The 128,325-nt window shown below is 53.9% G+C and overlaps 1 protein-coding gene across 5 annotated transcripts; it reads left to right on the forward strand.

Moving 5' to 3' along the window:
• The first annotated feature begins 25,417 nt into the window (after positions 1–25,417).
• LOC140396958 (actin filament-associated protein 1-like 2) lies at positions 25,418–108,445 on the forward strand. 5 transcript variants are annotated; one of them, XM_072485938.1, is made up of 17 exons: positions 25,418–25,605; positions 59,266–59,415; positions 67,663–67,746; positions 69,151–69,242; positions 74,822–74,981; positions 82,195–82,403; positions 85,823–86,002; positions 87,451–87,546; positions 89,239–89,323; positions 89,656–89,867; positions 93,526–93,668; positions 95,248–95,362; positions 96,412–96,532; positions 99,119–99,256; positions 102,306–102,493; positions 105,550–105,660; positions 107,528–108,445. In XM_072485938.1, exons 1-17 carry the CDS (start codon positions 25,590–25,592, stop codon positions 107,552–107,554), a joined length of 2,127 nt encoding a protein of 708 aa, XP_072342039.1. In that variant the 5' UTR covers positions 25,418–25,589; the 3' UTR covers positions 107,555–108,445. The 5 variants fall into 5 exon arrangements, with proteins under 5 accessions (XP_072342039.1, XP_072342040.1, XP_072342041.1 ...); XM_072485939.1 differs by having other exon boundaries at positions 96,415–96,532; XM_072485940.1 differs by having other exon boundaries at positions 74,822–74,927.
• Positions 108,446–128,325: the final 19,880 nt, after the last annotated feature.

Below are 128,325 nucleotides of genomic sequence, written 5' to 3' on the forward strand. Positions count from 1 at the left end.
TCGCTGGAGTCAAACTTACAGTTTCTGGTCGATGTTCTTGCGAAGGTCGCGAGCAGGAGAAGAAAGGAGAGAGAGAGAGAGATCTGAACTTGGCCCCTCACTTTATAGGGCCCAGGGGCTTCCCACCTCTCGGGGCGGCCCTTGACCCTGAGTCCCAAGTGATTGGACATGTTCCCAATCACTGGGTTCGATATGCTCCAATAATGGGGCGATTCCTCGATCGGGGGGGTGGTCGTTCACCTGTCTTTGTTTCGGCCACTGCAGGCGCCGACAGGTCTGGCCCGGCATTCAATTGCTAATATGTTGCAATTGTTCCCGGGGATAGCCGATTTAACTGCAGATGTCTGTCTTGATGTGCTGCTAATACATAGAACATATAAAATACAGCACAGAACAGGCCCTTCGGCCCACGATGTTGTGCCGAACCTTTGTCCTAGATTAATCATAGATTATCATTGAATTTACAGTGCAGAAGGAGGCCATTCGGCCCCCCGAGTCTGCACCGGCCCCCGGAAAGAGCACCCCACCCAAACTCAACACCTCCACCCAACACCAAGGGCAATTTTGGACACTAAGGGCAATTGACCGTGGCCAATCCACCTAACCTGCACATCTTTGGACTGTGGGAGGAAACCGGAGCACCCGGAGGAAACCCACGCAGACACGGGGAGGACGTGCAGACTCCGCACAGACAGTGACCCAAGCCGGAATCGAACCTGGGACCCTGGAGCTGTGAAGCAATTGAGAACAAATAAATCTACACTGTATCATTTTACCGTAATCCATGTACCTATCCAATAGCTGCTTGAAGGTCCCTAATGTTTCCGACTCAACTACTTCCACAGGCAGTGCATTCCATGCCCCCACTACTCTCTGGGTAAAGAACCTACCTCTGATATCCCTCCTATATCTTCCACCTTTCACCTTAAATTTATGTCCCCTTGTAATGGTTTGTTCCACCCGGGGAAAAAGTCTCTGACTGTCTACTCTATCTATTACCCTGATCATCTGATAAACCTCTATCAAGTCGCCCCTCATCCTTCTCCGTTCGAATGAGAAAAGGCCTAGCACCCTCAATCTTTCCTTGTAAGACCTACTCTCCATTCCAGGCTACATCCTGGTAAATAGTCTTAGGTATCGATCTGGGCCGACTTCCCCAGATCCAAATACGCTATTCTGTCTGCAGCTGTCCGTTTGTGGCCTGTTGGCTGCTTTTCCCATCAGCCTTTTCGGTTAGCCATTTTAAATCGGGTTTTGGCCAAATTAATAGGGAATCAGACATTTTAGGGGGCTACAGTTGTGGGGGCGAAACCCACGCAAACACGGGGAGAATGTGCCAACTCCGCACGGACAGTGATCCAGAGCCGGGATCGAACCTGGGACCTCGGCGCCGCGAGGCAGCAGTGCTAACTGTGCTGCCCCTTTCTTAAACAATAATGATTGTCTCCTCCTTGGGGCGGCACAGTGGTTAGCACCGCTGCCTCTCAGCGCCGAGGATCCGGGTTCGATCCTGGGTCACCGTCCATGTGGAGTTTGCACATTCTCCCCCGTGTCTGCGTGGGTCTCGCCCCCACAACCCAAAGATGTGCAGGCGAGGTGGATTGGCCGCGCTAAATTGCTCCTTAGTTGGAAAAAAAAGAATTGGATGTTCTAAATTTCTATAAAATGATTGACTCCTCTGTGGGCCGGAGGATTGTGCAGGCCGAGAAAGTCTGCAGTCGGAAAATGGCCACCATCGATTGTAGGCACGGATGGCTGGGACCATCCCGGCCTTCACCCTGACTTCAGCGCACCCCAATTACACGAGAGGAGTTGGGCCCGGTTTGTGTCCTGAGGACTGGTGGGGCGGGGTAGGGCAGCGGGAGGACTTCAGCGTGGCGACAATAACAACGTGAGCACCAGATTGTTTTGACGGGGGACACAAAATGGGTTGAGATCGTTGAAATCAGTGTCCCGAAGAATAAGCATCAACCTTTATCACTCTGAAATGTATTGTGAAGCTGCATTATTTGGGGCTTTCGCTGACCACAGTTTTATTTTGCTTCCATTCCTGGCCATTTACTCCGTGGAAACGCATCAAGGGACTGGGTAAATGTTCAGTTGTATGCTGCGGCTCACCTGGGGCATCAAAGGTTCACCTGGGGGTGGGTTGGAGGGAGGGGGGGCGGGGGGGGGGGGGGGGTTGCGGAGACCAGGATTGCTTCATGAGGCGTGGAGTGGGAATGAAAGCAAAGGCCACCTCGAGGGGGTTTGTGGAGGTCCGCGTCACCTCAGCGCTCACCGGTTGCTGCGGTAATATTGCAATGTTGGGCAGTAATTGAATAAACCTGTAATCACGGCCTTCTCAATAGAACATCTGTCCTTGCTGCCCATGTGGTATTCATTTCTGGAGCGTGCAAGCTTGCCTGCAGGATTAGCAAGTTTTGGAAACAATCACTGAGTCAGACTGCATCCCTTCAGAGGAAAGGAAAGGTTTGCAGTGGGATTTGATGGTCGCTTCCCAGTAAAAGTGTCCTCTTTCTCTCTCTCTCTCGCTCTCACTTGCTCTCCCTCTTCTGTGCTATCTCTCGCTCTCTCTTTCTTTCCCCCATTCACTCTCGTATCCCCCTCTCTCTCGCTCTCTCTCACTCACACAAAGAGTCATATTCAGCACAACAGGGGTGCATTCTGCCCATCGACTCCATGCTGACCCTCTGTACAGCAACCCATTCCCCCCACCCCCGCTCAATCTCCGTATCAGTGCGAGCATATTTCCCTCAAGTGGCGGCGCGGTAGCACAGAGGTTAGCACTGTTGCCTCACAGCTCCAGGGTCCCAGGTTCGATTCCCGGCTTGGGTCACTGTCTGTGCGGAGTCTGCACGTCCTCCCCGTGTGTGCGTGGGTTTCCTCCGGGTGCTCCGGTTTCCTCCCACAGTCCAAAGATGTGCAGGTTAGGTGGATTGGCCAATGATAAATTGCCCCTTCGTGTCCAAAAGTTAGGTGGGGTTGCTGGGTTATGGGGATAGGGTGGAGGTGTGGACTTGGGAAAGGTGCTCTTTCAGGAGCTGGTGCAGACTCGATGGGCTGAATGGCCTCCTTCTGCACTGTAAATTCTATGATTCTGTAAATGCTTATCCAGTCCCCTTTTGCAATCATTCACCGTGACTGCTTCCAACATCCTTGTGGGCAGCAATGTCCAGCGATCACTCGCTGCGTTACAAACGTACTTCCCCGCCCCATCCCTGTATCTCCTGCTCCCTCTCTCTCTCTCTCTCTCTCTCTCAACCGCTGACGCCTGCTGCGAATTTTCAGTACTTTTAAGTTTTTATTTTTAATCTGCTTTTTTAAACTAAATTTAGAGTACCCAATTCTTTTTTTGTCCAATTAAGGGGGAATTCATCATGGCCAATCCACTAACCTGCACGTCTTTGGACTGTGGGAGGAAACCGGAGCACCCGGAGGAAACCCACGCTCAGACGGGGGAGGACGTGCAGACTCCGCACAGACAGTGACCCAAGCCGGGAATCGAACCTGGGACCCTGGCGCCGTGAGGCAGCAGTGCTAACCCACTGTGCCACCGTGCTGCCCTTAATCCCCCCCACGCCTGCCAATGTTTCCTCTGTCAGCCACCATCCTTTCTGAAGTTTAAAAATCTCCTGCTGTCGGGGTTTATCCCTGTGGGTTCAGACTCACTGGATTATTCCTGGACATAATCATCAGTCACTCTCAGAGGGAGCGGGGGCGGGGGGGGGGGGATCGAGTTGGGGCCTACATGGGAAGGTTGCTCTATGCAAACGTCATGGGGGAGTCGTAGGATATAGAATCCCTGCAGTGCAGGAGGAGGCTATTCGAGTCAGCACCGACCCTCTGAAAGAGCTCACTATCTCGGCCTAACCCCGTATCCCCACCCAGCCGGCACATCTTTGGACACGAAGGGGCACTTTTTCATGGCCAATCCACCCTAACCTGCACATCTTTGGACTATGGGGGGAAACCGGAGCACCCGGAGGAAACCCAAACAGACAGGGGGAGAACGTGCAGACTCTGCACAGCCACCTGAGGCCGGGATTGAACCCGGCTCTGTGAGGCAGCAGTGCTAACCACTGTGCCACCCTCAATTTTCCCTCAATGAGATCTTGCATCTGTGTAGTGTCTTTACAGTGGAAAAACGTCCCGAGGCATTTAAGACGGTCGTCATTTAACGAAACCTGCTATTGTGCCACACATGTGGGGCGGGTTTTCTGACCCTGCGACGAAGTGTTGACGCCGCCGTAAATGCCGTCGCATTTCCTGACGGCGTCAACATGGCCTGAGGAGCAGCGATTCTGACCCCTACAGGGGGCCAGCACGGCACGGGAGCGACACACGCCGCTCCAGCTGCCGATCCTGGCGCCAGGTGGGCGCCGCCGGTCTGCGCATGCGCAGTGGGACTGGCGTGATTGCGCGCGTGCGCAGTGGTACTGGCGTGATTGCGCGCGTGCGCAGTAGGACGGGCGTGATTGCGCGCGTGCGAAGTGGGACTGGCGTGATTGCGCGCGTGCGCAGTGGGACGGGCGTGATTGCATGCGTGCGCAGTGGGACTGGCGTGATTGCGCGTGTGCGCAGTGGGACTGGCGTGATTGCGCGCGTGCGCAGTGGGACGGGCGTGACTGCGCGCATGCGCAGTGGAACGGGCGTGACTGCGCGCGTGCGCAGTGGGACTGGCACGATTGCGCGCGTGCGCAGTGGGACTGGCGTGATTGCGCGCGTGCGCAGTGGGACTGGCGTGACTGCGTGCGCAGTGGGACTGGCGCGATTGCGCGCGTGCGCAGTGGGACTGGCATGATTGCGCGCGTGCGCAGTGGGACTGGCGTGACTGCGTGCGCAGTGGGACTCGCATGACTGCGTGCGTGCGCAGTGGGACGGGCGTGACTGCGTGCGCAGTGGGACGGGCGTGATTACGCGCGTGCGCAGTGGGACTGGCGTGATTGCGCACGTGCGCAGTGGGACTGGCGTGATTGCGTGCGTGCGCAGTGGGACGGGCGTGATTGCGCGCATGCGCAGTGGGACTGGCGTGACTGCGCGCGTGCGCAGTGGGACGGGCGTGATTGCGTGCGTGCGCAATGGGACGGGCGTGATTGCGCGCGTGCGCAGTGGGACTGGCGTGATTGCGCGCGTGCGCAGTGGGACTGGCGTGATTGCGCGCGTGCGCAGTGGGACTGGCGTGACTGCGTGCGCAGTGGGACTGGCGTGACTGCGTGCGCAGTGGGACGGGCATGATTGCGCGCGTGCGCAGTGGGACTGGCGTATTTGCGCGCGAGCGCAGTGGGACTGGCGTGATTGTGTGCGTGCGCAGTGGGACTGGCGTGATTGCGCGCGTGCGCAGTGGGACTGGCGTGATTGCGCGCGTGCGCAGTGGGACGGGCGTGATTGCGCGCGTGCGCAGTGGGACTGGCGTGATTGCGCGCGTGCGCAGTGGGACTGGCGTGATTGCGTGCGTGCGCAGTGGGACTGGCCTGATTGTGCACGTGCGCAGTGGGACGGGCGTGACTGCGTGCGTGCGCAGTGGGACGGGCGTGATTGCGTGCGTGCGCAGTGGGACTGGCGTGACTGTGTGCGTGTGCAGTGGGACGGGCTGATTGCGCGCGTGCGCAGTGGGACTGGCGTGATTGCGCGCATGCGCAGTGGGACTGGCGTGACTGCGTGCGTGCGCAGTGGGACTGGCTGATTGCGCGCGTGCGCAGTGGGACGGGCGTGACTGCGCGCGTGCGCAGTGGGACTGGCGTGACTGCGTGCGTGCGCAGTGGGACTGGCTGATTGCGCGCGTGCGCAGTGGGACGGGCGTGATTGCGCGCGTGCGCAGTGGGACTAGCGTGACTGCGTGCGTGCGCAGTGGGATTGGCGTGATTGCGCGCGCGCGCAGTGGGACAGGCGTGATTGTGTGTGTGCGCAGTGGGACTGGCGTGATTGCGCGCGTGCGCAGTGGGACGGGCGTGATTGCGCGCATGTGCAGTGGGACTGGCGTGACTGCGTGCGTGTGCAGTGGGACGGGCTGATTGCGCGCGTGCGCAGTGGGACCGGCGTGATTGCGCGCGTGCGCAGTGGGACTGGCGTGACTGCGTGCGTGTGCAGTGGGACGGGCTGATTGCGCGCGTGCGCAGTGGGACCGGCGTGATTGCGCGCGTGCGCAGTGGGACTGGCGTGATTGCGCGCGTGCGCAGTGGGACGGGCGTGATTGCGCGCGTGCGCAGTGGGACTGGCGTGATTGCGCGCGTGCGCAGTGGGACTGGCGTGATTGCGCGCGTGCGCAGTGGGACTGGCGTGATTGTGCGCGTGCGCAGTGGGACTGGCGTGATTGTGCGCGTGCGCAGTGGGACTGGCGTGACTGCGTGCGTGCGCAGTGGGACTGGCGTGACTGCGTGCGTGCGCAGTGGGACGGGCGTGACTGCGTGCGTGCGCAGTGGGACGGGCGTGACTGCGCGCGTGCGCAGTGGGACGGGCGTGATTGCGCGCGTGCGCAGTGGGACTGGTGTGACTGCGTGCGTGTGCAGTGGGACGGGCTGATTGCGCGCGTGCGCAGTGGGACCGGCGTGATTGCGCGCGTGCGCAGTGGGACTGGCGTGACTGCGTGCGTGCGCAGTGGGACGGGCGTGATTGCGCGCATGTGCAGTGGGACTGGCGTGACTGCGTGCGTGTGCAGTGGGACGGGCTGATTGCGCGCGTGCGCAGTGGGACCGGCGTGATTGCGCGCGTGTGCAGTGGGACTGGCGTGACTGCGTGCGTGCGCAGTGGGACTGGCGTGACTGCGTGCGTGTGCAGTGGGACGGGCTGATTGCGCGCGTGCGCAGTGGGACCGGCGTGATTGCGCGCGTGCGCAGTGGGACTGGCGTGATTGCGCGCGTGCGCAGTGGGACGGGCGTGATTGCGCGCGTGCGCAGTGGGACTGGCGTGATTGCGCGCGTGCGCAGTGGGACTGGCGTGATTGTGCGCGTGCGCAGTGGGACTGGTGTGACTGCGTGCGTGCGCAGTGGGACGGGCGTGACTGCGTGCGTGCGCAGTGGGACGGGCGTGACTGCGCGCGTGCGCAGTGGGACGGGCGTGATTGCGCGCGTGCGCAGTGGGACTGGCGTGATTGTGCGCGTGCGCAGTGGGACTGGCGTGATTGTGCGCGTGCGCAGTGGGACTGGTGTGACTGCGTGCGTGCGCAGTGGGACTGGCGTGACTGCGCGCGTGCGCAGTGGGACTGGCGTGACTGCGCGCGTGCGCAGTGGGACGGGCGTGACTGCGCGCGTGCGCAGTGGGACGGGCGTGACTGCGCGCGTGCGCAGTGGGACGGGCGTGATTGCGCGCGTGCGCAGTGGGACTGGTGTGACTGCGTGCGTGTGCAGTGGGACTGGCGTGACTGCGTGCGTGCGCAGTGGGACTGGCGTGACTGCGTGCGTGCGCAGTGGGACGGGCGTGACTGCGTGCGTGCGCAGTGGGACGGGCGTGACTGCGCGCGTGCGCAGTGGGACGGGCGTGATTGCGCGCGTGCGCATTAGGACTGGCGTGATTGTGCGCGTGCGCAGTGGGACTGGCGTGATTGCGCGCGTGCGCAGTGGGACTGGTGTGACTGCGTGCGTGCGCAGTGGGACTGGCGTGACTGCGTGCGTGCGCAGTGGGACGGGCGTGACTGCGTGCGTGCGCAGTGGGACGGGCGTGACTGCGCGCGTGCGCAGTGGGACGGGCGTGATTGCGCGCGTGCGCAGTGGGACTGGCGTGATTGTGCGCGTGCGCAGTGGGACTGGCGTGACTGCGTGCGTGCGCAGTGGGACGGGCGTGACTGCGCGCGTGCGCAGTGGGACGGGCGTGACTGCGCGCGTGCGCAGTGGGACGGGCGTGATTGCGCGCGTGCGCAGTGGGACTGGCGTTATTGCGTGCGTGCGCAGTGGGACTGGCGTGAATGCGTGCGTGCGCAGTGGGACTGGTGTGACTGCGTGCGCGCGCAGTGGGACTGGCGTGACTGCGTGCGTGCGCAGTGGGACGGGCGTGACTGCGCGCGTGCGCAGTGGGACGGGCGTGATTGCGCGCGTGCGCAGTGGGACTGGCGTGATTGAGCGCGTGCGCAGTGGGACTGGCGTGATTGCGCGCGTGCGCAGTGGGACTGGCGTGACTGCGCGCGTGCGCAGTGGGACTCGCGTGACTGCGTGCGTGCGCAGTGGGACTGGCGTGACTGCGTGCGTGCGCAGTGGGACTGACCTGATTGCGCGCGTGCGCAGTGGGATGGGCGTGATTGCGCGCGTGCGCAGTGGGATGGGCGTGACTGCGCGCGTGCGCAGTGGGACTGGCGTGACTGCGTGCGTGCGCAGTGGGACTGGCGTGACTGCGTGTGTGCGCAGTGGGACTGGCGTTATTGCGCGCGTGCGCAGTGGGACGGGCATGATTGCGCGCGTGCGCAGTGGGACGGGCGTGATTGCGCGCGTGCGCAGTGGGACTGACCTGATTGCGCGCGTGCGCAGTGGGACTGGCGTGACTGCGTGCGTGCGCAGTGTGACTGGCGTTATTGCGCGCGTGCGCAGTGGGACGGGCGTGATTGCGCGCGTGCGCAGTGCGACGGGCGTGACTGCGCGCGTGCGCAGTGGGACGGGCGTGATTGCGCGCGTGCGCAGTGGGACTGGCGTGATTGAGCGCGTGCGCAGTGGGACTGGCGTGATTGCGCTCGTTGCCAGTGGGACTGCCGTGATTGCGCGCGTGCGCAGTGGGACTGGCGTGACTGCGTGCGTGCGCAGTGGGACTGGCCTGATTGCGCTCGTTGCCAGTGGGACTGCCGTGATTGCGTGCGTGCGCAGTGGGACTGGCGTGACTGCGTGCGTGCGCAGTGTGACTGGCGTTATTGCGCGCGTGCGCAGTGGGACGGGTGTGATTGCGCGCGTGCGCAGTGCGACGGGCGTGACTGCGCGCGTGCGCAGTGGGACGGGCGTGATTGCGCGCGTGCGCAGTGGGACTGGCGTGATTGAGCGCGTGCGCAGTGGGACTGGCGTGATTGCGCTCGTTGCCAGTGGGACTGCCGTGATTGCGCGCGTGCGCAGTGGGACTGGCGTGACTGCGTGCGTGCGCAGTGGGACTGGCCTGATTGCGCTCGTTGCCAGTGGGACTGCCGTGATTGCGTGCGTGCGCAGTGGGACTGGCTTGACTGCGTGCGTGCGCAGTGGGACTGGCCTGATTGCGCGCGTGCGCAGTGGGATGGGCGTGATTGCGCGCGTGCGCAGTGGGACTGGCGTGACTGCGTGCGTAGTGGGACTGGCGTGACTGCGTGCGTGCGCTGTGGGACTGGCGTTATTGCGCGCCTGCGCAGTGGGACGGGCGTGATTGCGCGCGTGCGCAGTGGGACGGGCGTGATTGCGTGCGTGCGCAGTGGGACTGGCGTGACTGCGTGCGCAGTGGGACGGGCGTGATTGCGCGCGTGCGCAGTGGGACTGGCGTGATTGCGCGCGTGCGCAGTGGGACTGGCGTGATTGCGCACGTGCACAGTGGGACTGGCGTTATTGCGCGCGTGCGCAGTGGGACTGGCGTGATTGCGCGCGTGCGCAGTGGGACTGGCGTGATTGCGTGCGTGCGCAGTGGGACTGGCGTGATTGCGCGCGTGCGCAGTGGGACTGGCGTGATTGCGTGCGTGCGCAGTGGGACTGGCGTGATTGCGTGCGTGCGCAGTGGGACTGGCGTGATTGCGCGCGTGGCAGTGGGACTGGCGTGATTGCGCGCGTGCGCAGTGGGACTGGCGTGATTGCGTGCGTGTGCAGTGGGACTGGCGTGATTGCGCGCGTGGCAGTGGGACTGGCGTGGTTGCGCGCGTGCGCAGTGGGACTGGCGTGATTGCGCGCGTGCGCAGTGGGACTGGCATGGTTGCGCGCGTGCGCAGTGGGACTGGCGTGATTGCGCGCGTGCGCAGTGGGACTGGCGTGGTTGCGCGCGTGCGCAGTGGGACTGGCGTGATTGCGTGCGTGTGCAGTGGGACTGGCGTGATTGCATGCGTGCGCAGTGGGACTGGCGTGATTGCGCGCGTGCGCAGTGGGACTGGCGTGACTGCGCGCGTGCGTGCCGGCCCCGACGCAGCATGGCGCAGGGCTACAGGGGCCGGCGCGGAACAAAGGAGGCCCCCAGCCCGAGAGGCCGTCCGCCGATCAGTGGCCACAGTGGAGGCCCCCACCCCCGGGGTTGGATCCCCCCCCCCACCCAACCAGGTCGCCCCCAGATCTTTCTTTGCCGAGGTCCCGCCGGGTAAGACCAGGTTAGAATGGCGCCGGCGGGACCCGGGGTTTTTTTGTACAGCCGCTCGGCCCATCCCGGGTGGTAAGTCGCCGGGGGGCCCTGTAGAGCACCCCCCCCCGACCGGCGCCGCGCCGATGGTGCCGATTCTCCGCTCTCCAGAGAATCGCGTCAGGGCAGCATGGCGCGATTGCCGCCGGTCGGGGCGATTCGCCGGCCCAGCCCTGGGATGAGAGAATCCCGCCCACTGTGTAAGAACAGAGCACCACAAGATTGGTCAAGGTGGGAATTTTTAAGAGCATCTTTTTTTTAAATTTAGAGGACCCGATTCTTTTTGTCCAATTCAGGGGCAATTTAGCACGGCCAATCCACCTACCCTGCACATCTTTGGGTTGTGGGGGCGAAACCCACGCAGACACGAGGAGAATGTGCAAACTCCACACGGAGAGCGACCCGGGGCCGGGATTCAAACCCGGGTCCCCGACGCTCTGAGGCAGCAGTGCTAACCACTGGGCCACCGTGCCATCCTTAAGAGCATCTTAAAAGAGAGCGAGAGAGGCTCGGGAGGGCGGGGGAGCGGATTTCAGAGTTGAAGGCCTCGCAGCTTGGCTTCCAATGGAGGAACGATGATAATCAGGTTTGCTGAAGAGACCAGGACTGGAGGAGCGCAGGTATCTGTGGGATGAAGAGCTAGAGGAGGTCACAGCCTCGCGAATGGGAGGAGGCCCTCTTAGTCAAAGCAAGACCTTGAACACAGGGATGCAAATTTTAAAAGGTGTGGTGGATCGAGGGCCTTGTAGGCCGGCGAGCACGGGAGGGAGGGAGGAGTGGTTTATTTTGTGACAACCAGGCTGGCTTTGATTATCGATCAGCCTTGAACAATAACTTGATGTGTTTCACGTGTATCTGAGCTGCAGTACTCCTCATATCGATGAACCCACCATTCTCAGTTCTGAAAGTCAATTAATGTCTTACTTTGCGACCAGTCAGGTGATCAGATTACCCTCTTTAATGTGGCGCAGTTAACTTTTCCTTTGAACTGTTTAATTTCCACTTTAATGGCTTCAGGGTTTCAACCTTTTATGAAGTATTTATCAAACAAAGCAGACGATTGGGTTTCACATGAAGGGGTAATTATTGCTTACTGCAACTTCAAAGTAAGCATTTAGAAGCTGCATTTGCTCTTGTCGCTCTACCTCGCAATGTGGAACATTGGGACCCCTGCAGCGAGGCTGTCTCACTCAGAAGGCCTTTCGAATGCCCATCGGTGCCAGAACAGCAGGTTCGCCTGCAAAGCCAAGCTGGCAGACCTCGATCGACAATGCTTTACAGTGTGAAGACAGAATGTAGAGAAAATGCGGAGCAGTGGGGTGAGTCAGGAATTGGCACAGGGTGATGGTGAGAGAGTGGGATTCGTTTGGAATTGATACCGGGCTATGGGGAGAGAGTGGGACAGTGAGATTAGTTTGGGATTGATACAGGGCTATGGGGAGAGAGTGGGACAGTGGGATTAGTTTGGGATTGACACAGGGCTATGGGGAGAGAGTGGGACAGTGAGATTAGTTTGGGATTGATAGAGGGCTATGGGGAGAGAGTGTGACAGTGAGATTAGTTTGGGATTGATAGAGGGCTATGGGGAGAGAGTGGGATAGTGGGATTAGTTTTGGAATTGATACAGGGCTATGGGGAGAGAGTGGGATAGTGGGATTAGTTTGCGATTGATACAGGGCTATGGGGAGAGAGTGGGACAGTGAGATTAGTTTGGGATTGATACAGGGATATGGGGAGAGAGTGGGACAGTGAGATTAGTTTGGGATTGACACAGGTCTATGGGGAGAGCGTGGGACAGTGAGATTAGTTTGGGATTGATACAGGGCTATGGGGAGAGAGCGGGGCAGTGGGATTACTTTGGGATTGATACAGGGCTATGGGGAGAGAGTGGGACAGTGAGATTAGTTTGGGATTGATACAGGGCTATGGGGAGAGAGTGTGACAGTGAGATTAGTTTGGGGATTGATACAGGGCTATGGGGAGAGAGCGGGGCAGTGGGATTAGTTTGGGATTGATACAGGGCTATGGGGAGAGAGCGGGGCAGTGGGATTAGTTTGGGATTGATACAGGGCTATGGGGAGAGAGTGTGAGAGTGAGATTGTTTTGGGAATGATACAGGGCTATGGGGAGACTGTGAGAGTGGGATTAGTTTGGGGATTGATACAAGGCAATGGGGAGAGTGGGACGGTGGGGCTAGTTTGGGATTGATACAGTGCTATGGGGAGAGAGTGGGGCAGTGGGATTAGTTTGGGATTGTTACAGGGCTACGTGGCGAGAGTTGGGATAGTAGGATTAGTTTGGGATTGATACAGGACTATGGGGAGAAAGTGAGACAGTGGGATTAGTTTGGGATTGATACAGGGCTATGGGGAGAGAGTGGGACAGTGGGATTAGTTTGGGGATTGATAAAGGGCTATGGGGAGAGAGCGGGACAGTGAGATTAGTTTGGGGATTGATACAGGGCTATGGGGAGAGAGTGGGACAGTGGGATTAGTTTGGGATTGATGCAGGGCTATGGTAGAGTGGGACACTGAGATTAGTTTGTGATTGATACAGGGTTATGGGGAGAGTGGGACAGTGGGATTAGCTTGGGATTGATAAAGGGCTATGGGGAGAGAGTGGGGCAGTGGGATTCGTTTGGGATTGATTCCGGGCTATGGGGAGAGAGTGGGACAGTGGGATTCGTTTGAGATCGATTCAGGGCTATGGGGAGAGAGTGGGACAGTGGCATTAGTTTGGGGATTGATACAGGGCTATGGGGATAGAGGGACAGTGGGATTAGTTTGGGATTGATACAGGGCTATGGGGAGAATGGGATGGTGGGATTAGTTTGGGGATTGATACAGGGCTTTGGGGGGAGAGCGGTGCAGTGGGATTTGTTTGAGGATTGATACAGGGCTACGGGGAGAGAGTGGGGCAGTGGGATTAGTTTATGATTGAAACAGGGCGATGGGGAGAGAGTGCGACAATGGGATTAGTTTGGGATTGATAGAGGGCTATGGGGAGAGAGTTGGACAGTGGGATTAGTTTGGGATTGACACAGGGCTACGGGGAGAGTGGGGCAGTGGGACAGTGGGATTAGTTTGGGATTGACACAGGGCTATGGGGAGAGAGTGGGACAGTGGGATTTGTTTGGGATTGATACAGGGCTATGGGGAGAGAGTTGGACAGTGGGATTAGTTTGGGATTGACACAGGGCTACGGGGAGAGTGGGGCAGTGGGACAGTGGGATTAGTTTGGGATTGACACAGGGCTATGGGGAGAGAGTGGGACAGTGGGATTCGTTTGGGATTGATACAGGGCTATGGGGAGAGAGTGGGACAGTGGGATTGTTTGGGATTGATACAGGGCTATGGGGACAGTGTGAGAGTGGGATTAGTTTGTGATTGAAATAGGGCGATGGGGAAGAGTGGGTTCAGTTTGGGATTGATACAGGGCTATGGGGAGAGAGTGGGGCAGTGGGATTAGTTTGGGATTGATTCAGGGCTATGGGGGGAGAGTGTGAGAGTGGGATTAGTTTGGGTTTGATACTGGGCTATGGGTAAGATTGGGATTAGTTTGGGATTGTTACAGGGCTATGGAGAGAGCGGGACAGTGGGATTAGTTTGGGATTGTTACAGGGCTACGTGGCGAGAGTTGGGATAGTAGGATTAGTTTGGGATTGATACAGGACTATGGGGAGAAAGTGAGACAGTGGGATTAGTTTGGGATTGATACAGGGCTATGGGGAGAGAGTGGGACAGTGGGATTAGTTTGGGGATTGATAAAGGGCTATGGGGAGAGAGCGGGACAGTGAGATTAGTTTGGGGATTGATACAGGGCTATGGGGAGAGAGTGGGACAGTGGGATTAGTTTGGGATTGATGCAGGGCTATGGTAGAGTGGGACACTGAGATTAGTTTGTGATTGATACAGGGTTATGGGGAGAGTGGGACAGTGGGATTAGCTTGGGATTGATAAAGGGCTATGGGGAGAGAATGGGGCAGTGGGATTAGTTTGGGATTGATTCCGGGCTATGGGGAGAGAGTGGGACAGTGGGATTCGTTTGAGATCGATTCAGGGCTATGGGGAGAGAGTGGGACAGTGGCATTAGTTTGGGGATTGATACAGGGCTATGGGGATAGAGGGACAGTGGGATTAGTTTGGGATTGATACAGGGCTATGGGGAGAATGGGATGGTGGGATTAGTTTGGGGATTGATACAGGGCTTTGGGGGGAGAGCGGTGCAGTGGGATTTGTTTGAGGATTGATACAGGGCTACGGGGAGAGAGTGGGGCAGTGGGATTAGTTTATGATTGAAACAGGGCGATGGGGAGAGAGTGCGACAATGGGATTAGTTTGGGATTGATAGAGGGCTATGGGGAGAGAGTTGGACAGTGGGATTAGTTTGGGATTGACACAGGGCTACGGGGAGAGTGGGGCAGTGGGACAGTGGGATTAGTTTGGGATTGACACAGGGCTATGGGGAGAGAGTGGGACAGTGGGATTTGTTTGGGATTGATACAGGGCTATGGGGAGAGAGTTGGACAGTGGGATTAGTTTGGGATTGACACAGGGCTACGGGGAGAGTGGGGCAGTGGGACAGTGGGATTAGTTTGGGATTGACACAGGGCTATGGGGAGAGAGTGGGACAGTGGGATTCGTTTGGGATTGATACAGGGCTATGGGGAGAGAGTGGGACAGTGGGATTGTTTGGGATTGATACAGGGCTATGGGGACAGTGTGAGAGTGGGATTAGTTTGTGATTGAAATAGGGCGATGGGGAAGAGTGGGTTCAGTTTGGGATTGATACAGGGCTATGGGGAGAGAGTGGGGCAGTGGGATTAGTTTGGGATTGATTCAGGGCTATGGGGGGAGAGTGTGAGAGTGGGATTAGTTTGGGTTTGATACTGGGCTATGGGTAAGATTGGGATTAGTTTGGGATTGTTACAGGGCTATGGAGAGAGCGGGACAGTGGGATTAGTTTGGGATTGATACAGAGCTATGGGGAGAGAGTGGGCAGTGGGATTAGTTTGCGGATTGATACAGGGCTATGGGGAGAGAGCGGGGCAATGAGAATAGTTTGGGATTAATACAGGGCTATGGGGAGAGAGCGGGGCAGTGGGATTAGTTTGGGATTGATACAGGGCTATGCAGAGAGGGTGGGGCAGTGGGATTAGTTTTTGAATTGATACAGGGCTATAGGAAGAGAGTGGGGCAGTGGGATTAGTTTGTGATTGATACAGGGCTATGGGGGGAGAGTGGGGCAGTGGGCTTAGTGTGGAATTGATACAGGGCTATGGGGAGAGAGTGGGACAGTGGGATTAGTTTGGGGATTGACGCAGGGCTATGGGGAGAGAATGGGGCAGTGGGGTTAGTTTGTGATTGATATAGGGCTATGGGGGAAGAGTGGGACAGTGGGATTAGTTTGGGATTGATACAGGGCTATGGGGAGAGAGTGGGACAGTGGGATTAGTTTCGGATTGCATCAGGGCGATGGGGAAGAGTGGGATTAGTTTGGGATTGATACAGGGCTATGGGGAGAGAGTGGGACAGTGGGACAGTGGGATTAATTTGGGATTGATACAGGGCTATGGGGAGAGTGGGACAGTGGGACAGTGGGATTAGTTTGGGATTGACACAGGGTTATGGGGAGAGAACGGGACAGTGGGATTAGTTTGAGCATTAATACAGGGCTATGGGGAGAGAGTGGGACAGTGGGATCGTTTGGGATTGATACAGGGCTATGGGGAGAGAGCGGGGCAGTGGGATTAGTTTGGGGATTGATACAGGGCTATGGGGAGAGAGTGGGACAGTGGGATTAATTGGGGATTGATACAGGGCTACGGGGAGAGTGGGACAGTGGGATTAGTTTGGGATTGACACAGGGTTATGGGGAGAGAACGGGACAGTGGGATTAGTTTGAGCATTAATACAGGGCTATGGGGAGAGTGTGGGACAGTGGGATCGTTTGGGATTGATACAGGGCTATGGGGAGAGAGCGGGGCAGTGGGTTTAGTTTGGGATTGATACAGGGCTATGGGGAGAGAGCGGGGCAGTGGGTTTAGTTTGGGATTGATACAGGGCTATGGGGAGAGAGCGGGGCAGTGGGTTTCGTTTGGGGTTGATACAGGGCTATGGGGAGAGAGTGGGACAGTGGGATTGTTTGGGGTTGATACAGGGCTATGGGGAGAGAGCGGGGCAGTGGGATTGTTTGGGGTTGATACAGGGCTATGGGGAGAGAGCGGGGCAGTGGGATTAGTTTGGAATTGAAACAGGGCGATAGGTAGAGAGTGTGAGAGTGAGATCATTTTGGGAATGATACAGGGCTATGGGGAGACTGTGAGAGTGGGATTAGTTTGGGGATTGATACAAGGCAATGGGGAGAGTGGGACGGTCAGGCTAGTTTGGGATTGATACAGTGCTATGGGGAGAGAGTGGGGCAGTGGGATTAATTTGGGATTGTTACAGGGCTACGTGGCGAGAGTGGGATAGTAGGATTAGTTTGGGATTGATACAGGACTATGGGGAGAAAGTGAGACAGTGGGATTAGTTTGGGATTGATACAGGGCTATGGGGAGAGAGTGGGACAGTGGGATTAGTTTGGGGATTGATACAGGGCTATGGGGAGAGAGTGGGGCAGTGGGATTAGTTTGGAATTGATACAGGGCTATGGGGAGAGAGTGGGACAGTGGGATTAGTTTGGGGATTGATACAGGGCTCTGGGGAGAGAGTGGGGCAGTGGGATTAGTTTGGAATTGATACAGGGCTAAGGGGAGAGAGTGGGGCAGTGAGATTAGTTTGGGATTGATGCAGGGCTATGGTAGAGTGGGACAGTGAGATTAGTTTATGATTGATACAGGGTTATGGGGAGAGTGGGACAGTGGGATTAGTTTGGGATTGATAAAGGGCTATGGGGAGAGAATGGGGCAGTGGGATTAGTTTGGGATTGATTCCGGGCTATGGGGAGAGAGTGGGACAGTGGGATTAGTTTGGGATTGATTCAGGGCTATGGGGAGAGTGGGGCAGTGGGTTTAGTTTGGGACTGATACAGGGCTATGGGGAGAGAGTGGGACAGTGGGATTCGTTTGTGATTGCAACTGGGCTATGGGGAGAGAGTGGGACAGTGGCATTAGTTTGGGGATTGATACAGGGCTATGGGGATAGAGGGACAGTGGGATTAGTTTGGGATTGATACAGGGCTATGGGGAGAGTGGGATAGTGGGATTAGTTTGGGGATTGATACAGGGCTTTGGGGGGAGAGCGGTGCAGTGGGATCAGTTTGGGATTGATACAGGGCTACGGGGAGAGAGTGGGGCAGTGGGATTAGTTTGTGATTGAAACAGGGCGATGGGGAGAGAGTGCGACAATGGGATTAGTTTGGGATTGATAGAGGGCTATGGGGAGAGCGTTGGACAGTGGGATTCGTTTGGGATTGACACAGGGCTACTGGGAGAGTGGGGCAGTGGGACAGTGGGATTAGTTTGGGATTGATACAGGGCTATGGGGAGAGAGTAGGACAGTGGGATTAGTTTGGGATTGATACAGGGCTATGGGGACAGTGTGAGAGTGGGATTAGTTTGTGATTGAAATAGGGCGATGGGGAAGAGTGGGATCAGTTTGGGATTGATACAGGGCTATGGGGAGAGAGTGGGGCAGTGGGATTAGTTTGGGATTGATTCAGGGCTATGGGGGGAGAGTTGGACAGTGGAATTCGTCTGGTATTGATACAGGGCGATGGGGAGAGAGTGCGACAGTGGGATTAGTTTGGGATTGATTCAGGGCTATGGGGAGATAGTTCGACAGTGTGATTAGTTTGGGATTGATGTAGGGCTATGGGGAGAGAGTTGACAGTGGAATTAGTCTGGTATTGATACAGGGCGATGGGGAGAGAGTGCGACAGTGGGATTAGTTTGGGATTGATCCAGGGCTATGGGGAGATAGTTCGACAGTGTGATTAGTTTGGGATTGTTACAGGACTATGGAGAGAGCGGGGCAGTGGGATTAGTTTGTGATTGAAACAGAGCTATGGGGAGAGAGTGGGCAGTGGGATTAGTTTGCGGATTTATACAGGGCTATGGGGAGAGAGCGGGGCAATGAGAATAGTTTTGGATTGATACTGGGCTATGGGGAGAGAGTGGGGCAGTGGGATTAGTTTGGGATTGATACAGGGCTATGAAGAGAGGGTGGGGCAGTGGGATTAGTTTGGAATTGATACAGGGCTATGGGGAGAGAGTGCGGCAGTGAGATTAGTTTGGGATTGATACAGGGCTATGGGGAGAGATTGGGACAGTGGGATTAGTTTCGGATTGCATCAGGGCGATGGGGAAGAGTGGGATTAGTTTGGGATTGACACAGGGCTATGGGGAGAGAGTGGGACAGTGGGATTTGTTTGGGATTGATACAGGGCTATGGGGAGAGAGTTGGACAGTGGGATTAGTTTGGGATTGACACAGGGCTACGGGGAGAGTGGGGCAGTGGGACAGTGGGATTAGTTTGGGATTGACACAGGGCTATGGGGAGAGAGTGGGACAGTGGGATTCGTTTGGGATTGATACAGGGCTATGGGGAGAGAGTGGGACAGTGGGATTGTTTGGGATTGATACAGGGCTATGGGGACAGTGTGAGAGTGGGATTAGTTTGTGATTGAAATAGGGCGATGGGGAAGAGTGGGTTCAGTTTGGGATTGATACAGGGCTATGGGGAGAGAGTGGGGCAGTGGGATTAGTTTGGGATTGATTCAGGGCTATGGGGGGAGTGTGTGAGAGTGGGATTAGTTTGGGATTGATACTGGGCTATGGGTAAGATTGGGATTAGTTTGGGATTGTTACAGGGCTATGGAGAGAGCGGGACAGTGGGATTAGTTTGGGATTGATACAGAGCTATGGGGAGAGAGTGGGCAGTGGGATTAGTTTGCGGATTGATACAGGGCTATGGGGAGAGAGCGGGGCAATGAGAATAGTTTGGGATTAATACAGGGCTATGGGGAGAGCGGGGCAGTGGGATTAGTTTGGGATTGATGCAAGGCTACGGTAGAGTGGGATAGTGGGATTAGTTTGTGATTGAAACAGGGCGATGTGGAAGAGTGGGATTAGTTTGGGATTGATGCAGGGCTATGGGGGAGAGTGGGGCAGTGAGAGTAGTTTGGGTTTGATACAAGGCTATGGGGAGGGAGTGGGGCAGTGGGATTAGTTTGGGATTGATACAGGGCTGTGGGCAGAGGGTGGGGCAGTGAGATTAGCTTGGTATTGATACTGGGCTATGGGAAAGATTGGGATTAGTGTGGGATTGTTACAGGGCTATGGGGAGAGCGAGGCAGTGGGATTAGTTTGGGATTGATACAGGGCTATGGGGAGAGAGTGGGCCAGTGGGATTAGTTTTGGATTGATACTGGGCTATGGGGAGAGAGTGGGGCAGGGGGATTAGTTTGGGATTGATACAGGGCTATGGGGAGAGGGTGGGGCAGTGGGATTAGTTTGGAATTGATACAGGGCTATGGGGAGAGGGTGGGGCAGTGGGATTAGTTTGTGATTGATACAGGGCTATGGGGAGAGAGTGGGACAGTGGGATTAGCTTGGGATTGCAACAGGGCGATTGGGAAAAGTGGGATTAGATTGGGATTGATACACGGCTATGGGGAGAGAGTGGGGCAGGGGGATTAGTTTGGGATTGATACAGGGCTATGGGGAGAGAGTGGGCAGTGGGATTTGTTTGCGGATTGATACAGGGCTATGGGGAGAGAGCGGGGCAGTGAGATTAGTTTTGGATTGATACTGGGCTATGGGGAGAGAGTGGGGCAGTGGGATTAGTTTGGGATTGATACAGTGCTATGGGGAGAGGGTGGGGCAGTGGGATTAGTTTGGAATTGATACAGGGCTATGGGGAGAGAGTGGGGCATTGGGATTTGTTTGTGATTGATACAGGGCTATGGGGAGAGAGTGGGACAGTGGGATTAATTTGAGATTGACACAGGGCTACGGGGAGAGTGGGGCAGTGGGACAGCGGGATTAGTTTGGGATTGATACAGGGCTATGGGGAGAGAGTTGGACAATGGGATTAGTTTGGGATTGATACAGGGCTATGGGGAGAGAGTGTGATTAGTTTGGAATTGAAACAGGGCTATGGGGAGAGTGGGACAGTGGGATTAGTTTGTGATTGATACAGGGCTATGGGGAGAGTGGGACAGTGGGATTAGTTTGGGATTGACACAGGGCTATGGGGAGAGAGTGGGACAGTGGGATTAGTTTGAGATTGATGCAGGGCTATGGGGAGAGTGGGACAGTGGGATTAGTCTGGGATTGATGCAGGGCTGTGGTGAGAGTGGGACAGTGGGATTAGTTTGGGATTGTCACAGGGCTATGGGGAGAGAGCGGGACAGTGGGATTAGTTTGGGATTGATACTGGGCAATGGGGAGAGAGTTGGACAGTGGGATTAGTTTGGGATTGATAGAGGGCTGTGGGGAGAGAATGGGACAGTGGGATTAGTTTGGGATTGATCCAGGGCTATGGTCGAGTGGGACAGTGCGATTAGTTTGGAATTGATACAGGGCTGTGGGAAGAGAGTGGGATAGTGGGATTCATTTGGAATTGATCCAGGGCTATGGGGAGAGAGTTGGACTGTGGGATTAGTTTGGGATTGATACTGGGCTATGGGGAGAGAGTTGGACAGTGGGATTAGTTTGGGATTGATAGAGGGCTATGGCGAGAGAATGGGACAGTGGGATTCGTTTGTGATTGATGCAGGGCTATGGGGAGAGAGCTGGACAGTGAGATTAGTTTGGGATTGATACTGGGCAATGGGGAGAGAGTTGGACAGTGGGATTAGTTTGGGATTGATAGAGGGCTGTGGGGAGAGAATGGGACAGTGGGGTTAGTTTGGGATTGATACAGGGCAATGGGGAGAGATTGTGACAGTGGGGTTAGTTTGGCATTGATACAGGGCTATGGGGAGAGAGTCGGACAGGGGGATTAGTTTGGGATTGCTACAGTGCTATGGTCGAGTGGGACAGTGCGATTAGTTTGGAATTGATACAGGGCTGTGGGAAGAGAGTGGGATAGTGGGATTAGTTTGGGATTGATACAGGGCTGTGGGGAGGGAGTTGGACTGTGGGATTAGTTTGGGATTGATAGAGGGCTATGGGGAGAGAATGGGACAGTGGGATTAATTTGGGATTCATACAGGGCTATGGGGTGAGAGTGGTACAGTGGGATTAGTTTGGGATTGATACTGGGCTATGGGGAGAGAGTGGGACTGTGGGATTAGTTTGGTATTGCTACAGTGCTATGGTCGAGTGGGACAGTGCGATTAGTTTGGAATTGATACAGGGCTGTGGGAAGAGAGTGGGATAGTGGGATTAGTTTGGGATTGATACAGGGCTGTGGGGAGAGAGTTGGACTGTGGGATTAGTTTGGGATTGATAGAGGGCTATGGGGAGAGAATGGGACAGTGGGATTAGTTTGGAATTCATACAGGGCTATGGGGTGAGAGTGGTACAGTGGGATTAGTTTGGGATTGATACTGGGCTATGGGGAGAGAGTGGGACTGTGGGATTATTTTGGTATTGCTGCAGGGCTATGGGGAGAGTGGGACAGTGGGATTAGTTTGGGATTGACACAGGGCTATGGGGAGAGAATGGGACAGTGGAGTTAGTTTGGGATTGACACAGGGCTATGGGGAGCGTGCGTGGCAGTGGGATTAGATTGGGATTGATACAGGACTATGGGGAGACTGGGACAGTGGGATTTGTTTGGGATTGTTACAGGGCTATGGGGAGATAGTGGGACAGTGGGATTAGTTTGGGATTGACACAAGGCTATGGGGAGAGAATGGGACAGTGGGGTTAGTTTGGGATTGACACAGGGCTATGGGGAGCGTGCGTGGCAGTGGGATTAGATTGGGATTGATATAGGGCTATGGGGAGACTGGGACAGTGGGATTTGTTTGGGATTGTTACAGGGCTATGGAGAGAGAGTGGGGCAGTGGGATTAGTTTGGGATTGACACAAGGCTATGGGGAGAGAATGGGACAGTGGGGTTAGTTTGGGATTGACACAGGGCTATGGGGAGCGTGCGTGGCAGTGGGATTAGTTTGGGATTGACAGAGGGCTATGGGGAGAGAGTGGGATAGCGCGGTTGGTTTGGAATTGGTAATAGGCTGTGGGGAGAGAGCGGGGCAGTGTGATTACTTTGGAATGGACTAAATAAAGACTGGTTCTCAGATGTCCTGCCATATAAATCAGTCTGATGCAGAATATTCTTGCACAAACTGCTGACGGTCTCTTTTGAAACCATTGAAGGAAGAGAGAGGAGTTTTGTTTTGAAAACAGTCAGCAGAAAAATAGGTATTTGCCACTGAGTGACAAATTGAAATGCAGCAGTAAAAGATGCTTGAAGAATCTCAACAAGAGTGAAGAGGTGCGGGTGATATAACGGTTCTCTGATACTAATTCAGATTGCTCTTTCGATTTGTGCTTGTGTTAAATCCGATTTCAGCAGCAGTTTGGAAGCTCCAGAAGACATAGGAGCGGAAGTAAGGCCATTCGGCCCATCAAGTCCACTCCACCATTCAATCATGGCTGATTTCATCTCCATTTACCCGCTCTCTCTCCATAGCCCTTAATTCCTCGAGAAATCAAGAATTTATCAACTTCTGTCTTAAAGACACACAACGTCCCGGCCTCCACCGCCCTCTGTGGCAATGAATTCCACAGACCCACCACTCTCTGGCTGAAGACATTTCTCCTCATCTCTGTTCTAAAGTCACTCCCTTTTATTCTAAGGCTGTGCCCCTGGGTCCTAGTCTCCCCTGTTAATGGAAACAACTTCCCTACGTCCACCCTATCTAAGCCATCCATTATCTTGTAAGTTTCTGTTAGATCTCCCCTCAACCTCCTAAACTCCAATGAATATAATCCCAGGATCCTTAGACGTTCATCGTATGTTAGGCCTACCATTCCTGGGATCATCCGTGTGAATCTCCGCTGGACCCGCTCCAGTGCCAGTATGTCCTTCCTGAGGTGTGGGGCCCAATATAAAAGCTGCCCTGAAGTTTGATTGACTGTCCAGAGAATGAGGAAGATTGTTTTATTGTGTAGTTCTCCCAGTAAGATATCACTTAAAGGGTGTGAGTTATTCTGCTGGGATTAAATTTGCCTGAATGATCCACTGCACAGGCATATTGCGGAATCAGTAAACAATTTCCTGACCGACTCCATCCTGCTCAAAGTGAATTGAGGATCAAAAGCCGGACCAAACTCCTCACTTCAGTCAATTGCACCACAGACCCATTCACTGGTGGGCGGCACGGTAGCACAGTGGTTAGCACTGTTGCTTCACAGCTCCAGGGTCCCAGGTTCAATTCCCGGCTTGGGTCGCTGCCTGTGCGGAGTCTGCACGTTCTCCCCCGTGCCTGCGTGGGTTTCCTCCGGGTGCTCCGGTTTCCTCCCACAAGCCACAAAAGACGTGCTTGTTGGGTGAATTGGGCATTCTGAATTCTCCCTCTGTGACCCGAACAGGCGCCGGAATGTGGCGACGAGGGGATTTTCACAGTAACTTCATTGCAGTGTTAATGTATGCCTACTTGTGACAATAATAAAGATTATTATTATTATGCTTTGTTCCTCCCTCTGCTTCGTTTTATCCAATAATTCTCAGCAGTTTTACGTCCACATCACATATCATTTCCTGGCTGACATATTAGAAGCATAGAAACAAATAAAATAGGACCAGAATGAGGCCATTCGGCCCTTCGAGCCTGCTCCACCATTCATGATGATCATGGTTTAACATCCAATTCAATAGCCTAATCCCACTTTCCCCTCATATAGTTTGATCGCCTTCGCCCCAAGTGCTATATCTAACTGCTTTTTGAAACCATACAATGTTTTATTTTCTTTTTTAAAAATAAATTTAGAGTAGCCAATTATTTTTTTTTCCCAATTAAGGGGCAATTTAGCGCGGCCAATCCACCTACCCTGCACATCTTTGGGTTGTGGGGGCGAGACCCACGCAGACACGGGGAGAATGTGCAAACTCCACACTGACAGTGACCCGGGGCCGGGATCGAACCTGGTGGCGCAGTGGTTAGCACTGCTGCCTCACAGCGCTGAGGACCCATGTTCGATCCCGGCTCTGGGTCACTGTCCGTGTGGAGTTTGCACATTCTCCCCGTGTTTGCGTGGGTTTCGCCCCCACAACCCAAAGACGTGCAGGGTAGGTGGATTGGCCACGCTAAATTGCCCCTTAATTGGAAAAAATGAATTGTGTGCTCTAAATTTTTTTTAAAAAGGATTCGAACCCGGGCCCTCAGCGCCGCAGTCCCAGTGCTAACCACTGCGCCTCATGCCGCCCAAAAACCATACAATGGTTTGACAACTACTTCTTGTGGGAATGAATTCCACAGCCCGACCACTCTTTGTGTGAAGAAATGTCTCCACATCTCTGTCCTAACTGGTCTACCCCCGTATCCTCAGACTGTGACCCCTGGTTCTGGACACACCCACCATCAGGAACTTCGTTCCGGCATCTACCCTGTCCAGTCCTGTTAGAACTTTATAGGTTTCTACGAGATTTCCCCTCATTGGGTGCGGATGTGCAGGTCACTGGGGGAATGGGCGGCGCGGTAGCTTAGTGGTTAGCACAATTGCTTCACAGCTCCAGGGTCCCAGGTTCGATTCCGGCTTGGGTCACAGTCTGTGCGGAGCCTGCACCTCCTCCCCGTGTCTGCGTGGGTTTCCTCCGGGTGCTCCGGTTTCCTCCCGCAAGTCCTGAAAGACGTGCTTGTTAATTGAATCGGACATTCTGAATTCTCCCTCAGTGTATCCGAACAGGCGCCGGAATGTGGCGGCTAGGGGATTATCACAGTAACCTCATTGCAGTGTTAATGTAAGCCTACTTGTGACACTAATAAAGATTGGTATTATTAATTGGAAAAATCAAAAAGATCCTGTTGATCATGATGCGACTGAGAGAGGGACGCAAGGGAGACAGACAGACTTGAGCTGAGAATGAATCGCCAGTGATATGTGGAAAGATATCCACAAGGTGGAGGTTGCTGTCCCACATCGGTCATAGAACAATCCCACATCACTTCCCCCTCCCCGTCTCAACAACCCCCAAACCACCCCAGTCTGCTGCAGTCTCCCAGGGCAGCAGATGGTGCTGTGCTGAGCAGTTGAGAGACTGCCTTCCTCTTTAAGAAACAGCGCTGTTGATGTAGTGTCCAGTTTGGGTCGCGCTGAAGTGCTGTAATAGTTTGCAGACTCCGCACTCAGCCTGGGAGACAAAGAAGAAAAAAATCGAGCAGCAGCAATGGGGCAAACGGAGGGAATCCTCAGCTCTTAGATTCAAGCATCCGCCATGGACAAGCAAAAAGGTAAACTCAACACCCACTCCTCTGCTGCTGTCTCGACAGGCACAGAATGTTTAAATTCAATCTTGCTAAATGCATGCGTTGCCAAAACTCTCCCCCCGCCCCCTACAAATGCATTGATAAAACTTAGAGGCTGCAGACTTGTCCTCGCGACCAAGCAGAACCACCTCCAGCAAATCAACAACCTTTTGCAAGTGTTGTACAAACACACAAATGTTTTGACACTCTCGAGTGCTGTGGCAAATAGCGCCCTGGGGCTGACAGGGGCATGCTTTGTGAAGAATGTCACTGTCACACCAGCTCACAGGGCAAATATTATTTTCGGTTGAAAAGAAAACTTACAACCTGATGTGTGTCTGTAGTGTAATGTGGTCAGGATTGTTCGGTCTGCTTGCAATGTGATGCGTTCAGGGATGTCTAATGTGTTTGTCATGTCATGTGTTTCAGGGGTGTTTTTTTAATGTGTTGTGTGTTTTCAGTGTACAGGAGGGGCAGCACAGTAGCACAGTGGTTAGCACAGTTGCTCCACAGCACCAGGGTCCCAGGTTTGATTCCGGGCTTGGGTGACTGTCTGTGTGGAGTCTGCACGTTCTCCTCGTGTCTGCGTGGGTTTCCTCCGGGTGCTCCGGTTTCCTCCCACAAGTCCCGAAAGACGTGCTGTTCGGTGAATTGCGCATTCTAAATTCTCCCTCAGTGTACCCGAACAGGCACCGCAGTGTGGCGACTAGGGGCTTTTCACAGTAACTTCATTGCAGTGTTAATGTCAGCCTATTTGTGACACGAATAAAGATTATTATTCTAAATAGAAGCAGGAATAGTCCATGTTACCCTTCGAATCTGCTCTGCCATTCATTCAATAATATCAGGATCCTCTCCCGCTCCTTGATTCTTCCCAAAAAACTTATCGACCTCTGTCTTCAATACCAACCACTGCGCTTCCACAATCCCAAAGATTCACAACTTTCACTGAAGAAATTTCACCCCATCCCTGTCCTAAAAAGCCGACCGTTCAGCTTGAGACTACGATCCTGGGTTCTGGAATCTCCAGCTGGAGGACACCACCTCTCAATATCCACCCTGTCAAGCTATCGAAGAATGTGAAAAACGTATTCTAATCCCATCTGCCAGCTCTTGGCCCATAGCCTAGAATGTTAAGACGTGCCAAGTGCTCATCCAGGGACTTTTTAAAGGATGTGAGGCAACCCGGCTCTACCCCCCTCCCAGGCCGTGCATTCCAGACCGTCACCACCCTCCGGGGAAAATCCCTTTTCCTCAAATCCCTCCAAACCTCCTGACCCTTCACTTTCAACTCGCGACTGACCCTTCAACTAAGGGGATACAAGGGCGGCATGTGACACAGTGGTTAGCACTGGGACTGCGGCGCTGAGGATCCGGGTTCGAATCCCGGCTCTGGGTCACTGTCCGTGTGGAGTTTGCACATTCTCCCCGTGTCTGCGTGGGTTTCACCCCCACAACCCAAAGATGTGCAGGTTAAGTGTATTGGCCGCGCTAAATTGCCCCTTAATTGGAAAAAGAAAAATAATTGGCTACTCTAAATTTATTTTAAAACATTTTTAAAACTAAGGGGACTAGCTGCTCCCTAACCACCCTGTCCGTGCCCCTCAGAATCGTGTCCACCTCGATCAGGTCGCCCCTCAGCCTTCTCTGCTCCAGCGAAAACAACCCCAGCCTATCCAACCTCTCTTCATAACATAAACGCTCCAGCCCAGGCAACATCCTGGTGAATCCCCTCTGCACGCCGTCCAGTGCAATCACATCCTTCCTATAATGTGGCGACGAGAACTGCACACAGCAGTCCAGCTGTGGTTCACCAAAGTTCTGCACAACTCCCAACCTGACCTCCCTGCTTTTGTAATCTACCCTCCATTGATAAAGTGTCCCACATGCTCTCATCCCAGGGATCAATTTAGTGAACCGTCATTATTCCCTGCCAAGGCAAATACATCCTTGAATAAGGCTATAAGATGTAGGACCAGAAGTAGGCCATTCGGCCCTTCGAGTCTGCTCCGCCATTCAATGAGATCATGACCGATCGATGTGATAATCCTCAACTCCACTTTCCCTCCTTGTTCCCATCACCCTCGATTCCCTCACTGATTAAAAATCTGTCCCTCTCAGCCTTGAACATACTTATCCCAGTTTCTGAGACTGCCCTCTGTGATAGAGGTTACTCTTGTACCCCAAGCTCCATGCAATAAAGACTAACACACAATAGGCCTTTCTAAATGCTTGCTGTACCTGCATGTTACCTTTCTGGGATTTTGTACAAGAGCACCCAATCCCTCGGACATGCTGTACCAACATTTCCAGTCCCTTGCCTTTTAAATAGATTCTGCTTTTCTTCCTTTCAAAGTGAATAATCTTGCATTTCCTCCCATTATGTTGTATCTACCACCTTCTCTCTCAATCATTTAACCTGCTCATATCCCTTGGCAGCCTCCTCACAGCTTATTTTCCTCACCTAACTTTGTATCATCAGCAAACTTGGACACTTTACACGTAGTCCGCTCATCTAAGCCTTCGATGTAGTTGAGACACCAATATTGATCCCTGTGGTACCTTAATAATTACAACCTTCCCACTCAAGAATGAACATTTATTCTTATTCTGTTTCCTTTCCTAATTGTGTCCATATTTTACCCCCATGAACCTGGACTCATCCCAGGGATGACCTGTCATTATTCACTCCCCAAGGCAAATACATCCTTCCATAAGACCATAAGATGGAGGTCTTATGAACCAGAATCCTTTGTAAGAACATCTGGCGTGGCACTTTATTGAATGGCGTCTGAAAATCTAAATATACTACATCCACCAGTTCCCCTACATCATCCCTCAAAGTTATATCCTCAAAACACTCAAATAGATCTGACAAGTACAATTTTCCTTCCATAAAATTCTGCCTAATTATATTAGGCTTTTCTAAATGGCCTGATATTATAAAATTCCATTTTCTCACGTTTAATCAAGTCGCCTTTCCTGAATCCCTGATTTTTGAAACCCTCCCAATCCTCAAGAGTACTACTCTTTTTGTAAACATTGCCAACCTATTCCTTTCATCCAATACTCTCCTCAAATGCTTTAGTTAGCCATAGTTGTACCACATTTTCTGTGGTGTTTCTGTTCAAAAGAATGTATATTCATTATTATAAATAGCTTCTTTAAATGTTCACTTTTGCTCATTTACAGTCATGTATTTCAATCTAAATTCCCGATCTACCTTAGCAAAATGGCCCCTCGTAACAATGGAAACTTTGGCTTAAACCCATCACTCCTAAACTGATTATGAAATTCTACCATGTTATGATCACTCTTCCCCAGCGGATATTTTGCAATAAGATTATGAATAAACCCCATGTCACTACAGATCTAAAACAGCCTGTTCTCTAGTTGGTCCCTTGAAATATTATTCCTGTAAACCATCAGCACACTGATTCACATGCATTCCTCCAGTTCAGTATGAGGTGGACTGGTGAGGGTTGGGAGAAAGTATGAGAAAAGGCAATTTAAATCAAGGATATCATTCCAAAGGAGGTGCAGGCGCAATGGGACCTTGGGTTGGATGTGTACAGATTGTTCAAGGTGGCAGGGCAGGTTGAGTGAACGGTTCATAAAACATTTAAGATCCGGGGTTGTAGGGCAGCATGGTGGCGCAGTGGGTTAGCACTGCTGCCTCACGGCGCCGAAGTCCCAGGCTCGATCCCGGCTCTGGGTCACTGCCCGTGTGGAGTTTGCACATTCTCCCCGTGTCTGTGTGAGTCTCACCCCCCCCCCCCCCCCCCACAACCCTGGCCGTGGGGCAGCACGGTAGCATTGTGGATAGCACAATTGCTTCACGGAGCCAGGGTCCCGGGTTCAATTCCCCGCTGGGTCACTGTCTGTGCGGAGTCTACACGTCCTCCCCGTGTCTGCGTGGGTTTCCTCCGGGTGCTCCGGTTTCCTCCCACAGTCCAAAGATGTGCAGGTTAGGTGGATTGGCCATGCTAAATTGCCCTTCGTGTCCAAAATTGCCCTTAGTGTTGGGTGGGGTTACTGGGATAGGGTGGAGGTGTTGACCTTGGGTAGGGTGCTCTTTCCAAGAGCCGGTGCAGACTCGATGGGCCGAATGGCCTCCTTCTGCACTACAAATTCTATGATAAACTCAAAAGATGTGCAGGATAGGTGGATTGGCCGCGCTAAATTGCCCCTTAATCGGAAAAATTATAGAGAGGAAAAAAAAGATCCAGAGATGTATAAATTGAAAGATAAAGTGTAAACACAAGGTCGTTATGGTGAACTTTTATATGAGACGGTATCAGCCCCAACTAGAGTACTGTGTTCAATTCTGGGCACCACACTTTGGGTGACGTCATTAGAGAGGATGCAGAAAATATTTCCGAGAATTGTTCCAGGGATGGGGACTTCAGTTACGGGGATAGATCGGAGAAGCTGGCACCGTTCTCTTTGGAGAAGGGAAGGTTGAGGGGAGTTTTGATGGGGTTTGTTCAAAGTCATGAGGGTGTCTGGGCGGCGACGATAGGGACAAACCTGGCGGAGGGTCGAGCTCCAGAGAATTAAAGTGATTGGCTGAAGAAGCAGAGCAACGTGAGGAAGACCATGTCACACAGCGAGTGGTTCGGATCGGGAACGCACTGCCTGAGAGTGAGTTGGAGGAAGGTTCAGTCGAGGCTTTCAAAAGAGAGGTTGGATCACGATCTGAGGAGAAAAGGGGCGGGAGTCCCCCGGTCGCCGACGGCGACACCGCGAAAATCAGAGAATCCAGCCCAAGAAAGCAGAGCTCTGGGGAAAAGGCAGGGGTGTGGGACAACGTGAGTCGCTCTTAGAGACAGCAGGGGGGCGGACACAAGGAGATGAATGGCCTCCTTCTGTACTCTCACCATTTTAGGATTCTACGTCCAAATGATTGCGTTAACGTTGAGTAAAGCTGCAATGTCCCTCATTGAAAGATGGGGCGCTGTTCCTGGAGCTTATATTGGAACACTGCAGCAGGCCGAGGATTGAGATATCAGTGTGGAAGTTCTGGATTCTAGTCGATATGATCTATTCAGATGATGTCTCTCCAGACCTATGGCTCTATGCTGGTGGGAGCCCAGAAACACGATTGATAGGCTGCCTTCCGATTGATTCATGGCCCTCATCGCCTCAGAGTTCACGTGGATGTTTCACAGGCAGTTTGACCTCTCTATCTGAACAGTGTCCTGCCTGGAGAAATGGGGAGCGACAGACAGAGGCATGGAGCCGCAGGGGGAAGGGTTACAAACATTGGAATGCGTTTCATTCACTTGATTTCCTGTTTCCCTGTCCGGTTGGAACGGACTACATGTCACGTTGGTTGCAATCCAAATTATTGAAATGAGGAGAGGATCAGATTGGAAAGCATCAAAGGCTGTGTGAGGTAAACAGCAAGTGAGACGTTCGGGGTGACGCTGTCAGTCCCTGTGCGTGTCCTGAGCCTAAATGTTGTCTGGGGGTACCCTTGGGACCTCCAGAGTGAGTCAGGTGTCTTCCAAATATTCTGGATTCGTCAAGAGTTCACGCCCTAAGTCTGACAGAGTTGGGCGGCACGGTGGCGCAGTGGTTAGCACTGCTGCCTCACGGCGCCGAGGGCCCGGGTTCGATCCCCAGCCCTGGGCCACTGTCCGTGTGGAGTTTGCACATCCTCCCCGTGTCTGCGTGGGTCTCGCCCCCACAACCCAAAGATGTGCAGGTTAGGTGGATTGGCCGCGCTAAATTGCCCCTTCATTGGAAATGTTTTTTTTCATAGAATCATAGAATTTACAGTGCAGAAGGAGGCCATTCGGCCCATCGAGTCTGCACCGGCTCTTGGAAAGAGCACCCTACTTAAACCCGCACCTCCACCCCATCCCCATAACCCCGTAACCCCACCCAACCTTTTGGACACTAAGGGGCAATTTATCATGGCCAATCCACCTAACCCGCACATCTTTGGACTGTGGGAGGAAACCCACGCAGACACGGGGAGAACGTGCAGACTCCGCACGGACAGTGACCCAAGCCGGGAATCGAACCTGGGACCCTGGAGCTGTGAAGCAACTGTGCTAACCACTGTGTTGCCGTGCATTTTATTATTCCTTTATTTCAGCTCTTTTGTCCGTCAACACTAACGTTTACCCTGCCTGACAACCTCCTTTATCATTTAATGTCTCCTGTATTCCACCCTCGCACAGATCCAGGTACCTTTTACTTTCTCCCTTCACTTGCTCAAAACCTATTACATCTCAAAGAACACACCACAGGAACACGCCCTTCGGCCCTCCAAGCGTGTACCGGTCATAATAATAATAATCTTTATCAGTGTCACAAGTCGGCTTACATTACCACTGCAATGAAGTGACTGCGAAAAGCCCCTAGTCGCCACACTCTGGCGCCTGTTCGGACACACAGAGGGAGAATTCAGAATGTCCGATTCACCTAACAGCACGTCTTTCGGGACTTGTGGGAGGAAACCGGAGCGCCCGGAGGAAACCCACGCAGACACGGGGGAGAACGTGCAAACTCCGCACAGACAGTGACCCAAGCCGGGAATCGAACCTGGGACCCCGGTGCTGTGAAGTAACTCATGACAGAGATGGACGCAGGGTCAGATCGAACTGGCTTTCTGCCGCTCAGGTTTGGCTTGGGTTCCTGGGTTGCCTTGTCCGCTTCAACCCATCGCCCCGAGAGAGCGGGGAAAGTGGAGGGAATCAGCTCGACCTCATCACGAGTTAATAAGCCTTCCCCCAAAACCTGACTGGCAGCCGTGCTGCAAGTCACATACCCTTGCTCAGAATCCAAGGAGAACGTAGACAATGAGCTCCCGCTGGGAGGCAAAGGTCGTGGGACGTGGAGGCGAGGTGAAAAACATTCGGGAGAGAGAAAAGTAGGATCTGCAATAAGTCATCTCTCTCGCTTCCCCGCTGGCTCACTGTCTGTGCGGAGTCTGCACGTTCTCCCCCGTGTCTGCGTGGGTTTCCTCCGGGTGCTCCGGTTTCCTCCCACAGCCCAAAGACGTGCAGGTTAGGTGGATTGGCCATGATAAATTGCCCCTTGGAGTCCAAAAAGGTTAGGAGGGGTTATTGGGTTACGGGGATAGGGTGGAAGTGAGGGTTGAAGTGGGTCGGTGCAGACTCGTAGGGCCGAATGGCCTCCTTCTGCACTGTGTGTTCTATGTTCTCTCTCTCTCTGACGCCCCACCCCCAACACGCCGCCCAGCTGAGTGTCACGTCTGAAAAGATCTGAATCTAGGAATGTACATATAATTGTACAGCAATCGGAAATGTTCTTCACTCTCCCATTCCCCGGAGAACAGCCTAGTCTGTTGTTTATTGATGGGGTAGGCAGGGCAATCTGATCTGATTGCAATCTCTGGAATGGTGAGTTATGGCTCCGAGCTGGAAGCTGAGAATAACGTAATCCTTTTAGCACTGCGGTGACCCAGACCAATTCCCTGACTCGTCTTGAGCCCCTTCACCCTCCGGTCTCCTTTCTTGAAAGGCAAAGGTGCCGTTGCTGGGTTACAGGGAGGTTTTTGCCGCCTGTCCCATTGCCTTGGCCTGAGCTGTTGAAATTAGGGACGTGATCTTCCCGAAGGGGAATAAAGTTCCCGAGCGAGGGCCTTTAGCTGCATGTTTCCCAGCACTCGCGGTGACGAGAGACACGCGGGCCGGGGTTCTCCGACCCAGAGCCGGGTCAGAGAATCCCCGGGGTGGGGGCGACAATCACGCCACGCTGCCCCGACGCCGGCTCGCCAATTCTCCGTCGCCGATATTTGGGCACACGCAGGATTGCCGTCGCGCCGGTCAGGGGCCGTTGACAGCCCCCCCCGGCGATTCTCCGGGCCCCGACGGGCCGAGTGGCCGCCGGGTTCAGCCGAGACCCGCCGGCGTGGGTTACTCAGGTCCCACACGGCGGGACCTGGATCTACCGTCCTGGATGGGGGAGGGGGGGGGGGCGTGTTGATGCGACCGCAAGGGGGGCTTCCACAGTGGCCGGGCCCACGATCGGGGCCTACCTGATTGCGTGGGGGCCGCTGTTCCTCCCCGCCTGTAGAGCTCCGCGAGCTCGGCACAGGTCGCGTCGCACCGGCTGGAGCTGAGGGACCACTCCGGGGCCGACCTAGCCTCCGAGGAAGGGGGGCATCCCGGACAATTGAGGACCGCTGACGCCGGAGTGGCTCACGCCGCTTTTCGCGCCGGCGTCAGAACTTGGAGAATCCCGGCCCAGGCTGATCAGCGCGACTCACTTTGGATAAGGGGCCTAAATGGGGAACGCGCGGCCCAGGCCGCACATAGCCCCGTCTTGTACAATGAGGATCTCCGCACGCCGGAACTCCCCATTGGAGCGAGAGATCGGGACGCCATTGTTAAATAGCGACCCGATCTCCGAGGCCCACAAAAAAAAAAATCCCCCACCTCCCCCCCAGCCTGAACGCAAAACGGGAGGGTCCTCAGGACCCCCAAGGCCCCCCCAACACCCACGGCCCTGGCCCAATCGCGCGCGTGCTAAAACAATGCCAGCTTGGCACCTTGGTAAGTCACCCTTGCCTGCTGGCAGTGCCAGATGGTTGGCACACCTTGAGCACACCATATGAAGCCTTTGACCCTGCCGATATCACCGCCTGTACCTTCGAGCCCCATATCGCGGCGGGCATAACCTGGCACCACCCACTGCTTCCATTGCCAGCAACTGGCAGGGTCTCCTGTGGTTTCCATCACCTGCCTGCTCTCAACACCACCTCAACCTGGATCATAGCTTGGCCTCTTGCTGTGCTGGAACCATTCGGTCCATTGATAGCTCTCCGCATGACCAATTTGACTCCCCCACCCTTTCCCTCGAGCCCTGAAACTTTGTTTCCTTCCATGTGCTGACTTTTCCATTTGAAAGTCATGATTAAGCCGGCTCCCCCAACCCCACCCTTGCAGACAGTTATTGCTTGTCTTCAGGCCGTCTTTGGTTCGTTTGCCAATCCATGTCACCTGACTCCTGGTTCCCCCACTCTCTTTGCCCGTGGGAACAGTCTCTCCCTATCTCCTCTGTCTCAGACCTCCGCCTGACTCTGAACACCTCCATCAAATCGCCTGTCATCCATCTCGAAGGCGATTGACTGGGAATCTCTCCAATCAGACTATGTCACTCAATACCCTCGTCCCTGGGACGATTCGCATCGCTTCTTTTCTGCACCCTCTCCAAGGCCCTTTTCCTGAAGTGCAGTGTCCGGGATTGGATGCAACACTCCACTTGCGGCCAAGGGAGAGTTTTGGAAAGGTTATTCGTCATCTCCTTGCTTTTGAATTGCCTCAGGACACGCACCCCAGTGAGAGTCAGTGTCTGTGGGTCCCGTACCCCAGTGAGAGTCTGTGTGTGTGGAACCCGTACCCCAGTGAGAGTCAGTGTGTGTGGAACCCGTACCCCAGTGAGAGTCAGTGTGTGTGGGTCCCGTACCCCAGTGAGAGTCAGTGTGTGTGGAACCCGTACCCCAGTGAGAGTCAGTGTGTGTGGGTCCCGTACCCCAGTGAGAGTCAGTGTGTGTGGGTCCCGTACCCCAGTGAGAGTCAGTGTGTGTGGGTCCCGTAACCCAGTGAGAGTCAGTGTGTGTGGGTCCCGTACCCCAGTGAGAGTCAGTGTGTGTGGGTCCCGTGCCCCAGTGAGAGTCAGTGTGTGTGGGTCCCGCACCCCAGTGAGAGTCAGTGTGTGTGGGTCCTGTACCCCAGTGAGAGTCAGTGTGTGTGGGTCCTGTACCCCAGTGAGAGTCAGTGTGTGTGGGTCCCGTACCCCAGTGAGAGTCAGTGTATGTAGGTCCCGTATCCCAGTGAGAGTCAGTGTGTGTGGGTCCCGCACCCCAGTGAGAGTCAGTGTGTGTGGGTCCCATACCCCAGTGAGAGTCAGTGTGTGTGGAACCCGCACCCCAGTGAGAATCAGTGTGTGTGGGTCCCGTACCCAAGTGAGAGTCAGTGTGTGTGGGTCCCGTACCCCAGTGAGAGTCAGTGTGTGTGGCACCCGTACCCCAGTGAGAGTCAGTGTGTGTGGGTCCTGTACCCCAGTGAGAGTCAGTGTGTGTGGGTCCTGTGCCCCAGTGAGAGTCAGTGTATGTGGGTCCCGTACCCCAGTGAGAGTCAGTGTGTGTGGGTCCCATACCCCAGTGAGAGTCAGTGTGTGTGGGTCCCGTACCCCAGTGAGAGTCAGTGTGTGTGGGTCCCGTACCCCAGTGAGAGTCAGTGTGTGTGGCACCCGTCCCCCAGTGAGAGTCAGTGTGTGTGGGTCCCGTACCCCAGTGAGAGTCAGTGTGTGTGGGTCCCGCACCCCAGTGAGAGTCAGTGTGTGTGGGTCCCGTACCCCAGTGAGAGTCAGTGTGTGTGGGTCCCGTACCCCAGTGAGAGTCAGTGTGTGTGGGACCCGTACCCCAGTGAGAGTCAGTGTGTGTGGGTCCCATATCCCAGTGAGAGTCAGTGTGTGTGGGTCCCGCACCCCAGTGAAAGTCAGTGTGTGTGGGACCCGTACCCCAGTGAGAGTCAGTGTGTGTGGGTCCCGTACCCCAGTGAGAGTCAGTGTGTGTGGGTCCCGTACCCCAGTGAGAGTCAGTGTGTGTGGCACCCGTCCCCCAGTGAGAGTCAGTGTGTGTGGGTCCCGTACCCCAGTGAGAGTCAGTGTGTGTGGGACCCGTACCCCAGTGAGAGTCAGTGTGTGTGGCACCCGTCCCCCAGTGAGAGTCAGTGTGTGTGGGTCCCGTATCCCAGTGAGAGTCAGTGTGTGTGGGTCCCATACCCCAGTGAGAGTCGGTGTGTGTGGGACCCGTACCCCAGTGAGAGTCAGTGTGTGTGGGACCCGTACCCCAGTGAGAGTCAGTGTGTGTGGGTCCCGCACCCCAGTGAGAGTCAGTGTGTGTGGGTCCCATACCCCAGTGAGAGTCAGTGTGTGTGGGTCCCGTACCCCAGTGAGAGTCAGTGTGTGTGGCACCCGTCCCCCAGTGAGAGTCAGTGTGTGTGGGTCCCGTACCCCAGTGAGAGTCAGTGTGTGTGGGTCCCGCACCCCAGTGAGAGTCAGTGTGTGTGGGTCCCGTACCCCAGTGAGAGTCAGTGTGTGTGGGTCCCGTACCCCAGTGAGAGTCAGTGTGTGTGGGACCCGTACCCCAGTGAGAGTCAGTGTGTGTGGGTCCCATATCCCAGTGAGAGTCAGTGTGTGTGGGTCCCGCACCCCAGTGAAAGTCAGTGTGTGTGGGACCCGTACCCCAGTGAGAGTCAGTGTGTGTGGGTCCCGTACCCCAGTGAGAGTCAGTGTGTGTGGGTCCCGTACCCCAGTGAGAGTCAGTGTGTGTGGCACCCGTCCCCCAGTGAGAGTCAGTGTGTGTGGGTCCCGTACCCCAGTGAGAGTCAGTGTGTGTGGATCCCGTATCCCAGTGAGAGTCAGTGTGTGTGGGTCCCGTACCCCAGTGAGAGTCAGTGTGTGTGGGTCCCGTACCCCAGTGAGAGTCAGTGTGTGTGGGACCCGTACCCCAGTGAGAGTCAGTGTGTGTGGGTCCCATATCCCAGTGAGAGTCAGTGTGTGTGGGTCCCGTACCCCAGTGAGAGTCAGTGTGTGTGGGTCCCGTACGCCAGTGAGAGTCAGTGTGTTTGGGTCCCGTACCCCAGTGAGAGTCAGTGTGTGTGGGTCCCGTACCCCAGTGAGAGTCGGTGTGTGTGGGTCCCGTACCCCAGTGAGAGTCAGTGTGTGTGAGTCCTGTACCCCAGTGAGAGTCAGTGTGTGTGGGTCCCGTACCCCAGTGAGAGTCAGTGTGTGTGGGTCCTGTACCCCAGTGAGAGTCAGTGTGTGTGGGTCCCGTACCCCAGTGAGAGTCAGTGTGTGTGGGTCCTGTACCCCAGTGAGAGTCAGTGTGTGTGGGTCCTGTGCCCCAGTGAGAGTTAGTGTATGTGGGTCCCGTACCCCAGTGAGAGTCAGTGTGTGTGGGTCCCATACCCCAGTGAGAGTCAGTGTGTGTGGGTCCTGTGCCCCAGTGAGAGTCAGTGTATGTGGGTCCCGTATCCCAGTGAGAGTCAGTGTGTGTGGGTCCCGTACCCCAGTGAGAGTCGGTGTGTGTGGGTCCCGCACCCCAGTGAGAGTCAGTGTGTGTGGGTCCCATACCCCAGTGAGAGTCAGTGTGTGTGGGTCCCGTACCCCAGTGAGAGTCAGTGTGTGTGGCACCCGTCCCCCAGTGAGAGTCAGTGTGTGTGGGTCCCGTACCCCAGTGAGAGTCAGTGTGTGTGGGTCCCGCACCCCAGTGAGAGTCAGTGTGTGTGGGTCCCGTACCCCAGTGAGAGTCAGTGTGTGTGGGTCCCGTACCCCAGTGAGAGTCAGTGTGTGTGGGACCCGTACCCCAGTGAGAGTCAGTGTGTGTGGGTCCCATATCCCAGTGAGAGTCAGTGTGTGTGGGTCCCGCACCCCAGTGAAAGTCAGTGTGTGTGGGACCCGTACCCCAGTGAGAGTCAGTGTGTGTGGGTCCCGTACCCCAGTGAGAGTCAGTGTGTGTGGGTCCCGTACCCCAGTGAGAGTCAGTGTGTGTGGCACCCGTCCCCCAGTGAGAGTCAGTGTGTGTGGGTCCCGTACCCCAGTGAGAGTCAGTGTGTGTGGGACCCGTACCCCAGTGAGAGTCAGTGTGTGTGGCACCCGTCCCCCAGTGAGAGTCAGTGTGTGTGGGTCCCGTACCCCAGTGAGAGTCAGTGTGTGTGGATCCCGTACCCCAGTGAGAGTCGGTGTGTGTGGGTCCCGTACCCCAGTGAGAGTCAGTGTGTGTGAGTCCTGTACCCCAGTGAGAGTCAGTGTGTTTGGGTCCCGTACCCCAGTGAGAGTCAGTGTGTGTGGGTCCTGTACCCCAGTGAGAGTCAGTGTGTGTGGGTCCCGTACCCCAGTGAGAGTCAGAGTGTGTGGGTCCTGTACCCCAGTGAGAGTCGGTGTGTGGAACCCGTACCCCAGTGAGAGTCAGTGTGTGTGGGTCCCGTACCCCAGTGAGAGTCAGTGTGTGTGGGTCCTGTACCCCAGTGAGAGTCAGTGTGTGTGGGTCCCGTACCCCAGTGAGAGTCAGTGTGTGTGGGTCCTGTACCCCAGTGAGAGTCAGTGTGTGTGGGACCCGTACCCCAGTGAGAGTCAGTGTGTGTGGGTCCCGCACCCCAGTGAGAGAGGCAGTGTGTGTGGGTCCCGTACTCCAGAGAGAGTCAGTGTGTGTGGGTCCCGCACACCAGTGAGAGTCAGTGTGTGTGGGTCCCGTACCCCAGTGAGAGTCAGTGTGTGTGGGTCCCGTACCCCAGTGAGAGTCAGTGTGTGTGGGACCCGTACCCCAGTGAGAGTCAGTGTGTGTGGGTCCCGTACCCCAGTGAGAATCAGTGTGTGTGGAACCCGTACCCCAGTGAGAGTCAGTGTGTGTGGGACCCGTACCCCAGTGAGAGTCAGTGTGTGTGGGTCCCGTACCCCAGTGAGAGTCAGTGTGTGTGGGTCCCGTACCCCAGTGAGAGTCAGTGTGTGTGGGTCCCGTACCCCAGTGAGAGTCAGTGTGTGTGGGTCCCGTACCCCAGTGAGAATCAGTGTGTGTGGAACCCGTACCCCAGTGAGAGTCAGTGTGTGTGGAACCCGTACCCCAGTGAGAGTCAGTGTGTGTGGGTCCCGTACCCCAGTGAGAGTCAGTGTGTGAGGGACCCGTACCCCAGTGAGAGTCAGTGTGTGTGGAACCCGTACCCCAGTGAGAGTCAGTGTGTGTGGAACCCGCACCCCAGTGAGAGTCAGTGTGTGCGGGTCCCGTACCCCAGTGAGAGTCAGTGTGTGTGGGACCCGTACCCCAGTGAGAGTCAGTGTGTGTGGGTCCCGTACCCCAGTGAGAGTCGGTGTGTGTGGGGCCCGTACCCCAGTGAGAGTCAGTGTATGTGGGTCCCGTATCCCAGTGAGAGTCAGTGTGTGTGGGTCCCGTACCCCAGTGAGAGTCAGTGTGTGTGGGTCCTGTGCCCCAGTGAGAGTCAGTGTATGTGGGTCCCGTATCCCAGTGAGAGTCAGTGTGTGTGGAACGCGTACCCCAGTGAGAGTCAGTGTGTGTGGAACCCGCACCCCAGTGAGAGTCAGTGTGTGCGGGTCCCGTACCCCAGTGAGAGTCAGTGTGTGTGGGACCCGTACCCCAGTGAGAGTCAGTGTGTGTGGGTCCCGTACCCCAGTGAGAGTCGGTGTGTGTGGGGCCCGTACCCCAGTGAGAGTCAGTGTATGTGGGTCCCGTATCCCAGTGAGAGTCAGTGTGTGTGGGTCCCGTACCCCAGTGAGAGTCAGTGTGTGTGGGTCCTGTGCCCCAGTGAGAGTCAGTGTATGTGGGTCCCGTATCCCAGTGAGAGTCAGTGTGTGTGGGTCCCGTACCCCAGTGAGAGTCAGTGTGTGTGGGTCCCATACCCCAGTGAGAGTCAGTGTGTGTGGGTCCCGTACCCCAGTGAGAGTCAGTGTCTGTGGGACCCATACCCCAGTGAGAGTCAGTGTGTGTGGGTCCCGCACCCCAGTGAGAGTCAGTGTGTGCGGGACCCATACCCCAGTGAGAGTCAGTGTGTGTGTGGGTCCTGTACCCCAGTGAGAGTCAGTGTGTGTGGGTCCCGTACCCCAGTGAGAGTCGGTGTGTGTGGGTCCTGTACCCCAGTGAGAGTCAGTGTCTGTGGGACCCATACCCCAGTGAGAGTCGGTGTGTGTGGAACCCGTACCCCAGTGAGAGTCAGTGTGTGTGGAACCCGTACCCCAGTGAGAGTCAGTGTGTGTGGGTCCCGTACCCCAGTGAGAGTCAGTGTGTGTGGGCTGGAAAATCTTGATATTCGTTCTCTTGAAGCTGAAGTGCTCTCCCCTGACAGTCCTACAAACCGAAACGGCAGACAATCTCTCCAAATCGAACAGCCGAACCTCTTGAATCTGACAAACGAATATTGCAAATGCTCCTGTCACCCGCCATTTAAGGCCAAGGCTGACTGTGGCTCTCTGATAGTTTGTTTATGTGACTGTTAATTCCTCAACCCTGCTGTCACTGTCATCTCCTGGAGCCAAGAAATCTTCCAAAGAAAAACTGGATGGTTTGAATGCCAAGTCAAGAATTCACACAGAGAGCGAGAGAGAGAGGGAAACAAAAGCAAATGTGTTTTTCGCATGTACATGTTGAAGATTGAGGAAGCGGTTAAATTCTAGATTCATTCCTTTGCAGCTTATATTCTCATTCGATGTTGTCTCATGGGGTTATGCTCTCGTGAATCTCAGATCCAGTTTGGTAAGATTGCTGTCACTATCCGAGCTGTCGAACAATCAAAGCCTTGCCCAATTACCCAGCTTCCTGAAATATATTTAATAAACGACAGGATGCTGGGAAAGACAATTTGTAAAAACTGTGGTTCACAAGCTAAGATCATCGAGGAGGGGTGGGGGAACGTGGGTGGGGGAAGGGGGGCGGCGAGAGCATCGGTGTCAGCTATGGCTCAATGTTTCGCTCCTCTGCATCAGTAGATTGTGGGATCAAGTCCGGCTCAGGAGCCGGGGGCGCTTAATCCATGCTGTCCCCACCTTTCAGCGCAGTACCGAGGGAGTGCTACACTCTCTGAGGCGCTGTCTTTCAGATGAAACCTTAAACCTAACCCCCTCTCAGCTGCTCTTTTGGGTGGCTGTCAAAGATCCCGCAGCAAAGGACAAAGAACATTACAGCATAGGAACAGGCCCTTCGGCCCACTACGCCTGCGCTGAGCCAGATTCCTTTAGACCTACTACTTATCGTCTAAACAATCTGTATCCCTTCATGTGTCTATCAAGATACATCTTAAACTTTGCTATCCTGCCCGCCTCCACCACCACCACTGGCAACGCGTTCCAGGCACCCACCATCCTCTGCGTGAAAAACATCTTCCCGAAACTTTCCCCCTCTCACCTTGAACCTGTGCCCCCTTGTAATTGAGTCTCCCACCCTGGGATAAAGCTTCTGACTAATCCTGTCGATACCTCTCGTAATTTTGTCGAGGTCTCCCCTCAGCCTCCGTCTTTCCATCGAAAACAATCCGAGTTTATTCGACCTCTCCTCATAGCTAACACCCTCCAGACCAGGCAACATCCTGGTGAACCTTCTTTGCCCTCTCTCCAAAGCATTCACGTCCTTTTGGAAGTGTGGCGACGGGAACAGCACGCGATATTCCAAATGTGGCCCAACTAAAGTTTTATACAGCTGTAGCCTGACCATTGTCCTCAATGGCCAGGCCGATGAAGGCAAGTAGGCCGTATGCCTTCTGAAGCACTCTGCTGAAGAGCAGAGATCTTCTCCTGTGGATCCATTGCCTAGTATTTATCCCTCAACCAACAACTCTTCCAAACACCCATGCCCCTCCGTTTTCACGAGTACAAATATGTTGAAATAATCCCCAGATGTGGGGCGAGAACCGTTTCTGGCACCAGCAGTTCATTCCCAGAGGCAGGTTTTCCCAAGTCCTGTGCGGCTGAGGTGGGATCCGTTCCAGCTACTAAATGATTCCAGGAGCTGGGCAAGGAGATGCCAGATCTTGCGATTTTAGTTGTGGAAAATAGTGGGCTGAATCCGTCACTATGTCCTCCCGCCGGGGTGGAAACGGTGGCGTTTTACGACAGAAAGAAATGGTGTAAAATGGCCGCCGATCCTCCGTTTGGCTGGGGGGGGGGGGGGGGGGGGGGGGGTTTGCATCAAGGCAGCGTAGAGCACCCGGCTCGAGCTGCCAACACGGCTCGGAGAATTGCCGGGTCCACGGCCGCGCGTGCGCGAACGGCGGCGTCCTGCGACGTGGCGCCGGCTGCTTGCGGACCTCAAAGCTCCCCCTTCTCAGTGCTCTCCCTCCACACTTATACCCCACACTTTCTCTTCCCCTCTCCGTCATCCCCATCCCTCCTCCCCCTTGGAGGAGAGTGGGAGCCTGCAAAGTTCAAATTCACGTTTTAAGAAACCACGGGCACAGTTCAGCGACTGCGTTGTCCCCGGCACGGGTCTGGTCGCACCGGGTGATAACGGAAGAAGGGGAAAAAACAAAAATCAAGATTCGCGCTGGGCGTGAACCGTTTTACGATCCCCCCCCCCCGCCCCCCCACCCAGCCCGCTCCCGATGAAGAATTTCAGATCTCGGCCAAAAATGGCGAGAGTATTCATTGACCCAAATTTGCCTGCATTTCAATCTCACGAACGAGATTGGCTTCCCGGGAATGACCCAACTCCCAGCAGGAAGTCACGCGGGTGTCGCTTAGTACTCCTGCTCAATGACGTGAAGCTGGCGCAATGGCTGCTGAGGGGAAGTGAGAAGGTGAGTAGCACTTTCTGGCATTCAGCACAAGGGCACCGTTGGGTCTTGGGCTTGGTCGGGGGGGGCTGAAGCGTTCCAGATCGGGGGTCCCCCCTGGATCGGGAGCGGTGTGGTGCTTTTCAAGCCATCTTTAAATATTGTGGCGACCCACAACAGGGGCAACTACAGCTGAACCCTGTCTGTCCCACCAAACTCTTCCAGGACAGAGCCCGGCTGCAGCTTCTCTCCTGAAAGACAATTTCACTCCCTTTGACCATGAGCAGCCTCTAGCTTCACAGCTGAAGGCTCTTTCAAATGAGGAATCATCTTTGGTAGTTGTGAGAGCACGTCACAGCTGCAGGTTGTGTTTGCTGCTTGCAGGGCGGCACGGCGGCGCAGTGGTTAGCACTGCTGCCTCACGGCGCCGAGGTCCCAGGTTCGATCCCGGCTCTGGGCCACTGTCCGTGTGGAGTTTGCACATTCTCCCCGTGTCTGCGTGGGTTTCGCCCCCACAACCCAAAGATGTGCAGGGTAGGTGGATTGGTTACACTAAATTGCCCCTTTATTTAAAAAAAAAGAGATTTGGTCGACTGGACCTGCATTCACTGGGATTGAGAAGAATGAGAGGGGATCTCATCGAAACGTATAAAAGAACAATATAGCGCAGGAACAGGCCCTTCGGCCCTCCAAGCCTGTGCCGACCATGGTACCTGCCTAAACTAAAACCGTCTGCACTTACGGAGTCCGTATCCTTCCATTCCCGCCCTATTCAGATATTTGTCGAGATGTCCCTTAAATGCCGCTATCGTAGCTGCTCCCACCACCTCCCCAGGCAGCGCCTTCCATATATTTACCACCCTGTGTAAAAAAACTTGCCTCGCACATCTGCTCTAAACTTTTCTCCAGGCACTTTAAACCTATGTCCCCCAGTACGTGACTCTCCTACCCTAGGAAAGAGCATCTGACTGTCCACTCTGTCCATGCCCCTCATAATCTTGTGGACCTCGATCAGGTCGCCTCGCAACCTCCGTCGTTCCAGCGAGAACAGACCGAGTTTATCTCACCTCTCCTCATAGCCAATGCCCTCCTTACCAGGCAACATCCTAGCAAACCGCTTCTGTACCCTCGCCAAAGCATCCACATCCTTCTGGTAGTGTGGCAGAATTATGCACAATATTCCAAATGAGGCCTAACTAAGGTCCAGTACGCTGCAGCATGATTTGCCAATTTTTAAATTCAATGCCCCTACCGATAAATGCCAGCATGCGGTCTGCCTTCTTGACTCCGTTCTCCACCTGCTTTGGACTGAGATGAGGGGAGGGTGGGAAACTCTCGACCACAGAAAGCTGCGTATTTAAGAATGAAATAGCTGGATTTTTAGACACTAAAGGCATCAAGGGGTATGGGGAGTATGACGGTGAGATAGACTAGAGGATCAGCCATGATCACATCGATGGGCCGAATGGCCCACTCCTCTGTGTGCGTGAGACTGTGCTGGCAGGGAATGTTTTACCAGACTGGCCGAGTCTCGGGAATTCGGGAACGTCCCTAGACCTTGCCAATTGGGAAAGTCAAACAAATTTCATTCTGAAAACAGTTCATTGAAGGTAAAGGATTTAACCGCTGGACTTTGCAAAAGTAGGAGCCATGATTCATGTCCGGCTCATTGACTGACGTGATAACTCACCGGAGGGAACCCACGCAGACACGCGCAGACTCCGCACTGACAGTGACCCAGTGGGGAATCGAACCTGGCGCTGTGAAGCAACAGTGCTAACCACTGTGCTACTGTGCTGCCCCTAAGTTCATGTCAGCCTTGGCACTAATATTGGACGTGACGGCACCGAATCAGCCAGATGTGCAATCTGGTAGCACAGGTGGTTCTGACTTGCGAGGTTTGTGCCTTCCCTGCAAAGAAAACTCCTCACGGATGAAATAACGGCTCCGTTATCCAGAACGTTTTCTTGGGAAAGGGACGAAACGGGGGCAGAATGACCTGGACGTTGGCTTTGATTTTTCGGATGAGGACAGTTGATGCTCGACACGCAGGGTGAAACAAGACCGTATTCAGAGACTACTTCACCCATGAACATATCTGGCACTATTGTGTGTCCCAGCTTTGATCCCGTTCTGGGAATGCAGTGCAGAGTCGTGAAGACGGAGTTCACACTGGAAGTCCTGCTCCTTGGTTGGAGTGATGTGGAAGCTGTTGTTACTCTCTTCTCTCTGCAGATCTCACTCAGATCTGGCTAGCCGTTGCTGGCGAGGTGTCCACTTGCATTTGCCCGTGCTTTTCACAAGAACAGAAAATGCCGCTCAGTCTTTGAAGGGAAAACTGAGTCACGAGGGCACAGAAGGAGGCCATTGGGCCCATCGGGGTGATGCTAGCCCTCTGCAGAGCAATCCAACCTGTCCTTTTCACCCACTCTATCCCACTCTTTCCCTCATTTGCTCGTCCGATTTCCTTTTCAAATCACTCATTGCACTCTCTTCAACCACCCTGAAGCATGCAGATCCAGCAAGCAATTAGGAAGGCAAATGGCAAGTTGGCCTTGAAAGCAAGAGGTACAAGAAGAAAAGTGTCTTGGTAACGCTCTCCAGTGTTTTGGTGAGATCACTTCTGGAGCACTATATACAGTTTTGGTCTCCACGTGTAATAAAGGATATACTTGACTTTCTGACCCACAGACTACAATCAGTAAAAATAAACAACAACACCTCCTCCACAATAGTCCTCAATACTGGTGCCCCGCAAAGTTGCGTACGTAACTCCTTACTCTACTCCCTGTACACACACGACTGCGTGGCAAAACTTGGCTCCAACTCCATCGACAAGTTTGCTGACGACATGGCCATAGTGGGCCGGATCTCGAATAACGACGAGTCCGAATACAGGAGGGAGATTGAGAACCTAGTGGAGTGGCGCAGCGACAACAATCTCTCCCTCAATGCCAGCAAAACTGAAGAGCTGGTCATTGACTTCAGGAAGCAAAGTACTGTCCACACCCCTGTCAGCATCAACGGGGCCGAGGTGGAGATGGTTAGCAGTTTCAAATTCCTAGGGATACACATCACCAACAATCTGTCCTGGTCCACCCACGTCGACGCTACCACCAAGAAAGCACAACAGCGCCTATACTTCCTCAGGAAACTAAGGAAAGTCGGCATGTCCACACTGACTCTTACCAACTTTTACAGATGCACCATAGAAAGCATCCTATCGGGCTGCATCACAGCCTGGTATGGCAACTGCTTGGCCCAAGACCGCAAGAAACTTCAGAGAGTCATGAACACCGCCCAGTCCATCACGTGAACCTGCCTCCCATCCATTGACTCCATCTACACCTCCCGCTGCCTGGGGAAAGCGGGCAGCATAATCAAAGACCCCTCCCACCCAGCTGACTCACTCTTCCAACCTCTTCCATTGGGCAGGAGATACAGAAGTCTGAGAACACGCACGAACAGACTCAAAAACAGCTTCTTCCCCGCTGTTACCAGACTCCTAAACGACCCTCTTATGGACTGAGCTCAGTAACACTACACCCCTGTATGCTTCACCCGATGCTGGTGTTTATGTAGTTACATTGTGTTGCCTATTATGTATTTTATTTTAATGTTATTTTCTTCCCATGTACTCAATGATCTGTTGAGCTGCTCGCAGAAAAACATTTTTCAGTGTACCTCAGTAGACGTGACAATAAACCAATCCAATCCAACTTGCATTGGAGGCGATGCAGCGAAAGTTCACTAAATTGGTTCTGGGAGTGTCCTGTGATAAGAGGCTAAGTGTATTCTCTGGAGCTTAGAAGAATAAGAGGCGATCTCATTGAGATATACAAAATTCTGAATGGGTTTATAAGCTGGACACTGGGAGGTCGGGGGATCGAGAACACGGGGGTCACAATCTCGGGATAAGGGAGCCGATCATTTAGGACTAAGGTGAGGAGGGATTTCTTCACTCAAAGGATTGGGAATATTTGGAATGGTCAACCCCAGAGGATTGTGGGTGCTCAATCGTTGAATACATTTAAGGCTGTGGTACAGACACATAGAATCTCTACAGTGCAGAAGGAGGCCATTCGGCCCATTGAGTCGGCACTGACCCTCTGAAAGAGCATCATATCCAGGCTCACTCCCCCCACCCTGATCCCGTAACCTCCTTTAGATTCTAAGGGAGAATTGAGCGCGGCCAATCCACCTAACCTGCGCATCTTTGGACTGTGGGAGGAAACCGGAGCACCCGGAGGAAAGCCACGCACACACGGGGAGGATGTGCAGACTCCGCACAGGCAGTCACCCGAGACGAGAATGGGACCCGGGTCCCTGGCGCTGTGAGGCAGCAGTGCTGACCGCTGTGTCCCCGTGTCACACCATTGCTCGGGGAATTGAGAGAGTGGGCAGGAAAATGGAATCGGACACCAAGATCAGGCAAGATCGCATTGAATGGCAAAGTAGGCCTGGCTCATCCTCTCGAAGTGAGAGTCCCCCCCCCCCCCCCCCCTCCCAGGGCACCGTCAGCATCTGACTACTGAGCATTGATGAATACGAGGGCCATTAATATGTTTCACGTGGACGATGAGAAAGAAGCACTGTACAGACAGTAACCAAAGCTTTCTCTGACAGCAAAGAACCTCTTGGTTTTAAATCTATATTTAGTTGAACGTTGACAGTGGGATGATTCAGTGACTGCAACAGCTGGGCTGAAGGTTCCTTATTTATCCCCGAAAGAAAGATTTAACATCCTATTTGAAGAGATGTTAGTTTTCATTGTTTAGTCTCAAGCAAAGGCCAGTCTTTGGTTTTCTGTGCATTTTTATTTGCCTTCAAACGTCGAGTGCTGTAATCGGTAAACGCTGTCTTCTGCTACACGTCGATAGACTAGCATTCCCAAAACCCAACGGGTCACGGAGTAAGTACCTGAGGCAATGAGCATCGAAGTTCCAGGTTGAGGCCCAGTCCTATTGTGCCGTTGCCGGTGTTTCGATCAGGGGAGAGTGGGGGGGGGGGGGGGGGGGGGGGGGCGATGGTGTAGCCTTTGGCCCATCAGGGCGAATGAATCTCTCGCCAGCGTTCAACATCTGGTCCAACGCATGGGAGCTTGGGTGTCATGGAGGAATGACCAGCACTCCTTCGCAAGCGGCTCAATAAGAGAGCAGAGAAAGAAGGGAAAGGGATTAACATACGCAGAATAGTGAGTTCCAGGAGATTATATGGAAGGGATGGAGTGTTTTTTCAACATTGTGCATTCCAAGCTCTGAGGCACTAAGACTCAATGACAACGTTCATGAGATTGATTCCAGAGATGAGGGATTTGTCGTATGAGGAGAGATTGAACAGTTTAGGCTGATACTCTCCAGAGTTTAGAAGAATCAAATTGAGGTGTACAAGATGATAAAAGGTACGGATAAAGTAGACGTGGAGCGGATGCTTCCTCTTGTGGGGAATTCTAAAACGAGGGGTCATAATCTTAGAATAAGAGGCAGCAAATGTAAAAGATTTAAGGAAAAGCTACTTCTCCCAAAGGGTTGTGAATCTGTGGAATTCGCTCCCCAGAGTGCGGTGGATGCTGGGACAGTGGGTAAATTTAAGGAGGAGTTAGACTAGATTTTTAATTGGTCATGGGTTGAAGGGTTATGGAGAACGGGCAGGACGGTGGAGTTGGGGCCAGGATGGGATCAGCCATGATCACGTTGAGAGTGTTAGGCTCGGGAAGCTAAATTGCCGATTCCCGCTCCTAGGTCACGTGTTCTAGGGAGGAGATGCTCTGGTTGATATCGCCATCCAGCTCTTGGTCTGTAACATTGTAGGTAGCCGATGAGGAACATATCACACATGATAGAATGGCGGAGCAGACTCGATGGGCCGAATGGCCTAATACTGCTCCTGTATCTGATGAACTTATGACATGAAGTGGATCTGGAGTGAGGTGAGGTGGAAAATTCAGGTTCCTGAGGCACGTTGGTGACCCAGATGTATGGTTACAGCATCCCAAAAACTTCCATTATCATTTGCCTTGGGTGCCAGTCCAGAAATTGGATCCGGCTCCACAACCCGCCCAGGGCGAGATTTGAACTCCCGAGCACATTTTGGTTGCTTGTCCGGGAAAATGCTTGCAAGGCGATTATAAATATGCAACAATTAGGCAGGAGAAACGAGCGATTTACAGAGGGCTGGCTGCCCTGTGTTCCGAGGCTCAGGAAAGGCAGAAAATAGCAGGAGGAATTAAGCCGAGATGAGAAATTGGTAAATCTGTACCAGTGGTTAGATCTACCGTGATCCCAGTGAGTAGGCCCGAATGGCCGACTTCTGCCCCTAAGTCGCGTGGTCGTGTGGTCAATGGGCAAGCATCGATTAGCCGGGTGCTGAGGCACAAAGATCGGAAGGTGCTTGGCTTGATCCCTGTTAGTTGCTAAACACACTGGACAGCACTGGACTACGGTAGGAGCAGTGCATTCGGGATCCTTGGGCCTAGCTAAGCACAGTCCATTAGAAAGATCAGGATCACACTGGCTGCTGTTACGCTCCAGGGTCGAGATTGGTCGTCTGTTTGGGAAGGTACCAGAGGCCTACTAAACATCTGGCAAGGAATTCTTACCTCAGTGAGACTCGGTGCCCTTGGGGGGAACAGAACGAGGGAATAATAAGGTTTACAGATGCTTTGTGACAGGAATCCCGAAAGGTGCAAATGATTATGGACAGTCTGGTGGAGACGGGTAATGTGCTTGATTCTCCCCCGACTTGGAGCTTGTGAAACACAGCACTGGCGGAGTTAGGAAAAGAAGGACTGGAATCAGTGCCACAACTTGGTTGGAGCTTTCTTTTGTTTTCAAGCCCGCTAAGTGTGGAGGAATGCGTTGAACTTGGATTGTTTTGTTAAATGATGTCGATAATATAGACAAGGTAGGTTGGGAGGCAAGAAAACAGCAAGTGTCCTATTAGCTGCGTGGGCTTCTCAAATATTTCAAAGGAAAAATGTCAAGTATTCCTTCTGTCGGTCGTTAAGATGGATTAACAGTGTTTGATAGAACAACAAAACACACTATAAATCCAACAAAGGCTCATTACAAAGTAAGTCACTCGTCTCGTAACCCCTTCAGACTGAAAATAAATTTCTGCTTACAAGTTTATTCCTCGCCCTGAAGCCCCCCTGGGAAGCTGTAATGTTTGAAGGTTGCTGTTCACAAGTTCAGTAGATACAGGAGCAGAATTAGGCCATTCGGCCCATCGAGTCAGCTCCGCCATTCGATCAGAGCTGATCTCATCCTGGCCTCAACTCCACCATCCTGCCTGTTTAACCCATTACCAATTAGAAATCTGTCTAACTCCTCCTTAAAGTTACTCACTATCCCAGCATCCACTGCACTTTGGGGTGGCGAATTCCACAGTTCACAACCCTTTGGGAGAAGTAGGGCGGGATTCTCCGAGCCCCCGCCGGGGCGGAGAATCCCCAGGGGGGGGGGGGGCGGCGCGAATCCCGCCTCGCTGTTCCGACGCCGGCTGCCGTATTCTCCGGCGCCGGTTTTCGGGCGGGGGCGGGATTCAAGGCACGCCGGTCGGGGGCCTTTGGCATTTCTCCGGGCCCCGATGGGCCGAGCGGCCGCCCGTTTCGGGCCAGTCCCGCCGGCGTGGATTGGACATGGTCCCACACGGCGGGACCTGGCAGGTCAGTCGGCTGGGGCGGTCCTCGGGGTGGCGCGGGAGGATCCGGCCCGGGGGGGGGTGCCACGGTGCCCTGGCCCGCGATGGGGGCCCACCGAGCTGCGGGCGGGCCTGTGCCGGGTGGACACTTCTTCCTTCCCCGCCGGCCCCTGTAGGGCTCCTCCATGGCCGGCGCGGAGAAGACACCCCCCTGCGCATGCGCCAGAATACGCCGGCGGTTCCACGCATGCGTGGACTCGCGCAGTCCCTTTGGCGCCGGCTGGAACGGCGCCAACCCCTCCGCCGCCGGCTAGCCCCCGGAAATGCAGAGAATTCCACTACTTCCGGTCGGCCCAACGCCGGAGTGGTTTACGCCGCTTCTGACGCCGGCGTCGAGCGATCGTGCCGATTTTGGTGAATCCCGCCTATAGTTTCTCCTCAACTCGGTTTTAAATCTGATACCTCTTAACCTACGACTATGACGTCTCATTCCAGAATTCCCCACAAGAGGAAGCATCCGCTCCACGTCTACTTTATCCATGCTTTTTAACCATCTTGTCTACCTCAATTCGATCTCCCCTCATTCTTCTAAACGTGAAAGAGTATCGGCCTAAACGGTTCAATCTCTCTTCAGACGACAAACCCCTCACCTCTGGAATCAACCTATGAGCCCCCTCTGAACTGCGTCCAATGTCACTACATCTTTCCTCAAATAAGGGGACCAAAACTGTGCTCAATACTCCAAGTGCGGTCTCACCAGTGCCTTGTACAGTTGCAACAACTCTTCCTTCCCTTTATACTCAATTCCTTTAGCTATAAATGCCAACATTCCATTCACTTTCCTTATTATCTGCTGCCCGTTTTCTAATGACTCATTAATGAGGACACCCTTTGCAATGTGAATGACCTTGCTTTTATGAACATAGAACATACAGTGCAGAAGGAGGCCATTCGGCCCATCGAGTCTGCACCGACCTCACTTCCACCCTATCCCCGTAACCCAATAAATTCTCCGAACCCTTTTTGGTCACTAAGGGCAATTGATCATGGCCAATCCACCTAACCTGCACGTCTTTGGACTGTGGGAGGAAACCGGAGCACCCGGAGGAAACCCACGCACAGACACGGGGAGAACGTGCAGACTCCGCACAGACAGTGTCCCAGCGGGGAATCGAACCTGGGACCCTGGCGCTGTGAAGCCACAGTGCTAACCACTTGTGCTACCGTGCTGCCCAATTTATATTGCGCCTTTTCATAATCGCAGTACGTCCTAAAGTGCTTTACCGCCAGTTTGGTTACTTTGAAGTACTTGCATCTATTCCCACACACCTGTCACTCCTGTGCCCGCTGACCTACATTAGTTTCTCAGCCCGGCAAAACATTGCTTTCTTAAAATTCTACATCCTCGGTTTAAAATCCCACCTCCCCTGCTCAATCTCCTCCTGCCCTACAACCCTCCGAGATCTCCACACTCCTCCGATTCTGGTCTTCTTGAAGAGCCCAGCTATTGATCATGGACGAGGCGCTAAGCTCCAGAATCCCCTGTCTCCTCCTCTCCTTAAAATCTAATGCTTTGATTTATAGCCACTTGTTCAAATATTCCCTTGAGTGGCTTGGTGTCAAATTTCATTTGTTAATACTCCCGTGAAGGGGACATTTGAACCAGCATAAAGGTGCGATTCCGATGCAAGTTGTTGTTGTTGAAGTGCATGGATAGAGAGTGTCAAATTGCAACAAATACATTGGAAGTGCTGTGCGTACAGGCCAGTGACTCAGAATTAGTTGCTGCTTTGAGAATTATTCGCAGTATTGTTCCTCGACTGTTAAATTAGACTGTTTGTCTTTCTTGTTGTTTTCACGCGCTGGCTGGGTGGGATATTGGCGGCATGGTAGCACAGTGGTTGCTTCACAGCGCCAGGGTCCCAGGTTCGATTCCCGGCTTGGGTCACTGTGTGGGGAGTCTGCACGTTCTCCCCGTGTCTGTGTGTGTTTCCTCCTGGTGCTCCGGTTTCCTCCCACAAGTCCCGAAAGACGTGCTGTTGGGTGAATTGGACATTGCGAATTCTCCCTCTGTGTACCCGAACAGGCGCCGGAGTGGTACGATGCTATTGGAGGGCCTGTTCAGTGCAGGATGGTGAGATAGTCCAATTTGCCCTGAGCTGTTGTCACTGACCGATCGTGCCGCACTTCTTCCACCCTCGCTCGTTCTCTCTCTTCCATTCTTTTCCTTTCCTTCCCCCCCCTCACTCTTTCCTTCCCAGTCTATTAGTGGGCCTTTTCGGGCAATCCTCGGGTATCCATGAGAAAGATGGTACGATGATGGGCGGGCGAACCGCATTGGCTGGCTGGACTGCGGAACCGGCCACACGCACGATGGGCCGAATGGCTTCCTCCTGTGCTGTCAGATTCCGCGGCGGATGGCGAAGTGGAACTGATGATATGGTTAGACGCCGTAGAATCATAGAATTTACAGTGCAGAAGGAGGCCATTCAGCCCATCGAGTCTGCACCGGCCCTTGGAAAGAGCACCCTAGTTAAGCCTCCACCCTGTCCCCTTTATCCCTGTAACCCAGTAACACCACCTAACTTTTTTTGGACACTAAGGACAATTTAGAATTGCCAATCCACCTAAGCTGCACATCTTTGGACAGTTCACACCTCTTTAACCTGAGGTTGCCCCTCTCTCTGGACCTGTAAAGACTTAATTACCTGCAAATGCTCGCATTCAAAGCATTGTCTTGCATCTGTGACTTTGTCTATATATATATGTTTCTGGAACATACCGTGGGCAGCACGGTAGCACAAGTGGATAGCACAGTGGCTTCACAGTTCCAGGGTCCCAGGTTCGATTCCCGGCTTGGGTCACTGTCCGTGCGGAGTCTGCACGTTCCCCCCGTGTGTGCGTGGGTTTCCTCCGGGTGCTCCGGTTTCCTCCCACAGTCCAAAGATGTGCAGGTTAGGTGGATTGGCCGTGCTAAATTGCCCTTAGCAACCAAAAGGGTGAGGAGAGATTATTGGGTTACGGGGAAACGGTGGAAGTGAGGGCTTAAATGAGTCGATGCAGACTCGATGGGCTGAATGGCCTCCTTCTGCACTGTATGTTCTATGTTCTGTACCTCTTCATTCACCTGAGGAAGGAGCAGCGCTCCGGAAGCTAGTGATCGGAAACAAACCTGTTGGACTTTAACCTGGTGTTGGAAGGCTTCCTACTGTGCTCACCCCAGTCTAACGCCGGCATCTCCACATCATCTTTGGACTGTGGGAGGAAACCGGAGCACCCGGAGGAAACCCACGCACACACGGGGAGGATGTGCAGACTCCGCACACAGACAGTGACCCAAGCCGGGAATCGAACCTGGGACCCTGGAGCTGTGAAGCAACAGTGCCAACCACTGTGCTGCCACGCTGCCCATTTGAATGCCTCAAATCACCCTGCCGGGCTATCGGGGTACCTACATAGCTTCAGGTCCCCTTTCTCCGCACCCCTCCCCACTTCACAAGGAGATGCAGAAATGATTGTGAGCTAACAATGGGATTCTTTGTGACGGGCCCCGAGATACTCTGGTGTTAATACAGTGTTTCATTCAGTCGCAGTCCAAGCTGTGAACTTCCTTTCATGGAGTAAAAGGCTGCTCATACAGTCACATTCAGTCGACTGTATGAATGAGACAAGATTGGTACTGTGGTGTCCCACAGTTCAATGTAGATCAGAGACAGAGGCTGTTGATGGTGCTTCATAGCTAATGAAAACCGACCCGCAGGAAACAAAAACGAGCGTTTCCTTGTTTTTTTTCCCCCTCTCTGCTAAGACCCCCCCCTCCCAACACACTCCCACCTACGACCTCCGAGCACCACAGTCCCCCCCCCCCCCACCTGCTCCCAGATCTCCAAGACAGCCCTCTGTGACATTATCAGAAATGTAAGAACTGCAAGGGTTAATGAAATGTCTAAATCGGCCACTCGAAGGAGCTAGATGTACAAGTATATAAGACATTGATGCTAAGCCTCGTGGGGAGAGAAGTTGAGGAGCGAGCTGGAGAACTGACTGAAGGAAAGATAGTGTGAGTGAGAGCAGATCATAGTTAATGTAAAAGTGTAGAGATTAGTCGTAAATGAGTGTCGATTGTATGTTTGTTACCAACTGTGAATTACATAGGACTAAGTGTTCTATGTTCTATAAGTGTCGAATCCAAATAAGTAGTGTGAATAAATTTATAGCTTTGTTCAATTTAAAGCTATTTGTGGCCTTTGTGAACACGACGCCAACCATCTTAAAATTAGCAACGCCCTCAACAACTAACTTGCATTTATTTAACACCTTTTAAATTGTCAAACATCTGACGCGAGTGTCTTAAAAGACAGGAGCGTTACCGCTGTGGGGAACGGGCCGGCGTGGGGCACGGGCGCGTGGCTGGCCGAGGACGGGTTATGGCTAGTCGGAGGGGGAGGGGGGCGGGTAGCCCCCTGATCTGGCTGATAACCTGGAACGTAAGGGGACTGCACGGGCCGGTTACGCAGGCCCGGATGTTCGCGCACCTGTAGGGGCTGAAGGCGGATGTGGTCATGCTCCAGGAGACACACCTGAAGGTGGCAGACTAGGTAAGATTGAGGAAGGAGTGGGTAGGTCAGGTGTTTCATTCGGGGTTGGGTGCCAAAAATCGGGGGGTGGCGATCTTGGTGGGATAGAGGGTGTCGTTCGAGGCGTCGAGCATTGTGACAGTCAATGGCGGCAGGTACATAATGGTAAGTGGTAAGCTGCAAGGGGAAAGGGTGGTGCTGGTCAACGTGTACACCCCGAACTGGGACGATGCAGGTTTTTATGCGGCGCATGTTGGGTCGGGTCCCGGACTTGGAAGTGGGGGGCCTGATAATGGGGGGGGGGGGACTTTAACACGGTGTTGGATCCGGCACTGGATCGCTCCAGGTCTAGGACGGGTAGGAGGCCGGCGGCGGCTAAAGTGCTGAGGGGGTTTATGGACCAGATGGGAGGGGTGGACCCTTGGAGATTCGCAAGGACGGGGGAATTTCCATTCTTCTCGCATGTTCATAAGGCCTATTCCTGGATCGGCTTTTTTGTTCTGAGCAGGGCACTGATTGCGAGAGTAGAGGATACCGAGTACTCTGCGATAGCCATTTCGGATCACGCCCCGCATTGGGTAGACCGAGAGCTGGGGGAGGAGAGGGACCAGCGCCCGTTGTGGCGCTTGGAGGTGAGGGTGTTGGCGGGCGAGGAGGTGAGCGAGCGGGTCTGAGGAAGCAAAGAGAGATACCTGGAGGCCAACGATAACGGGGAGGTCCGAGTGGGGATGGTCTGGGAGGCGCTGAAGGCGGTGGTTAGGGGAGAGCTGATCTCCATTAGGGCCCACAAGGAGAGGAGAGAGCAGAGGGAGAGGGAGAGGTTGGTGGGGGAGATGGTGAGGGTAGACAGGAGGTATGCGGAGGTGCCGGAGGAGGGACTGCTGAGGGAGAGGCGTACCTCCAGGCCGAATTCGACCTGTTGACCACCAGGAATGCGGAGGCGCAGTGGAGGAAGGCCCAGGGGTCGATTTATGAATATGGGGAAAAGGCAAGTCGGATGCTGGCGCATCAGCTTCGGAAGCGGGACGCAGCTAGGGAGATCGGGGGAGTTAAGGATAGGGGAGGGAGTGTGGTGCAGAGTGGGATTGGCATCAATTGGGTCTTCAGGGACTTTTATGAGAAACTGTATCGGTCCGAGCCCCCACTGGAGGAGGGAGGGATGGGCCGCTTTCTGGACCAACTGATGTTCCCGAAGGTGGAGGAGGGACTGGTGGTGGGATTGGGGGCCCCGATTGGGCTGGAGGAGCTGGCCAAAGGAATAGGGAGCATGCAGGCGGGGAAGGCACTGGGGCCGGATGGTTTCCCGATCGAATTTTACAAGAGGTATGTGGACCTATTGGGCCCGTTGCTGGTTAGGACCTTCAATGAGGCAAGGGAGGGGGGGCTTTGCCCCCGACAATGTCCCGGGCACTGATCTCCTTGATCCTGAAGCGGGACAAGGATCCCCTGCAGTGTGGGTCTTACAGGCCGATTTTGTTGTTAAATGTAGATGCCAAGGTGCTGGCGAAGGTCTTAGCCACGAGAATTGAGGATTGGGTGCCGCAGGTCATCCACGATGACCAGATGGGGTTCGGAAAGGGGAGGCAGTTGAACGCGAATGTGCGGAGGCTCCTCAACGTTATTATGATACCGGCGAGGGAGGGGGAAGTGGAGATAGTGGTGGCGATGGACGCTGAGAAGGCCTTTGATAGGGTAGAGTGGGGGTACCTGTGGGAGGTGCTGAAGAGGTTCGGGTTTGGGGAGGGGTTCGTCAGGTGGGTTAGGCTGTTGTACGGGGTCCCGATGGCGAGTGTGGCCACGAACAAGAGGAGGTCTGAGTACTTTTGGTTGCATCGAGGGACAAGGCAGGGGTGTCCCTTGTCCCCCCTGCTCTTTGCACTGGCGATTGAACCCCTGGCTATGGCACTGAGGGAGTCGAGGAACTGGAGGGGGCGGGTGCGGGGTGGGGAGGAGCATAGGGTGTTGCTCCTTGCGGACGACTTGCTGCTATATGTGGCGGACCCTGTGGGGGGAATGCCGGAGGTAATGAGGATCCTCAGGGAGTTTGGGGATTTCTCAGGGTACAAGCTCAACATGGGGAAGAGCGAGTTGTTCATGGTTCACCCAGGGGACCAGGAGAGGGGGATTGGTGAGTCCCACTAAAAAGGGCGGAGAGGAGCTTCAGGTATTTGGGGGTCCAGGTGGCCAGGAGCTGGGGAGCCCTGCATAGACTTAATTTCACAAGGCTGGTGAAACAAATGGAGGAGGAGTTCAAGAGGTGGGACGCGTTGCCGCTGTCCTTGGCGGGTAGGGTGCAGTCAGTCAAAATGACGGTGCTCCCAAGGATTTTGTTCCTGTTCCAGTGCCTCCCCATTCTTATCCTGAAGGCCTTCTTTAGGCGGGTCAACAGGAGCATAACGGGGTTTGTGTGGGCGCGAGGGACTCCGAGGGTGAGAAGGGTGTTCCTGGAGTGGAGTAGAAATGGGGGAGGGGGGCTGGCGCTGCCCAACCTCTGTGGGTACTACTGGGCCGCCAATGCGGCGATGGTGTGCAAGTGGGTGATGGAGGGGGAGGGGGCAGCATGGAAGAGGCTGGAGCTGGCATCTTGTGAGGGTACGAGTCTGGAGGCGCTGGCAACGGCGCCGCTGCCGCTCCCTCCAATGAGGTATACCACGAGCCCGGTGGTGGTGGCAGCCCACAAAATTTGGGGGCAATGGAGGCGGCACAGGGGGAAGTGGGGGCCTCGGTGTGGACCCCGATATGGGGGAACCACCGGTTTGTCCCAGGGAGAATACATGGAGGGTTTTCGGGGTGGCACAGGGCAGGGATAAGAAGGTTGGGGGACCTGTTTGTGGATGGGAAGTTCGCGAGCCTGGGTGAGCTGGAGGAGAAGTACGGGCTCCCCCCAGGAAACACCTCTAGGTATCTACAGGTAAGGGCGTTTGCCAGGCGGCAAGTGGTGGAATTCCCGCTGCTGCCGCCATGCACGGTACAGGACAGGGTGCTCTCGGGGGTGTGGGTTGGAGAGGGGAAGATCTCAGCAACATACCAGGTGATGCAGGAGGAGGAGGAGGCCTCGGTGGAGGAGCTGAAAGGTAAGTGGGAGGAGGAGTTGAGGGAGGAGATCAAGGAGGGGACGTGGGCAGATGCCCTAGTGAGGGTGAACTCTTCCTCATCGTGCCCGAGGCTCAGCCTCATACAGTTTAAGGTGCTGCACAGGGCACACATGACCGGGACAAGGATGAGCCGGTTTTTTTGGGGTGAGGACAGGTGTGTTAGGTGTTCAGGGAGCCCAGCAAATCACACCCATATGTTCTGGGCATGCCTAGCGCTGGAGGAATTTAGGAAGGGCGTAGCGAGGACGGTGTCGAGGGTGGTAGGATCCAGGGTCAAACCGGGCTGGGGGCTCGCAATATTTGGGGTTGCAGAGGAGCCGGGAGTGCAGGAGGCGAAAGAAGCCGGTATTCTGGTCTTTGCGTCCCTGGTAGCCCGGCGGAGGATTCTTCTTCAGTGGAAGGATGCGAGGCCCCCAAGTGTGGAACCCTGGATCAACGATATGGCAAGGTTTATTAAATTGGAGAGGGTGAAATTTGCCTTAAGGAGATCGGTGCAAGGGTTTTTCAGGCGGTGGCAATCGTTCTTGGACTACCTGGCAGAACGATAGACAATGGTCAGCAGCAGCAGCAACCCGGGGGGGTGGGTTCTATTTTATTTTTGTTTGTCTATAGTGGGGGATCTGAGGGGGTGTGTATATTTGCTATGTTTGCTATGTGTTTCGGCGGGTGTTAAATTATTATTTATCTATCGGGGGGCACGTTTTGTTTTGTATTTAATTCTATTGGGTTCCTTTTACATTTTGTTGTTGGTATTTTGTGAAAACTTTAATAAATTTTTTTTTTTTAAAAGACGGGAGGGTTAGAGAGGGAACTCCGGAACTGAGGACCCAGGCCGCTGATCGCACAGCGGAGGTGGGTTAAAATCGGGGAGATGCCCCAGATTCTGGCACACGGACTCAGAGGAGGGTTGGAGGATGATCATAGTAACCAGCGGTGTTCCCGCTCATTGTCATTCCTCACAGATGGAGGTGGGCACTCGGGCGAGGGAATCCCATCCTGAGTTGAGTCAGCCCTGCCACTGAATGTTGACCCTGCGCTGCAGGATTTAACGCTCCTCCACTCCCGCTCTCTCCACAGATCTGGACCAGTTATTCTCGGAGCTGCAGTCGTTTCTCAAGGTGTTGGACACGGAGAGTTTAAGCTGCGTCGCAGAGTCGAAGAAGGAGTCGGTGACAGAGTTGCTTCAGGAGCTGAATGGAAGTTCCTGCCCTGACCAACCCGGATTCTGTACGTACTGTTCGTCTATTGTTATACAACTGATGTCGCGGACTCTCTCAGGAACAAAGGGCTGGATTCTCCATCAATGAGACTACGGACCCAGGCCAGCGTCAAATCCCTCCTGAAAATCCTGGAAAAAAGTGAAGCGAGTTCCTAACCCTGCCGGGGGCTAGCAGGAACCGGCCGTAGATCTGGCAGCTTTTGCTGCAGATACGGACCGCCGCACTTCCGGGTCAGAGGCCGTGCACAGCGGCTGTAGTGCCCTGCTCCATGGCGGACTCGGATGCACTTCCGGGTCAGAGGCCGTGCACAGCGGCGGCCGTGCACAGCGGCGGCCGCGCCCTGCTCCATGGCGGACTCGGATGCACTTCCGGGTCAGAGGCCGTGCACAGCGGCGGCCGCGCCCTGCTCCAGGGCGGACTCGGACCGCGGAGCCAGATCAGAGACCACCCCGATTGGCCGCGCGCCCGACCAGCAAACCCCGCGCATTAATCCCGCCCCCCCCCCCCTCCCCAGGCCTCCGATCTGCCCGACCCCGACCAGGGCGGCCGTGGACTGAGTCCGCAACCGCCACGTGAGCTTCCCGACCGGTTAGTTCCACCGCCGTCGGGAACCCGGCTGGCCGGGAGCCGAGGATTGCTGGGCGGGCCTTTGGCGATGGCTCCCCCAGCCGCGCGGAGTGCTCCGCAAACACGCCGATTCTCGGGTCCTGGAGAATGGCCGGACCGGCGCCGGGTCCGATTTCGGCGTGAAATTGGATTCTCCGCCCCCGCGCCAGACGCGATTTCGGCGCGAGGCTATGGAGAATCCAACCCCAAGTCTTTGTGTTTTTTTCTCCGCCTCTCTTTGAAGGATGGAGATCACGGGCTTCCAGGGGCTCCAGACTCTAAACTGCCTTCCAAGAACACAGATGAATTCCTCGTGTTTATCCTCGAGGGAGAACGGCTCCTGCTTATCGGAATAATCACCTCTCACCTGGCGCCCACCCATGTCCCATTCTGACCCTGTTCCCAGCTGAAAACAAGCTTTCACTTAAAACATACTTTCATGGAACTCTTACTTTGCTTCCCCCTTCCATGAGCAAAGGCCAACACTTTCAAACACTGCTGCCTCACGGCGACGGGGACCTGGGTTTGATTCCAGTCTCCAGTCACTGTCTGTGTGCAGTTTGCACATTCTACCCATGTCTGCGAAGGTTTCCTCCCTCAGTCCAGAGATGTGAAGATTAGGTGGATTGGCCATGATCAATTGCATCTTAGTGTCCAAAGATGTGCAGATTAGGTGGATTGGCCATGATCAATTGCATCTTAGTGTCCAAAGATGTGCAGAATAGGTGGATTGGCCATGATCAATTGCATCTTAGTGTCCAAAGGTGTGCAGGTTGGGTGAATTGGCCATGATCAATTGCATCTTCGTGTCCAAAGACATGCAGGTTAGGTGAATTGGCCTTGATCAATTGCATCTTTGTGTCCAAAGACAGGCATGTTAGGTGAATTGGCCTTGATCAATTGCATCTTAGTGTCCAAAGATGTGCAGGTTAGGTGAATTGGCCATGATCAATTGCATCTTAGTGTCCAAAGACATGCATGTTAGGTGAATTGGCCATGATCAATTGCATCTTAGTGTCCAAAGATGTGCAGGTTGGGTGAACTGGCCATGATCAATTGCATCTTAGTGTCCAAAGACAGGCATGTTAGGTGAATTGGCCTTGATCAATTGCATCTTAGTGTCCAAAGATGTGCAGGTTGGGTGAACTGGCCATGATCAATTGCACCTTAGTGTCCTAAGATGTGCAGAATAGGTGAATTGGCCATGATCAATTGCATCTTAGTGTCCAAAGATGTGCAGGTTGGGTGAATTGGCTATGATAAATTGCATCTTAGTGTCCAAAGACATGCATGTTAGGTGAATTGGCCATGATCAATTGCATCTTAGTGTCCAAAGATGTGCAGGTTAGGTGAATTGGCCATGATCATACAAAATGATCAGGGGGTTGGATAGGGTGGACAGTGAGAGCCTTCTCCCGCGGATGGATATGGCTGGCACGAGGGGACATAACTTTAAACTGAGGGGTAATAGATATAGGACAGAGGTCAGAGGTAGGTTCTTTACGCAAAGAGTAGTGAGGCCGTGGAATGCCCTACCTGCTACAGTAGTGAACTCGCCAACATTGAGGGCATTTAAAAGTTTATTGGATAAACATATGGATGATAATGGCATAGTGTAGGTTAGATGGCTTTTGTTTCGGTGCAACATCGTGGGCCGAAGGGCCTGTACTGCGCTGTATTGTTCTATGTTCTATGTTCTATCAATTGCATCTTAGTGTCCAAAGACATGCATGTTAGGTGAATTGGCCATGATCAATTGCATCTTAGTGTCCAAAGACAGGCATGTTAGGTGAATTGGCCATGATCAATTGCATCTTAGTGTCCAAAGGTGCGCAGGTTGGGTGAACTGGCCATGATCAATTGCATCTTAGTGTCCTAAGGTGTGCAGAATAGGTGAATTGGCCATGATCAATTGCAGCTTAGTGTCCAAAGATGTGCAGGTTGGGTGGATTGGCCATGATAAATTGCATCTTAGTGTCCAAAGACATGCATGTTAGGTGAATTGGCCATGATCAATTGCATCTTAGTGTCCAAAGATGTGCAGGTTAGGTGAATTGGCCATGATCAATTGCATCTTAGTGTCCAAAGACATGCATGTTAGGTGAATTGGCCATGATCAATTGCATCTTAGTGTCCAAAGATGTGCAGGTTGGGTGAACTGGCCATGAACAATTGCATCTTAGTGTCCAAAGACAGGCATGTTAGGTGAATTGGCTTTGATCAATTGCATCTTAGTGTCCAAAGATGTGCAGGCTGGGTGAACTGGCCATGATCAATTGCATCTTAGTGTCCAAAGACAGGCATGTTAGGTGAATTGGCCTTGATCAATTGCATCTTAGTGTCCAAAGATGTGCAGAATAGGTGAATTGGCCATGATCAATTGCATCTTAGTGTCCAAAGATGTGCAGGTTGGGTGAACTGGCCATGATCAATTGCATCTTAGTGTCCTAAGATGTGCAGAATAGGTGAATTGGCCATGATCAATTGCATCTTAGTGTCCAAAGATGTGCAGGTTGGGTGAATTGGCTATGATAAATTGCATCTTAGTGTCCAAAGACATGCATGTTAGGTGAATTGGCCATGATCAATTGCATCTTAGTGTCCAAAGATGTGCAGGTTAGGTGAATTGGCCATGATCAATTGCATCTTTGTGTCCAAAGACATGCATGTTAGGTGAATTGGCCATGATCAATTGCATCTTAGTGTCCAAAGACAGGCATGTTAGGTGAATTGGCCATGATCAATTGCATCTTAGTGTCCAAAGATGTGCAGGTTGGGTGAACTGGCCATGATCAATTGCATCTTAGTGTCCTAAGGTGTGCAGAATAGGTGAATTAGCCATGATCAATTGCATCTTAGTGTCCAAAGATGTGCAGGTTGGGTGAATTGGCCATGATAAATTCCATCTTAGTGTCCAAAGACATGCATGTTAGGTGAATTGGCCATGATCAATTGCATCTTAGTGTCCAAAGATGTGCAGGTTAGGTGAATTGGCCATGATCAAGTGCATCTTAGTGTCCAAAGACATGCATGTTAGGTGAATTGGCCATGATCAATTGCATCTTAGTGTCCAAAGATGTGCAGGTTGGGTGAACTGGCCATGAACAATTGCATCTTAGTGTCCAAAGACAGGCATGTTAGGTGAATTGGCTTTGATCAATTGCATCTTAGTGTCCAAAGATGTGCAGGTTGGGTGAGCTGGCCATGATCAATTGCATCTTAGTGTCCAAAGACAGGCATGTTAGGTGAATTGGCCTTGATCAATTGCATCTTAGTGTCCAAAGATGTGCAGAATAGGTGAATTGGCCATGATCAATTGCATCTTAGTGTCCAAAGATGTGCAGAATAGGTGAATTGGCCATGATCAATTGCATCTTAGTGTCCAAAGATGTGCAGGTTGGGTGAACTGGCCATGATCAATTGCATCTTAGTGTCCAAAGACATGCATGTTAGGTGAATTGGCCATGATCAATTGCATCTTAGTGTCCAAAGATGTGCAGGTTGTGTGAACTGGCCATGATCAATTGCATCTTAGTGTCCAAAGACAGGCATGTTAGGTAAATTGGCCTTGATCAATTGCATCTTAGTGTCCAAAGATGTGCAGGTTGGGTGAACTGGCCATGAACAATTGCATCTTAGTGTCCTAAGATGTGCAGAATAGGTGAATTGGCCATGATCAATTGCATCTTAGTGTCCAAAAATGTGCAGGTTGGGTGAATTGGCCATGATAAATTGCATCTTAGTGTCCAAAGACATGCATGTTAGGTGAATTGGCCATGATCAATTGCATCTTAGTGTCCAAAGATGTGCAGGTTAGGTGAATTGGCCTTGATCAATTGCATCTTCGTGTCCAAAGACATGCATGTTAGGTGAATTGGCCTTGATCAATTGAATCGTAGTGTCCAAAGGTGTGCAGATTAGGTGGATTGGCCATGATCAATTGCATCTTTGTGTCCAAAGACAGGCATGTTAGGTGAATTGGCCTTGATCAATTGCATCTTAGTGTCCAAAGATGTGCAGAATAGGTGAATTGGCCACGATCAATTGCATCTTAGTGTCCAAAGATGTGCAGAATAGGTGAATTGGCCATGATCAATTGCATCTTAGTGTCCAAAGATGTGCAGAATAGGTGAATTGGCCATGATCAATTGCATCTTAGTGTCCAAAGATGTGCAGAATAGGTGATTTGGCCATGATCAATTGCATCTTAGTGTCCAGAGATGTGTAGGTTGGTTGAATTGGCCAAGATCAATTGCATCTTCGTGTCCAAAGACATGTAGATTAGGTGAATTGGCCTTGGTCAATAGCATCTTAGTGTCCAAAGATGTGTAGGTTGGGTGAATTGGCCATGATCAATTGCATCTTAGTGTCCAAAGACATGCATGTTAGGTGAATTGTCCATGATCAATTGCATCTTAGTGTCCAAAGACATGCATGTTAGGTGAATTGGCCATGATCAATTGCATCTTAGTGTCCAAAGACATGCAGGTTAGGTGAATTGGCCATGATAAATTGCATATTAGTGTCCAAAGACATGCAGGTTAGCTGAATTGGCCATGATCAATTGCATCTTTCGTGTCCAAAGACATGCGTGTTTGGTGAATTGGCCATGATCAATTGCATCTTCGTGTCCAAAGACATGCAGGTTAGGTGAATTGGCCTTGATCAATTGCATCTTAGTGTCCAAAGATGTGCAGGTTGGGTGAATTGGCCATGATCAATTGCATCTTCGTGTCCAAAGACATGCATGTTAGGTGAATTGGCCTTGATCAATTGCATCGTAGTGTCCAAAGATGTGCAGATTAGGTGGATTGGCCATGATCAATTGCATCTTAGTGTCCAAAAACATGCAGGTTAGGTGAATTGGCCATGATCAATTGCATCTTAGTGTCCAAAGACATGTAGATTAGGTGAATTAGCCATGATCAATTGCATCTTTAGTTTCCAATGACATGCAGGTTAGGTGAATTGGCCATGATCAATTGCATCTTAGTGTCCAAAGACATGCATGTTAGGTGAATTGGCCATGATCAATTGCATCTTCGTGTCCAAAGACATGCAGGTTAGGTGAATTGGCCATGATCAATTGCATCTTAGTCTCCAAAGACATGCATGTTAGGTGAATTGGCCATGATAAATTGCATCTTCGTGTCCAAAGACATGCAGGTTAGGTGAATTGGCCTTGATCAATTGCATCTTAGTGTCCAAAGTTGTGCAGGTTGAGTGAATTGGCCATGGTCAATTGCATCTTAGTGTCCAAAGACATGCAGGTTAGGTGAATTGGCCTTGATCAATTGCATCGTAGTGTCCAAAGATGTGCAGATTAGGTGGATTGGCCATAATCAATTGCATCTTAGTGTCCAAAGACATGCAGGTTAGGTGAATTGGCCATGATCAATCGCATTTTAGATCCAAAGACATGTAGATTAGGTGAATTAGCCATGATCAATTGCATCTTAGTGTCCAATGACATGCAGGTTAGGTGGATTGGCCATGATCAATTGCATCTTCGAGTCCAAAGATGTGCAGGTTGGGTGAATTGGCCATGATCAATTGCTTCTTAATGTCCAAAGACATGCATGTTAGGTGTATAGGCCTTGATCAATTGCTTCTTAGTGTCCAAAGATGTGCAGATTAGGTGGACTGGCCATGATCAATTGCATCTTAGTGTCCAAAGACATGTAGATTAGGTGAATTGGCCATGGTCAATTGCATCTTCGTGTCCAAAGACATGCAGGTTAGGTGAATTGGCCATGATCAATTGCATCTTAGTGTCCAAAGACATGTAGATTAGGCGAATTGGCCATGATCAATTGCATCTCAGTGTCCAAAGACATGCCGGTTAGGTGAATTGGCCATGATCAATTGCATCTTCGTGTCAAAGACATGCAGGTTAGGTGAATTGGCCATGATCAATTGCATCTTAATGTCCAAAGATGTGTAGGTTGGGTGAATGGCCATGATCAATTGCATCTTAGTGCCCAAAGACATGTAGATTAGGTGAATTCGCCATGATCAATTGCATCTTAGTGTCCAAAGACATGTAGATTAAGTGAATTGGCCATGATCAATTGCATCTTTCGTGTCCAAAGACATGCATGTTAGGTGAATTGGTCATGATAAATTGCATCTTCGTGTCCAAAGACATGCAGGTTAGGTGAATTGGCCTTGACCAATTGCATCTTAGTGTCCAAAGATGTGCAGGTTGGGTGAATTAGCCATGATCAATTGCATCTTAGTGTCCAAAGACATGTAGATTAGGTGAATTGGCCATGGTCAATTGCATCTTCGTGTCCAAAGACATGCAGGTTAGGTGAATTGGCCATGATCAATTGCATCTTCGTGTCCAAAGATGTGCAGGTTGGGTGAATTGGCCATGATCAATTGCATCTTAATGTCCAAAGATGTGTAGGTTGGGTGAATTGGCCATGATCAATTGCATCTTAGTGTCCAAAGACATGTATATTGGGTGAATTGGCCATGATCAATTGCATCTTTCGTGTCCAAAGCCATGCATGTTAGGTGAATTGGTCATGATCAATTGCATCTTAGTGTCCAAAGACATGCAGGTTAGGTGAATTGGCCATGATAAATTGCATCTTCGTGTCCAAAGACATGCAGGTTAGGTGAATTGGCCTTGATCAATTGCATCTTAGTGTCCAAAGATGTGCAGGTTGGGTGAATTAGCCATGATCAATTGCATCTTAGTGTCCAAAGACATGTAGATTAGGTGAATTGGCCATGGTCAATTGCATCTTCGTGTCTAAAGACATGCAGGTTAGGTGAATTGGCCATGATCAATTGCATCTTAGTGTCCAAAGACATGCAGGTTAGGTGAATTGGCCATGATCAATTGCATCTTAGTGTCCAAAGACATGTAGATTAGGTGAATTAGCCATGATCAATTGCATCTTTAGTTTCCAATGACATGCAGGTTAGGTGAATTGGCCATGATCAATTGCATCTTCGTGTCCAAAGATGTGCAGGTTGGGTGAATTGGCCATGATCAATTGCATCTTAGTGTCCAAAGACATGCATGTTAGGTGAATTGGCCTTGATCAATTGCATCGTAGTGTCCAAAGATATGCAGATTAGGTGGACTGGCCATGATCAATTGCATCTTAGTGTCCAAAGATGTGCAGACTAGGTGGATTGGCCATGATCAATTGCATCTTTGTGTCCAAAGATGTGCAGATTAGGTGGACTGGCCATGATCAATTGCATCTTAGTGTCCAAAAATGTGCAGATTAGGTGGATTGGCCATGATCAATTGCATCTTGCGTCCAAAAGGTGAGATGGAGTTGTTGGGTTACGTGGATAGGTTGGGGATTTGGGCCTAGGTATGGGGCTCTTTCAGAGGGTCGGTGCAGACCCGATGGGCCAAATGGCCTCCTTCTGTGCTGTGGTGATTCTATGTCCCACCATGTCTCTGTGGAGAAAGGCGGCACAATGGTGGTGGGAAGGAGAGAGAGAGGCGGTCACAGGATTTTACCTTGGCCCCGCCGAGCTTGCTTGGCATTCTGCCTTCATCATTCCTCAACTGGGAAAAAGGCGGGAACTTTGAAGGGGAAAGCTTTCAAAACAAATGTTTGTGTGTGGAGCAAAGCAATGATTGCAGCTGTTTAATGAGATTCTCCCTGTGCTTCAGTGCCAGCTGAGGATGCAGATTACATGTTCATGAGTTGTGTTACCCTGACAGAGAATCGCTCGGAGATGGAGATTGCCGCGAATGGTAGGTGGGATTCCCTTTCATTACAGATTTTCTCATGGCCATCTGGTAGTGTCCCCGCAAGATTAACCTGTTGAAAGCCAGGTGGGCGCATCAGAACTGATCAACCAGTATCCAGTATCTTTGTGTCGCCTGTGCCTTAGCGGGTAGCCCTCTTGCCTCTTGAGACAGGAGGTGGTGGGTTCAAGTCCGTCCCCTGGGCCTTGGCATTCACAGACAACGCTGAGGGAGTACTGAACTGTCAGAGGCGCTGTCTTTCAGTTGAGGCATCGGATCGAGGCCCTGTCTGCCATCTGAGGTGGATGTAGCACAGTGGTTAGCACTGTTGCTTCACAGCACCAGGGTCCCAGGTTCAATTCCCGGCTTGGGTCACTGTCTGTGCGGAGTCTGCACGTTCTCCCCCGTGTCTGCGTGGGTTTCCTCCGATGCTCCGGTTTCCTCCCACAAGTCCCGAAAGACGTGCTTGTTAGGCAAATTGGACATTCTGAATTCTCCCTCGGTGTACCCGAACAGGCGCCGGAATGTGGCGACGAGGGGATTTTCACAGTAACTTCATTGCAGTGTCAATGATTATTACTATTATCAGAAGATCCCATGGCGCCACTTTGATGTGGAGATGCCGGCGTTGGACTGGGGTGAGCACAGTAATAAGTCTTACAACACCAGGTTAAAGTCCAACAGGTTTGTTTCGAATCACTAGCTTTCGGAGCACTGCTCCTTCCTCAGGGGAATGAAGAGGTGGGTTCCAGAAACATACATATAGCCCAAGTCAAAGATGCAAGACGATGCTTTGAATGCGAGCATTTGCAGGTAATTAAGTCTTTACAGATCCAGAGAGAGGGGGAACCCCAGGTCTCAAGACAGGACAGTTGGTAGGATTTTGCAAGCCCAGGCCAGATGTTGGGGGGTGAATGTAATGCAAGATGAATCCAAGGTCCCAGTTGAGGCCACATTGAATAAGAGCTGGGGAGCTACCCCCAGTGTCCTATTTACCCTACCCATCAGCATCTAAAAGCAGGTGACCCGGTCACGATCACATCGCCTGCTGTGGGATCTTGCTGTGTGTATACCGGTTGTCGCGTTCACTTCGTTGGTTGTCTTCAGGTTGCAGAAGGGCCGACAGAGATGCTGGTTTTGCTCAGAGAGTCGTTTGTTGGAAGGTGGGGGGAAATACGCAAGTATAGCTGGCCCGCTGGGAGCAGGAGTGGGCAAGACAGCCCCTTGGGTCCTTTGACCCATTCAGTCACGATGTCTCCACAGTGAGATCGGCCCTGCTACATTCCCAACATTGCTGAGCTGGAGCGATTAGCGCCTGGTCGGGTTGCGTTGTCAGTACATCGGTGAAGACCATGTGAATCTTCCTGACTCATCCAACACTGAAATAGTAATTCTACTGTCCCCCAACAGCAAATGAGTGTCGGAACGTCCTGGAGATCATTGAAGACACGGAAGAGATTTCACCCTGTCCCCCACTATCAGATGATTTTCAAATGCAAGTGGTAAGGGCGACATTTATTTGATGGAGTTTAACCCGGACAAATGCGAGGTGATGCATTTTGGTAGATCCAATTCAGGTGGGAGCTTTAAAATAAATGGCAGAACCATCAGGAGCATAGAGACACAGAGAGATCTGGGCGTGCGGGTCCACAGATCCTTAAAAGTGGCAGCACAGTTGTTAAAGAAAGCATATGGCACGCTTGCCTTCATAGGGCAGGGTATCGAGTATAAAAGCTCGCAAATTATGTTACCGTTATACAGTTGGTTAGACCACATTTGGAATACGGTGTCCAATTCTGGTCACCGCACTACCAGAAGGATGTGGAGGCTTTGGAGAGGGTACAGAAAAGGTTTACCAGGATGCTGCCTGGTATGGAGGGTATTCGCTATGAGGAGAGATTGAATAAACTGGGATTGTTTTCCCGAGAGAGACGGAGGCTGAGGGGGCGATCGGATAGAAGTTTATAAATTTATGAGGGATATAGATAGAGTGAACAGTTGGAGGCTTTTTCCCAGGGGAAAAATTACAAGGGGGCACAAGTTCAAGGTGAGGGGGGGATAGGTTCAGTGGAGATGTGCGGGGGAGGTTTTTTTACACAGCGGGTGGTGGTGGCCTGGAATGCGCTGCCAAGTGAGGCGGTTGAGGCAGATACGTTAGGGACCTTTCAGACTTATCTGGATAGACACATGAATGCATATCGAGGAAGCACTTGATAGATCGGTAAACTGACAGACGCCTTGAGTCGCTTTGACGACCCCCTTTTTAACTGATGCAGCACTCCGATGGCATTCTCCCCCAGACAGAGCCACCACGGAATGCTAAAATCCTTCCAAAAATCAGCCATAATGAACAGGGTTGGGGGGAGGGGGGTAGAAATCCTGTTAAAATGAATCCCAATGGTTTGTTCGCAGCTCTTTCACTTTTCGGGGAAAAAAATGTTTCAAAGGCGTGACCCTCTCTGCTAAAAATCACCCTGTTTATTTTGTTACAAACTTGAACGACCTCACAACCGCAAAAAGAACTATGCTGACAGGGTGAGAGCAACAATCACAGCCGCTCCAAAAACCTGGTCCCCCCGCAGAATGTTAAAATGAAGAAAATGCAGCCCTAACTCCTGTGGCCAAACCCACGTTCCCTCGAAAGTCAGACCCATCTGAGGTAGCAAAAGTCGGCCTCCCCCTTTCCTCCCCTCCCTGTCTCTCGTCCCCTCATCTCTCTCCTCCTCCTCTCTTTATCCCCCTCGTTGCCTCCCCATCGTCCTCTGCTTTCCTCCCCCAAACTGTGCTCTGTGTGTGTGTGTGTGTGTGAGGAGCACTTACTCATGGCTGAGTTCCGATTCTTTTGAGGTCCGGGCTGATAGCAGGCAGCTGCTGTGGACTGGACGGCTTCCAGGATGGAGTCCGTGACCATCCGCACTCCCACGGATACTCTAATGAGTGGCACTAATGAGACCACATCAGAAAAAAGCCTCTGAAGATTAGGGCCCCATCGGCCCAATTAGCTGGCAGCAGCCATTGCTATTCCACTTTCACCCACTCCTCGCTCACTGTTGGTTTGTCGAATGTTGCTTTGTGCTCATGCAATGCAGGGTCTAGAAATTGGTAGCAAATCAACTCCCCTTGACATTCAATGGCATTACCATCATGGAAGCCCCCACCATCAACATTCCCCGCTCACCATTGACCAGAAACTGAACTGGATCCAGCCATATAAATACTGTGGCTACTAGAGCAGGTCAGAGGCTGGGAATCCTGCGGAGAGTAACTCACCTCCTGACTCCTCAAAGCCTGTCCACCATCTATAAGGCACAAGTCAGGAGTGTGATGGAATACTCTCCACTTGCCTGGATGAGTGCAGCTCCCAACAACACTCAAGAAGCTCGACACCACCCAGGACAAAGCAGCCCCGCTTGATCGGCACCCCATCCATAAACATTCACTCCCTCCACCACTGGTGCACACTGAGAGCAGCCTGTACCTACTGCAACTCACCAAGGCTCCTTCGGCAGCCCCTTCCAAACCTGAGACCTCAACCACCTCGAGAGACAGGGGCAGCAGAGACATCACCACATCGCCACCTGCGAGTTGTATGACACACCAAAGAGCCATCGATAAGGAATCCCTTGGGATGTCTGATGGGATGAGACTCCCTGCGTTTTCCCTGTTCCACCCAGCTCCTTGCCCTGTTTCTCCTGGGCAAGTACCTCAGCCGCTTGAAGATTGCTCCCTACTCATGTGGCAGCCCTGGCTGTTAGTTTGCGCGGTAATAATAGCTGGTAGCCCAGTGCGAGTGGCCAGTTTCAGAGTATCAAGGGAAGAATGATGACAAAAGACTGTTCAACGTGCTGGTCTCGACTTCAAGGGACGAACGTGTGTGGAAAGTGATAGAAGAACAGAAGCAATAGGATCCTGAGTCGGGCATTTGACGCTTCGATAAGGTCATGGCCGATCTGATGTGACGTCAACTCCACGTTCCTGACCCTCATGTTTTTTTTTCCAATTAAGGGGCAACTTAGCGCGGCCAATCCGCCTACCCTGCTACATCTTTGGGTTGTGGGGGCGAGACCCACGCAGACACAGGGAGAATGTGCAAACTCCACACGGACCCAGGGCCAGGATTGAACCTGGGTCCTCGGCACCGTGAAGCAGCAGTGCTAACCACTGCACCGCCGTGCCAACAGCATTCTGACAGGTGCCCCCCGGATGATCCGGATCACCTTCAAGAGCTTTGGACATTGCCTGCAACGTCTGGAGTCAGGTGCGAGCATGGGTGTCCCAAGCTCGGCGTGGCGACTGCTGGACGTGGGGGAGCCGATCTGTGAACGGGGGGAGGTGCTTTAGTGGGGTGGCGCCCTGTTGCACGACGCGGCCACTAAATACTGCAGCCGTGCGCGTGCACGGACCCGGTATGTCCCCGTCATTTCCGCAGCTCGAGCTGGGGGCTTTACACTGCTGGCCCCCACCAGACGGTGGGTCGGTGCCCGTTTTGCGGGCACTAGTTTTTTCGGAGCAAAACGGCGTCAGGACACAGTCTCTTCTGTGTGCTCCTCTGGATTTAGACAAATTTAATCTTGAAAAGAATTGGGATCTCTCAGGAGGGAAAGAAAATGTCCTGTTTACAGGCAAGGACTCAATTCTGCAGCTCACCCCATGATACTGTCCTGATACCATCAGTGGCAGGAAATAATTAATGTCTGGACAAATCTTCACAAGCCTCGGAACACCCACGGAAACAGAGGAAGTACTGAAGGCCCTTTAATACCGGCAAAAGCTAATCACACAGGAGCGTGGGATGAGAGTCACTCAACAGCATTCCTCAATGTGGTTGATTTGGGGCAGGGGCAGATCGTGACGATAAGGGAAGCGGAGTGTTTGAGTGAGGTCGGAAGGGCTGGGTTGTGGGCAATGCCAGCGATCTGGGACTGGCAGCAGTCCGGGGATGCCTGGCAAACAGCTTGAGCGGCTGGAGGGTGAATGTTTTCATCCTCACAGAGTGCTCTGCGCCACTCCCCATGTTGGCAGCGCAAGGCTGCAGGATGGTTGAGAGACAGCAAACCCTGACCAGCACTGGTGTCCACAACATCGATGGCAGAGGCCTAGAGTTTAAATGGACGGTGCCCCGGTGCCTCTGAGAATGGTACTCATACTGCAAACTTTACCCCAGTGAATGCTGTCTCAGTCCACTGAGCTTCGCTCCGAGAGAAGTCTGAGAACACGCACGAACAGACTCAAAAACAGCTTCTTCCCCGCTGTTACCAGACTCCTGGATGACCCTCTTATGGACTGAACTGATCTCTCCACACATCTTCTCCATCAAGTAGCACTACACTCCTGTGTGCTTCACCCAATGTATGTGTCTCTGTATCTACATTGTGTATCCACCGAATGTCCTCTGCCTTTTCATGTGTGGAAAGATCTGCGTGGACTGTATGCAGAACGATACTGTTATGGGCCAGGGTTTAGAAAACTCCAAAGTGTATCATGGAGTTCACCTGACCCACAACTTTTAATAGATTATGGTTCTGGGGAGCACACGGGCTCACTTTACAGGTGTGATGCAACAGAGAGCTAAACTACTTTTAAAACAAAACCATGTTTATTTATGAATCCAGTTTACACTTTATAAACCCACGGTAAACCTCTTAACAACTATCAACACCAATAATCCCCACAGATACAATATTCTACAAGTAACCCTTCATAATTTTCCAAACAACATCCATAAGACCAAAAGGCCCTTTTTACAGAAAGACAGCGGGTTTAAATTCTCTACAGAAACAGGTATTACTTTGAAATCCTCAAATGAGCTGATGGCAGTCCGTAGCTTGTAGAGAGAGATCATTACACAGCCGCTTGCTTTGCCTGCTGCTATCCAGCTCTGAAAACAAAACTAAAACACACTGTAGCTGCCTGCTCAAAAACAAAAGTGAAAGACAGCCAGCCCCGGCTCCACCCACACTCTGGCATCACTGCAGCTATTTGATAAACATCCATTTCTTAAAGGTACATCCACTACAGCTATTTGATAAACACCCTTAAAGGTACTCTCACATGACAATACTTTTCATTGCAGCGAGGTGCAATGATATGTAGATCGTCAGGTTAGTGAAGGGTTAATAATTGCATCTATGTGTAAATCAAACACTGGAGGGCGTTACTACTTCTCTGTATTTAATGCAGCCTCTTGTGGAATTCTGGGAGAAGCTGAGAAGAGTGGCATAAGGAGAAAGCATGGTGATAGTATAAGAAGATTAGAGTCAATTGAGTTAACGCGAGGTTAGATCATAGTGTAGTTAGTGACTACTTAGATTATTGAGTTCTGTAAAACAGATTCAATATTACTTTCATTATTATCTGTAGCTCAGTAGTGTGCGAACGTCATTTAATTCATAGTGCTGTAATAAATTAGTTTTGTTTCAATCTTTTGATTGGTGGATTCTTTGTCAACAACACATTGGGTCATTCTGGAAGAAAGGACAAAGAACACAACTAATTACCACGAATGGTAATATAGCAGCACGGTAGCATAGGGCAGCACGGCAGCATTGTGGCTAGCACAATTGCTTCATAGCTCCAGGGTCCCAGGTTCGATTCCGGCTTGGGCCACTGTCTGTACGGAGTCTGCACATCCTCCCCGTGTGTGCGTGGGTTTCCTCCGGGTGCTCCGGTTTCCTCCCACTGTCCAAAGATGTGCAGGTTAGGTGGATTGGCCATGCTAATTGCCCTTAGTGTCCAAAATTGCCCTTTGTGTTGGGTGGGATTACTGGGTTATGGGGTTAGGGTGGAGGTGTTGACCTTGGGTAGGGTGCACTTTCCAAGAGCCAGTGCTGACTCGATGGGCCGAATGGCTTCCTTCTGCACTGTCAATTCTATGATAATCTATGAAACACGGTACTAGGTGGGGAAACATAATGCTTCACCCGATGTCTGTGTCTATGTTTTCTAATGTATGGAATGATTTGCCTGGACTGTACACTGATCAATACTTTTCACTGTACCTCAGGACACATGACAATAAACCCAATCCGAATCTCTCCCACAGACCGATGCTCCTCCTCTAACTCTACCTTTGTCCCCACAGGCACGAGCTGTCTCGTCTCCCACCCCTCACCAACCAAACGAGGTTCACCCTGATGACTCCTATGAGGAAGCAGAGCTCCTCAGTCCCCTGGCCCAGTGCTCTGCAGGTGGGTGTGTGGAAACAGATGGTCGCCGCGTCCTGAGATATGGTCGCGGGTCAGGTCGGTGATTCAGGGTTAACGGTCAAAAATGTCCCAGGAAGGCTGGATATAGAGGGGGGGTCCCCAGGTGCATGTACGTACTTAGAGGGGATCCCTATGACTGTGTCAGTATTTACAGGGGGTCCCCGGGAGTGTGTCAGTATTTACAGGGGATCCGGGGGAGTGTGTCAGTATTTACAGGGGGTCCCGGGGAGTGTGTCAGTATTGACTTGGGGTCCCCGGGAGTGTGTCAGTCTTTACAGGGAGTCCCGGGGTGCGTGTCAGTATTTACAGGGGGTCCCCGGGAATGTGTCAGTCTTTACAGGGGGTCCCGGGGAGTGTGTCAGTATTAACAGGGGGTCCCCGGGAGTGTGTCAGTATTTACAGGGGGTCTCCGGGAGTGTGTCAGTATTTACAGGGGGTCCCCGGGAGTGTGTCAGTATTTACAGGGGGTCCCGGGAAGTGTGTCAGTATTTACAGGGGATCCGGGGGAGTGTGTCAGTATTTACAGGGTGTCCCGGGGAGTGTGTCGGTATTGACAGGGGGTCCCCGGGAGTGTGTCAGTCTTTACAGGGGGTCCCGGGGAGTGTGTCAATATTAACAGGGGGTCCCCGGGAGTGTGTCAGTATTTACAGGGGGTCTCCGGGAGTGTGTCAGTATTTACAGGGGGTCCCCGGGAGTGTGTCAGTATTTACAGGGGGTCCCCGGGAGTGTGTCTGTATTTACAGGAGGTCCCCGTGAGTGTGTCAGTATTTACAGGGGGTCCCGGAGAGCGTGTCAGTATTTACAGGGGGTCCCCGGGAGTGTGTCAGTATTTACAGGGGATCGGGGGAGTGTGTCAGTATTTACAGGGGGTCCCGGGAAGTGTGTCAGTATTTACAGGGGATCCGGGGGAGTGTGTCAGCATTTACAGGGGGTCCCGAGGAGTGTGTCAGTATTGACAGGGGGTCCCCGGGAGTGTGTCAGTCTTTACAGGGAGTCCCGGGGTGCGTGTCAGTATTTACAGGGGGTCCCCGGGAATGTGTCAGTCTTTACAGGGGGTCCTGGGGAGTGTGTCAGTATTAACAGGGGGTCCCCGGGAGTGTGTCAGTATTTACAGGGGGTCTCCGGGAGTGTGTCAGTATTTACAGGGAGGTCCCGTGAAGTGTGTCAGTATTTACAGGGGGTCCCCGGGAGTGTGTCAGTATTTACATGGGGTCCCCGGGAATGTGTCAGTATTTACAGGGGGTCCCCCGGGGAGTGCGTCAGTATTTACAGGGGGTCCAGGGGAGTGTGTCAGTTTTACAGGGGGTCCCCCGGGAGTGTGTCAGTATTTACAGGGGGTCCCCCAGGAGTGTGTCAGTATTTACAGGGGGTCCCCGGGAGTGTGTCAGTATTTACAGGGGGTCCCCCGGGGAGTATGTCAGTATTTACAGGGGGTCCCAGGGAGTCTGTCAGCATTTACAGGGGATACCCCAGGAGTGTGTCAGTATTTACAGGGGGTCCCCGGGAGTGTGTCAGTATTTACAGGGGGTCCCCGGGGAGTGTTTCAGTATTTACAGCGGGTCCCCGGGGAGTGTGTCAGTATTTACAAAGGGTCCCAAGGAGTGTGTCAATATTTACAGGGGGTCCCCGGGAGTGTGTCAGTATTTACAGGGGGGTCCCCGGGGAGTGTGTCAGTATTTACAGTGGGTCCCCGGGGAGTGTGTCAGTATTTACAGGGGATACCCCAGGAGTGTGTCAGTATTTACAGGGGGTCCCGGGGAGTGTGTCAGTATTTACAGGGGTCCCGGGGAGTGTGTCAGTATTTACAGGGGGTCTCCGGGGAGTGTGTCAGTATTTACAGGGGGTCCCCGGGAGTGCGTCAGTATTTACAGGGGTCCCGGGGAGTGTGTCAGTATTTACAGGGGTCCCGGGGAGTGTGTCAGTATTTACAGGGGGTCCCCCGGGAGTGTGTCAGTATTTACAGTGGTCCCGGGGAATGTGTCAGTATTTACAGGGGGTCTCCGGGGTGTGTGTCAGTATTTACAGGGGGTCCCCGGGAGTGTGTCAGTATTTACAGGGGGTCCCCCGGATGTGTGTCAGTATTTACAGGGGGTCCCCGGGATTGTGTCAGTATTTACAGGGGGTCCCGGGGAATGTGTCAGCATTTACAGGGGGTCACCAGGCGTGTGTCAGTATTTACAGAGGGTCCCGGGGAGTGTGTCAGTATTTATAGGGGGACCCGGGGAGTGTGTCAGTATTTATTTACAGGGGGTACCCCGGGAGTGTGTCAGTATTTACAGGGGGTACCCCGGGAGTGTGTCAGTATTTACAGGGGGACCCCGGGAGTGTGTCAGTATTTACAGGGCGTCCCAGGGTGTGTGTCAGTATTTACAGAGGGTCCCCGAGAGTGTGTCAGTATTTACAGGGGGTCTCCGGGGACTGTGTCAGTATTTACAAGGGGTCCCCGGGGAGTGTGTCAGTATTTACAGGGGGTCCCCCGGGAGTGTGTCAGTATTTACAGGGGGTCCCCGAGGAGTGTGTCAGTATTTATAGGGGGTCCCCGGGAGTGTGTCAGTATTTACAGTGGTTCCCCGGGAGTGTGTCAGTATTTACAGGGGTCCCCGGGAGTGAGTCAATATTTACAGGGGGTCCCCGGGAGTGTGTCAGTATTTACAGGGGTCCCTGGGAGTGTGTCAGTATTTACAGGGGGGTCCCCAGGAGTGTGTCAGTATTTACAGTGGGTCCCGGGGAATGTGTCAGTATTTACAGGGGGTCCCCGGGAGTGTGTGAGTATTTACCGGGGGTCCCCGGGAGTGTGTCAGTATTTACAGGGGGTCCCCGGGAGTGTGTCAGTATTTACAGGGGGTTCCCCGGGAGTGTGTCAGTATTTACAGAGGGTCCCCGGGAGTGTGTCAGTATTGACAAGGTCATTCCCGGGAGTGAGTCAGGATTTACCGGGGGTCCCCAGGAGTTTGTCAGTATTGACAGGGGTTCCCGGGGAGTGTGTCAGTATTTACAGGGGGTCCCTGGGAGTGTGTCAGTATTTACAGTGGGTCCCGGGGAATGTGTCAGTATTAACAGGGGGTCCCCGGGAGTGTGTCAGTATTTACAGGGGGTCTCCGGGAGTGTGTCAGTATTTACAGGGAGGTCCCGTGAAGTGTGTCAGTATTTACAGGGGGTCCCCGGGAGTGTGTCAGTATTTACAGGGGGTCCCGGGAAGTGTGTCAGTATTTACAGGGGATCCGGGGGAGTGTGTCAGTATTTACAGGGTGTCCCGGGGAGTGTGTCGGTATTGACAGGGGGTCCCCGGGAGTGTGTCAGTCTTTACAGGGGGTCCCGGGGAGTGTGTCAATATTAACAGGGGGTCCCCGGGAGTGTGTCAGTATTTACAGGGGGTCTCCGAGAGTGTGTCAGTATTTACAGGGGGTCCCCGGGAGTGTGTCAGTATTTACAGGGGGTCCCCGGGAGTGTGTCTGTATTTACAGGAGGTCCCCGTGAGTGTGTCAGTATTTACAGGGGGTCCCGGAGAGCGTGTCAGTATTTACAGGGGGTCCCCGGGAGTGTGTCAGTATTTACAGGGGGTTCCGGGGTGTGGTCAGTATTTACAGGGGATCCCCGGGAGTGTGTCAGTATTTACAGAGGGTCCCGGAGAGCGTGTCAGTATTTACAGGGGGTCCCCGGGAGTGTGTCAGTATTTACAGGGGGTCCCGGGGTGTGTGTCAGTATTTACAGTGGGGTCCCCCAGGTTTGTGTCAGTATTTACAGGGGGTCCCGGGGTGTGTGTCAGTATTTACAGGGGGTCCCCGGAGAGTGTGTCAGTATTTACAGGGGGTCCGCGGGAATGTTAGTATTGACAAAGGATCCCCGGGAGTGTGTCAGTATTTACAGGGGGTCCCCGGGAGTGTGTCAGTATTTACAGGGGGACCCGGGGAGTGTGTCAGTATTTACAGGGGGTCCCCAGGAATATGTCAGTATTTACAGAGTGTACCTGGGAATATTAGTATTGACAGGGGAACCCCGGGGGTGTGTCAGTATTAACAGGGGATCCCTGGGAGTGTGTCAGTATTTACAGGGGGTCCCCGGGAGTGTGTCAGTATTTACAGAGGTTCCCTGGGAGTGTGTCAGTATTTACAGGGGGTCCCCGGGGAGTGCGTCAGTATTTACATGGGGTCCCCGGGAGTGTGTCAGTATTTACAGGGGGTCCCCGGGAGTGTGTCAGTATTTACAGGGGGTCCCCCGGGTGTGTGTCAGTATTTACAGGGGGTCCCCGGGATTGTGTCAGTATTTACAGGTGGTCCCGGGGAATGTGTCAGCATTTACAGGGGGTCACCGGGCGTGTGTCAGTATTTACAGAGGGTCCCGGGGAGTGTGTCAGTATTTACAGGGGGTACCCGGGAGTGTGTCAGTATTTACAGAGGTTCCCTGGGAGTGTGTCAGTATTTACAGGGGGTACCCGGGAGTGTGTCAGTATTTACAGGGGGACCCCGGGAGTGTGTCAGTATTTACATGGGGTCCCCGGGAATGTGTCAGTATTTACAGGGGGTCCACCGGGGAGTGCGTCAGTATTTACAGGGGGTCCAGGGGAGTGTGTCAGTTTTACAGGGGGTCCCCCGGGAGTGTGTCAGTATTTACAGGGGGTCCCCCAGGAGTGTGTCAGTATTTACAGGGGGTCCCCGGGAGTGTGTCAGTATTTACAGGGGGTCCCCCGGGGAGTATGTCAGTATTTACAGGGGGTCCCAGGGAGTCTGTCAGCATTTACAGGGGATACCCCAGGAGTGTGTCAGTATTTACAGGGGGTCCCCGGGAGTGTGTCAGTATTTACAGGGGGTCCCCGGGGAGTGTTTCAGTATTTACAGCGGGTCCCCGGGGAGTGTGTCAGTATTTACAAAGGGTCCCCAGGAGTGTGTCAATATTTACAGGAGGTCCCCGGGGAGTGTGTCAGTATTTACAGGGGTCCCGGGGAGTGTGTCAGTATTTACAGGGGTCCCGGGGAGTGTGTCAGTATTTACAGGGGGTCTCCGGGGAGTGTGTCAGTATTTACAGGGGGTCTCCGGGGAGTGTGTCAGTATTTACAGGGGGTCCCCGGGAGTGTGTCAGTATTTACAGGGGGGTCCCCGGGGAGTGTGTCAGTATTTACAGTGGGTCCCCGGGGAGTGTGTCAGTATTTACAGGGGATACCCCAGGAGTGTGTCAGTATTTACAGGGGGTCCCGGGGAGTGTGTCAGTATTTACAGGGGTCCCGGGGAGTGTGTCAGTATTTACAGGGGGTATCCGGGGAGTGTGTCAGTATTTACAGGGGGTCCCCGGGAGTGCGTCAGTATTTACAGGGGTCCCGGGGAGTGTGTCAGTATTTACAGGGGTCCCGGGGAGTGTGTCAGTATTTACAGGGGGTCCCCCGGGAGTGTGTCAGTATTTACAGTGGTCCCGGGGAATGTGTCAGTATTTACAGGGGGTCTCCGGGGTGTGTGTCAGTATTTACAGGGGGTCCCCGGGAGTGTGTCAGTATTTACAGGGGGTCCCCCGGATGTGTGTCAGTATTTACAGGGGGTCCCCGGGATTATGTCAGTATTTACAGGGGGTCCCGGGGAATGTGTCAGCATTTACAGGGGGTCACCAGGCGTGTGTCAGTATTTACAGAGTGTCCCGGGGAGTGTGTCAGTATTTATAGGGGGACCCGGGGAGTGTGTCAGTATTTATTTACAGGGGGTACCCCGGGAGTGTGTCAGTATTTACAGGGGGTACCCCGGGAGTGTGTCAGTATTTACAGGGGGACCCCGGGAGTGTGTCAGTATTTACAGGGCGTCCCAGGGAGTGTGTCAGTATTTACAGAGGGTCCCCGAGAGTGTGTCAGTATTTACAGGGGGTCTCCGGGGACTGTGTCAGTATTTACAAGGGGTCCCCGGGGGGTGTGTCAGTATTTACAGGGGGTCCCCCGGGAGTGTGTCAGTATTTACAGGGGGTCCCCGAGGAGTGTGTCAGTATTTATAGGGGGTCCCCGGGTGTGTGTCAGTATTTACAGTGGTTCCCCGGGAGTGTGTCAGTATTTACAGGGGTCCCCGGGAGTGAGTCAATATTTACAGGGGGTCCCCGGGAGTGTGTCAGTATTTACAGGGGGTCCCTGGGAGTGTGTCAGTATTTACAGGGGGGTCCCCAGGAGTGTGTCAGTATTTACAGTGGGTCCCGGGGAATGTGTCAGTATTTACAGTGGGTCCCCGGGAGTGTGTGAGTATTTACCGGGGGTCCCCGGGAGTGTGTCAGTATTTACAGGGGGTCCCCGGGAGTGTGTCAGTATTTACAGGGGGTTCCCCGGGAGTGTGTCAGTATTTACAGAGGGTCCCCGGGAGTGTGTCAGTATTGACAAGGTCATTCCCGGGAGTGAGTCAGGATTTACCGGGGGTCCCCAGGAGTGTGTCAGTATTGACAGGGGTTCCCGGGGAGTGTGTCAGTATTTACAGGGGGTCCCTGGGAGTGTGTCAGTATTTACAGTGGGTCCCGGGGAATGTGTCAGTATTTACAGGGGGTCCCCGGGAGTGTGTGAGTATTTACCGGGGGTCCCCGGGAGTGTGTCAGTATTTACAGGGGGTCCCCGGGAGTGTGTCACTATTTAGAGGGGGTTCCCCGGGAGTGTGTCAGTATTTACAGAGGGTCCCGGGGAGTGTGTCAGTATTTACAGGGAGTCCCGGGGAGTGTGTCAGTATTTACAGGGGGTCCCCGGGAGTGTGTCAGTATTTACAGGGGGTCCCCGAGGAGTGTGTCTGTATTTACAGGGGGTCCCGGGGAGTGTGTCAGTATTGACAGGGGGTCTCCGGGGAGTGTGTCAATATTTACAGAGGGTCCCTGGGAGTGTGTCAGTATTGACAAGGTCATTCCCGGGAGTGAGTCAGGATTTACCGGGGGTCCCCGGGAGTGTGTCAGTATTGACAGGGGTTCCCGGGGAGTGTGTCAGTATTTACAGGGGGTCCCCGGGGAGTGTGTCAGTATTTACAGGGGGTCCCCGGGGTGTGTGTCAGTATTTACAGGGGGTCCCCCGGGAGTGTGTCAGTATTGACAGGGGGTCCCGGGGAGTGTGTCAGTATTGACAGGGGTTCCCGGGAGTGTGTCAGTATTTACAGTGGTTCCCCGGGAGTGTGTCAGTATTTACAGGGGTCCCCGGGAGTGTGTCAGTATTTACAGGGGGTCCCGGGGATGTGTCAGTATTTCCAGGGATTCCCCATTAAGTGTGTCGGTCTGTATCCGAATCGGAACGTCCGTTAACTGAATGTGCTTGCAGATTGTGCGGACTCAGATAGCAGTCACTATGAATCTTACGGAGAAGAGGATGTGTCTGGAAATAACCGTACCGCCTCCCTGCGATGGCTGCCAACAGACTCTCCCACACGGCCACTGCCACATTCGCGAATCTGTGGCTTTCTGTGGAGGAAGAAATGGTTGGGACAATGGACAAAGCAGTTATTTCTCATCAGAGACCAAGTTCTGATGGTACGTTGCGACACTCCCAAACTTTTCAAACATGGTCCTTACGTTTTTCTTCGTTCGATTCATCCTTTCTTGGACCCCCAACACGATGGAACACTCTAATCCACCCCAGGCACCCCACAAGAGTCTCCCCTTGCCTCCTGTTACACTCACAAGCTTCATGTTGGCCGCATCCTTAACCTTCTCACTTGTCCTCCATCGTAATCTATCCGTGCTTCTCTTTCTCTCTGCACTGCACACACACACAGACTCACCCAGGCAGCCACCAGCGAGGTAAAACCCAACGAGTGTTGAACCCACCCTGAATAATGGGTCGCAGCGCAGACCTAACCTGTTTGGAGTGAGTGTTTCACGCTAACTCCCGGCATCTTCATCATTACTCAGCTCAGTGTCTGGTCCGAAATGCGGGCGGGGGTTTTGCGGCCGCCGAAATCGCGATCGGCCAGAAAATACCCGTTTCTGACGATATCAGGGCCGGCGCCGCGTTCGCGACGCTCCCTCCAGAGCACCGTGCGCCGCACTCCGCACCGAAGGCCTCAGGACATTGCCTCAGGCCCCCCCCCCGATGCTCCGCCTGTGCTATCATCCGTCGGGAACTCAGCGTGGCGGCTGCGGACTCCCAGCACCTCCTCAGTCGGGGAGGGGCCGATGCGCGGTCAGGCGGGACTTTGTCAGGGGCTGGGGGCATTGTGAGGGGTGGGGGGGGGGGGAAAGGGGTGGTCCGGGGCTCGCGAGCCGGGCAAAAGGGGGGGCATTATTTCGCGGGCCGGGTCCGCGCGCGGCTGGCGCCATGCTGCGCGGTGCAGGCCGCCGCCCTGCGCATGCGCTGCCACGGACCCGCCAATTCTCCGGGCCGTATCGGCAGCTCGGGCCGAGTGCTCTACGCGGCTCGGCTGCTGGCCGGCCCCCAGCCAAACGGAGGATCGGTGGCCGTTTTGTGCCAAATCTTCGGTCGTAGAACCCACCGTTCCCACACCGACGTCAGGACACGGCCTGAGAATCAGAGACTCCAGCCCGTGATCATATATTTTGAATAACTTATTCTCCCTTTCTCTCCCTTTCACTTGGTGGTGAATTCCGAGAGCTTTTCCTCGTTTCTTTTCCTAGTTTCACCATTTGAATAAAGAGATATCTGGATGGTTATCTCGGTGTTTCGCTGCTCGCTGTGGTGAAGTGGAGTTGAGCTACCCCAGCCCTGACCTTACTGAATGGCACAGGGGTTCGAGGGAGCAGTGTGGCCTGTTCCACCTCCTCTTTCTTATGTGTCCCGAGGTTGGAAGGCAAAGAAAGGAGCAGCTGAGATTTGGAGTGGCACAGTAGCACAGTGGTTAGCACTGTTGCTTCACAGCTCCAGGGTCCCAGGTTCGATTCCCCGCTGGGTCACTGTCTGTGCGGAGTCTGCACGTTCTCCCCCGTGTGGCTGCGTGGGTTTCCTCCGGGTGCTCCGGTTTCCTCCCACAGTCCAAACATCTGCAGGTTAGGTGGATTGGCCGTGCTAAATTGCCCCGTAGTGTCCCAAAGTTAGAACAAAGAACAAAGAAATGTACAGCACAGGAACAGGCCCTTCGGCCCTCCAAGCCCGTGCCGACCATACTGCCCGACTAAACTACAATCTTCTACACTTCCTGGGTCCGTATCCTTCTATTCCCATCCTATTCATATATTTGTCAAGATGCCCCTTAAATGTCCCTATCGTCCCTGCTTCCACTACCTCCTCCGGTAGCGAGTTCCAGGCACCCACTACCCTCTGCGTAAAAAACTTGCCTCGTACATCTACTCTAAACTTTGCCCCTCTCACCTTAAACCTATGCCCCCTAGTAATTGACCCCTCTACCCTGGGGAAAAGCCTCTGACTATCCACTCTGTCTATGCCCCTCATAATTTTGTATACCTCTATCAGGTCGCCCCTCAACCTCCTTCGTTCCAGTGAGAACAAACCGAGTTTATTCAATCGCTCCTCATAGCTTATGCCCTCCATACCAGGCAACATTCTGGTAAATCTCTTCTGCACCCTCTCTAAAGCCTCCACATCCTTCTGGTAGTGTGGCGACCAGAATTGAACACTATACTCCAAGTGTGGCCTAACTAAGGTTCTATACAGCTGCAACATGACTTGCCAATTCTTATACTCAATGCCCCGGCCAATGAAGGCAAGCATGCCGTATGCCTTCTTGACTACCTTCTCCACCTGTGTAGCCCCTTTCAGTGATCTGTGGACCTGTACTCCTAGATCTCTTTGACTTTCAATACTCTTGAGGGTTCTACCATTCACTGTATATTCCCTACCTGCATTAGCCCTTCCAAAATGCATTACCTCACATTTGTCCAGGTTAAACTCCATCTGCCATCTCTCCGCCCAAGTCTCCAGACAATCTAAATCCTGCTGTATCCTCAGACAGTCCTCATCGCTATCCGCAATTCCACCAACCTTTGTGTCGTCTGCAAACTTACTAATCAGACCAGTTACATTTTCCTCCAAATCATTTATATATACTACAAAGAGCAAAGGTCCCAGCACTGATCCCTGTGGAACACCACTGGTCACAGCCCTCCAATTAGAAAAGCATCCCTCCATTGCTACCCTCTGCCTTCTATGGCCTAGCCAGTTCTGTATCCACCTTGCCAGTTCACCCCTGATCCCGTGTGACTTCACCTTTTGTACTAGTCTACCATGAGGGACCTTGTCAAAGGCCTTACTGAAGTCCATATAGACAACATCTACTGCCCTACCTGCATCAATCATCTTAGTGACCTCCTCGAAAAACTCTATCAAGTTAGTGAGACACGACCTCCCCTTCACAAAACCGTGCTGCCTCTCACTAATACGTCCATTTGCTTCCAAATGGGAGTAGATCCTGTCTCGAAGAATTCTCTCCAGTAATTTCCCTACCACTGAAGTAAGGCTCACCGGCCTGTAGTTCCCGGGATTATCCCTGCCACCCTTCTTAAACAGAGGAACAACATTGGCTATTCTCCAGTCCTCCGGGACATCCCCTGAAGACAGCGAGGATCCAAAGATTTCTGTCAAGGCCTCAGCAATTTCCTCTCCAGCCTCCTTCAGTATTCTGGGGTAGATCCCATCCGGCCCTGGGGACTTATCTACCTTAATATTTTTTAAGACACCCAACACCTCGTCTTTTTGGATCACAATGTGACCCAGGCTATCTACACCCCCTTCTCCAGATTCAACATCTACCAATTCCTTCTCTTTGGTAGGAAGGTGGGGTTACTGGGTGACGCGGGGAGGATAGGGGTGTGGGCTGAGGTAGGGGGCTCTTTCGGGGGACGGTGTAGACCCGACGGGCCGAATGGCCTCCTTCTGCACTGTAAACTCTATGAAGTGCGAGAGGCTGGCACAGAAACCCTGTTGAGGTCGGGTGTGGAGGTACTGACGCTATGAGACTGACTCCTCTCGCCCACAGTGTTACAAGTGTTTGAAGGACCAGTATCCCCTGATGGAGCTCAGCCTACTGGGGTCCCGCGTTGCGTACAAGTTCAAACGCAGCAAGAAGATACAGCACGAGCTCAAGATTACGACAGCGAGTAATGAGACTGTGGTGCTCGGACTGCAGAGTCGTGAGCAGACGGAGGACTGGCGGAAGGTTTGGAGGTGTTAGCACCAGAAATTCAACTCCGTGGCGAATCAGTACAGTAACAATCCTCATAAGTCACTAACTACAGTTAGAACCTCCATTATGAGTGACTAACCAGTATTGGAATCATGGTTATGGGTGACTAACTATCTCAGTACCCCTTGTTATGATGAGTCACTAACTAGTACATTAACCTCTGTTATGGGTGACTAACTAATACAGTTGCCCTCATTACGGAGCACAATTAAGCACAGTAATCCATTTGACAAGGGAATAACTGGTACTGTAACAGTGGTTATGAGCTAACTAATGAATACAGTAACTCATTCAGAAGCCTGTTTGGCTCAAGATGAGAAAATATTTGTCATTATCAATTAAAAGTTACCAATGTCAGGGCAGCAAGATGGCGCAGTGGTTAGCACTGCTACCTCACGGCGCCGAGGACCCGGGTTCCATCCCGGCCCTGGGTCACGGTCCGTGTGGAGTTTGCACATTCTCCCCGTGTCTGCATGGGTCTCGCCCGCACAACCCAAAGATGTGCAGGGTAGGTGGATTGGCCATGCTAAATTGCCCCCTAATTGGAAAAGAAATAATTGGGTACTCTAAATTTATATTCAAAAAAGTTACCAGCGTCTGATATATGGGTTGAAGTCTGGAACCCGTTGGGTCCGTTGTTGGTGAGAACCTTCAACGAGGCGAAGGAGGAAGAGATTCTTCCCCCGCCGATGTCTCGGGCGCTGATCTCGCTGATCCTCAAGCGGGACAAGGACCCGCTGCAGTGTGGCTCGTATAGGCCCATTTCGCTCCTTAATGTGGATGCCAAGTTGCTGGCGAAGGTCCCGGCCACTAGGATTGAGGATTGTGTCCCGGGAGTGATACATGAGGATCAGACGGGATTTGTGAAGGGCAGGCAGTTGAATGCAAACGTGCGGAGGCTCCTGAATGTGATCATGATGCCCTCGGAGGGGGGGGAGGCAGAAGTGGTGGCGGCAATGGACGCGGAGAAGGTCTTTGATCGGGTGGAGTGGGAGTACTCGTGAGAAGTGCTGGGCAGGTTTGGGTTCGGGGAGGGGTTCATAGGATGGGTCAAGTTGTTACACCAGGCCCCGGTGGCGAGCGTATCGACGAATCGGCTGAGGTCAGAGTACTTCAGGTTGTGCCGTGGGACGAGACAGGGGTGCCTCCTGTCCCCCCTGCTGTTTGCCCTGGCAATTGAGCCGCTGGCTATGGCACTAAGGGAGTCTAGAAACTGGAGGGGGTTGGTCCGGGGAGGGGAGGAGCATCGGGTCCCGTTATATACAGATGGCCTGATTTTGTATATTGAAGTCTGGAACCCATGATGGAATAGAGGTGGTAGGGTGGGGTGGGGTTACTTCCTGGTTGACAAAGGGACTTGTCTTTGGGAGGCTTTTTCAGGGGTTTTACTGTCTTCCCTGTTTTGACTGCACCGTGTTTAGGTTGTTGAGGAGGTCAGCAGCAACACGCGCCCCCGTGCTTCACCGTGGAACTCACCAAAGATGCCAGGGACCGAGAATAAATGCGCCTCGAACAAGGTGAGTCTATCAGTCTGCCGCTCACTGCTTTCGCAAAGGCACCAGAGTTGGGCCAAATGCTCTTTCTCTGCACTGTGCATTGTCTGTTAACAACGAGCCAGCCTTGGAAGGGAGATTCGGCGGCGGGACGAGCAAGGGAACGTCAGAACGAGGAGCGGGAGTCGGCCACTCAGCCTGCTCCGTCATTCGATACCTTCATGGCTGATATCAGAGAACCATGGAATCCCTGTGAGGCAGCAGGGCTAACCACAGTGCCATCCTGTCGCCCAACTCCACCCGTTCTCCAAAACTCTTCAACCTGATTAAAAATCTGTCCATCTCCTCCATAAATTTACTCAATATCCCAGCACCCACCGCACTCTGGGGTAGCGAATTCCACAGATTCACGCCCCTTTGAGAGAAATACTTTCTCCTCAACTCCTTTTCAAATCTGCCGCCTCTTATCCTCAAACTTTGACCTCTCGTTCTAGATTAGCCCACACGAGGAAGCGTCCGCTCTACGTCTTTATCCGTACCTTTTATCATCGTATATACCTCAATTCGATCTCCTCTTAATCTTCGAAACTCCAGAGTTCAGGCCCAAACTGCTCAGTCTCTCTTCACACAACAAAGCCCTCATCCTCGGAATCAACCTAGAGACCCTCCTCTGAACTGCGTCCAATACTACCTCAAGCCGCCTCAAATAAGGGGACCAAAACTGTGCATAATATTCAAGGTGCGGTCTCACCAATGCCTTGTACAGTTGCAGCAACACTCCCCGACTTTTATACTCTATTTCTTTAGCTGTGAATGGCAAAATTCCATTTGTCGTCCTTAAGCGACTAGGGGCGTTTCACAGTAACTTAATTGCAGTGTTAATGTAAGCCTACTTGTGACAATAAAGAGTATTATTATTCTTTCCTGCTGCACCTGCTTTACTAGTTTTCTGCGATACATCCACAAGGACACCTTCTGCACCGAAGCACTCTGAAGTCCCTCCCCATTTGGATCATAAGTTGCCTTTCCACTTTTCCGACCAAAATGGACAACCTGACACTGATCCGCGGTTAAACTGCATCTGCCACATTTTGCTCCACTCGCCGAACCTATCTATCTATCCATTTGTAAGCTTATTGATTTCTCATTGCAACTTACTATCCCACCGATTTTAGGGAGGGTAAGAGAATCCCTGTTACAGGACGAGCCAATGACGTAGAGGTCAAAGGAATGAGGGGCAAAGGGCACGGTTCAGATGGATATAATGCCAATATAAAGAACAACTTGTGAGGTTGTTGTAAACGCGAGTCCAAGTTTATCTCAGGCTCCAGTTGATCATAATGAAACAAGCTTCGTTTCTTGAATAAATTTAGAGTACCCAATTCTTTTTTTCCAATTAAGGGGCAATTTAGCGCGGCCAATCCACCTACCCTGCACATCTTTGGGTTGTGGGGGTGAGACCCACGCAGACACGGGGAGAATGTGCAAACTCCACACGGACGGTGACCCGGGGCCGGGATCGAACCCGGGTCCTCGACGCCGTGAGGCAGCGGTGCTAACCACTGCGCCACCGTGTCGCCCTCACAAAATCCCTTTCTGTCCCTTTATTTCAATTCTCTTCTTTAAAATTTGACTCTTGATATATTCAGATATTCCTGGGCTGTCAAGCAACGAAAGTGCTTTGTTGATGTCTGTGTATCGTGTGCTCTCTTGTAGCCAATGTTGAGGGGTATTCGAAGGTCAGACTCGGATAGATCCACAGGCGAAATGGTTGCCGACAGCCTAACCACCCGAGACACAGGTGAGGCCTCCTCCTGCGATCCCCCACGTCGAAAGGTTTGTTCTTGTCTGTCCAACCCAGTCACCCCACCATTGGCATTGAGGTTAATGGTAGCAGGCCAGGAAATCAGCCGAAAGTTGCCGACGAGTCTGCCACCGGTTCTTTGGTCAGTGTTTTGACCAACCTCATTTCTATACAGGCTGCTACATTCCTTTTGTTGCACTTGTTGCTTGTTCTTCTGCATGTCGCGGACATCTTCCCAATTTCGACTGGAGGCTCTGAGGTAGTTCTGGTGGGGAACAGCAATTCTGAATGTGACCCGCCGCTGAAGCTACTCTGGTCTGACCTGGCAGGTTACCTGAAGGTGCTCGTGAACAGCCACTGGCAGACCCTGTGGTGTCACATCGAGGACCGAGTGCTGCTGATGTACAAAGATGTCGGCGGGGCGGGAAGATTGCGCTATTCTGTGGACCTGCAAGGCTGCGAGGTCAGGACACAGGCGGACCCCACGCACAAATTCAGGTTGACAGTCTCACACCAGCACAAGGATCTGGCGGTGCTACAGGTAAGATGCTGGCTGACCTTCGCGACCCACACCGGCCGACCTTCGCGACCCACACCGGCCGACCTTCGCGACCCACACCGGCCGACCTCCGCTACCCACACCGGCCGACCTTCGTGACCCAACGCCGGCTGACCTTCGCGACCCACACCGGCCGACCTTCGTGACGCACACCGGCCGACCTTCGCGATCCACACCTGCCGACCTTCGTGACCCACACCAGCCGACCTTCGCGACCCACACCGGCCAACCTTCGCTACCCACACCGGCCGACCTTCGCGACCCACACAAGCCGACCTTCGCGGCCCACACCGGGGGACCTTCGCGACCCACACCGGCCGACCTTCGTGACCCGCACCGGCCGACCTTTGCGACCCATGCCAGCCGACCTTCGCTACCCACACCAGCCGACCTTCGCGACCCACACCGGCCGACCTTCGCGACCCACACCGGCCGACCTTCGTGACGCACACCGGCCGACCTTCGTGACCCACACCAGCCGACCTTCGCGACCCACACTGGCCGACCTTCGCGACCCACACCGGCCGACCTTCGTGACGCACACCGGCCGACCTTCGTGACCCACACCAGCCGACCTTCGCAACCCACACCGGCCGACCTTTGCGACCCATGCCAGCCGACCTTCGCGACCCAAACCAGCCGACCTTCGCGACCCACACCGGCCGACCTTCGCAACCCACACCGGCCGACCTTCACGACACACACCGGCCGACCTTCGCGACCCACACCGGCCGACCTTTGTGACCTACACCGGCCGACCTTCGCGACCCACACCGGCTGACCTTTGTGACCTACACCGGCCGACCTTCGTGACCTACACCGGCCGGCCTTTGTGACCTACACCAGCCGACCTTCGCGACCCACACCGGCCGACCTTCGCGGCCCACACCGGCCGACCTTCGTGACACACACCGGCCGACCTTCGTGACCCACACCAGCCGACCTTCGCGACCTACACCGGCCGACCTTTGTGACCTACACCAGCCGACCTTCGCGACCCACACCGGCCGACCTTTGCGACCCATGCCAGCCGACCTTCGCGACCCACACCGGCCGACCTTCGCAACCCACACCGGCCGACCTTCACGACACACACCGGCCGACCTTCGCGACCCACACCGGCCGACCTTTGTGACCTACACCGGCCGACCTTCGCGACCCACACCGGCTGACCTTTGTGACCTACACCGGCCGACCTTCGTGACCTACACCGGCCGACCTTTGTGACCTACACCAGCCGACCTTCGCGACCCACACCGGCCGACCTTCGTGACGCACACCGGCCGACCTTCGCGACCCACACCGGCCGACCTTCGCTACCCACACCGGTCGACCTTCACGACACACACCGGCCGACCTTCACGACCCACACCGGCCGACCTTCGTGACCCACACCGGCCGTCCTTTGCGACCCACACCGGCCGACCTTCACGACCCACACCGGCCGACCTTCGTGACCTACACCGGCCGACCTTCGCGACCCACACCGGCCGACCTTCGTGACCTACACCGGCCGACCTTCGCGACCCACACCGGCCGACCTTCGCGACCCACACCGGCCGACCTTCGCGACCCACACCGGCCGACCTTCGCGACCCACACCGGCCGACCTTCGCGACCCACACCGGCCGACCTTCACGACCCGCACCGGCCGACCTTCACGACCCACACCGGCCGACCTTCGTGACCCACACCGGCCGTCCTTCGCGACCCACACCGGCCGACCTTCACGACCCACACCGGCCGACCTTCGTGACCTACACCGGCCGACCTTCGCGACCCACACCGGCCGACCTTCGCGACCCACACCGGCCGACCTTCGCGACCCACACCGGCCGACCTTCGCGACCCACACCGGCCGACCTTCGCGACCCACACCGGCCGACCTTCACGACCCGCACCGGCCGACCTTCACGACCCACACCGGCCGACCTTCGCGACCCACACCGGCCGACCTTCGCGACCCACACCGGCCGACCTTCGTGACCCACACCGGCCGACCTTCACGACCCGCACCGGCCGACCTTCACGACCCACACCGGCCGACCTTCGTGACCCACACCGGCCGACCTTCGCGACCCGCACCGGCCGACCTTCGCGACCCACACCGGCCGACCTTCGCGACCCACACCGGCCGACCTTCACGACCCACACCGGCCGACCTTCACGACCCGCACCGGCCGACCTTCGTGACCCGCACCGGCCGACCTTCGCGACCCACACCGGCCAACCTTCACGACCCTCACCGGCCGACCTTCGCGACCCACACCGGCCGACCTTCACGACCCACACCGGCCGACCTTCACGACCCGCACCGGCCGACCTTCACGACCCACACCGGCCGACCTTCGCTACCCACACCGGCCGTCCTTCACGACCCACACCGGCCGACCTTCGCGACCCTCACCGGCCGACCTTCACGACCCACACCGGCCGACCTTCGCGACCCACAGAGGCTGACCTTCGCTATCCACGCCAACTGACCTTCGCGACCCACACCGGCTGACCTTTGCGACCCACACAGGCCGACCTTCGCGACCCAACACCGGCCGACCTTCGCAATCCACGCCAACTGACCTTCGTGAACCACACCGAGGTCCCAGGTTCGATCCCGGCCCTGGGTCACTGTCCGTGTGGAGTTTGCACATTCTCCCCGTGTCTGCGTGGGTTTCACCCCCACAACCCAAAGATGTGCAGGGTAGGTGGATTGGCCGCGCTAAATTGCCCCTTAATTGGAAAAAATTAATTGGTACTCTAAATTTATTTAAAAAAAGATTAGTGGTTTACAGCCTGGAGATGTCGTCTGGAAATTATAATGCGACCATTTTAGACACAGATGAGGAGGAATTACTTCACTCAAAGTATTGTGAATCTTTTTAATCTCTAAAATTCACTATCAAAGAGAGTTCTGCAGGCTCAGCCGTTGAGCATGTTCAAGACAGATGCAGGAAGACTGAAAATGAATTTTCTTTAAAATCCTCTCCTGGGTCAGCGCGCTGACATCAGGAGGAGGCCGAGTTTCTCTCTGGGCTCTTGCCGCGTGTACTGATGAGCGGGCACGCATGCGCAGCGCGGCCGCATTTTTAAAGCCGCTCGCAGCCGCCATTTTTTTAAAGCCGGCTGCTGCTGCCATTGCGCCTGAATTCCCGAAATCGGGAACGCCACCACCCACCCACAACCCACCCACAACCCACCCGCGGGTCGCAACCCCCACTTTCAAAATGCCTGCTCTATAGTCACGACAGCCGGCAGTGTGGCCAGAATCTTAACACCAGCGCAGTGGGCTAGCACTGCTGCCTCACGGCGCCGAGGTCCCAGGTTCGATCCCGGCCCTGGGTCACTGTCCGTGTGGAGTTTGCACATTCTCCCCGTGTCTGTGGGTTTCGCCCCCACAGCCCAAAGATGTGCAGGGTAGGTGGCTTGGCCGCGCTAAATTGCCCCCTTCATTGGAAAAAAATGAATTGGGTACTCTAAATTTGTCAAAAAAAAAGAATCTTATCGCCAACGTTGTCTCCCACTTTTACTGGCAGCTCGCCGATGGTGAAATGTGGTCGCAGCATTGGGGTGTAAGGCTGTTTTGACTGGGGGGGGTTACTGTGTTGGATGGGATTATGAAGTTCAATCCACTGTCTTCCCATAGGCCAGCTCACCCGAGGACAGGGACCGATGGCTGAGCCTCCTGCAGGCAAGGTGTGGGACAGACACAGAATCAATGCATCTCTACGAAGACACGGTCCGACAGACCGGAACTGAGCCAGAGCCAAGCGTTGGGAACCAAGTCAGGTCAGAGTTCCCTCGATCAATCTCTGCGCTGGTCGCTGCTCGCTCCGTGTGCTAATTACATATTCTCTTCCTCATTTCCGGGTGTGCCATTTCTAGCCTCTTTCCATCGTTCCCCTGGCCTAATACTTGTCGTAGAACATGCGGGGCAGGGCCGACCTCTATCCCTGTAACTGGGGACCAGCTTGGTATTCGCGTCGCCTGATTTTAAATCAGCGCCAGAGAGGATCTGCGCGATCTCTAATGACGTTGAGTAGAAGTTGTGAATAGGCTGGATTTAAACTGGCAAAATGTGAAGAATTCAGGCACTCGTTGTCTAAATTCCAAGTTTCGTTCTCCGAGTAATACTAACATTCAAAATGAATGTCAACGCGAAGATAGGCGGCATTGGGAGCAGTGCTGACGGAGGCATAAAATTAATAGATGAAGTGAATGGGCAGAGTACGGGCGTCGCAGTGGCACAGTGGTTAGCGCCGAGGACCCGGGTTCGATCCCGGGTCACTGTATGGAGTTTGCACATTCTCAGGTGTGTTTCTATGAGACCCCCCTCTCAGGCAGGTGTGTGATCCAAATGGTGAGGAGCCAGAAACAATGGAGATCCAAAGAGACTTGAGGGCCCAGGTACGTGGCTTTCAAACCTGAAGAACAGGCAACCTTCAAAAAGGTTAATAGGATGTTGGCCGGAATAGCTGGAGGATTAGAATACAAGGGGATATAAGTCATTCTTCAGGCCTTGAAGGGAGTGCAGCATAGGTTTACAAGAATGGTACCAGGACTCCCGAGAGTTACATTACAAGAGAAGGGAACCAATGGGATGTGGAGAGAGAAAAGCCAGTTCTGCAGGCTGGAGAATCTGTGACCAGAAGCCTACCTGGGTGGCACGGTAGCACAGTGGTTAGCACTATGTCTTTACAGCTCCAGGGTCCCAGGTTCGATTGCCGGCTTGGGTCACTGTCTGTGCGGAGTCTGCACGTTCTCCCCCTTGTCTGCGTGGGTTTCCTCCGGGTGCTCCGGTTTCCTCCCACAGTCCTAGATGTGCAGATGTGGTGTATTGGCCGCGCTAAATTGCCCGTACTGTCCAAAAAGGTTAGGTGAGGTTACTGAGTTACGGGGATAGGGTGGAAGTGTGGGCTGAAGTGGAGTGGGCTTTCCAAGGGTCGGTGCAGACTCGATGGGCCGAATGGCCTCCTTCTGCACTGTAAATTCTATGTTCTATGTTCTAAAATTGAGAACCAAACCCTTCGGGAGTGACACATAAGGGACAGTAGAATCATAGAATTAACAGTGCAGAGTGAGGCCATTCGGCCCATCGAGTCTGCACTTGGAAAGAACACCCTATCCAAGCCCAAACATCCACCCTATCCCAATAACCCCACCTCTCCTGGTGTTCGATGCGATGAGGAGTGAGGGTGGGGAGGCGTTAATGCATGATTGGGATCTGAGTTAAGTCTCGTTGCTGAGATCAGACTCTGTAACGGCATCTTGGCGATGATGATTTGAGTGCCGGGGCGGTGTGGCATGGGGAGGTACACAATTGACTCTTTGCCATCTTCCCTCAATGAGATATTTGAATCGTTTACAGTGGCTTGCTTCAGCGAAGAATCACCACCCCCAACACATACATGGACGATCCATTTGGCCACGTGTCCGTTCAGACCATCCCAGAGGGCGGAGGCTCCGGGGCCACACGGCAGACGGTAGGGCCTGAAAACAATGACATTCGCGCTACAGAGACCGCTGGCCTCGGTCTTGCCACGGAGAAATGGCGGGCGGTGATGGCAGTTACGTTACTGGATTAGTAATCTCATCAGACCAGTTTGAGAATTTGAATTCAGGGCTTTATTTTGACGGAAAACCTGGTAATCGGGCGGCGCAGTGGTTAGCACTGCTGCCTCACGGCGCCGAGGACCCGGGTTTGAATCCCGGCCCCGGGTCACTGTCCGTGTGGAGTTTGCACATTCTCCCCGTGTCTGCGTGGGTCTCGCCCCCACAACCCAAAGATGTGCAGGATAGGGGGATTGGCCTACGCTAAATGGCCCCTGAATTGGAAAAAAAGAATTGGGTATTCTAAATTTATTTATTTTTAATCTGGAAATTATTTTGCTGGTCTCAGTAAGAGAACCAGGGAGTTGTCAAATTGGCGTGAAAATCTCAACTGATTCTTTCCGGGAGGCAATCGCCTGCCCTTACCCGGTCAGGTCTACATCTGACTCTCGTCCCATGCTGCGTGATTGACTTTGGAAGGTCTTCTGACCGGTCCCAGTAAGCCATTCAGTGGTGTCAGCTAAAGATGGACAACAAATGAATAAAGACCCCCCCCCCCTCGCAAAGTCCTTGTGCCCACTCTCACCTGAAGATTAGATTCTCACTCCATCTTCTTCCTCAGCGTTGGTAACGCCCAAACCTATTCTGGTGACGAAGGGCACATTTTGTGGTTCAACAGAATTCGCGACCTTGGGTGGGTGGAGCTGCATTTACGTAGCAAATGGAAGACTTTCTGTCGTCCAACGTTGCAGGAAGTTCCAATTTTTGCCAATTTGAGGAATGGAAGCTCCCCCCAGGGATGGCGTTTTCCCCGACTGGCAAATCTGCTCTGGATCATTCCCCCCTGTGGCGTTCCCAGGTTGGGATGCTCTGATGGTGCGATTAAACCAGGACTCATGCCTGCCTCACCATGAGCCGCAATGCCAGGTCCAACCCTCGGTCTGGAGCAGGAACGCATGACATCCTCTCTGTTTCTTTCCAGCAGAGGGTCGATTTGCCTGGCCATGAAGTGGTGAACAGGCATCGTACAGCACCTCCAGCGAGGGACCATCGCAGCAATATAAACAACAATAACACAGCAAGGTACAACACCCTGCCAAGTGGTAAGTGTCGATTGGGCTTTCTCCTCAGCTTCATCCTTCACCTGTCCTGGACACTCTCCCTTGATCTGCTGAGGACATTGAATGAATAAATCATGACTAAAAAGCTAATACTGATCATGAAACTGTTATTGATTGTCGTAAAATCCCATCTAGTTCACCACCAATGTCCCATAGGGAAGGGAATCTGCCGGCCTGACCCGGTCTGGCCTACACGGGACTCTGGATCCACAGCAATGTGACTGACTCTTAACTGCCCCCTGAAATGGCCCAACAAGCCACTTGATTGCGTCAAAAGCATTGTGGGCCTTCGGCACGGGTGTAATCCTGCCGTATCCCTGATGTGCCCAAAGTGCCTGGTAGTCAAGGGTGATGATATACGTTGCGTATGGGCCTGTGTTACGATTCAACCCTGGTGTAGTCAGAGAGCTGAAGTAGACTTTTGACAGAGCCTTAGATCTCAATCCTCTATTCCTAAATCTGTGTCTTCCAGATGGGAATACCCCTCAATGGCATAAATTAGTTGTGGGATGTATTCCTGTGGAATTCATGACGTCTGTGATCCGTTCTTTGTCTGATGCATTCCATAAAGTATGGGACCCCTGTCTTAAATTTATCGGCTCCACTTTATCTGACTTGCTCCTGTTAGGCTTTCCATGAGCCTTATTGTAAGTCTTGATCTCGCAATACATGAAGGTGTGCGGCCTGAACTGCTACCTTTATGTAATTATATGGACTGATCCCCCTTCTCCTTACCTGTTATTACCAGTATCAAAACTGGAAACACTACTTCTTTAAGTATACTGTTCTAAATTCATCCTGTCTTGTTTGTTCCAATATTTGCAATAATTCTTGTTCTGGACTCGAACCATTTTGCATTGATAGTTACTTTCATTTTATACTTAGCTGTGATATGGGGCTGCATGGTGGCACAATGGTTAGCACTGCTGCCTATGGCGCCGAGGACCCGGGTTCGATCCCAGCCCCGGGTCACTGTCCGTGTGGAGTTTGCACATTCTCCCCGTGTCTGCGTGGGTCTCACCCCCACAACCCAAAGATGTGCAGGCTAGGTGGATTGGCCGCGCTAAATTGCCCCTTAATTGGAAAAAGAATAATTGAGTACTCTTTGAAAAAAAAAAGCTTTGCTGCGATATTTGCAATAAATGGAAAAAGCGAATGAAAATATATATTTTTTAAAAAGCATTGTGAGCGTTCCCACGTCATGTGGACTGCAGCACCTATAGGAGGCAGTCTCCACCACCTTCTCAAGGCCGACTAATATAATAATCTTTATTAGTGTCACAAGTAGGCTTACATTAACACTGCAATGAAGTTACTGTGAAAATCCCCTCGTCGCCACATTCCGGCGCCTGTTCGGGTACACAGAGGGAGAATTCAGAATGTCCTCTTCACCTAACAAGCACGTCTTTCGGGACTTGTGGGAGGAAACCGGAGCACCCGGAGGAAACCTACGCAGACACGGGGAGAACGTGCAAACTCCGCACAGACAGTGACCCAAGCCGGGAATCGAACCCGGGTCCCTGGCGCTGTGAAGCCACAGTGCTAACCACTGTGCCACCGTGCCAATTAGGGATGGGCAAAGAAATGCTGGTCTTGACGGCGACGCCCATGTCCTCTGAACACGTAAAGCTAGGCCTGGGGTGAATTACAAGCAGTGTGAGGCAACGTTGCACGGGGGTGGGACCTGCGCATGGTTGTTAGCGGGGTGCCTCTGCGTCCTAGTTAACATGGGCCCACAGGATGAGGGGTGAGTGCTCGAGAAGGTTTCCTCCCTGGTTCCACCACAGGCCATTTTGTGCCAGACTCCCAGTTGGTGGAATCAGAGGGATGCAGAGACTGAACGGACTTGGAGCTTCGAGGTCAGATCGCCAGGCTGACTGGGAGAGGAAACGCGCAGGACAAAACACGTTTAACCTTGTTTTGTCCTTCATTGCTAGAGGGATGGAGTTTAAGACTAGGGAGGTTATGCTGCAAATGTATAAGGTGTTAGTGAGGCCACACCTGGATTAGTGTGTTCAGTTTTGGTCTCCTTACCTGAGAAAGGACGTACTGGCTCTGGCGGGTGTGCAGAGGAGATTCACTGGGTTAATCCCAGAGGGGGTTGGATTATGAGGAGAGGTTGAGTAGACTGGGACTGTACTCATTGGAATTTAGAAGGATGGAGGGGGACCTTATAGAAACATATAAAATTATGAAGGGGATATGATAGATGCGGACAGGTTGTTTCCTCTGGAGGGTGAAAGCAGAACTAGGGGGCATAGCCTCAAAATAAGGGGAAGTAGATTTAGGACTGGGCTTAGGAGGAACTTCTTCACCCAAAGGGTTGTGAATCTATGGAATTCCTTGCCCAGTGAAGCAGTTGAGGCTCCTTCATTAAATGTTTTTAAGTTAAAGATAGATAGTTTTTTGAAGAATAAAGGGATTAAGGGTTATGGTGTTTGGGCCGGAAAGTGGAGCTGAGTCCACAAAAGATCAGCCATGATCTCATTGAATGGCGGAGCAGGCTCGAGGGGCCAGATGGCCGACTCCTGCTCCTAGTTCTTATGTTCTTATGTTATGTTCTTACAGCATTTCCTCAAGCCAGCTTCTTTAAATCTTGGAGTGACTTTGAAATTAAAACATGCGGAGCTGAAAAGGAGCCTGTTCGGAGCCAAGCCACGCAGACAGAGAAGAAGGATTTCAAAGAGGCAATGGACTCCATGACTGGTAAGCAGAAGATGAAATATTCGATTGCAAGGCTGGTCTGAATTATCCCTGCGCTGCCCTGCCCCGATTACCACATTTGCTCATGGCAAAGTAAACGGGGGGGGGGGGGGGGTCAGGTCAATTTAGGAGCTGCGTTCAAAGTGAACCCAGTGTTAAAGTAATCTTTACCGTCACAAGCAGGTTTACATTAACACTGCAATGAAGTGACTGTGAAAAGCCCCTAGTCGCCACATTCCGGCGCCTGTTCGGGTACACAGAGGGAGAATTCAGAATGTCCAATTCACCTAACAAGCACGTCTTTCGGGACTTGTGGGAGGAAACCGGGGCACTCGGAGGGAACCCACGCAGACACGGGGAGAACGTGCAGACTCCGCACAGACAGTGTCCCTAGCCGGGAATCGAACCTGGGACCCTGGAGCCGTGAAACAACAGTGCTAGCCACTGTGTTGCCTTGCTGTCAGAGATTGAGGTTCACCACTCGAGGCAATTTTCCGCCCCGAGCTTCCCTCATCCCGGCTCCTTGTTGGGAGCCTTGTGTCCCGGCAGCAACAACAACAACTTGCATTCCTGTGGCCTCCTCAATGTGGTGAAGCAGACCCACAGTGGCGGCGGTCAAAGTTTGATGCACAAGGAGACTGTCGGGTAGATGAGCAAAAGCTGGATCAAAGAGGCCGTCGGTTATTAGAAGCAGCCTAAAGCGGGTAAGAGAGGAGGAGACGTTCAGGGGAGGAATTCGAGAGCTTAGCCCCCAAGCAGTTGGAGGCACAGACACCAGTGGAACAGCAATTAAAATTGGGGCGCACAAATCAGGGGAGCACAGAGATCTCGGAGGGTTGTAGTGTGAGTATGACTGAGCTGTATAAAACACTGGTTAGGTCACAGCTAGAGTACTGTGTGCAGTTCTCGTCGCCACTCTATAGGAAGGATGTGCAGAGAGGGTGCAGAGGAGATTCACCAGGATGTTGCCTGGGCTGGTGCGTTTCAGCTATGGAGAGAGGCTGGTTAGGCTGGGGTTGTTTTCCTTGGAGCAGAGAAGGCTGAGGGGGGACCTGATTGAGGTGGACAACATTATGAGGGACACAGATACGGTGGATAGGGAGGAACTGTCCCCTCAGTAATAATAATAAGCATCTTTATAAAAATGCCACAAGTAGGCTTACATTAACACTGCAATGAAGTTACTGTGAGAATCCCCTATCCCCTCGTCGCCACATTCCGGCGCCAGTTCGGGTACACAGAGGAATTCAGAATGTCCAATTCGCCAAACAAGCACGTCTTTCGGGACTTGTGGGAGGAAACCGGAGCGCCCGGAGGAAACCCACGCAGACACGGGGGAGAACGTGCAAACTCCGCACAGACAGTGACCCAAGCCGGGAATCGAACCCGGCCCCTTGGAGCCATGAGGCAGCAGTGCTAACCACTATGCTACCATGCCGGGAGAGGGGGGTCAATAACCAGGGGCCATATTTTAAGGTAAGGGGCGGGAGATTTAGAGGGGATTTGAGGAAAACCGTTTCACCCAGAGGGTGCTGGGAATCTGGGACTCGCTGCCTGAAAGGGTGGTAGAGGCAGGAACCCTCACAACAGTGAAGAAGCAATCAGATGAGCACTTGAAACGCCACAGCAGACAAGGCCTCGGGCCTAGTGCTGGAAAATGGGATTAAAATCGACAGGTGCATGAAGGGCGATGGAAACACGCTGGGATGAAGGGCCTCACTCAGTGCTGTAAAACTCTCTGACACTCGTTTTGGAGATGATCACAGAGAGAGATGAGGCCAATGAGAGGCTTGAAGACAAGGGAGAGATTTTAAAATCGATGCATTGCTTAGCCGGGAGCTGGTGTCCGTCAGCAAACGCAAGGGTGATCAGGACCTGATGCGAGTTGGGAGACAGGCAGCAGCGTGTTGTCTGGACCCAAGTTCATGGAGGGTGGAAGATAGGAGGCCGGCCAGGAGTGCGTTGGAATAGTTAAGCCTAGACGTAAAAGAAAGGCAAGGTGAGGAATTTCAGGAGATGAGCTTGTTGTGTTATGCTGCTTCGGATAACACGGGCTGCTACTTGATGCAGCCTTAACTAAAGGATGCTCCAGACTCTGAAATGAGTTCAACGTGTTTATTGAACTATTCACACAGTTCTCAAATGAGTTCGACTCTCTGCTAATCTAACTGCAGTAACTCAGTCTAACTGGACCAGCCTGCTCGAAGCCACGTGCTGGGGTGTGATGCTGCTGGTCAACCCTGTCTAACTCTCTAGATGTCTGTCTGTGGAAGGAGGCAGGGTATGAGTGCCTCATCCCTCTTATAGTGATTATGTCATGCCCCCTTGTGGTGATGCCACCACTGAGTGTCCTGACTGCCCATTGGTTGAGTCCTATTCTGAGTGTTCATTGGTTGCTAGTTTGCACATCGTGACAGAGCTGATTCAGGGGCAAAGCTGATGTTACTGAGGAGGAAGTAGGTGGCCTTCGTGACGGCATGGATGAAGAGGTCAGAGTTCACTTCGGGGTCAGGTGCGACACGGAGGCTGAGAACAGTCCCAGACAGTCGCCAGGGAAACAGAGTTTGTGGCGGGAGCCGGAAGACTTCCCAATGTTTAATTTAAGGAAATGTCTGCCCATCCAGGACGAGGTGTCAGACATGCTGTCTGGTCATTGAGAGACAGTGGAGGGGGGGGGGGGGGGGGGAGGCAAGAGATATGTCAGCTGTGGTCATTCTTGTCCATGTGAAAACTGACTGTGTTATTGGGTGAGGTAACCGAGGAGCAGCATGTAGATTGTTTTCCTTAGGGTGGCCCCTTGCTGGGAATGCTATGTCCCCCGTCTCTGCTCGGTGTTCCCTGCGATTCCTTGCCAAGAGAGAAGATGAGTGTCAGCAGGCAGTTTTATGTCTTGTTATTTGCGTCTGACCCCATCACATTGAGGCCCCTTTTTTTTAAATGAGCGGACCCATTTTGTGTTGGCTGCTCGCCTCTCGCTTCCAACAGGCTTGCTAATGTGCGCGCGTGTGGGTGTGTCCCTGTAACCCCGTGCTGTGTTTATTCCTGCTTACAGAGAGAAGGGCGCTGCCGAAGTTGGAGGAGAAGATCCGTCGCCTCGAGCAGGCCGTGCACCGAGCTAAAGAGAGGGTGAAGTCGGGCTCCGAACTGAACCTGCTCTCCCTCAGCAAGACCTTCAAGCGGGCCTCCTGTGGGCAATCAGTGGCGCTGTTTTCCTCCAACTCAGACACTGCCAACCCGCAGGTCTGTCTGAGTCGCTTTTAAGGGTGTGAGAGGACCCTTCTCCTCTTTGAATACCACAAGCTGCACTTAAAACATAGAACATACAGTGCAGAAGGAGGCCATTCAGCCCATCGAGTCTGCACCGATCCACTTAAGCCCTCACTTCCACCCTCTCCCAATAACCCCTCCTCACCTTTTTGGACACTAAGGGCAATTTATCACGGCCAATCCACCTGACCTGCACGTCTTTGGACTGTGGGAGGAAACCGGAGCCCCCGGAGGAAACCCACGCAGGCTCCGCACACTCGGCGACCCAGCCGGGAATCGAACCTGGGACCCTGAGGCTGTGAAGCCATCGTGCTGACCACCGTGCTGCCCCACATTCTGCCTGTCCCAGCGACAGGAGACAAAGAAAGACTTGCCTTTATTCGAGCGCCCTCGCGTGACTTCAGCGGCATCCCAGAATGCTTTGCAGCTGCTGGCATGTTCCTGAAGTCCAGTCACGTTTGGAATGTGGGCAAACGGCAATCTACGCACAGCAAAGCTGCCGCAAAGAGCAGTGATATAAGTGTTTCGGGACTGATTACGAGATAAATATCAGCCAGGGCAAATAATACCATGCAATGTTTAAACTCCACTTGGGCGGGCAGATCCGGCCTTGGTTTAATGTCCCGGCGGTGTTTCCTCAGTCCTGGCTCTGGGAGTGTCAGCCTGCTTTCAGGGCTCAGGCCTCGGCAGTGGGAGTCAAACTCAACAACCCGGCAATTCCGGGATGAGAGAGCTGCCCACGTACTCCAAGCAGAGGCCATGGGGGCCCAGCATTGAGCTTTGTGAAGTTTAGAAATCAGTTAGGGAAGGGATTCAGTCTCATGCCGTGCAGCTGGGACCCCGGCGTCAATTGCATCGTTTGCGGCCAGAAAGTAGATGGCTGTTAATGGTGGCTCCTTCGTAGGGTGGGGTGGGGGTTAGTCAGTAGTTCAGTAACATCAGTAAGACGGGCTCACAGCTGCAAACACTCTGGGGTCCCAGGCAGCTGTCGAATCCGATGGGCCGCACAGCGGTCAGTACAGAAAGCAGGGCGGGATGGTAGAAATTCCAAAACGTTTCTCTATTAGTCTCCGGAATGTGTGAACCTTGCTTTGCCTTCTGCGGTTCAACCCACGACAGTCAGAGCCGAGACATCAACTTCACATGAACACAACAAAGATATTTGTTCTGGTTGAAAGCGTTTGCCTCTTTTCAAACACTCCCATCTCACTCTTGGAATTCCACAGAATCCCCGACAGTGCATAAGGAGGCCATTCGGCTCATCGAGTCCGCACCGATCCTCTGAAAGAGCTCCCTACCAAGGCACCCCCCCCCTGCCCGAACCACCGTAGCCCCACCGAGCCTGCACATCTTTCGACAGTGGGAGGAAACGGGAGCACCCAGAGGAAGCCCACGCAGACACGGGGAGAAAGTGCAAACTCCGCACACAGACAGTCACCCGAGGCAGGAATTTGACCCAAGGCCCTGTGCTGTGAGGCAGCGGTGCTAATCACAGTGCCCATCAGAGGATATGAGTATAGGGCTAGGGATGTCTTGCTGCAATTGTACGGGGCCTTGGTGAGGCCACACCTTGAGCATTGCGTGCAGTTTTGGTCTCCTAGTCTGAGGAAGGACAGTCTTGCGATAGAGGGTGTCCAGACTAATTCCTGGGAAGGCAGGACTGACATATGAAGAAAGACTGGGTCGAACTAGGCTTGTACTCACTGGAGTTTAGAAGAATGAGAGGGGGTCTCAGAGAAACATATAAAATCCTGATGGGACTGGGCAGGCTGGATGCCGGGTGAATGTTCCCAATGTTGGGGACGTCCAGAACTAGGGGGTCACAGCCTAAGAAAAGGGGTAAACCATTCAGGACTGAGACGAGGAAGAACTTTTTCTCTCAGAGAGTTGGGAACTTGTGGAATTCTCGATCACAGAAAGCTGTTGGAGCCGGTTCGTTGGATATATTCAGGAGGGAGCTGGACGTGGTCCTTGCAGCTAAAGGGATCAAGGGGTATGGAGAGAAAGCGGGAGTGGGAGACTGAATTTGCACGATCAGCCTTGATCATATTGAATGGTGGGTGCAGGCTCGAAGGGCCGAATAGCCCACTCCTCCACCTATTTTCTATGTTCTCCCATCCGACTGCATGTCTCGACCCGCTCCCAGTACAAAACTCCCACTCTCGACCTATCGAATGCTTCATCCCTTTCCCATCGATCAGGTTTGGACTACACCTGATCACACTGCTGGCTGTTTCATGTGGCAACGATACGAACCAGTGCCCTCTCCCAATTCCGATCTGAAATCCACTTGTTCAAACCGCAGCTGGGAGCGGGTCAGCAAAGAAAGCTAGCAACTTTTCTCCCCCAAAAAACAAAAGTGGCTTCAACGCTGTCTTCCCAACGTTCACGTACGTCTGTCCTTTTGACTTCACACGGTCCAGCTTCAGGATTGCGTTTGACGCGGGATTTGATCCGATTTATTGTCACATGTATCGAAGTACAGGGAAGAGTATCTTTCTGCGGCCGGGGGAACGTACACAGTAAGTACATAGTAGACATAAGAATAATCAACAGAGAACAAATGACTAATGGTACATCGACAAACAGTGATTGGTTACAGTGCGGAACAAGGGGCCAAACAAAGCAAATACATGAGCAAGAGCAGCATAGGGCGCCGTGAATAGTGTTCTTACAGGGAACAGATCAGCCCGAGGGGGAGTCGTTGAGGAGTCTAGTAGCCGTGGGGAAGAAGCTGTTCCTATGTCAGGATGTGCGGGTCTTCAGACTTCTGTCTGATGGAAGAGGGCAAAGCCTGGGTGTGAGGGGTCTCTGATAACGCTGTCTGCCTTCCTGAGGCAGCGGGAGGTGTAGACAGAATCAATGTGTGGGTGACAAGCTTGTGTGATGCGTTGGGCTGAGTTCACCACACTCTGCAGTTTCTGGGATGTGACCGCTCTGGGTTCTGATCGGGCTCAAACCGCCCGTCGCTGCCGCTCCGCTGGTGTGAGAAATCGAAAGCCGTTGACCTTTTCCAATTCGATTGACAGGTTCCGATCGCGAGCCCGAGCCTGAGGCGCACAGCCTCGGCAAAAGGCAGCCTGAGGAGGACGCCGTCAGTCACCGTGGTCGAGAAGGGCAGGGTGCTTCGGAAAACAAAGGTATGCAGTGTGATGATATGTAGAATATCATTTGCCTATAATTTAATAACCGAACTGAAAGTTAGGATAGGTGCCGTATGCATAAACTGAGATTCTAGCATCCGACCACAGATGGCGTGGTGACAGGAGTAAGTCACTAGACGGTAGGCCGCATGGAGATGGGATGTAATCTGCTCGACAACAGCACAGACAAAGAATCTGGGCAAGAAGCACAGTTGCATATCGAGTCGACAGTGATTAATAAGAGTTAACCGTAGTTATTTGTATTGAGCCATAATATCCAACTGCAATCTTACATCATAGAAACCTTTTAGTGATTTAGTTAATTGATAAAGTTTTATTGATTTACAAAGGCGAATGTTCTCTGAGCGCTTCAACTACAAAGGCCTCGCCATCCGTGCGTGTAGAGAACATTACATGCACCACCCGCCTCTCTGAAGTCTTTGTTTGTCACTCAGCTGTTCAGCGATTCCCCCGAGGGATAACAGCGGAATGCCGGATACACTCAGCGGGACGGGCAAAATCCGTGGAGGCAGAAACAGGGTTGACGGGTCAGGTCGACGGGCTTTCGGTCGGAGCTGCAACTACTCAAAGATTGTGTGGCTTGCACGCCATTTCTTGTCATTCGCGAGAAGGCTTTGCCAGATCTTTGAGAATTAGGGATCTTTTGGGTTTTTTTGTTGCCCCCTTTTCAAAAAGATGAGACGGTGGCACCTCGCAGCAGGGTCTGCCGTGGCTCAGTGGGCAGCACTGTTGTGGGATTATCATAAATGTAAGAACGGCAGGGGTTAATGAACTGTCTAGAGTAGCCACTAGAGGGAGCTACAGTTACAAGTGTACAAGGCATTGATGCTAAGCCTTGTGGGGATCGAGTGCAGGAGTTAGCTAGTGACAGTCAGAAGTACAGATAGTGTGAGTAAGAGCAGATCATAGTTTAGATCAGTAGAAAGATTAGTTGTAGGTGAGTGTAGTTTATATGTTAATAATCAACTCTGTATTCTTTCGGAGTATGTGTTGAATCCAAGTTAGTAGTGTTAATAAATTTAAGGTTTTGTTCAAGTTCAAGCTATTTTGTGGTCTTTGTGAACACAACGCTAACCATCCGGAATTTAGCAACACAAAGAGCACCACAACTGTGATCTCTGAGTCCAGAGAAGTCAAGGGTTCGAGTCCCACTGTAGAAACTTGCACACTCGGCTGACACTCCAATTCAGTACTGAGGGAGTGCTGCGGTGCGGTGTCGGGAGGCGTCACCTTTCAAGTGAGGTGATACTGAGGCCCTTCTTTGCTCCTTCTGGATATGTGAGCAGTATTTGACCAATATTTATCCCTCAACCCACATCACTAAATGGTCATTTCTCTCACTAAAATCAAAGCAAAATACCACGGAGGCTGGAAATCTAAAATAAACACAGAAAATGGCAGAAGGATTCAGCAGGGTTGGTAGCATCAGTGAGCTCCGAAGAAGAGGCATACGGACTTGCAACTTTAACTCTGCTTCTTTCTCCACAGACTTGAAATGTCAACTCTTGTTTTGTTTTCTCTCTCCACAAATGCTGCCAGGCCTTCTGAGCTTTTTCAGCATTTTCTGTCTTTTTGTCCCTTCACTTGCCTCGTGGTTGATTGTGGGTCTTTGCCAGTGGGGCAGGTTAGGGATAGGGTGGGGGATGGACCCAGATAGGGTGATCTTTCAGAAACCCCATTCGCGTGGCCAATCCCCCTACCCTGCACATCTTTGGGTTGTGGGGGCGAGACCCACGCAGACACGGCGAGAAAGTGCAAACTCCACACGGACAGAGACCCGGGGCCGGGACTGAACCCGGGTACAGCTTGCTGCCCTTACTGACATGATTCTTCTTCTTCACAGGAATGGGAAATGAAGTCCTCGGTCTAATCAAGCGTTAAAGGGGATGCACTTCGTCAGCAAAGAACGGTCTCCATGTGAATATTCCGGGTTTGGAGGGCACTGTAAATATTGGAATCAGCGTGTTGATCATGCAAAAGCAATACTGGATTCAGCCATGGTCTCTGACTCTTAAAATGATAACTACCAGACTGAACCTGGTCTCCATTACAGTCTGCAGACTACAGCAAGGGCGACTTGAAATAAGATGCACAAGGATGCCAGAATGAGACGCTAATCTCACCGGGGGAGGCAGAATCTTGAAAAGCCTATTTTATCATCACCTTTGTTCCAGACGCCTGTCTATACTTGTAATGCAAGCTAACTTCGTAAACGCAACGTGATGGCAAGCTTTCTTGTCTAAATCAAGTACTTTCCCTCAGCCTCCAACCCTCCCCCCGCCCCCCGCTCACCTCCACCACCTGCCCGAGACGGGTCACTCTTCGACCCCGTAGCAACGAGACCGCGGCAGTCACAGGTGTCACCAACCTTCCGATCAATTCTGGAGCCTCTGTCTCAAAACAGGCGGCGGCAAATTGATCATCCATTCGACGCAGAGCGGACCAGTCTCTGAAGTGCTCAGCGCAACATGGCGATGTTGACTTTCCCACTCCCATTTCCCTGGTCCTGGGCCTCCTTACTCAATCTAAGCCTGTCTCGAGTTTACAGAGACAAGGCTGAGATTTCCTCTCACCACCCCCAGGGGAGCTGGTTGGTGACATGTCAGACCAGTGCGTACTTCCTCAACGGTCGCTGTGTGCCAGCTGACAGGGCAAGATGGCAGACAATCACACTCTGCCTTCGGGCCGCAACAGCGCTCTAGTTGTTTACGGTCAGCTTTCGGGCCAGCGGGTGAGAAGCGGGCCAGTTCCCCCCGCTCCCCCCCCCCCCCCCCCCCCCCCCACCCGTGAGCGGCCAGTACTGAGAAGACATCGGTGTCAGGTGAGCGCAGGGTTGGGTTTTTCGGACGCACTGATTGATGCTACCCGCCTTGTCAGCCACGAGGAGATGAGAGACTGGGGTGAGGTGCCAAAGACTGCGCTGGCTACAACTTGGTACCCAGCGTAACGCATTGCCTTTGGGATACTCGAGAGGGAGGCAACGAACGGTCCGAACAACAATTAAAACACGTATTAACCACCTTGGTACAAAATGATCGTGTATAAATGTCAGAGCAGCAGCAATACTCATGTGAAACGATGAGATTCGAACACCAGAATTGACTGATTCTTCACTCTGTATTCCGTTTGTTTATAAATTGTACATGACAAGTTTTCTCTGTTGCAATGATTTGTACCGCATGGTGGGTTGGATATATTTATAGTATAGTAAACAATTCCATTACCGAGGGAGCACTTCACTGTCAGAGGGTCAGTACTGAGGGAGCACTTCACTGTCAGAGGGTCAGTACTGAGGGAGTGCTGCACTGGCAGAGGGTCAGTACTGAGGGAGTGCTGCACTGGCAGAGGGTCAGTACTGAGGGCGTGCTGCACTGTCAGAGAGTCAGTACTGAGGGAGTGCTGCACTGTCAGAGTCAGTACTGAGGGAGTACCGCATTGTCAGAGGGTCAGTACTGAGGGAGTGCTGCACTGTCAGGGGGTCAGTACTGAGGGAGAGCTGCACAGTCAGAGGGTCAGTCTGAGGGAGTGCTGCACTGTCAGAGAGTCAGTACTGAGGGAGTGCTGCTTTGTCAGAGAATCAGTACTGAGGGAGTACCGCATTGTCAGAGGGTCAGTACTGAGGGAGTGCTGCACTGTCAGAGGGCCAGTACTGAGGGAGCGCTGCACTGTCAGAGGGTCAGTACTGAGGGAGTGCTGCACTGTCAGAGGGTCAGTACTGAGGGAGTGCTGCACTGTCAGAGAGTCAGTACTGAGGGAGAGCTGCACTGTCAGAGGGTCAGTACTGAGGGAGTGCTGCACTGTCAGAGAGTCAGTACTGAGGGAGAGCTGCACTGTCAGAGGGTCAGTACTGAGGGAGTGCCGCACTGTCAGAGGGTCAGTACTGAGGGAGTGCTGCACTGTCAGAGGGTCAGTACTGAGGGAGTGCTGCACTGTCAGAGGGTCAGTACTGAGGGAGTGCCGCACTGTCAGAGGGTCAGTACTGAGGGAGTGCCGCACTGTCAGAGGGTCAGTACTGAGGGAGTGCTGCACTGTCAGAGGGTCAGTACTGAGGGAGTGCCGCACTGTCAGAGGGTCAGTATTGAGGGAGTGCTGCACTGTCAGAGGGTCAGTACTGAGGGAGCGCTGCACTGTCAGAGGGTCAGTACTGAGGGAGAGCTGCACTGTCAGAGGGTCAGTACTGAGGGAGAGCCGCACTGTCAGAGGGTCAGTACTGAGGGAGTGCTGCACTGTCAGAGGGTCAGTCTGAGGGAGTGCTGCACTGTCAGAGGGTCAGTCTGAGGGAGTGCTGCACTGTCAGAGGGTCAGTACTGAGGGAGCGCTGCACTGTCAGAGGGTCAGTGCTGAGCGAGTGCTGCACTGTCAGAGGGTCAGTACTGAGGGAGTGCTGCACTGTCAGAGGGTCAGTACTGAGGGAGCGCTGCACTGTCAGATGGTCAGTACTGAGGGAGTGCTGCACTGTCACAGGGTCAGTACTGAGGGAGCGTTGCACTGTCAGAGGGTCAGTACTGAGGGAGTGCTGCAGTGTCATAGGGTCAGTATTGAGGGAGTGCTGCACTGTCGGAGGGTCAGTGCTGAGGGAGTGCTGCACTGTCAGAGGGTCAGTACTGGGGGAGTGCTGCAGTGTCATAGAGTCAGTATTGAGGGAGTGCCGCACTGTCAGAGGGTCAGTACTGAGGGATCGCTGCAGTGTCAGAGTCAGTCTGAGGGAGTGCTGCACTGTCAGAGAGTCAGTACTGAGGGAGAACCGCATTGTCAGAGGGTCAGTACTGAGGGAGTGCTGCTTTGTCAGAGAATCAGTACTGAGGGAGTACCGCATTGTCAGAGGGTCAGTACTGAGGGAGTGCTGCACTGGCAGAGGGTCAGTACTGAGGGAGTGCTGCACTGTCAGAGAGTCAGTACTGAGGGAGTACCGCATTGTCAGAGGGTCAGTACTGAGGGAGTGCTGCACTGTCAAAGGGTCAGTACTGAGGGAGTGCCGCACTGTCAGAGGGTCAGTACTGAGGGAGTGCTGCACTGTCAGAGGGTCAGTACTGAGGAAATGCTGCACTGTCAGAGGGGCAGTACTGAGGGAGTGCTGCACTGTCAGAGGGTCAGTACTGAGGGAGAGCTGCACTGTCAGAGAGTCAGTACTGAGGGAGCGCTGCACTGTCAGAGGGTCAGTACTGAGGGAGTGCTGCACTGTCAGTGGCTCAGTTCTGAGGTAGTGCCGCACTGTCGGAGGGTCAGTACTGAGGGAGAGCTGCACTGTCAGAGGGTCAGTACTGAGGGAGTGCTGCACTGTCATAGGGTCAGTACTGAGGTAGTGCCGCACTGTCAGAGGGTCAGTACTGAGGGAGTGCCGCACTGTCAGAGGGTCAGTACTGAGGGAGTGCAGCACTGTCAGAGGGTCAGTACTGAGGGAGTGCCGCACTATCAGAGGGTCAGTACTGAGGGAGTGCTGCACTGTCAGAGGGTCAGTACTGAGGGAGTGCCGCACTGTCAGAGGGTCAGTACTGAGGGAGAGCTGCACTGTCAGAGGGTCAGTGCTGAGCGAGTGCTGCACTGTCAGAGGGTCAGTACTGAGGGAGTGCTGCACTGTCAGAGGGTCAGTACTGAGGGAGTGCTGCACTGTAGAGTGTCAGTACTGAGGGAGCGCTGCACTGTCAGAGGGTCAATACTGAGGGAGTGCTGCACTGTAGAGGGTCAGTACTGAGGGAGCGCCGCACTGTCAGAGTGTCAATACTGAGGGAGTGCTGCACTGTCAGAGGGTCAGTACTGAGGGAGTGCTGCACTGTCAGAGGGTCAGTACTGAGGGAGTGCTGCACTGGCAGAGGGTCAGTACTGAGGGAGTGCTGCACTGGCAGAGGGTCAGTACTGAGGGCGTGCTGCACTGTCAGAGAGTCAGTACTGAGGGAGTGCTGCACTGTCAGAGTCAGTACTGAGGGAGTACCGCATTGTCAGAGGGTCAGTACTGAGGGAGTGCTGCACTGTCAGGGGGTCAGTACTGAGGGAGAGCTGCACAGTCAGAGGGTCAGTCTGAGGGAGTGCTGCACTGTCAGAGGGTCAGTACTGAGGGAGTGCTGCACTGTCAGAGAGTCAGTACTGAGGGAGAGCTGCACTGTCAGAGGGTCAGTACTGAGGGAGTGCCGCACTGTCAGAGGGTCAGTACTGAGGGAGTGCTGCACTGTCAGAGGGTCAGTACTGAGGGAGTGCTGCACTGTCAGAGGGTCAGTACTGAGGGAGTGCCGCACTGTCAGAGGGTCAGTACTGAGGGAGTGCCGCACTGTCAGAGGGTCAGTACTGAGGGAGTGCTGCACTGTCAGAGGGTCAGTACTGAGGGAGTGCCGCACTGTCAGAGGGTCAGTATTGAGGGAGTGCTGCACTGTCAGAGGGTCAGTACTGAGGGAGCGCTGCACTGTCAGAGGGTCAGTACTGAGGGAGAGCTGCACTGTCAGAGGGTCAGTACTGAGGGAGAGCCGCACTGTCAGAGGGTCAGTACTGAGGGAGTGCTGCACTGTCAGAGGGTCAGTCTGAGGGAGTGCTGCACTGTCAGAGGGTCAGTCTGAGGGAGTGCTGCACTGTCAGAGGGTCAGTACTGAGGGAGCGCTGCACTGTCAGAGGGTCAGTGCTGAGCGAGTGCTGCACTGTCAGAGGGTCAGTACTGAGGGAGTGCTGCACTGTCAGAGGGTCAGTACTGAGGGAGCGCTGCACTGTCAGATGGTCAGTACTGAGGGAGTGCTGCACTGTCACAGGGTCAGTACTGAGGGAGCGTTGCACTGTCAGAGGGTCAGTACTGAGGGAGTGCTGCAGTGTCATAGGGTCAGTATTGAGGGAGTGCTGCACTGTCGGAGGGTCAGTGCTGAGGGAGTGCTGCACTGTCAGAGGGTCAGTACTGGGGGAGTGCTGCAGTGTCATAGAGTCAGTATTGAGGGAGTGCCGCACTGTCAGAGGGTCAGTACTGAGGGATCGCTGCAGTGTCAGAGTCAGTCTGAGGGAGTGCTGCACTGTCAGAGAGTCAGTACTGAGGGAGAACCGCATTGTCAGAGGGTCAGTACTGAGGGAGTGCTGCTTTGTCAGAGAATCAGTACTGAGGGAGTACCGCATTGTCAGAGGGTCAGTACTGAGGGAGTGCTGCACTGGCAGAGGGTCAGTACTGAGGGAGTGCTGCACTGTCAGAGAGTCAGTACTGAGGGAGTACCGCATTGTCAGAGGGTCAGTACTGAGGGAGTGCTGCACTGTCAAAGGGTCAGTACTGAGGGAGTGCCGCACTGTCAGAGGGTCAGTACTGAGGGAGTGCTGCACTGTCAGAGGGTCAGTACTGAGGAAATGCTGCACTGTCAGAGGGGCAGTACTGAGGGAGTGCTGCACTGTCAGAGGGTCAGTACTGAGGGAGAGCTGCACTGTCAGAGAGTCAGTACTGAGGGAGCGCTGCACTGTCAGAGGGTCAGTACTGAGGGAGTGCTGCACTGTCAGTGGCTCAGTTCTGAGGTAGTGCCGCACTGTCGCAGGGTCAGTACTGAGGGAGAGCTGCACTGTCAGAGGGTCAGTACTGAGGGAGTGCTGCACTGTCATAGGGTCAGTGCTGAGGTAGTGCCGCACTGTCAGAGGGTCAGTACTGAGGGAGTGCCGCACTGTCAGAGGGTCAGTACTGAGGGAGTGCAGCACTGTCAGAGGGTCAGTACTGAGGGAGTGCCGCACTATCAGAGGGTCAGTACTGAGGGAGTGCTGCACTGTCAGAGGGTCAGTACTGAGGGAGTGCCGCACTGTCAGAGGGTCAGTACTGAGGGAGAGCTGCACTGTCAGAGGGTCAGTGCTGAGCGAGTGCTGCACTGTCAGAGGGTCAGTACTGAGGGAGTGCTGCACTGTCAGAGGGTCAGTACTGAGGGAGTGCTGCACTGTAGAGTGTCAGTACTGAGGGAGCGCTGCACTGTCAGAGGGTCAATACTGAGGGAGTGCTGCACTGTAGAGGGTCAGTACTGAGGGAGCGCCGCACTGTCAGAGTGTCAATACTGAGGGAGTGCTGCACTGTCAGAGGGTCAGTACTGAGGGAGTGCTGCACTGTCAGAGGGTCAGTACTGAGGGAGTGCTGCACTGGCAGAGGGTCAGTACTGAGGGAGTGCTGCACTGGCAGAGGGTCAGTACTGAGGGCGTGCTGCACTGTCAGAGAGTCAGTACTGAGGGAGTGCTGCACTGTCAGAGTCAGTACTGAGGGAGTACCGCATTGTCAGAGGGTCAGTACTGAGGGAGTGCTGCACTGTCAGGGGGTCAGTACTGAGGGAGTGCTGCACTGTCAGAGGGTCAGTACTGAGGGAGTGCCGCACTGTCAGAGAGTCAGTACTGAGCGAGTGCTGCTTTGTCAGAGAATCAGTACTGAGGGAGTACCGCATTGTCAGAGGGTCAGTACTGAGGGAGTGCTGCACTGTCAGAGAGTCAGTACTGAGGGAGAGCTGCACTGTCAGAGGGTCAGTACTGAGGGAGTGCCGCACTGTCAGAGGGTCAGTACTGAGGGAGTGCTGCACTGTCAGAGGGTCAGTACTGAGGGAGTGCTGCACTGTCAGAGGGTCAGTACTGAGGGAGTGCCGCACTGTCAGAGGGTCAGTACTGAGGGAGTGCCGCACTGTCAGAGGGTCAGTACTGAGGGAGTGCTGCACTGTCAGAGGGTCAGTACTGAGGGAGTGCCGCACTGTCAGAGGGTCAGTATTGAGGGAGTGCTGCACTGTCAGAGGGTCAGTACTGAGGGAGCGCTGCACTGTCAGAGGGTCAGTACTGAGGGAGAGCTGCACTGTCAGAGGGTCAGTACTGAGGGAGAGCCGCACTGTCAGAGGGTCAGTACTGAGGGAGTGCTGCACTGTCAGAGGGTCAGTCTGAGGGAGTGCTGCACTGTCAGAGGGTCAGTCTGAGGGAGTGCTGCACTGTCAGAGGGTCAGTACTGAGGGAGCGCTGCACTGTCAGAGGGTCAGTGCTGAGCGAGTGCTGCACTGTCAGAGGGTCAGTACTGAGGGAGTGCTGCACTGTCAGAGGGTCAGTACTGAGGGAGCGCTGCACTGTCAGATGGTCAGTACTGAGGGAGTGCTGCACTGTCACAGGGTCAGTACTGAGGGAGCGTTGCACTGTCAGAGGGTCAGTACTGAGGGAGTGCTGCAGTGTCATAGGGTCAGTATTGAGGGAGTGCTGCACTGTCGGAGGGTCAGTGCTGAGGGAGTGCTGCACTGTCAGAGGGTCAGTACTGGGGGAGTGCTGCAGTGTCATAGAGTCAGTATTGAGGGAGTGCCGCACTGTCAGAGGGTCAGTACTGAGGGATCGCTGCAGTGTCAGAGTCAGTCTGAGGGAGTGCTGCACTGTCAGAGAGTCAGTACTGAGGGAGAACCGCATTGTCAGAGGGTCAGTACTGAGGGAGTGCTGCTTTGTCAGAGAATCAGTACTGAGGGAGTACCGCATTGTCAGAGGGTCAGTACTGAGGGAGTGCTGCACTGGCAGAGGGTCAGTACTGAGGGAGTGCTGCACTGTCAGAGAGTCAGTACTGAGGGAGTACCGCATTGTCAGAGGGTCAGTACTGAGGGAGTGCTGCACTGTCAAAGGGTCAGTACTGAGGGAGTGCCGCACTGTCAGAGGGTCAGTACTGAGGGAGTGCTGCACTGTCAGAGGGTCAGTACTGAGGAAATGCTGCACTGTCAGAGGGGCAGTACTGAGGGAGTGCTGCACTGTCAGAGGGTCAGTACTGAGGGAGAGCTGCACTGTCAGAGAGTCAGTACTGAGGGAGCGCTGCACTGTCAGAGGGTCAGTACTGAGGGAGTGCTGCACTGTCAGTGGCTCAGTTCTGAGGTAGTGCCGCACTGTCGGAGGGTCAGTACTGAGGGAGAGCTGCACTGTCAGAGGGTCAGTACTGAGGGAGTGCTGCACTGTCATAGGGTCAGTACTGAGGTAGTGCCGCACTGTCAGAGGGTCAGTACTGAGGGAGTGCCGCACTGTCAGAGGGTCAGTACTGAGGGAGTGCAGCACTGTCAGAGGGTCAGTACTGAGGGAGTGCCGCACTATCAGAGGGTCAGTACTGAGGGAGTGCTGCACTGTCAGAGGGTCAGTACTGAGGGAGTGCCGCACTGTCAGAGGGTCAGTACTGAGGGAGAGCTGCACTGTCAGAGGGTCAGTGCTGTGCGAGTGCTGCACTGTCAGAGGGTCAGTACTGAGGGAGTGCTGCACTGTCAGAGGGTCAGTACTGAGGGAGCGCTGCACTGTCAGAGGGTCAATACTGAGGGAGTGCTGCACTGTAGAGGGTCAGTACTGAGGGAGCGCCGCACTGTCAGAGTGTCAATACTGAGGGAGTGCTGCACTGTCAGAGGGTCAGTACTGAGGGAGTGCTGCACTGTCAGAGGGTCAGTACTGAGGGAGTGCTGCACTGTCAGAGGGTCAGTACTGAGGAAATGCTGCACTGTCAGAGGGGCAGTACTGAGGGAGTGCTGCACTGTCAGAGGGTCAGTACTGAGGGAGAGCTGCACTGTCAGAGAGTCAGTACTGAGGGAGCGCTGCACTGTCAGAGGGTCAGTACTGAGGGAGTGCTGCACTGTCAGTGGCTCAGTTCTGAGGTAGTGCCGCACTGTCGGAGGGTCAGTACTGAGGGAGAGCTGCACTGTCAGAGGGTCAGTACTGAGGGAGTGCTGCACTGTCATAGGGTCAGTACTGAGGTAGTGCCGCACTGTCAGAGGGTCAGTACTGAGGGACAGTGCATATTTGGAAGCTTAGTACTGAAGGAGCGGAAACTGAAATGGACTGGCTGAAGATGAGATGTTAAACCGAGACATTGGCTGCCCCGTTAAGTGGATGTAGAAGATCCCAGAGCTTTGGAGAAGCTTTGGGGCCAATATTTATCCCAAGACCAAGAGATCATCTGCTTCTTATCGCACTGCAGTTTGTGCGACCAGACCGAGCGGAATTTGTCTTTCTGGTTCATAGATTACAATTAAAGCAAAATTCAGCAGCTGTTGGCATTCTGAAGTAAAAACAAATTGCTGGAAAAACCCAGCAAGTCTGGCAGATCCTGTGGAGAGGGAAACAGAGTTAACGATTCGGATCTGCAGAAGGGTCATTTGGATCGGAAACGTTAAGTCTTGTTTCGCTCTCCCCAATTGCTGTCAGACGTGCTGAGTTTATCCAGCGTCTTCCGCTGCTCCATTACAACACTGACAACACTTCAGAAAGTACTTCATCGGGCGGCACGGTGGCTAGCACTGCTGCCTCACGGCGCTGAGATCCCAGGTTCGATCCCGGCCCCGGGTCACTGTCCGTGTGGAGTTTGCACATTCTCCCCATGTCTGCGTGGGTCTCACCCCCACGACCCAAAGATGTGCAGGGCAGGTGGATTGGGCACGCTAAATTGCCCCTTAATTGAAAAAAAAAAGAATTGGATACTCTAAATTTATATAAAATAAATAAATTACAAAAAAACACTATGGGACTTTCTCAGATGAATGCAAATCTATTTTTCTCATCTAATAACAGAGCAAAGAAATGTACAGCACAGGAACAGGCCCTTCGGCCCTCCAAGCCTGCGCCGACCATGCTGCCCGATTAAACTAAAATCATCTACACTTCCGGGGTCCGTATTCCTCTATTCCCATCCTATTCATGTATTTGTCAAGATGCCCCTTAAACGTCACTATCGTCCCTGCTTCCACCACCTCCTCCGGCAGCAAGTTCCAGGCACCCATTACCCTCTGTGTAAAAAACCTGCCTCGTACATCTACTCTAAACCTTGCCCCTCGCACCTTAAACCTCTGCCCCCTAGTAATTGACCCCTCTACCCCGGGGAAAAGCCTCTGACTATCCACTCTGTCTATGCCCCTCATAATTTTGTAGACCTCTATCAGGTCGCCCCTCAACCTCCGTCGTTCCACTGAGACCACACCAAGTTTATTCAACCTCTCCTCGTAGCTAATGCCCTCCATACCAGGCAACATCCTGGTAATTCAGCTTTGACAAAGAGTCATCGGACTCAAAACGTTAGCTCTTTTCTCTCCCTACGGATGCTACCAGACCTGCTGAGATTTTCCAGCATTTTCTCTTTCGTTTCAGATTCCAGCATCCGCAGTAATTTGCTTTTATCCTGTTAAATCTCTTCTGCACCCTCTCTAAAGCCTCCACATCCTTCTGGTAGTGTGGCAACCAGAATTGAACACTATACTCCAAGTGTGGCCTAACTAAGGTTCTATACAGTTGCAACATGACTTGCCAATTCTTATACTCAATGCCCCGGCCAATGAAGGCAAGCATGCCGTATGCCTTCTTGACTACCTTCTCCACCTGTGTTGCCTCTTTCAATGATCTGTGGACCTGTACTCCTAGATCTCTCTGACTGTCAATACTCTTGAGGGTTCTCTTGAGAGTAAGTAGCAGATCAATACAGAACAGGGTGTCATCGAATTTACAGTGCAGAAGGAGGCTATTCGGCCCATCAAGTCTGCACCAGCCCTTGGAAAGCGCACCCCCACTTAAGCCCACGCCTCCACCCTATCCCCGTAACCCAGTCGCCCCCCCGAACCTTTTTGGACACTAAGGGCAATTTAGCATGGCCAGTCCACCTAACCCGCACATCTTTGGACTGTGGGAGGAAACCGGAGCACCCGGAGGAAACCCACGCAGACACGGGAAGATGTGCAGGGTAGGTGGATTGGCCACGCTAAATTGCCCCTTCATTGGAAAAAATCGTCGTCTTGGGTGTTCTGGTTTACAAACAAGCCAACTATGCTGGAAGTGGTGTAACGCTATTTTATGAACTGTTCACCTATGCTAACATACTGTAAACGTGGGTATAAGCAATACCAGCTTAACTGTGGACCCTCTCCTATCACTAGCTATGGTGAGGCACTCAGCACATGGTGAATGTCTGTGTTGCAGGCTGTGAGCTCTGTGCTCCGAGCTGGCTGCTACTAGAATGAGCGGGAACTCTCCCATCCCCTGTCTTTTTAGTGCGTGTGCTCTCGCTGGTGATTGGCTGCGGTGTTGTGTATGCTGATTGGTCCCACTGCATGTCCATCAGTGTGTGTATGTGATTGCACCATAATGTACTGATGTATATGACATGGAGTTTGTACATTCTCCCCGTGTCTGCGTTGGTCTCACCCCCACAATCCTAAAAGATGTGCAGGGTAGGTGATTGGCCACGTTAAATTGCCCCTTCATTGGAGAAAATCCAATTGGGTACTCTAAATTTAAAAAAAAACTAATCGCCATTTAAATCCCGTGACACAAGGGTTCAATTCTGGCCTTGGGTGACTGTGGAGTTTAGACGTTCTCCCCCGTGTGTGCGTGGGTTTCCTCCGAGGGCTCCGGTTTCCTCCCACAGTCCAAAGATGTGCAGGTTAGGTGGATTGGCCGTGCTCAATTGCCCCCGAGTCTGGGCAGCACAATCAGAGGGTCGGTGCAGACTCGATGGGCCAAATGGCCTCATTCTGCACTGTTGGGGTTCCATGTTTCTATATAAACCCCTGGACTTGTTTGTTTAATCCCAGCTGATTCAATGTTCTTCCTTGTCAGAATGGATGGCTCAGGAATGAATCCTCACGTCACCACATATTTAGAACACATCCAAATATGTATTTGCTTTCATATTGTGGTTAATCACTTGGAAAAGTCTTCAGGTAGCTTTGAAATACGATCAGGTTTGAAGTGTCGCTTCGCTGTTGACTGGCCCCTCTTCAGAAGCAGCAGGCAGGTTGTTGTCCGGCTGGAGAGGAATGTCGGCCAGGAATGTACCCCTGGGCTCTTCAGAACAGTCTCGCGGGATTTGCAGTCTCCCAGCTCAAACAGCAGAAGCAGGAAGACACAGACCTTGGCAGAGCGAGAGTTCGCAAAATATTTCCCAGTCACGCACAAAGGGTTGAAGCAGTTAATGGCACCGGGTGATCGAAGGTCAGCCTCAGAACAAAGCCAGAGACCCGACAACAACGCACCACCGAATATTGCCAAATCATTTTCAGCTTTTTACTGAGGGCGGCAGAATTGAACTCTGGTCACACACAATTTACAATAAAAACAAAATGATATATTTGTTGAAAAACAGAATTTTATGGTTCTGCGAAGACTACGAGGCAACAGGGCCATTTTTGACCTGTCACATTTCTAGGTCAGGATTCGATTCTCAGTCAGCATTTCTATAACTGAGCGAGGGCCAACTATCTGGCTGAACCTGATCGACGGAGTCTGCGACAACATGTGAACCCAATGTCGTGCTCTCAACTCCGAAGGCAATCGTTACCCAGAGACGTGCCCAAATCCCAGATACCCTCCCCAAGCCAGACAATCCTGACCCAGAGATCTGAACCCCACACTCGTGGATAATCCCTGTCCAGGAACCTCAAGGCAAACTACCCTCTAGCCCCCAAACAATACCAACCTAGGGACCCGTGCCCCAGAACACCCCTACCCAGGTATCTCATCCCTAGACAAACCCGACTTAGAGACCCCCCCCTCCAGACCAGGCTTCCTAATCCAAGGACCACCCCGCGCCAGTGATCAACACCACCCCTCCTGGACAATACCCACTGAGAGACGCCTCCGAATACTCTGACCCAGAGACCCCCCAGCCGGAGACAACCCCGAATCAGAGATCTGTCTCCCCCACCCTGAGACAATCTCCTCCTCCACCACTCAAACCTCGCAGACAAATATCACCCCTCAAACCCAAACTTCATTTGAAGCCGACTTGTGACAATCGGCGATTTTCATTTCATTTCATCTCCACCGGCAAGCTTCACCCAAAGACCACAGCCAGCCTCTGGCACCGAGACACTCCCTCATTTATCTGCATTGAGTGTCCCCCAGCCCATACCTCCAACAAACACACTGACAGCCAGCCCGCCCGCCAACCCCCCAGACAGTTACTCAGAGCTCCATTCCAGAGACTCCTCACCCAGAGACCAGGAACCACTTTCCAAGAGCAGGTGCAGACTCGATGGGCCGAATGGCCTCCTTCTGCACTGTAAATTATATGATTATATATGAACCCCTCCATCTCCCCCATTCCACCACCACTCCCCCATTCCACCCCCACGCCCCATTACACCACCACACCCCATTCCTCCTCCACCCCCATTACACCCCTCCATTACATGCCCCCATTCCACCTCCATCCCCCATTACACCACCACCGCATTCCACCTCCACCCGCCCATTCCACCACCACCCCCATTCCACCACCACACCCACATTACACCACCCCCCATTCCACATCCACCCTGCATTACATGACCACCCCCCATTCCACCTCCACCCCCATTCAACCACCAAGCCCCCATTACACCCCCAACTCCCCATTCCACCTCCAACCCCCATTATACCACTACTCCCCCATTAAACCCCCACCCATTACACCTCCACACCTCCATCATTCCACCACCGACCCCTCATTCCACCCACACACCCCCATTACACCACCCCACATTCCACCCTGACCCCCCCATTACACCACCACACCCCCATCATTCCACCACCCCCCCATTTCACCACCACACCCATTCCACCACCATCCCCCATTATACCACCACCCCATTACACCTCCACCCTCCATTCCACCTCCAGCCACCCATTACACCCCACCCCACATTTCACCACCCCATTACACCACCGCCGCATTCCACCTCCAACTGCCCATTCCACCACCAACCCCCATTACAACCCCACCCCATTCCACCACCACCCCTCCATTCCACCACCACCCCCCATTCCACCACCATCCCATTACACCTCCACCCCATTACACCCCCACCCCACATTCCACCACCCCCATTACAGCATCACCACCCCATTACACCACCACCGCACTCCACCTCCAACCGCCCATTCCACCACCAACCCCCATTACACCCCCACCCCCATGACACCCCCCCCATTCCACCACCACCCCCATTACACCACCACACCCACATTACAGCACCCCCAATTCCACATCCACCTTGCATTACATGACCACCCCCCCCCATTCCACCTCCACCCCATTCAACCACCAACCAGCCATTACACACACCAACCCCCCATTCAACCTCCAACCCCCATTACACCCCCACCCCCCTTTCCACCTCCAACCCCCATTATACCACTACTCCCCCATTTTACCCCCACCTCCATACCCCCATTATACCACCACCCCCATTGCACCACCGACCCCTCATTCCACCCACACACCCCCATTACACCATCCCACATTCCACCCTGACCCCCCATTCCACCACCACACCCCCATTATACCACCACACCCCCATTACACCACACCCCCATTACACCACCACCCCCCATTACACCACCACACCCCCACTACACCACCACCCCCCATTCCACCACCATGCCCCATTACACCACCCCATCCCACCTCCACCCCCATTCCACCACCACCCCATTACACCTCCACCACCCATTACACCACAACCCCCATTACACCACCACCTCATTACACCACCACCACCCCATTCCACCACCACCCCTCCATTCCACCACCACCACTCCATTCCACCACCACCCCCATTCCACCACCATCCCCCATTATACCACCACCCCATTACACCTCCACCCTCCATTCCACCTCCAGCCACCCATTACACCCCCGCCCCACATTTCACCACCCCCATTACACCACTGCCGCATTCCACCTCCAACTGCCCATTCCACCACCAACCCCCATTACAACCCCACCCCCCATGGCACCACCCCATTCCACCACCACCCCATTCCACCACCACCCCTCCATTCCACCACCACCCCTCCATTCCACCACCACCCCCATTCCACCACCATCCCATTTACACCTCCACCCCATTACACCCCCACCCCACATTCCACCCCCTCCATTACAGCATCACCACCACATTACACCACCACCGCATTCCACCTCCAACCGCCCATTCCACCACCAACCCCCATTACACCCCCACCCCCATGACACCCCCCCATTCCACCACCACCCCCATTCCACCCCCCCCATTACACCACCACACCCACATTACAGCACCCCAATTCCACATCCACCTTGCATTACATGACCACCCCCCCATTCCACCTCCACCCCATTCAACCACCAACCAGCCATTACACACACCAACCCCCCATTCCACCTCCAACCCCCATTACACCCCCACCCCCCTTTCCACCTCCAACCCCTATTATACCACTACTCCCCCATTTTACCCCCACCTCCATTACACCTCCACACCCCCATTATACCACCGACCCCTCATTCCACCCACACACCCCCATTACACCACCCCACATTCCACCCTGACCCCCCATTACACCACCACACCCCCATTATACCACCACACCCCCATTACACCACACCCCCATTACACCACCACCCCCATTACACCACCACACCCCCCACTACACCACCACCCCCATTCCACCACCATGCCCCATTACACCACCCCATCCCACCTCCACCCCCATTCCACCACCACCCCATTACACCTCCACCACCCATTACACCACAACCCCCATTACACCACCACCTCATTACACCACCACCACCCCATTCCACCACCACCCCTCCATTCCACCACCACCCCTCCATTCCACCACCACCCCCATTCCACCACCATCCCCCATTATACCACCACCCCATTACACCTCCACCCTCCATTCCACCTCCAGCCACCCATTACACCCCCACCCCACATTTCACCACCCCCATTACACCACTGCCGCATTCCACCTCCAACTGCCCATTCCACCACCAACCCCCATTACAACCCCACCCCCCATGGCACCACCCCATTCCACCACCACCCCATTCCACCACCACCCCTCCATTCCACCACCACCCCCATTCCACCACCATCCCATTACACCTCCACCCCATTACACCCCCACCCTACATTCCACCCCCTCCATTACAGCATCACCACCACATTACACCACCACCGCATTCCACCTCCAACCGCCCATTCCACCACCAACCCCCATTACACCCCCACCCCCATGACACCCCCCCATTCCACCACCACCCCAATTCCACCCCCCCATTACACCACCACACCCACATTACAGCACCCCAATTCCACATCCACCTTGCATTACATGACCACCCCCCCATTCCACCTCCACCCCATTCAACCACCAACCAGCCATTACACACACCAACCCCCCATTCCACCTCCAACCCCCATTACACCCCCACCCCCCTTTCCACCTCCAACCCCTATTATACCACTACTCCCCCATTTTACCCCCACCTCCATTACACCTCCACACCCCCATTATACCACCACCCCTCATTCCACCACCGACTCCCCCCATTCCACCCCCCCCACATTACACCATCACACCCCCATTATACCACCACCACTCATTGCACCCCCACACCCCATTACACCACCAATTACACCGCCAACCCCCCCATTACACCACCACCCCATTCCTCCTCCACCCCATTACGCCACCGCCCCCCATTACATGTCCCCCATTCCACCTGCATCCACCATTCCACCTCCATCCCCATTACACCAACACCCCCATTACACCACACACCCCATTACACCACCACCGAATTCCACCACCACCCCTCCATTCCACCACCACCCCCCATTCCACTTCCACTCCCCATTCAACCACCAACCCCCCATTACACACACCAACCCCCCATTCCACCTCCAACCCCTACTACACCCCCACCCCCCCTTTCCACCTCCAACCCCCATTATACCACTACTCCCCCATTTTACCCCCACCCCCCATTACATCTCCACCCCCCCATTATACCATTACACCCCCATTATACCACCAACCCCCCATTCCACCCCCACCCCCCATTACACCACCACCCCCTATTCCACCCCCACACCCCATTACACCACCCCATTACACGACCAACCCCCATTACACCGCCACCCCCCCATTACACCGCCACCCCCCCATTCCTCCTCCACCCCCATTACACCACCGCCCCCATTACACCCTCCCATTAATGCCCCCCATTCCACCTCCACCCCATTACACCAACACCCCATTACACCACCACCCCATTACACCACCACCACATTCCACCACCACCGAATTCCACCACCACCCCTCCATTCCACCACCACCCCTCCATTCCACCACCACCCCCATTCCACCACCATTCCCCATTACACCACCACCCCATTGCACCTCCGCCCCCCCATTCCACCTCCAGCCCCCATTACACCCCCACCCCACATTCCACCACCCCATGACACCATCATCACCCCATTACACCACCGCCCCCATTACACCCCCCATTACATGCCCCCCATTCCACCTCCACCCCCATTACACCAACACCCCATTACACCACCACCACATTCCACCACCACCGAATTCCACCACCACCCCTCCATTCCACCACCACCCCTCTATTCCACCACCACCCCCATTCCACCACCATTCCCCATTACACCACCACCCCATTGCACCTCCGCCCCCCCATTCCACCTCCAGCCCCCCATTACACCCCCACCCCACATTCCACCACCCCATGACACCATCATCACCCCATTACACCACCACCCGCATTCCACCTCCACCCGCCCATTCTACCACCACCACCCCCCATTACACACCCACCCCCCATTCCACCACAACCCCCATTCCACCACCAACCCCCATTACACCACCACCTCCCCTTACACCACCACACCCACATTACACCCCCGCATTCCACATCCACCCTGCATTACGTGATCACCCCCCCATTACACCCCCACCCACATTCCACCCCCATTACACTACTGAACCCATTACACCACCCCCCCCCATTCCACCTCCACCCTCCATTACACCATCATCCCATTACACCCCCTCTCCACCTCCACCCCCATTCCACATCCACCCCCCATTACACCACCACTACCACCCCATTCCACCACCACCAACCCATTCCACCTCAGCCCCCCCCATTCCACCTCCACTCCCCCATTCCACCCCCACCCTCATTACACCCCCATCCCCATTCCAACCCCCCTATTCCACCACCATCCCCCCATTACACCACCATACCCACATTACACCACCCCCATTACACCATGCCCCCATTACACCACCCCCATTACACCGCCAACCCCAATTCACCACCAACACCCCCATTACAACCCCCCATTCCACCTCCGCCTCCCATTCCACTTCCCCCTCATTCCCCCTCGCCCCCCCACCTCCCCATCCCCCCCTTTGCCTCACCCCCATTCTGCCTCCCCCTCCCATTCCGCCTCGCTTCCCCCCCACCTCCCCCCATTCCTCACCCCCTTCCATCTCCCCCTCCAGCTCAACCCCCCCTCCCAGCTCACCCCCTCCCAGCTCACCCCCTCCTCCAGCTCACCCCCCTCACTCCTCCAGCTCACCCCCCCCTCCCTCTTCCAGCTCACCCCCTCCCTCCTCCAGCTCACCCCCCTCCCTACTCCAACTCACCCCCCTCCCTCCTCCAGCTCACCCACCCATCTCCTCCAGCTCACCCCCTCCCACCTCCAGCTCACCCGACCTCCAGCTCGCCCCCCCTCCCTCCTCACCCCCTCTCTCCTCACCCCCTCCCTCCTCACCCCCCTCCCTCACCGCCTCCCTCTTCACCCCTCCTCACACGCCCCTCCCTCCTCACCCGCCCCTCCCTCCTCACCCCCCTCCCTCCTCACACTCCTTTCCCCCCCTCCTCACCCCCCCTTCCTCCTCACCCTGCCCTCACCCCCCTCCCTCCTCCCTCCTCACCTCCCCCCTCCCTCCTCACCCCCTCTCCCTCCTCACCCCCACCCTCCTCACCCCCCTCCCTCCTCACACCCCCCCTTATCCGCCTCCCTCCCCTCCTCCCTCCTCACACCCCCTCCCACTTCCTCCGCCCTCCCCCTTCCTCCCCCCCACCACCCTCCTCACCCCCACCCACCCCCTCCCTCCTCACTCCCACTCACTCCCTCCTCACCCCCTCCCTCCTCACCCCCCACCCCCTCCCTCCAGATCACCCACACTGCGTCCTCCAGATCAACCCCCACCAGCTCACCCCCACCAGCTCACCCCCCTCCAGCTCACCCACCCCCTCCAGCTCACCCCCCCTCCAGCTCACCCCCCTCCCACCTCCAGCTCACCCCCCTCCCTCCTTACCCCCTCCTCCCTCCCTCCTCCCCACCCGCTCCCTCCCTCCCCCCCACCCTCCCCCACCCACTCTCCCCCCTCCTCCAGCTCACCCCCCCCTCCTCCAGCTCACCCCTCCCTCCTCACCCCTCCTCATCCCCCTCCCTCCCCTTCCCCCCTCCTCACCCCCTCCCTCCCTCCCCCTCACCCCTCCCCCTCACCACCCCTCCTTCCCTCCTCACCCCCTCCTGCTTCCTCCCCCCTCCCTCCTCCCCCTCACCCCCCTCCCTCCCCCTCCCTCCCTCCCTCCTCACCCCCCCTCCCTCCCTCCCTCCTCACCCCCCCCCTCCCTCCTCCCCCCTCCCTCCTCCCCCTCACCCCCCCTCCCTCCCCCCCTTCCTCCCTCCTCACCCCCCCCTCCCTCCCTCCTCCCCCCTCCCCCCTCCCTCACCCCCCCCTCCCCTCACCCCCCTCCCCTCACCCCCCCTCCCTCCCTCACCCCCTCCTCCCCCTCACCCCCCTCCCTCCTCACCCCCTCCCTCCTCACCCCCCCCTCCCTCCTCACCCCCCTCCCTCCCTCCTCACCCCCCCCTCATCCCCCTCACCCCCCTTCCTCCCTCCCTCCTCACCCCCCTCCCTCCCTCCTCACCCCCCCTCCCTCCTCACCCCCCTCCCTCCCTCCTCACCCCCCCCATCCCCCTCACCCCCCTTCCTCCCTCCCTCCTCACCCCCCTCCCTCCCTCCTCACCCCCCCTCCCTCCTCCCCCTCCCTCCTCCCCCTCACCCCCCCTCCCTCCCTCCCCCCTTCCTCCCCTCCCTCCTCACCCCCCTCCCTCCCTCCTCCCCCTCCCCCCCTCCCTCCCCCCTCCCTCCCTCCTTACCCCCCCTCACTCCCTACCCCCCTCCCTCCCTCCCTCCTCACCCCCCCTCCCTCCCTCCCTCCCTCCAGCTCAACCAGCCTCCGTCCCCCAGCTCACCCACCCTCCCACCTCCAGCTCACCCCCCACCAGCTCACCCCCCCCTCCAGCTCACCCCCCCCTCCAGCTCACCCCCCCTCCAGCTCACCCCCCCCTCCAGCTCACCCCCCCTCCAGCTCACCCACCCTCCCACCTCCAGCTCACCCCCCTCCCTCCTTATCCCCCCCCTCCTTCCTCACCCCCCACCCCTGCACTCCTCCCCACGCGCTCCCTCCCTCCCCCCACCCGCTCCCTCCCTCCCCCCCACCCGCTCCCTCCCTCCCCCCCCACCCACTCTCCCTCCCCCCTCCCCCCTCCTCCAGCTCACCCCCCCTCCTCACCCCTCCTCATCCCCCCTCCCTCCCCCCCTCCTCCAGCTCACCCCCCCCTCCTCATCCCCCCTCCCTCCCACTTCCTCCCCCCTCCCTCCCTCCCCCTCACCCCCCCCTCCCTCCTCCCCCTCACCCCCCCTCCCCCCTCACCCCCCCTCCTCCCCTCACCCCCCCTCACCCCCCCCTCCCCCCTCCCCCCCTCCCCCCCTCCCTCACCCCCCCCTCCCCCCCCTCCCCTCCCCCCCTCCCTCACCCCCCCTCCCCCACCCCCCTCACCTCTCCCTCACCCCCCTCATCCCTCCCTCACCCCCCCCTCCCCCCTCACC

The sequence above is a fragment of the Scyliorhinus torazame genome, chromosome 20 (assembly GCF_047496885.1).
Source record: "Scyliorhinus torazame isolate Kashiwa2021f chromosome 20, sScyTor2.1, whole genome shotgun sequence".
NCBI classification, from domain to species: Eukaryota; Metazoa; Chordata; class Chondrichthyes; order Carcharhiniformes; family Scyliorhinidae; genus Scyliorhinus; species Scyliorhinus torazame.

Excerpts from the sequence above, each read along its gene's own strand:
- LOC140396958 (XM_072485938.1), top strand. Across the intron at positions 59,416-67,662 it reads CCCTGACCAACCCGGATTCT|TGCCAGCTGAGGATGCAGAT; the intron begins GTACGTACTGTT and ends CCTGTGCTTCAG. Across the intron at positions 105,661-107,527 it reads GGGTGCTTCGGAAAACAAAG|GAATGGGAAATGAAGTCCTC; the intron begins GTATGCAGTGTG and ends TCTTCTTCACAG.